The sequence below is a fragment of the Cryptotermes secundus genome, unplaced genomic scaffold (assembly GCF_002891405.2).
Source record: "Cryptotermes secundus unplaced genomic scaffold, Csec_1.0 scaffold197, whole genome shotgun sequence".
Taxonomy (NCBI): Eukaryota; Metazoa; Arthropoda; class Insecta; order Blattodea; family Kalotermitidae; genus Cryptotermes; species Cryptotermes secundus.
The window spans coordinates 1,094,615-1,238,793 of record NW_019744107.1 but is presented as its reverse complement, the minus strand read 5'-3'; the positions used below and the strand labels follow the sequence as shown (position 1 = coordinate 1,238,793).

Here is a 144,179-nt window from a genome sequence, read left to right as displayed (position 1 = left end):
TCGATATACGTGTAATTTCTCTGTTGACATTAAAATGAACTTATTAATTTTAAATTACAAAAGAGAATAGTAAGTTTTTAAATTAGAAACAATTTGGATAGGGTTTCGTTCGGCTACTAGAAGCAGTGGAATTGTTAACGCGACAGTTGCGTCATGACTGCACAAACAACAGCCACACCCACAGTGTTTAGGACTGAACCGTAAAACTGATTTCGATTCCCGATAGGAATAAGATGTTTTCTTCTCCACGTCATCAAGACCGACTCTGGGGCCCACTTAACCTCCTGCCAAATAGATACGGGGCTATTCTCACGTGAGTAAAGCGCCCGGGGCGTGAAACTGACCATTCATCTCGTAATGGTGCCGAGGTCAAGAATAGGTGGATCTATACATCCACTCCCCGATACGTCTTCACAACGTAGTGCTTAATTAGTTAAGCACATAGACAACATTAACTTAACTTACCTTACCATACCTTGCCTTATCTCATAATACAATTGAAAATATTTCAAAATGTTTAACTGAAGGTGAAATTTACATTGTAATTCATAGCCTATATATATATATTATTATAAATTGTCGCGTGTTTCCTAGGCAGCGCTACAAGAAATTGTGTGGTCACTGATTTGAACAGATATTTGTATTTGACTTTATTTACATTCACAAGTACAATTATTCCACTTATAACGGCCGTAAATGTTTCCTCTTCAATGTTACAACACCCTTGCGCCGCTCGGAGCTCAACTGTCCTTAGCTCTCATCCCATACGGACTCTTCTGTTCTAGCCGGATACGAACTGTTATATCTTGCACTCGGACTGAATAGGAAACACCTTGTAGAAGGGTTAATTCTTCCCTGTGTTACACAACGGACAATTCGTTGCTTGGATATTTCTAGCTGCTCTATAGCAATGTGTTCGTTCTAATTCCTAGCTGTTGTCGCGGGAACGTTGCTCGTTGCCTAGGAAATCAACCATGATCTCCTCAACCATTCCGGCTTTCTGGCGGCACGCCACAATATATACGGCAGTTTAGTACATAAATAAATGTAACATGCAGTGTTCAGGCCGAATATTGGATTTAATTATGCAGGTACTTGGCAATTTTAAAAGCTCTAAGCCAATAAAATATTCTATATCGAATCAGATAATTCTGATCCAATAAGGAATTCCAGCTAGATTGATGTCCAAAATGCGAAGCAGAAGAAACTATGTTGTTCCTCTTAATAGACTTATGTCTGTAACAATAATTCCTTGCTCTAAATGTTCTAAGTATGAGTATTTTGAGATATAATTGAAGAACGAATAAATGAAATACGGTTTTGTTGCAACGGGAATTGTAATTTCGTTTCCAATTATACGTAGCTTACAAGAAAGGCCTTTCTGCTATATTCTCGTATGAACAGATCCTATGTAATGTAACTTAACACCATAAAAATTTCAAACAGATTGAATGAAAAAAAAATTTGTAAAGCAAGAATATTAGCTTCAACAACGAAACAAATTAGAGTGTGCGTCTGGTACACATCAAAGAGAGAGTGTGTAGAGCTTGGCTCTCAAACGTATGGCTATGTTCATTCTCGTACTTGTATCTGAAGGTTTAAACGAGTTTATAAAGAACGTTTGAACGTTCAGGAAATTAAACTCGTTTCTCATCTTGATCATGGCAATGCCACCAAAATAAAAATCACCTCTGATCTTTATCTCGAGAGGTCAGGTGTCCCCAAGGTACATTTGATATTCCAGCAAAATTGGTTCAAACCGAGAAGGCTGAGTTGTGGGTTTATATTTCTATTAAATAATCATAACTGGTCGCAAACCAACAAAACTAAATAGTTAATTTTTTTCCTTGTCACTACAGCCCCAGTGGGTCTAGGCCTACCTCCATGAACTTCTCCGTTCACTTCGGTCTTTTCTAGATCTTACACATTCGGTAGGACTCCTTGGGCGGGTGACCAGTTCGTCGCAAGGCCTCTACCTGTACACAAACACAAAAAAAAACGCACACACACAAACTAAACATTCATGCCCTGAGTGGGATTCGAACCTACGATCCCGATTTCCAAGCGAGAGAAGACAGTACATGCCTTAGACCGCTCGGCTACCGTGACCGGCAAATAGTTAATTACCTATATAAATTTCTGTTGCTAAAACTCCTCAACAACAGAGTGATGTTAAGAAAATATTTAAATTAAATAACCGATATTCCTGCTGAAATATAGGACCCGGGATAGAGCAGTCGGTATAAAGACTGGTTACGGACTGGACGGCCGAGGGGACGGAGTTCGAGTACTGGTAGGGTCAAGAATATTCTCTTCTGCACGTCGTTCAGACCGGCTCTGTGGACCACCCAGACTTCTATCCAAAGCGTACCGGGGGTTATTTCCCCGAGAGTAAAGCGGCAGGGGAGGGAACCTGACCACTCACCTCCAGCTAGTGCCAAGGTCAAGAAAATGTGGATCTATATATCCACTTATCCATACGCAGTCATGCCATAGTGTTTAATCAGTTAAGCACATGGACTACTTTACCTTTTAGCATAATTCCTTGCTCTCAAAGTTTGTTTCTATTCAGTATCTTTAACATTTATAAATTTTACATTAAAATAATTAAATGTCAGTTTCAGGCACGTCAATATTTACTTGAAATCGACAAGCTTAAAATTATCATAATTCAAACGGAATTCGGTTCAAGCCCTGTATTTCCAAAATTAAGTAATGATTAGTAACTTCCTTTATGTAAGTTAAACAGTTTATCTCTTTCTTATATTGTTACTTCCACCATTGTTAAAGGCACGTAAGAGATGGTGTTTCAGATCAAGGAAATAAGCATCATGGCCATCAAGTTAAAGATGACAGTACTTCATAAAGATGAACTCTATCCTCATTAGAAGGAAGGGACATAGCTTTTTTCGAGTGCTAGCTGTTTTGTGGCGCCATGAGTGAACATTTTGGTTACTAATACAAAGCTTTGTGTTCCAGATCGTTCCTCTCCCATATCAGAGTCTTCTTTGTGCCACCCCAAGCACTCTGACCTGGACTGTTATGTAAATGAGGTAATTGAATTGCGGCCAGTAATTTGTTTGTATACCAAAAGCTATTGTCCTGTCAAAAGTCTACAAAAAACACACAATAGGATGTATAACCCTATTTATCACGCTTAATATTACTCATGTATGTGAAATTAGTCATTTAATATTTCTAAAAAAAATTATTTCGCTCTGCAGACGGATTTGCTAAGGATAATAAACTTACGAAGGCCGGGTTCTACGGAGCTGGTGGGGGAGGGGGGAGCACAGGAAACAGAGTTAATCTATGATCTGTATCAAAGTTTTCCTACAATTTGTTCCTTTTTGATAAACAAATAAATTTACTGCAAATTACTTACCTAAACATTTTAATTTAGATCAAAAGAACGGATAAATAACTGCAGAGATCATTTCAAGTTTGCATCCATCCATTTAGTAGGATGTAAATGTTTCTAATTCCTGTTAACAGATTTATTCATGATGTGTCCCAATCAACGTTGATACAGCAAGTATTCTAGACATCACAGACATGAAACAAAATTTGGTTTATGGGTCGGCCCGAATTAACAGGAGGAGCAACCGATTCTTCCTCACCAGTGCCCCATCACAGGAGAAACTCTCTGTATTTCATAAATTTAGAGAAGATTCTTGAAAAATCGACGCGTTTAAGTAATCAACTTCAGAGTACCCTAAACAAACAACCAAACTCCGTGGCCTGTAGTCCGCAAACGAACTATACCGACCGAGCGACCGCCGCTTGTAGGCAGAGTTAGTGCCAAATTTAGCGGATAGATGGTGTTGCGAGGTCAGGCTAACGAATCGCCACGCACGTTAATTTCTGTTTTCTAGACCGGATCACGTCCATCTAGTATCGAATTTAGAATGCGTGAAAATACACTTAGACTGCATCACACATCTTGACGTCATGAAGATTAATCGCAGGGATACATATACGTTTACACCCAGCAGGCAAATAGAGGCTGCCATTAATTCGTATAAATACATATGCAAACGAACTCAACGTAACAGAGCCCTTCTTATGAAGCTAACAGTAGATCAGCAACTCATCATTTTCTCCGTATTTCAAGTAACAAGAAGGTTCATTATCGTGTCAGAAGCACTCACCACTGCACCACGTCCTGAGCTACATGAATCAAGATCAACTTCTCACACCCTATTTAAAGATCTATTTTAATATCATCCTACCATCTACGACTATGACTTCGAAGTTGTCCCTTTCTTTCAGATTTTCCGACCAAAACTTCTTATCAATTTATCTTCAGTGCATGGTACAGACCCTACAAAAATTCTTCTTTATCATTTGACCACCCTAATAATAGTAGGGCCGGTAACGGTAGCCGAGCGGTCTAAGGCATGTACTGTGTTCGCTCTCTTGGAAACCGGGATATGGGTTCGAATCCCACTTAGCGCATGGATGTTTAATTTGTGTGTGTGCGTTTCTCTGTGTTTGTATACAGGTAGAGGCCTTGCGATGAGCTGATCACCCGCCCAAGGAGTCATACCGAATGTGTAAGATCTAGAAAAACCGAAGTGAACAGAGAAGTTCATGGAGGTAGGCCTAGGCCCACTGGGGCTGTAGTGCCAAGGGGAAAAAATATTAGGTGAGAGTACAAATTACGATATTTCACACTATCCAATTTCCTTCATTCTGTATCACGTGTTCCTTCTTAAACCTATATGTTCTCCTCAGTATCCTGTCAGTAGGACCAACATAGACCTAATCAGCCGACAGTAATTATGAAAACATTCACTTCCCTGCCTAAGTAACTTTTACTCTCGGCTGTTCTGGTATCATTTGTTTCAATAGGGGTAAAAGGAATATAAAGTAATCTAGTCCTGCCCTGAAGCACATCATGCGGATGTAAGCCATATTTTTATCAAAATGATGGTCCGGTAGAGAGAGTTGCTTTCCCTGGCTATAACACAACCTAGTATAGACATCAGAGAGTTTTTACGAAGAGAGTGAAGTATGAATATATATATATGGGTTTGCCTATTATCCCCTCGTGCTATTGAAAACGGTCGACAAAAGACTGGCAAATTAATTTATGCTAACAATTTTGGGGGCTTTGTCGCGCTGCTATGTGTGATTCCAGCCAGGGGCCTGTGGGGTGTACAGCGCGCAATTGGAAATCTCGTTAAATGTGATTTTTATTCCGTGTAATAGGTAGACGTACAGTTCTGACAATAAATGTAATATTCTTTTAGTTCACATCAGTGTACAGTTACGACAATAAATTCAACATTCTTTTCATTTTTCAGTGTATATTAATGACGACATACGCAACTTTCTATCTGTTTCAGTGTATATTTCTGGAAATATAAGTAAAATATTTTCAATGTCTGTCACTGAAGAGTTCTACTATTGTATGCAACATTTTTCAGGTTATCTCAGAGTATAAGTGTAATACTAAACGCAGCAGGTTTAGTTTCTCTTACTCCACAGTTCTGATGCAAAATATCTGACACTCTCACAGGGCAGTTCACAAAAGGATAAAATTTACTTATTTACTTATGGAGTTAAGCCCTTCTTGAGGAGAAGCCAAATCTCCAGCTAATCAAGAATTTCACAGCATTTTATGGAAACAGAAGGTTCATTACCGTGTTCACAAAAGCCCTCCACTGGTTCCTATCTTAAGCCAGATCAATCCAATCCACGCCGTCCATCCTATCTCTCTAAGATCCATTCTAGTATTGTCCACCCATCTACGCCTTGGTCTTCCTTGTGGTCTCTTTCCTTCTGGCTTTCCCATCAATATCCTATACGCATTCCTCGTCTCCCCCATTCGTGCTACATGACCTGCCCACCTCATATTCCTTGACTTTATCATTCTACTTATACTTGGAGAAGAGTACAAGTTATGAAGCTCCTCATTATGCAGTTTTCTCCAACCTCCTCTCACTTCATTCCTTTTCGGTCCAAATATTCTCCTCAACACCATGTTCTCAAACACCCTCAGTCTATGTTCCTCCCTTAATGTCAGAGAATAAGTTTCACACCCATACAGAACCACAGGCAAAATTATAATTTTGTGTATTCTAATTTGTGTGTTTTTGGACAGCTTACAGCTACCGTGACCGACCTTATGGATCTTAGAACATAATATTTCGCCTCCTGCTTGAACAAGTTCTGTCAGAATTTGATCACTATCTGGAGACTTATACCTTTTCAATTTAAAAAGTATAAAATAAAATAAAATAAATAATGAATTTAAAACATTCTGTTGTCACGCATCAGCAGTTTCTCTATGATCCCCTTGTGTTACTATTTAACGACATTTCTCCAACTCCATAGTTGCATAGATCATATGATGAGGACCATGATTAAGAATTTTTGAGTAACTAATGATATGTGATTTTAAGATCATCACGTGTTTGAAGTTAGGTCTACTTTCTCGCTTCTCTCCTGTGGAGAAACTAAGAGAAACCGAGAAACTCTCAGTCATGTCATATGATGTTTTGGTAGTGAAGTGAATCTTAATGAGGTGGTTTATACAATTTAAAAAATTGTTATTTATGCAAGTGTAGTACACTTATTCGCGTTTACATGCTGCTTTTATTCTTTGAGACTTCCTCCATAACGAACCGCGTCCCCACATATGCACGGATCACACAGCGACCTGTTCCTTATTCTTATTTATTTGAATTAAGATAAAAATTGGCCGGTCACGGTAGCTGAGCGGTCTAACGCATGCACTGTCTTCGCTCGCTCGGAAGCCGGGATCCTGGATTCGAATCCAACTAAGGGCATGGATGTTTAGTGTTTGTATGTGTTCGATTTTCTGTGTTTGTGTACAGGTAGAGGTCTTGCGACAAACTGATCACCCGTCCAAAGAGTCCTATCGAATGTCTAAGATCTAGTAAACCGAAGTGAAATGGAAAATTTCATGGATGTAGACCAAGTCCCATGTTGGGTCTGTAGCGATAAAGGAAAAAAAAAAGATAAAATTAAAATCACAGCACTACAAGACAAATATTGAAATTCCTCAACTTCTAATAGGCCTATTATTCTAACAGAACAAGGGGAGGTATCTGTTGAAGACCTTTTCCCTACATTTAACCTCAAAATACATTGAACCTCAGTAAGTTTACTTACTGTAAGCGATGTTCAGATGCGTATTTAATGTCTATAAACATTAAAAGAAGTAAATAATATTTTCAACTTTTTGAAGCCTAAAATTAAACGTAATATTTTAAAACTAGGATCCTACATCACATAAAACACTGGGTCTTCATGACAGAGAAAAATCGATTAATGATATTTAGTGAAATCATCGTTTTCTATTTTAAGACTCACACTGGGGGGAAAACACACATTTTTGACGTATCATTAAGAGAGGAGAAGAGGTCATTATTCTGGGAGTTCATAATATTAGCCATTCTAAAAAAGAAGTTGTATATATACATTAGTCCTATTCCGGGTTCCGAGATAGGGCTATTTCACTTTACAGTTTCAAATTTGTTGAAAAGAGAAAGATATTGCGTACTGTTTCCAATACCGGTATTTATTGTTCAAGTGATAATGTTGGTATAGTTTACGAAGTATTATACATTTTCGTAAATTACACCGTCAACGTTAATGCACTTTGCAACTCGTGTGAGGGCATGGCATGTTGTACAGCGTACAGTGTACACCGTTCGGCCTAGAACAATTATATATATATATTGTAACGTGTTTGCAATCCAGAAGAGTCACTGCTATGGAAACGCTAGAATAGACCGTTACAGAGGAGACAACAATTGCTCCATTGTAGTTCTAACAGGAGTCTCCATGGTTATAACAGAGGGTTCGCTGCCTAACAGCGGCCAAGGTTATAAAAGCCCAGCTTCGACGAGAAGTCAGTCTCGGAACAGCCAGCTAAGAAGCCAGTCGTGATCGAGCCATCTTGGAAGTCAGTCTTGGGATAACCGCCAGAAGAGATAGTCCAGCATCGCCGAGTTATTGTAAGCAGCGATTGTGACACTGCAGACGGGAATGATTGTAAAGCGTGTAAGACGAGCGAAGGAATAAACTCGCTATACCAAACGACGGCGTGAACTTATTTGTAGCGTGACACATAAAACACGCTACAATATATATTACACGTCGCTTTAAAGTGTAATATAAACTCGACATTCAGTGTTATAACCTATTTATATACCTGTGTTTAGATGTGTTATCTGTGTCTCTACGGTGTTATTTTACTTTAAAATAACTGAAGAATCACAGATATGAAAGGTATCAGGTTGAAAAATATTCGCTCACTTGAACACTGTGTAGTTGTATAATGAAAGGCTAACTGGATGTGAGTTCCGAGATTCTTTCAGGGGTCTCAACTATCGTGTGATTCGTGGTACATCAGTACATCCACAAGACACTTATAGGGACAGACAATTTGTAGATTGCGCTTTCGTCTGTCATTTAACTCCGCCTGCAATGAAGGGTACTGAATTAAGAATGTGGAAGAGTGCGGTCGCTACTTCCTTCGCCATACCCTATTGACAGTTCCCTGCTGGGACTGAAGGAAAACCACGGAAATCAACATGACCGGTTTCTCGGCTAGTAATATATAGTGCAGAGACTGAAAGCGTCCTAAAAAATTCAGCACTCTGTGCAGACATTCGAACCCATGCTCTCCGAATACAAAGCATGCGTGATAATCATTCGACCGCAACTTTGAGTGATAGACCTTCGAGGCACTTTGTGAAATTCGGCAACTTGAACAGAGGCTCCAACATCAGTTACCATATCTAGGAGTGAAGTGACTATGAAGTTCAGAGAACTGTCGCTAGAGACATCTTGCGTCAGTGCATGTAACAATAGATGTGTGGTTTATGCAATAAACAGAGGAGTTTGGTTCTGTGAGCACAAGGGTTCGAAGAAATGCAGGGACCCCAGTTATAACTGAGTATATAGCCTAGAGGCACCAATATCAAGACGGCATATTGGCAACAAGATCAACATTCAACCGACCGCCACTTCAAAGCCGAGCTTTGTATGGCTGCAGGCCCTCTGCCAGTTGCACAGTAGACAGCAACTTAGCTGCTTGTCGGCAATACCAGAAGCTGCACAACTAATTCTTATTTATTTTGAAACATTTACAGGCTGTATGTTCTGAGTGACTGAAGGAAAGCACGTAATGAGGAGCTCCATAATGCGAACTCGTCACCTGCTGTCGTCTAGCTCTGTGAACAAAGAGGGATGAAAGGGTCAAGAGTACGGGGGGGGATAAGAAATGTGTGTGGAAATCTGACTTAAAAATCTCAGGAGCACATACCATTTGAGATATGTATGGCTGTTGAGAGGATTAATGTTAAATGCATAATCGAATAATAGCGCCGGTCACGGTGGCCGAGCGGCCTAAGGCATGTACGGGTACTAACTTCGCTCGCTCGCAAGCCGGTATCTTTGGTTCAAATAGCAAGCAAGACGTGGGTGCTTGCTATGTGTATCTATGCTCTTTCTGCTGTCCTGTGTTTAGGTAGAGGGCTTGCGACGAACTGATCACTCCTCCAAGGAGTCTTACTTTCTGTAAAAATGATCATGAAAATGAAAGTCAAAGGCCAGGACCCAAGGGGGCTGTAGAACCAGTGGAAAAATAAATTCGAAAAATAGTTGTCAATGCTTGGACCAGTTTGTCTAGTTTGGAATAGCTTACGGTTTGATGGTGAAGTGGATAGATGATAAATTTTTTCAAATTTTTTTAAAGAAGGGGCTATATTGGTCAGAATAATTAACCTGAATAGTCTAAACAACGACGTTGTTCCTTCGTTTTATAGTTTGAAACAGAACTTAATTTTAAAACAGCAACAATACTGTCCATACCTTGCAAAAGTAGGAACCATATTACAGTCAGACTACCGTGAAACTGCGTGTTACTTAGGATAATGATAAAAATTGTGTATGCAAATATATTTAGATGTACTCAGCGCTATATATTTATTGGTGAAAATGTTCGCCAAAACATGGATCCAGATTCTCCTGGCACAGCATCTGGTTACCCACTTAAATTCACATACCCGCTGTTCCTGTGCCACAAACAGACATCTGCATACACAGACACTTGATTACAAAGAAGCAAACAGACCTAAAATATATGCATAATTTAAAATTCGGTTCTGTATCAAGAAAACAGCTATAATTCCATAGTAAAGTGAGGTTGAAGTCTGATGATGTAGGTAGCATGTTGGACAGTAACGCTGGTATCCGTCTACCAAACTGCAAGTTTTGGCCGCGCCATAACTCAAGCGGTTAGTCGCTGACTTCTCATCGCGGCGGCCCGGGTTCGATCCTGGGTCTGGTCAAGTGAGATTTGTGGTGGACAAAGTGACGCTGGGGCTGGTACAATAGGCTAGAAGTGGCCGCAGTACAAGGGACTAAGTCCCACCCCACTACAAATAAAAAAAAACTGCAATGTGACGTATTTCAGAAGTCCGTAATATTGGCACGAGTAGGAGTGAGCTTCATAAGAAGAGGATATGCAAGAAAGAAAATGGGTGTTAAATGTCTAAGGACTTGAGGCTTGGAGAACAACTTTGAAATAATATCAGTACGGAGGCGTGGTAACATAATGATGATCATAATATTGCAATAGAATTCTGAGTAGACGAAATGGGATCTTAAAACGCTGGGTTACTTTGTTACTCATGAAAATATTAAACTCAGTTAAATTATCATTAACTTGTCTGTATATAATATTTTGACATTTCACCCATGGCAGTAAAGCCTATGGATATAAAAGTCTGTGTTTGTTGACTTTGTGCAATATGAATTCATTATCTTATTTGAAGGAGATTAGCGACTAGCCCTTTGATACAGGGTTGTTACTGCGATTAGTATATTGTGTATGTATTGATTGGTTTACCACTTGTTGCTGCTATCTATAACCTAATAATAGGTCGTGTAGCACTTTCCTGAAGTGATAAGTAAAATAATTCACTTACTAGGAACAGATATTATATGTTATGTTAAATGTATAACTCAGAAATTAGTCAATATTTTCACAACACAAATATCAGACAAAGACGTAAGAAGACTCGTGATTTACATTAATAAATAACATAATGTTTACATAATTATGTCGGTTACAACGAATAAGTTACAAGCACATCAATCAATGGATCGAGTCATTTCAAGTTGCAGGTTGGATTTTGTGTGTTTTATCCACTCCAAACTTGACAGCACTCCTGTTCGCTGATACTGCATATTACGTACAACTGAATATTTTATAAGTCACACATGTCTACCCTAGTAATAAAGGCATTTGCTTTTGGATTTGATCTGTATTTGGATTATGACAACAACAAATTAAGAGCGTTAGCATGTAGCAATTATACATTCTGCAAAACGTGTAAACTGAAAGTTAATAAGGCCAATAGTGTATTGATTTCAGAGGCCTATTGCAATTCAAGATTATAATGGGAACGAACTGTCGAGCATTAACACATTGCATGAACGTAAGTAACGTAGTAGGTCACGGACGAGTAAGCAGTCTTTTGTTTCAGCGTACTGTTTATTATGACTCCGTGGCCTGTAGTCTGCAAGCGAACTATACCAACCGAGTGACCGCCGCTTGTCGGCGAAGTTAGTGCTGATAAAGGGTGTCGCGTGGTCAGCGCAACTGATCTCCACGGTCGTTAATCTCGGTTTTCTAGACCGGAGTCGCTATTTCCTTGAAATAGTTCCTCAATTATCCTCACGAGGCTGAGTAGACCCCGTTCCAGACCCACTACTTTCCAGAAAATCTTGTAGTGCCGGGAATCGAACCCGGGATCTCTGAATATGTAACCAGGAACTCTGACTACTGGACCACAGAGGCGGTCGTGTCTATTATGTGAGTATCGATACTACTACTACTACTACTACTACTACTAATAGTAATAATAAGAATAATAATATTCACATGGATATGCCAAGTGTATTATACTACATAAAGGATACTGTTTAAGATTGATTCATGCGAGAAGGCGTTAAACGCCGACCTCGGTTTATCGACGGAGAACGTGTGGGACTGGAGAGGAATATGGGTAAACCAGGGGAAGATAACGGTAAGAGAACTTGTGTAATAAACGATGAAATTTTTCGTTGAATTTTGAAAGGACATTACACTAGTCTAATCTCTATATATTACATTTTGCTTTCAATACAAGTAGAAATTTATAAAGCACGTGGAGATGATTGCATTTCCTTCAGCTCTATTTGTCAGAAATTTTAAACTGTATTTTCAAACTTATTTTATTGTGTAGTTTTATTAAGTTTGCATTCATGACTATTTATGTAAGCACATGATAGTAACATGAATCCTGGAGCTCCGACAAACAGTTAGTAGCCCAAAGAATTTCTATAAAAATATTGTGAAGTATAGATCCATTGCCAGGCAACGGCTTGATAAATACGTTTCCGCGAAAAAAGATTCTTTGAAAGTAGCCCGTTATGGGGCAATGCGTACAAAAGTACTGGAAAAAAAAAAAGCTCTATTGCTAGGCAACGGCGCGGTAAACACGAATTCTTGATAACAAATGACATATGAAATTAGTTTGATTATATGTGTTTAAACGAGGTAAAGTCCGTATATGTAAACATTTGTCTGATAAAATCCCTATCTAGAATGGTCTAAAACAAGAAGATGCTTTATCGCCACTCCTTTTCAACTTTGCTTTAGTATATGCCATTAGGAAGATCCAGGAAAACCAGATGGGACTGAAATTATATGAGACATGTCAGCTGCTGGTCTGTACTGACGACGTGAATGTATTGCGAGATAACAGAGATATCATAAAGAAAAACAACAGAAATTTTAATAGGTGCTAGTAAGGAGGTTGGTCTAGAAGTAAACACAGAGAAAATTAAGTATATGTTGCTGTCTCGTCACCAGAATGCAGGGGCAATATCATAACATAAAGATAGGTAACAGATGTTTTGTAAATGTGGTACAGTTCAGATATTTGGGAAGAACTATAAAAAACCAAACCTGATTCAGGAGGAAATTAAGAGGAGATTGAACTCGGGTAATGCTTGCTACCATTCAGTCCAGAACCTTTTGTATTCTCGTCTGTTGTCCAAAAACATAAAAATTAGAATATAAAAAACATAGTTTTTCCTGTGGTTCTGTATGGGTGTGAAAATTGGTCTATGACATTAAAGGAGGAACATAGACTGAGGGTGTTTGAGAACAGGGTGCTGAGAAGAATATTTGGACAGAAGAGAGATGAAGTGACAGGAGTCTGGAGAAAACTGCATAATGAGGAGCTTCGTGACTTGTACTCTTCGCCAAGTGTAATGAGGATGATGAAGGCTGAGATGGGCAGGGCATGTAAAACGCAGAAGAAGAAGATGAATGCAAATATTATGTTTGTGGGAAATTCAGACCACTAGGAAGATATGGACATAGGAAGTCAGATAATATTAAGATGGATCTTAGAGAGAAAGGAAGTGATTATATGGATTGGATAGATCTGGCTCAGGTTAATGACCATTGGAGGGCTGTTGTGAAGAAGGTAATGGACCTCAGGTTTCCATAAAATTTTGGGAAGTTCTTGATAGATGCACAATTGGCGGGCTCAGCGCCATGACATCAGTAACAGACCTGTAGGTATATGAATGTGTATAGTACGAAAAGTACGCAAGTTTCTAAGTTTTGCACGGATGTCCTTGTTATCAAATAATAAGAGGGGGGATAGTAATTGGTAGGGGATGGGATAGATCTGCGGCTCATTGGCTGTGTAACCCACATAAAGCTATCATTATCACGTCAGATTTCCGTCTGATGGCAAGATAAATTTTAAGTTTGTGAGTGGTTGTGGTCATTACGCTATTTATGGAGTGAACATCTTAAACTCAGGTACGTCCGCCTTGTTGTTTGCTGTGTGTCGGAACTGTCAAGCTGTATGGCCCTTTGTGTCGCACATAAAGAATCCCACTCACTCCCAATGCCTTCAACAAAATCCCCGCCAATAATACATGTTTTGAAGATACAAAGTTTCCTTTTAATATAGTCTATACGTTTCCTCCTTCCCTCTACTCTGATGCTACTCCACCGTTATCAGCCTCCAATTTCACAGATTTTGTCTATTGTAATGAAATTGTGTCCCTCTTTTCTACCAGCACAGCTAACAGGGTGTCTACAAATTTTATTTTTATAGCATACTGTATGAAATACCTATTCTTGCCTCTGAATATCGTTGTCTACTTTTAGTGCCACCTTAAGCAAAGCTGGAAATCATAAAGAAAGAACGCATCATTTAAGAAATGTAAGTTTACTTACGTGATTTAAATTAATATGATGATGAGGATCCGAATCGAATCCAAGAAAACTGCTGCTTTGTACGTCCATATTATTTTCACAGTCGTTTCCTATTATTAGGTGGTCTCTTAGGTTCTCGGGGAGGGGATAAGAAACTGACAATGATATTTTGTGTATGGTATAAAGGATAGAGACTAGATGCTGGATTGAATCAGTATTAAAATAATATAAATATTTGCTGTATATCTCTCTCTAGACGTAAGAAGATGCTGGATGACCTTGAGGGCAGAAGAGGATATTTTCATTTGAAGGAGAAAGCTCTTGATCGCATCAAGTGAAGGAACTGTTTTGGAAGAGATTGTGGACCTGTCATCTTGACAGATTACAGATGAATTAATCTCTCACTCTATCTCTCTCTCTCTATCTCTATATATATATATATATAATACATAGTAGTATAAATTGGGGCACACGGTATCGTAGTTGGTTGAAGCACTGTTCTACAAGCCGGAGGTTCGTGGGTTTGATTCCTGACTTGGTCATCGAATTCTTAAATTGACTTGATCCTTCCAGCCGCACTGTGGCTCTGGGATCGACTCAGTCACACGAAGTTGGAGTGCCCAAGACATCGACGGTTGAAATACTTTCGAATCGCCTGTTACACTCCACTAAGGTAGTGTAAAACTTGTATACGTGTTATTAGGCCTAACCGCAGGCCACAGGGCACCGCTACCGTTGCGCGTAACAAAGAGCCGTGTCACTGTATCATGCGCATTGTGAAGGGCCCGCACACGGCGGGGGGCCCGGCCCAGGTGTTGACACCAATTCACGCCTCCAGTACACACCATTTCACTTCACACTCCGCTTAGCATGGGAGGGAGGGCCAGATTTCAGCTACAACTGCGGAAAGAAAGAAGCTGAACTCAACAGCCAAAATATTGACATTGTGGTGAACTGGAAACCAAACCATCAAATAGCCTTCTCACGACTGCCCTCAATTCTTTATTTACTGAGAAATTATGAACCTCTTACAGCAGAATTATCAATTTAAAAAGCTGGGTGAAATTTTGTAGTGATTGCAAGTAAAAGTTGCAAAAAGAACCCTATTAACTACTAGTTACGTCATCTCTGTTTTTAAGTCGGCCTGTAGCAACTCAAGAACCACCGAAAGGGTTCTCATGAAATCTGATACTGGGGACTTTCAATAGAATTTGTAGACAGAAATAATGAACACTTCACATGAAGGTCACATACATATATCATGTATACACAACTTGCGAAATAAACGTTTTATACAGCAATGAAAACAAATTTTATACGTATTATAAATATTGTAAATCTTACGGGGATGCGTCTATCTGAGACGAGCAGTTTCGTTATGCGTGGATTTACAGTCTTGTATATTATACAATGAACAATCAACAAATATTTTCCGAACACAGTCGAAGGTTACCGAAGGCTTTTAATTTTGATAATATTTACTAATTTTCCTCAACGCTGAATTTACAGATGTACATGTATATATTTCATTAAAATACAATCAATTGTGCCTCTAAAATCTTATGTTCTCTAGAATAATTGGCCATTCCACAAGAAAAGAAAGTCTTAATTTCGAGTTCTGATGTTCTCGCTGTAATGAATGTAAACACTACCGTCTTCTGAGATGTGACGCCGTGTAGTTTCGTACTACGTTCAAAATTTTTCTGAGGAACTTCCTGTCCGCATTTTCAACGTAGAAAAGTCCCTCAAAGTATAAGCAGTATTTTCTCCAAAAATATTAGTAATTTAACATTAAATTCACATCCCAGAGTAATCTTTAAATGCTTTAATATCATTTGTTTGCTGCCTGTTTCATGTTAGTTCCTTGCTTTATTTACTTTTTTAAAAATGTTATATTTTAGCCTCTTGTTACACTGATTTATGTCCATGGTTTATGCTGACCGTCTTACAGTGTATACAATTTTCCACCTTATTCTTCACTTCCACACTACATGTTTCAGCACTAATGTGCCATCTTCAGGTGTCTTTATGCACGTTAAAATATTGTACTGCATGCCATGATGTCTTCATTCTAAAATGACTAAAATCTGTATTCGTCATATATGTCGATGAATTCTAAATAATAAAATTTTCAGGATTCATCCTACGTCGCACTCAAACACGCGAATTACGCCAATCCTCTTTTATGTGAGCATTCTTCCTACATACATTTGTGTATCGTGTTCTGTGTTGTGTTTTGCTCCTGTTACTGCATGCGTTGTACTGCTGAACATGTCGCTTCTACCATGAAGGTAGAAGCGACATGTTCTATCGAAGTAAAGGTTTGACTTTTACCGGACTACACAGAGTTATATATCAGAATATATAACTCTTCAAATAAGGAAAATTTTATTACTGACGTGTAGCATTGAAGTAAGCATGAGGAAGTGATTAGTGTCAGCATTATTACTGTAATAATTGCAAGTTTATTCAGGCATATTTGTACAGAGAGCTGATTTCCACGTCAGTTCTGCGTCAACTAGAGAGGGCACGCTATTGTAACCGTTCGTTTCATGATGGCAGCTGTACCGATGTGAACAATGCGACCGGTCGTGTGTCCCTTTGCTGCAAAGATAGGGAACCGGCACGTCAGCAAACAAGGCACAGTAATCTCCTAACAATTGCTAATAATGGCGCAGATACTTTCTAATCCCCATGTCTAACATGCTTTGTTATCCGCTTCTTAATGAAGTTACTGTTCGATAGGCTTAGACCCGCATTCATGAGATACCTCACATGGATACAGATTCATTAAGCGAATTTAGTAATTGGCCAGAATTCCCGTGACAATGCAACGTAGTCCTCTGAATCTCTTCTTTTTCACATCCGCCTCACACTGTGCCCTCCTTTATTGGCTTTTATCTCTATCATACTTTTTGGCCTGCAGAAAGGAAAAGCGTGGGTGGGGTATGCTAACCCCACAAAATAAAAGACTTTCTGAATGTTTGTGCGCGGATCTTATTTTAACACTTTGAAGAGTGAAGCTCATTTAAATAATTTTTACATTTCAGTTCCTGCCTCACAGAAAATAAACTAAATCTCAACTGCAAAACTATTCGGTTAATAATGTTTAAAGAGATAACCGCTGTGTTAAAACACGTATGACATGCACAGTCACCAAACGGTTAATAGAACAACCTCGTAATTTCCATGAATGTGCATAATAAATTCATATTTGTGATGGAGAGTCTTATAATACGTCTAATTTTCCATAAAAATATGTCAGCCATAGTGATACTAAAGTACACAGGTTATATTTTGCATTGCCGAGATAGCGCAAACTGTGCAGCTGCTGGCTACGGGCTGGATGAACGAGAGGTCGAAGTTCGAATTCCGGTAGGGTCAAGAATTTCCACTTCTCTCTCACGTCCACACCGGCTCTGGGGCCCAGTGAGCCTCTTATTCAATTAGTACCGGGAGATTTCCCCGGGGTAAAGAGTCCGGGGCTTGAAGCTGCCCACTCACCTTAAATTAGTGCAGAGGCCAAGAAACGCGGGACTGTATATACACTCCCCCTTACGTCTTCATGGATCATTGCTTAATTAATTCAGCACAGGGACAACCTTTTTTTTTTTTCCTTTGCACTACAGCCCCAGTGGGCCTAGGCCTACCTCCATGAACTTCTCTGTTCACTTCGGTTTTTCTAGATGTTACACATTCGGTAGGACGTCTTGGGCGGGTGATCAGCTCGCCGTAAGATCTCTACTTGTACACAAACACAGAGAAACGCACACAAACATCCATGCCCTGAGTGGGATTCGAATCCACGATCCCGGTTTCCAAGCGAGCGAAGACAGTACATGCCTTAGACCGCTCGGCTACCGTGACCGACTACCTTTTATATTTTACCAACTATTATACTAAAGATTATAGCAGATGTTTCGTTTAATCCTTGTACAATTAATATAATTTTAATCTACTCTTAACACGAAGAATAATTTGAATTTTGTAAATGTCTCACGAACGACTTATTTATAATAACTTATGTAATAGATCTCGTTAAGGTCTGCAGAATAAATATCATGAACATTTAGGAAAGACGAGGAACAGGCAATTATTCGTCTTCATAGCGTAAATTTGGTAGGCCTATTTTCTTTTAGCCTTGTCAGCAATAGAGTGCATCTATTGCTGTAAAGAATTTAATGCCTGTGCTATTGCTTGGTGAACGCTGGGCAGCTCAGTCGGTAAGGTGACTGAGCTGGAGGTTAGGTGACCGAGGGCCCGGGATTAGATTCCTGGACTAGTCAAGAAATGTTTCTCTTCTCCATAACGTCCAGGCCGGCTCCTGTACAATGGGTACCAGGAGCTGTTCATGTGGACGTACAGCGGCTGAATTTTGGAAATGGCCACCCAACCTTCTAATACCGAAGTTAAAAGCAGTGGAACTTTACCTCCATTATCCCATACGTCTACAGGGCTAATTGTGTAATTATTTGAGAGAGAGACTATGGGCTGAACGGCCGGGGCTCGAATTCCAGCAGAGACAAGTTCTTTTTCCTTTCTCCACAACTTCAAAACAATACCTGACACCCACACAGCTCCAATCCAAACGGTAGCCGGAGCGATTTCCTCGTTTTTTTATTGCTAGTGGGGTGGGACTAAGTCCCTTGTACTGCGGCCACTTCTGGCCTATTGTAGCAGCCCCAAATGATAGGTGAGGGTGATTGTGGAGCAATTGGTAGAATGAGGATTGGCAGGCGAAACCGAAGTACTCGGAGAAAACCTGCCCCAGCGCCACTTTGTCCACCACAAATCCCACTTGACCAGATCAGGGATCGAACCCGGGGCGCCGAAGTGGAAAGCCAGCTACTAACCGCTTGAGCTATGGCGCGGCCTTTTTCCCCGGGGTTAAAACGGCCATTGAGTGAAACTGACCAGTGACTTCTGCCTAGTGCCGAGGTCAAAAATGGCGGAGTTGTATATGCACTCCCCCATATATCTTCATGGTATAGTGCTTACGTAATTAAGCATGGTGACAATTTTACCCTTATTTAACTGGGAAAAATTTACCTTTATTATTGACTGTTACACTGTTCTGTCCATAGTCCTATAGACATATATTGACAATAGCTGAAAATCACACAGAACCCATACGAATGCTTGAAATGTGAGAAAAAATTCTCAGTCCACCATCAACAGTAATAACACGAAGTTCTGAGGTGGGAGCAGTACTATCGCCCTTCGAATAGCTATCTGGTCCTAAAAATACACGATTAACACAAGCAAGTAGGTGGAATTAACCTATTTTGTCAAAGCCAGGGCATAGCTCAAGCAGTTAGTGCCAGGCTTCCCACCGCGTAGGACCGGGTTCGATCCCGGGTATGGTCAAATGGGATTTATGGTGGACAAAGTGGCGCTGGGGCAGGTTTTCTCCGAGTACTTCGGTTCCCCTGCCAATCTTCATCCACCAATTGCTCCACAATGCCCCTCACCTATCATCTGGGGCTGGTACAATAGGCTAGAAGTGGCCGCAGTACAAGGCACTTAGTCCCACCCCACTAGCAACAAAAAGAAACCTATTTTGTCAAGATTTTGAGAACTCTATTCTGTAAAATAAAATTGCCACGGTAATGGGCGAAATACGTATTAACAATGAGTACGGCTGTTTGCAATCTGCAAGATGAGTTTTCTGTCCACAAGGGATCGTATACAGTAAGGTAAGTATTGTATGTTCTTCGCAGAATTTATGGCTCTTCATCGATAACATACATTCTGATTGTATAATATTAATATAGAACTACAGTTATATTTTACAAACTTTCGAAATCATTTTCGGCTTTGTTCCCTGACTAGCCTTGTAAGATAATCTAGCCAATGCCTCATCTTTTGTACGTAATAAATCAATGTGCAAGAAACCGGTTCGTACTGTATTACAAACAGGGAACCCCACATTCGCGTTCGTAACTCCAAAAGCATCCATGAAGTGTAACTCCCTCCCGCAAGAATAACACACCGCTGACAATGAAGTTAGCTGAAGTGATAACCCCATGTTATTCCTCAGAGTAGATCAAATGGTACAAAAAACCAGGAACTGTAGAACAAAGCTAACTTCATTATAGGCAATATTTATTCAGTTTATCCAATATTCGATCTGGTGTTAAGGTTATGGGTTTTTATTTGTCCTTAGTATTTTTGTGGGTGGAGGGTGAGTCTATCCAGTTTCGTGACTTAACTTCTTTTGTGGTAAGACACCGAATTTGTGTTAGTTTCAACGAATCTTCGTAAATGCTTTCATTATAATTGCATACATGAACCCTACAACTCCACACATTTAACGAAAATCAGTTTGTAGCCTATATTATTTCCACTGGGATATCTGTGTCTTACAAAAAGTGTAATGTTATCCCTGTAATTAACTAATTAGGCGCTACGGCATGGAAGCGTATGGTGGAGTGGTTATGTAAATCCATATTTTCTTGACCTCAGTAGTAATTGGAGGTGATTGGTCAGCTTCACGCCCTGACCTCTTTACCCAATGGGATAGAGCCCACGATATGGTTTCCTGCGTCTTAGATTGGTTAATATGAATAAAAGTGGTTCTGAGCTAATTTTGATATTCCAAAGACCGGAAATAAGACAACGCACATTACGTTGTATTCCAAACTGTTTCGGCGTTTTTATAGTTCAGATATATGAATTTCAAAAAGGAGTTTTCTTATGTTTTACATTTACCATCCAACATGTAGTCGCGCTTTTCTTTCTTGTGCCACTAGGCATTCTTTACACAAAGAGCATTTAATGACTACATGTCAAAAATGTCGATTCTATTTGTCAGTCCAATTACGTTCGAAAATATTCATCCGGCTTCGATAAATGCACAGAATTAGAAGTACAAATTTAACCGTTTGAATCATAAAATTAATCTGTATCCTTGCTATTTAAACTTCAATCCTTATTTTACAGAGAGTAAACTCCGTCTCCACTAAAATGATCAAACAGTCAATATTATAATAATCTCAGTTTATTCTCAGCATGACACAAATCAGATGTTTTCAATGTTGCGGCAGATGACACTCGTAGCGACTTCTGTGATTCTAGGGGTTAAATTTATCGAAATTTAATTCTCCTCCGTTTCAGCCCAACGTAACCCTACTTAATAAATTACATTAAAATCTACAACTACCGCTGGAAACAATTTTTTATGCACTGTGTACATTTAATAAACACAAGAAATATTTTAGATTTGAGGTCCGAATGTTGTTGACATGAAGAGTATTTTCTGAAAAGTGAATTTTTTTATAATCTGGTAGAAGCCTACTGATGTTTCGGAAGAACGTGATGTCCCCATCTTCAGAATCATAAAACAGGCCGGAGAATCAGGAAAGAAATTGTACTTAAGGCAGAACTATAATGACGTCAACAACCCGTGCCTAATACAAACTTTTAGCACAGTTGGTATTCAAAGGAACTGCTGTATTACAGTCTGGTGAGCTGAATATTGTCGGCTTGCAGGGCAACAGTGAGCTACATAAGTCGATGTTTTCGGTGAATATTGCTCGTGACTCGGAAGAATACGCACATAAGCTGACGTTTGTTCCGTGAGATCGGTCGCACCACAAACTAACACCACAGTGTGGGCAACGAGTTGTGTTCGATACCTGTTGTTTGGGAAAAACTTAAGACGATCCCAGAATTCCACTACTGGTTAGTCACTGCAGCTGTGAGGTTTTGCGGTACCCTAAAATCCGATATGGCGACATGGAGGAGTTATAAACTTTTGAAGCTGGGAGCAAAATAGATCCACTTAACAGACTCCTGAATATTTCGTGTGTCTGAACATGTACTAGGTCTACGAGCAATGTTATTCTGTCCACGTTAACTTGAACTTCATTCAAGTGCTAACTGGATATTTTTTTTTCTTTTGGCGCTACAGNGGGCTTTGTCTTACATTCATGAAACTCTCCGTTTCACTTCGGTTTATTACGAGATCGTAGATGTTAAATATTCCGTTGGACCCTTTGCGTGGCTCATCAGTTGATAGCAAGACCTCTACCTGTACAAAAATACAGAAAAACACATACACAAACAGACACTAAATATCCATGCCCTGAGTGGAATTCGTATCCATGATCCCGACTTCCCAGCGAGCGAAGACAGTGCATACTTTAGACCTCTCGAATACCATGAACGGCGCTCACTGGATATACACGTACATAAAATTAATTTTACGGAATAGGCCTACTTTGAAGATTCTAAGTAGTAAGTCTTATAAACATATTTCTCTTTTGCTAAACGGTAAAACGCCGGTCACGGTAGCCGAGCAGTCTAAGGCATGTACTGCCTTCGCTCAATTGGAAACCGGGATCGTGGATTCGAATCCAACTCAGGGCATGGATGTTTAGTTTGTGTGTGTGCATTTTTCTGTGTTTATGTAAAGGTAGGGGCCTTGCGACGAGCTGATCACCCGCCCAAGAAGTCCTACCGAATGTGTAAGATCTAGAAAAACCGAAGTGAACGGAGAAGTTTATGGTGGTAGGCCTAGGTCCACTGGGGCTGTAGTGTCGAGGGAAAAGACGGTAAAACTCTGAACAATATTAGACAATTTTATTTTTTTTATTACACTCTTCATAAGGCAGTCTTCGCTGACTTAAATTGTGATCCTCTATCAGTCAGACAGATCCTTTATTACTCGGTTTAATAAGGCCACTGTTTGTTTCTTCCATTATCCATTGACGTTTCCAAAGGTGGTTTTCAATTCCTTCTCCATTCTTTTCCATCTCCCTTTTATCTGTGTCCACATTCTGACTACGCTGTTCTGTGTGCCTTCCCTCGCTTGGTCGCTCAGTCAAGCCTTGCTCTCTCAATTTAGTAATTCATTCTTAATGTGACTAAATTGTCTTGTTTGAAATCCTTTTTAAGTCAGTTATTTAACGAAATTTTCAATGATATCATCAAGCCGATGATTGGAAAATTAATGAATGTATTAGAATTGGCAGGGGAAAGAGAAGTACTTGGGGAAATCCCGTCCCAGTGCCAATCTTTCAACCACAAACCTCACATGATCTGACCTGGGTTCGAATGATGGCCGCTGTAGTAGGACTTATAGCATCCTGGTTTTAATTTTTATTCCTTCTTTTTCCCTTCTTAACCCTTGAAAGCAACGTGGTTTTTACATATACAACCTGCATTAACGTTAACAATCTCTGTTTTGAAAACAGAAAAACAAACAACGATCGCTTCCCTAAACGTTATTAACGGATTGGTCTTTGAAATAGTGGGAGAAGCGTTGTATTTTTGTGAGGCACAAACTGAATTTTTAAATAATATTTGAGTGATATTCATGCCTCAAACCATTACTCGAAACAAATGTTCTTGTAATAACCTGTAAAAGTAAAAAAAGTAAATGTACTCCTGTAACAGGCCCTGGAGGTCCCTAGGGTTGTGAGATGTTGAGGTTTCCACATTTTCTAGACAATCGGCTCATAGATGCCGGTAAGGTTGTCAGCCTTACGCGCCGGCCGCCCTTTACCCCAAAGAACATCCCAAGAATATTCCTGGTACTCATTTCTATTAGAGGTTGATTCGACCCCAGGGCCATAGTGCGGCTGGAAGAATTACTCTCATTAAATACATACCAATTGTTCGCTCCCACTTTCTGAAGAAAATAGTAGATTAACTTATTTTAAATAAATTCATTTTCGGAAATTTCCAAATTCCATATTTTGCCTCTATCAATATTGTAAAATTCTCTGTAGGCTAAGTACAAATTCTTCCAAATCGCAATTACTTTGCAATCAATGGCTCCCTATTACTCTGAAACTTTACACCAAACAAACCAGTCAATGAATCGGTGAAGCCATATCACAGAAATTAAACTGCTGTCAGTTTATTTTCCCGTTTAATAAAGCAATGTATACTCCCCTATCAATGAGTGGATAGTACTGCGCAGAATCCACTCGACATGTTACAAGATTAGGCTCCAATTTGAGACGCCTCGCCCTTGTTTGCCATTCAACTGAATTGTGTAGGGTCGAGCTCTCCCATTCTCCCCCCGCCATTGTCCATTCATTTTAATCAAGTGATTTAAGTGAGATCAGAGTCGAAGAACGATAGAGCAAACAGATAAGAGGGGAAGGCGGGCTCTCATCCTTCTCGAGGACGCATTCGGTCTATACTTCTGTAGGACGGGTTCTTGGGCCCGACAGCAGAGCGCGAAGGGAGTGAAACACTTCAGAATGCATTCACCGGGAATTAAGTAATTATTATTATCTAAAACCGTAAAGACTTAAATATAAAAAACTGTAATTGCAATTGTTTTTAAACATATGTCGAATTTTGTTTATTGCATTGAGGAAGTACATAGAATGAAGATATTTCAAAAAAGGTACTGGTAAGAATATTTGGACAGGAGGGGGAAAGTGAGAGGAGACTGAAAAACATTAATATTTTTCGTAATTCTTATTCTTCCCAAAATATTATCACAATGAATAAATGAAAGAGTAGGAGATGGGCAAGGATTGTAGCAGGCATGGAAGCGCGTACCTTTTGGAAGGAAATCCTGAGGAGGAAAGACCGCTTGGAGGACCTTGTTTAGATGTGAGGTTAGAACTAAAATGGACCTTAGGGAAAGAGAATGGGAGGATATATACTGAACCCTTTTGGTTTAGAACAGGGATCAGTGGCGGGTTCTTATGATCAACCAAATCAACGTTCTGTTACCACAAAATTCGGGCATTACTTGCGTGTCTGAGATATTAATGAACTCTGCATAAATTAAAAGCAAAGTCTTCCGTGTGATATCACAAGGCTTCATTAAGATACTGCGGTATATCTGCTGAAAGCAAGGATTGTGAAGTCAGCAGAGACAGCCGATGCTAGGGAACAGCACGGTAACAACATATGACCAGGTGTTTTCTATGATGTCCGCGCAGATGACTACGTCACACAACAACAGATGAATTGTGGGAAACCTACTCTGTGTGTCTATGCAGAGGCTATATCTGGAGAATCGAAACATAAGCCAGGCAATCTACAGGGTCACGAGTCTGTAGTGAGTAGTTGAGAGACATACCCCTCGCAGGTTGTGGGAGACAATCGTCCCCTGGAGGAGGCGGAGGAAGCAGAGGAGCCCACATTGCTGTAAAACGTTGCATAGCAACGACGACTACAACTGCCAACCAGCGAGGACAGGAGTTGTTGGACACGGAAGTCGATTACGCCACACTGTTGGAAGCCTCTAACAAGCAACCTGACTGAAAATGCTAATATGTGTATCATAGTGATCTGTGAAATGTAGTCACGAGCTGTAAAATTATAAAATATATCCGATTACCAAACAGTAACCTGTGATGACTTCACATCTCACACGATAATTGAAGAGTTTGTGGTTCAGAATTTACACAATGGAGAGATGGGAAATACTTGCAACAATTTTGGCCGGAAAATCTGAAGAGAGAGTCTACTTGAATGCCTAAGTGTAAAAGGGGAGATAATACTAAAATTAATCTTGAAAGAGCAGTGTGCAATTGTGTGAACTGGATGCATCTGCCTCAGGACTGGGACAATTAGTAGGCTGTTGTGAACAAGGTAATGAACAAACAGATTCCATAAAAGGCGGACCATTTCTCGGCTAAATCATGAACTGTTGGCTTCTCAAATAAGCATCTGCCCCATTTAGGTACTTAGGTGAGTCTTACAATCTTACAGTCTATTTTTTGCGTGCTGAGAGATGCTGAACTAACCATGAGAATCTTTCAGACAATATCTTATTATGCCGCAACAAGAGAAATGTTGATAAATTGTAATATATAGAGTCTTCAAGTGACCCAGGAGAATTCCCACTTTGCACTAACAGTGAAAAACGATTGACCTTAACAGAATGACTGTGCCCTGGTATAAGCTCACAACTTCTCCGACTGAAGGATAGAAGCCCATGAAGAAGACATCTTGGAGTCCAGACAAAGGCTCAAAAGCGATTGGTCTATCTTTCTACGTCCTGCTGGAAGTAAATGAATTTTATCCGATAAATTCAAACAAGCACTACAAGGTGTTATCTATTAATCAGGAGAACACAAAATTTATGGAAGTTAGCAGTAATAAAACTAAAGAGAAGCATATTATAATGGACAAAAAAGATAGAAAAAGTAAGTGAATTTTAATATCTTGGGTCAATAGTCGCCTGTGATAAGAATACTATTGACGTGGAATTTAATCGTAGAATAACTATGGGAAATAATTGCTATTATGGAGAGAGTAATTTACTTAGATAAAAAATTTCAAGAAAAAACACTGAATGTAAAATATATAAAAACCCTTATAAAACCTGTTGTACTTTATGGGAGTGAGAGCTGGACACTAACTAAATTGAATGAAGATAAATTGAAAAATTTTGAAAGAAAATTTCTAAGGAAGATCTATGGCCCAAACTGTGTAAATGGAATATGTGGAATAAAAAATATAATGATGAATTATATAAATTATTCAAAGAACCAAATATAGTGCAGTCAATAAAAATAATCAGACAAGCGGTTGAGCATATCAGAAAGATGGATGAAAATTTGCTCTGCAGGTAATTACTCTTCACCCAGCTAGAAGATAGTAGAAAGAAGGGAAAACCAAAATTAATATGGCTGGATGATGTACTGCAAGAGCTCAAAATTTTAAAAGTGACAGGTTGGTGGAAGAGGGCACAAAACAGTGATAGCTGGAAGGATATTATCAAGGAGACCAAGACTCACAGAAGGCTGTAGCGCCATATAAGATGAAAATGTATTAAAACCTTGTGATTTTTATTGAACTGTTCATCTTTTTTTCTAATATTTATATTACTACCTGAAATTTTAATTTCATCATGCTATAAAAATATTAATACTATAACACATTTAATAACACCAAATTCCTTTTTTATTACCCATGATTAATAGAAAATTTTGTGTCTAGCAAAATGAAGGGGGATCATTTTTCATAACACCTATATATTTTGAGGAAATGCCATGTTCTCTTTTGTGTCCAATTTGTCGTTCTTTTGTCTGGCTGTTTTTGTGCACGTTTTATGGTGGCGGCGAGTCGACTTTCGCTGTTGCTTTCATCATCAAATCGCCATCAAAGAACTCGCTTTATAAAAGTCCCCTTACCCTGGACAATGAGTCGAGGTGCTTTATATTGCACTCTGAAAAGAGCGAGCGATCTCTTGCTTACTGAATAAGCTCGCACTCATTTTCATGCATGAGGACTCATCAGACCCACCCTACTCTTTATTCAAAATCAATGCTTTAAGTTTAATAAAACGTACTAGCTGATCCACATAACTGGGTGCAACGGGTCCGCACAAGGTCGACCACACATTTAAAATACTGTCATGATTGTAGTCGGGGACACGCTGTAGCGTGGTTGGTTGAGACACTGTGCTATAAATCGGAAGGTCGAGGTTCGCGTCCTGATGAGATGGATTTTTCAATTTTCCTAATCCATCCCGCCGTGTTATGTTCCTGGTGTCGATTCTGCCTCTAAAAGAAACGAGTACCATGAAGATTCCTGGGGTGTAAAAGGGGGAGGGCGCGTAAGGCTGACAACCTTACGTCATCAATGTGCCGATTGTCTAGAGAAAATGTGGGAGCCTCGACGTCTCACAACCCTGTGGAACTCCACGGCTTGTTACAGAGATAGCTTTACATTTACATGATTTTATTGACTGCAGATGGGTTTTGTATTGGTAATTGGATTTATTGAACTCTTATACAACTAGTTACTATACTTCACAGATCACTATAGGACACACTAGATTTTCTGAGTCTGTTATAGTTTTCACTAGCCGTTGCTTTGTAGCGGATTCCAACAATGGACATTTACTTTTCTCTGAGGTCCCGAAATGACTACGATCTCAGCTACCAGCATCTCATAGTAACTGCTCACAACGAATGAGCCCCATCAGTTATCTGACTAACTCCAGTCAGAGTCAGAGTTACTTGACTATTGACAGTTTGCAGTCAATTAGTTCGTTTTGGCCTCAAGTCCTTTGAACTAACCGCCACTTTTGTTTCAATTGAACACCTCAGGTCATAGGCCTTATGTAACATCCTTTCTGACGAGAGGATGGGTCTATCGCTTATATTTGCTACTGGTTCTCGCCAGCACAGTCACTCTCAGGTCCGATTCCCACGGGATTCTTGAACAAATTTTACTATCTCAGATTCGAGACTACCCAAACCTGGGGGGTCAGGTTCCCATATTTATATCCCCAATTATACCCCAGGCACTGGGTTCCCTTTCAGTCGCCTTTTACGACTCGAAGGATTAAGATGGAAGTATTCGATCCCACTTCCACACGGATTTAACTGGCTCTAGCCAACTGGCCTTCTTTAAATATCTCAGCAAGAACAGCGTAGAAAACACCGCTTCCATCATTGCTATATGCGAGCCGCTGCCTAGTAACGGCTGTTGTATAGGTGCTTATTTCGCGGTCGTTACCTAGCAACGGATCTACATGACACAATACGATTTGAAAACATCCGTGGAGGTATCGAACTCCAGAAAAGATGGTAAGGGGAATTAGCAGGTTTACATAATGTCTACGAAGGTCTACATTTTAAGCAAGACTATGTACTTGTTTAGATGGCAAAAGAATTACAATTATGTACATTGCAAATAAGTATATTTGTATATCTACCCAGTAATGTATATTTTCTCCTCTCTTGATATTTTCCTGTGACTGAATTCTGAAGCAGGTTCCTAACAGTGACATAAAGTTCCATCGTGATGCAATATTTGAAGAACGCTTACAGATATAAATAGAAATATAAATAACACCAGTGTCCACAGTCTTTTCTTCACCAGCCGTTGCTCGGAAGCGGTTTTCTAATGGCTGACGTTCCCCTTCCTCTGGGTTACCGAAATATCCCCGGCCTCAGCTACCAGCTTCATAGCAGCAGCTCACAACTTAGCCCCAGCGGTTGTGTCTAACTCAATCACTCTCCAACTCATTAACTCAACAGACTGTACTAAGTGTCCTTCTTATATCTTCTTGGCACGGACCTCACAGAAACACGGTTTCATTATTTCTGTGCAATTTATGCCTGTGGCAACAAGCTTGTTTGCGGAACTGTTACTTAGCAACGGTTGTTGTATAATTTCTTCCTTCGCGCTTGTTACCTAGCAACGGGACTACATGCCACAATATAATCAACGAATAATGAATTGAAAATGATGTAGAAGGAGGCAGTAGTGGATTAATTTAAGTACTATCCAAGCATTTTCCTGTAGCTGCTCACGAAAACCACAAAATAGTAAGTACAGACGTATTCATGGTCAAGGTCTGAAGCTAGGACCTCCTGAATACGAAGGAGGATCGTTATTCGTTCGGCAGCGACACAATTTATTTTCTTGCCCTTCAAGGAGTGTGGTCAAGAAAGAAAAATAAAATTTCTGACTGCGACAAATGTGCCTTAAAGAGCACATCATGAAGACGCATAGGCAACAAGAAATTAAGGCCCAAAACCGTCTCAAATCTCATCACGGGGAACGTCTGTAACATCCACTTTAAATTTTACAAAGGTAAAAAAAAGTAAAGGTATCCCTGTAACAGGTCGTAGAGGCCCATAGGGTTGTAAGATGTTGAGGTTCCTACATTTTCTAGACAATCGGCTCATAGATGGCGGCAAGGTTGTCAGCCTTACGTGCCGGTCACCCTTTACCCCCAAAAATATTCCTGGTACTCATTTCTGTTAGCGGCTGAGTCGAGCCCAGGGACACTGCGCGGCTGGAAGGATTAGGTAAATTGAAAAAAAAAATCAATGACTTCATCGGAATTTGAACCCGCGACCTTCCGGTTTGTAAAATAGTACCTCAACGAACTACGCTACCGCGTGCCCCCCATCTCTCTTAGGTACGGTTTGGATATTGTCATAAGGGAGAAAACATCTTTAGAGTGTTCCGGCCGTGCAGCAGGAAGAGTTTCGTTAATAAACTTCGGTATAACAATTATCTTTCGTGACAAAATGATGACCACTGAGCTTGTCAATAAATTCCACGTCTTTTATAAAACTCGAGGGTTCGTAACCGTGTTCACAAGATCCCGCTCTTGATCCTGTTCTAAGTTAGCTGGATCCAATCCACTTTGGATCAACATCGAAAATAGGAGAACTAAAATTTTAGGGATTTGGAAGTTATTTTAGTACGAATCCTTTTGAGGTCATTGGATTTTTTTCAGTTTACCTAATCCTTCCAGCCGCACTATGGCCCTGGGTTCGACTCAGCCTCTAACAGAAATGAGTACCAGGAATATTCTTGGAATGTTCTTTGGGGTAAAGGGCGGCCGGGCGTAAGGCTGACACCCTTGCCGCCAACTATGAGCCGATTGTCTAGAAAATATGGGAACCTCAACATCTCGCAACCCTATGGGTCTCCATGGCCTGTTACAGGGATATTTTTACTTTACTTTACTTTACTTTACTTACTTTGCATCAAAACCGTTCACAGATTTTCTTAGAAGCTGACAAATAGGAGACTTATCAGAACGCAAAGATTTACACGTCAAGAGCATAAAAGTTGAAGAGTTATATATTCTGAGATATAACGACGCACAATCCGTTGAAAATAAGACTGCAAACTACCTGCTTTATGCTGGTTTCTTGCTTGGCCTATTCTTCGAAACTGAAAGTGGAGGCAAAATGTTCCTCCGAAGCGTAGATCAGTTTTTAACGGACTAAACGTCGTTATGTACAGAAGATATGACATTTAACAACCATCTCTGTGAGAACTTCAAATCCTGCGTTATAAAATTTGCTTGCTAACGCTCTGAACAGTCATTATTTATAACGACCATAAGTCTTTAAGTAAAGCTAAAACATTAAAACTGATTTTAAATAATGAGATATTGTAAGTCGATGTGAAATATTCATATCAACACAATTATGAAACGTTTGTGTTTGAATCGCGCATCTAGAGACTGCCACACCGCATTCGCCTTCCAACCAGCATCACTACGCCACATCTAGAGCGTCTTGGTTATATTTCGCAGTAATTCCTGTGGAATTACGTCACCGCTGAAGCCCATTAAGTATAATTGTTGCGTAATGGATACCTCGTGAATTTTCTGAGCACTCAGTCTGCACCCTTCCTGCTTCTTGCTGAGAGGCATGAGAGCGGCAAAGTGGATTACTGTGGAGATGTTCTCCTCCTTCATCGTCAACAATATGACCATCTCCTCGCATTCCCCGTGTTTCGGCACGCAGAACGTAATGCGTGCAGCAATAAGTCAGGGATCGCCAACGCTGGGTTCGCCGGTATCTTTGTGCCTTCAGACGAACATCTTGTTTGGCGAGAGATATTTGAAATATTGATAATCATTTCATAGCGTTCAAGTAACCGGTTGATTGCAAAGCAAACGGCGATTTTCACTGTACAAACCGAATATCTGTCCAATTCCGAATGGGTATGAATAGATATATATTGTATTCAGGTGTAAAATCATTTGTGGCGTCCGAGTGTAGATAATGGCCATATTTTGTGAGTAAATGCCACTTCTATTCTTCGCCTACTTTGCGTTCCTAAAGTCAAATTGCCGGTCACGGTAGCCGAGCGGTCTAAGGCATGCAGTGTTTTCGCTCTCTCGGAAGCCGGGATCGTGGGTTCGAATTCCACTCAGGGCATGGATGTTTGTGTGCGTTTTTCTGTGTTTGTGTACAGGTAGAGGCCTTGCGACGACCTGATCACCCGCCCAAGGAGTCCTACCGTATGTGTAAGATCTAGAAAAGCCGAAGTGAACGGAGAAGTTCATGGAGGTAGGCCTAGGCCCACTGGGGCTGTGGTGCCAAGGAAAAAAAAAGTCAAATTAGGCTCATTAGGTCGCCTTAATTTCCCTGTGTTTGTGTGCTTGTGTGTGGCCTATTTTACTTTACAGTCAGTGTGAACTATTGTTTATAAGTCAAGATTACAAACATGCTGACGGAGCGATATTCTGAGGTTATTTCATAAATATATAACAAATATTTCCTCTATATTTCTACAATGATATATTTTTATTCAAAAAAGGATATAATAATTCAATTTAATTCCTTTGAGTGCTTGCTAACACAGAGTTGCCTACAACAGGCGAACACTGAATGTGTACCAAATTGTAGCTTGACTAAAAACTAGACTAAGAATTAAATACTAAAAAAAGTAATTTAGAAAACACGTCAAGAGGGTAACAGGAACCATGAACTAAGTAGAATTAAAAATATATTAAAAACGTCCAAAGACCTGTAAATAATTTTTGCAAATGTGGCACACCTTGAGTCATAACTGACATTTCTGGTAGAAAAGTCCTTAATGTGCTTCCTAGATACACGGAGACAAACAATATCTAGAATAGAACGACAGCTTCTTTGTTTCTGAAAACATTAAAAAGAAACAAGTTCTCAAGGCGTGGTCGTCCGAATTAAATAACCGAAATTGATTCATAATTTAGAAAACAATTCGGAAGAATAAATCGACAGTAGCATAATTTTGGGGGCTTTCTTTGTACGTTTTCTAATTTATCATAATAAGCTAAAGTAAGGTTATACCAGACCACATAAGCGTACTCAAGATTTGGCCGAATTAAGGTAATGTACAGAACTTTCAGACTATTCGTGTTCCGTATTCCGTATTGAGGGGGTGGGTTTCCCCATGCACTTAGACCGGTTACTGGTCCATTGTGCGTCCCCCTTTAATTTCTACTGTCTCCATACCCTACCGGTACTGGTGCTTACTATCAGCCCCTTTCTGCCAGCGAGGTTCCAACCTCTTACTGGCAGTGGTATCTAATAGTTAGTCCCTTTCTGTCAGCGAGGTCGTCCCTCCTATGGCAGGGGTTCCTAGTCCCTTTCTGCCAGCAAGGTTTCTACCCTCTACTTGGCAGTGGTATCTAATACTTTAGTCCCTTTCTGTCAGAGAGGTCCCCCCTCTTCTGGCAGTGGTACCTGATACTTCCCCCATCTACCGGAGGAATTGGAAACTAGTTGGGCTGGAAACTTGGCCTAATTTTGCTCAGAGGTCTCCTAGAGACATGAGGTTCTTTTACGTGCCATAAATCTACGACACGGGACCCAAGGCTTAAAGTCCTTCCCGGAGGACTTGTTCCCTGAATTTTTCCGCCCTTAAAAATTCCACGACTTCCACCGGGTTTTTGAACCCGCGTACCTTGAGTCATGAGGTGGGAACGTGACCCCTAGACTACGGAGGCCGCTAACTTTCAAACTATCCGGATAACAATAATAATGATGGTAATAATAATTCTAATAATTCTAATAATAATAATAATAATAATAATAATCTGAAACGTATTTACAGTAAGAAATAATAAATATATTCTAAATAAATTAGGATTCGATGTAGTGCCACATGCTGACGAGTCCAACACGCTACTGCAATAGCTAAATTGAACTTCATTGTTGGACTACAAATTGATATTATCTCAGTAGGAGATTAAGATCACAAGACTTAGGAGTATACAAGTCTGCTGTATGAACCATACCCGTAACTTCCAGGTTTCAGGTAAATAGATTTTGTGCCCGCAAATAAACTGTACCTTTCTCGCAGTTTCCTTTCGCCATGGAAAGACTGGAAACCCCTGCCATACATACTGTAATTCCCACAGAATCATCCCAGCTTCAACGATGCACTTTCTGTCCAACCAGAAACAGCAGCGGAATCAAGGATAGTCACTTCTAAACTCGAGCACGTAGTGTAACGCGAAAACGGGTTTCTCAGCTTTTCTTTTTAAATATTAACTCAACGTTAGATACTAGGATTATGCTCCCAACTGACTATATTTTAATTTTTTGCGATATCTTCTGTTCGCTTAAAGTGAAGGAGCAATAAAACATGAAGAGATTTAAAAGTATGGTAACGTGTATAGCTACGCAAGGGCGCGATAAACACCTTCTCTCTCAAGGTCAAGCAACAATAGGACGAATGTTTATATCTCGTTCCTAGGCAACAATCAGAGCGCCTATGATCTGGCGAGATAGTTATCACTTCACGTGTCTCTGTGGTCGGCACTACGCAACAATATAACTGTGTTTTCTGTGTGTGGTCCGTGCCGAGAATATATGAGAGAATGCGGAAATGGGAATTGACTGCACTTGAGTTCCGAAGTTCCAAGGGAACAGCAGTGTGTGCAGAAGAAAAATTAGAAGACTTAGTGTGTGACGTTACGTGTGGTATAGCTACAGTAATTTTGAGAGTGTAAGAACTAATTGCAGTTACGACTAATGACGATCCAATAAACCGATTCACCAATCCAAATCCCCGTCTTAGTCACTGAAATAGGTGACAATTTATCCATAAATATGTTGGTCCTAATGTATTAATGACCTTACATTAAAATGCGTTATTTATTTATATAATATAGGAGTTCACTGAAAGCGATTCCAAATGTTACACAGTATCTAGTGGGCTTAAATTAGGGGTTCAAAATTTCGTTACCGACTTTAAATTGACTACAGAATTTGGAGATGTAAAAATCATCAGCAGAAGCTCGTTTTAATTCTAGGCCATAACTGACATTTCTGAGTTTGATAGCTTTGCATTTTTTCTCCTCTAAATTTAGCAGTTTCCTCTTGTCTTCTCTGGCCAGTGTTAAAGCCAGGGGGAAGGGTCGGGGGGGGGGGNACGGGTGAAGCGGGGGGGGGGGGGGGGGGGGGGGGGGGAAGAACGGTATATACGCTGCTACGCAGTGCTGAAATACGGACATTTTTCTACGAATGAATACACATGTAAGCAAAACATGCACAACCGAAGACAAGTTAATCTGGATATACCAACGGATCTTGAGAAACGTGTACAATTTATACTAACAACTATGAATAGCACTACATAGATTACTGTCGTAGTAATATTTACGAAATGTCAGTAACTAGTGCCCTTAAAAATCTACTAAAACACCTTTCAGTTTAAAGGAACATGCATTGCCGATCTTACATGTGTAGAGCGGTACACCATACGCCGGGAATTATAGAGCATTTGCTTTAATTGTTGACTCGTCTAAGGGGTGAAAAATGTGAAGTCACTCTCAAGGAATTCTAATAAGCATACCTGGTTAATATTAAAAGTCTCATCCTGTAGGATTCAAAATTTTACTCTGCTGTAGAACCGCTGTTTAATATTGAGTCAATTTCAGATTTCAACAATAATAGTAGATTCACTGTAGGCAGGTCTCCATTATGTACGGCAGAAAATTACACAATAATGACCTTCGTGCTCTTTTTTTTTTTCTTGGCACTACAGCCCCAGTGGGCCTAGGCCTACTTCCATGAACTTCTCCGTTCACTTCGGTTTTTTTCTAGATCTTACACATTCGGTAGGACTCCTTGGGCGGGTGATCAGCTCGTCGCAAGGCCTCTACCTGTACACAAAAAACATCCATGCCCTGAGTGGGATTCGAACCCACAATCCCGGCTTCCGAGCGAGCGAAGACAGTGCATGCCTTAGACCGCTCGGCTACCGTGACCGGCTTCGTGCACTTTACCTTATCAAATTTGAAAAATAATCGAATTAAGCAAGGCTCTTCTCCCGAGAGACGACTGATTCTCCTATCTATATCACAATACAGAGCGCTGTTCGCTTTCTCAGACCCAGCAACATTCTCAGCGGTTCAGCGGTTTCGCAAACTGAGATAAGGATTGCAGGTTATGTACTGCTTATAGCAAGGTTTCTGTTGAAGTGCGTCACCCTCCCTCCCACAATGCTGTTATAAACACTCCCCTGTTACTTCTTGCAAATCGTCACTCTTCTCACGAGCATCCCAGAGGCCGGTCTGAAAACAGGGCCTACAACTAAAACTTTGAAGAAGGAATAGCTCTGTCAAGAAATTAACAATCAGATTCTAAAGGCTTCTGACGATGATGTAGAACACTCAGAATTATTGGGTTTTATGACGATGGACGAAGTCCAGAAACCCAGTAATTCCGAGAAATTAATATTTTCTTGTGTATTTAAAATAGCTTAGGAATGGAGATTCAGATCTATCCAAGGGCTCTATGTGGATGCTTGCATATCGCTTTAACAGCTTAACTACCGCACATTCTGGCAAAAATGTGGCGTAAATTTTATGCCCTTTATGTTGTCTCCTGTTAGGTCTGGCTGTCATTGCCAGCATGATATTGTCTCTGCAACTAATGAATTTGGTAATTAATTGGGGAATTGTAACTATTAACGTGACGAACGTCATAAAAAATAGAAGAAATAAATGTGTAAAAGAGAATAGACGTTCAAGGGGACACGAAATTAAAAGCTCTGATTCCAGGAAAAGCGTTTCTGCTTTATTTGACATGAAAAATTCCTGAGCGTCAACAGTGTCTGTTTATTATTTCGAGAATCTTTGTAATTATATGTATGAGCTATGTTTCTGCAATTAAATGTGAACGGTCCTATCCAATTTAAATTTTATAAAATACGTGTAGGTTTTGACTGTTCGAGATTCTCAGTTTAGATGATAATACACGGGGCTAAATGAAAAGTAGAATACATGATTTTTATCTAGCTTTAGGGGGTCACAGTGCAATTTTTTTTGATAAGAAATATTACAGATGGGTGATATGAATTTACTTGCTTTCGTTTCATATTTTGTGTTTTCAACCAACGTCAGAATCCATTTCATTTCGGCCACAAATTTGAAGAATGTATAACGTTTATTATTATATGTAATTTTAAATGTTCATATATTATTCTAGAATGCAACTAATGGCACATTATTTTTTTCGTCTAAAGAAGATTTTTACAAAATAATAATTCCTAGAAACACGAGAAAGTGACACTTTCCGGAGATCATTAAGTGAGTTTAACTATGTGGTGACTTTATTATGGGATACTGAACAACATAAATACGAGCAGATCCACAACAAACATCAGCATAGAAATAAGTTATACACAGGTTTAAGATTAATTTATGTACTTTCCTGACTAATTCTATAGAACAGTGTCTTTTAAGATCCATTTTAATATTATCCTACTTTCTGTTCAAGTGGTCTCCTTCCTTGAGTTGTGACACAAATTCCATGTTCATATTTCATCACCCCCACGCATGTCACATGCTTCCTAACCTGATTATCCTAATTACATGTTAACTTTCGGCTCGCAAGAGGATTCTTAATCAGATCATTGTAACAGCGTCCATAGAACTGATCCATTGATATTAGTGATTCAAAATTATTTAGTAGCCAGACAAAGCAACTATCATGTATAGTGGCATTAGAATAGCCAGATGCTGATTAATAAATGTTCAAAATGTGTCACCATAAAGCTGTAATACCGAAGTACCAGGTGTCCGGAAGAAAGGTATCCAAAATAAAAAATATATATTTCGGAAACTAATTGTCATACACTTATCCGGTTTATGTCATCGGAAGGAAGACTCTGAAAGTTTTTTTTTCATGCCCGGGTTACGCGCAAGTGTAACCACATTTCTGCCACCAAGTTAGGAATCACCTGGAAAGAGAGATGGCTGAGATATGGAGCGGCAGAGATGAACCAATTGCTTGGCCTCTTAGGTCGCCAGATTTAACCCCAATGGATTTTTTTTTCTTGTGGTGTTATATGAAGAACACTGTCTACCACGTGAAGATCAACGACCTTCAACACCTGAAACCCTNTGCTTGGCCTCTTAGGTCGCCAGATTTAACCCCAATGGATTTTTTTCTTGTGGGGTTACATGAAGAACATTGTCTACCAGGTTAAATCAACGACCTTCAACACCTGAAACCCCGCATAAGGGACGCTGTGGCTACGGTAACACCAAACATGCTTCAAGCCTGGATATTTGTCGTGCCAGCAAGGGAGCCCACATTTAAATTTATTAAGAAAGTTATATACGTAGGAAAAAAAATTGATAATTTTACCTTTGTAATGGTCTAAGCCATTAATGTGTATAATAAATTATTTCTGAGATCTAATTTATGCAGTAGAACCTAAATATTTTTAAACTCCTCAGTGCTCATAGCTAACCAAATATTGAGTTCACTTGTTTATTTACAAGTTTCCGATTTGCTTTCTAAACCTCGAGAATAATTGTCTTAATATAAGAGAACCACTCACTGAATGAGGATAGATAGGCATGTGGAAACGTGCAATGCCGAAAAGGAAGCCGTAAATTGACAAGTAAAATATTTTCACAATTTACACATTTTGTTTAACAGATGCCTACACAATCTCTTATTCCGTAACTTTTAATGTTAAACTTCTAAGACATGAAATGTTTTGAAATTGAATCAAATTATTAGTTATACTTATACTTATAAGTTTTTATATACATATGTATTATTTGGACAAAAGGCTAATTATGTTTGGTACGTAATTAACTAAGCAGGCAACAAAGAATTTACCAGTTTTTCTAACAAACGGGCATGCAGTTTTGCTCGTGATATTTTGGAGTCAATCCATAAATGTACGCACAAAATTAGGGCACACAAATCCCACAGATCCTTGATTGTAAGATCCGTTATAATTCCACTACTTTTATTTCCAAGAGAGCTGTAAATATGTATAATTTTGTTACCATATCTTTGAAATACGTCAGAATAATTTACAAAACTCTTCGATATTGTTTTCCATGAACTGCGATTCCGCGGACAAAAGAAAAATTTGGAGAAAGTCATCAGAGTGACTCGCCTGAGTCAGATGACTATGCCTACATACTTTAAATTTATTGTAATTGTCTTTGTACGTTTTCGAACCAATGTCAAATCCTAAAGCTTTAGAAACACAAGCTTTGAATTTAAGACGAACGTAAACATTAGACTTTGAAGCAACAAGACACTGGAATAAATATTTAAATTCTCCATTATGTAGGGAAGTCACTTACCTCAAATCAGCCCATGTTCTGCCATTCGAGTTGACAGAACAGTACAAGACATCCTGTTCAGCCACGCCAATGTCTGGATCAAATCTGTGTCACACTGCATTTCCTATACATTAAAACGGTTTAAAAGATCCGGCTGTTCTAACACGAATCAGGAGGTATTACTTAACACTGGCATACACTACAAACGTATCAATTTAATAGAAAGACTTAACGATTAGAAGAAGTCTGAAACGTCCCGTCAGTATCGCTACTATGCATGGAACGTAACTTCGCTCTCTACTTCCGGTTTTGCGCAACGACCACATTTCGACTGTTTATGTAATACTCCTCCGGCGAAAGATGTTATGTTTAGGCAGGGTGAACTTCAGCCCTAAGTGATACAGCTTTCTTTTATTGCTAGTGGGGTGGGACTAAGTCCCTTGTACTGCGGCCACTTCTGGCCTATTGTACCAGCCCCAGATGATAGGTGAGCGTGATTGTGGAGCAATTGGTGGAATGAAGATTGGCAGGGGAAACCGAAGTACTCGGAAAAAACCTGCACCAGAGCCACTTTGTCCACCACAAATCCCACTTGACCAGACCCGAGATCGAACTCGGGCCGCCGCGGTGGAAAGCCAGCTACTAACCTCTTGAGCTATGGCGCGGCCTAAGCGATACAGCTTAGAACGTTACTGGCATTGCAAGTATTGATGTATTTATTTTACTATATCGAACAAAATGGACTCATAAATGTAGCAGACGTATATTGAGTCCCAACTATTCTAAAATTTCTGTACAATCGCGTAGAATTTTGTAAGACAGAGGAAATCCATTCTAATCTCCTTAATCACTTAACTTACTGTGCCAATCTGACGTAGGTAACTTCAGAGCTTCAACTTGTTGGTTTACCTTAATAATATTAATAATATCTATAAAAACAACAACAATAATAATAATAATAATAGTAATAACTGAATGTCGCCGTAGAGTGGGTAATTCCAAATTATTGTTTGTTTGGTACCGAGCTCAAATTGAGATCTGAAGAGCGGCAATACTGATTGACTATTCCTTGGTTTCCCTCAGTTCTTCTCGGAAGATACAGGCATACCTTAAATTAGTCCAAGACTTTTTTTTCACGTTTTTTCTAATTCATTTGTCACTAATCACAGGGCCCTCAACTAAAGCAGAAGCAAAACACAGACGAAAGTTAATAACGACAGCAATGACAACATGAGTGAAACAGACCCATGTACCTGCATACCGCCAGAAAACCCTCGGAATAAGCATCCGGGTTTCTTACTCTTTCGTAATTTAACAGATGTATATCAAGTTTCAAAATATTAACTTATAAATAGTAAATAATTTTTGGTCAAAACTAACAAATAAATGTCCCAGTGTTCATTGCTGTCCAGTGGGTACCGCGGGCTCTTTCCTCGGAGGTAAAACGGCCGGGATATGAAGCTGACCACTCACCTCCAACTAGTGCTTATGTCAGGAATATATGGACGTATACATCTACTTCCCCATGCGCTTTCTTGGAGTAGTTTTTAATTAGTTAAACACAGGGACAACTTTACTACTTTTTACCTAGTATCCATAGGTTTCTATCTCTGATTATTTTAGATTCTTAGCTTTTATAAAGAAATTATTTCATGGCCAGTAATTTTGACATCGAATAGGACTGGAGACTATGGAGGCCTCGAGGTACTATGTTGGAATTTGCGTGGAAAATCTACAAACTACCGCGAAGAACCTCAGTCAGTTGGCAGGGATTGTAGCTCCCTCTCAAATCTTTACCATCCTGCTGCTCCCACCTGTGGAGATCGTAGCCTGGACCTTGGAACTCTGACACACAGTCTGACGGTTTATCGTGAGAATTTGAAGAAAGAAAACGGGGAAAGCTCATATTCTGTACATAAATCCCCGTGTGATGGCAATTAGTGACGAACGACTCACTACACTGAGTCATGCGAAACTGGATATAATGACTGACATGTTTTTAGAACAATTTAACAAATTTTATATAGACTTCTGTTTATTTACTTTGAAAATTAAAAAGTGTCAATGCGGTGGAACAGATCCCCGACAGCTTTCATGCACCTTGTATCTGGATGTTTCTCGTGGTGATGGTTCTCTGCCTGAGATATGTCTCCTGTCTCAAGAACGCCACACCTTGTAAAATTATGTCATGTTTTTAAGTAGCTCTATTTATATATCTGACCGCTGCTTCTGGTTTCTAGATAATTCGATTGATCGTACTCCATCATAAAGAGCTAACAGTCGCTCAGTCATTCTATATGCTTTCCATCTATAATGGAAGTTGAGAATTACATGTAATTACCGTATTCACAAGAACCAGTCTTTTTTTGTTTTCAGAAGTCGCAGTTGTTTGAGTGTGTTATGGAATTTCTTTTATCTTCGTACATGATATACCGTTCTTGCGTTCTGAAAGAAGAATAGAAATGTAGTGCCTCAGTAGTTTAATCTACAAGTCTACATGTCATAGGATATGGTTTATGATTATGAATGTATATTATCTACTTGTGTATGTTATGTCATATGTAAACTGTAGTAGTTCTCATGTGCTTAAACAGGTGGCAGCACTTGTTCGAAACTGTGTCATCTGAAGGATGAAGATGCAACTTCAAAGGCCGCGCCATAGCTCAAGCGGTTAGTCGCTGGCTTCCAACCGCAGCGGCCTGGGTTCGATCCCGGGTCTGGTCAAGTGGGATTTGTGGTGGACAAAGTGGCGCTGGGGCGGGTTGCCTCCCAGTACTTCGGTTTCCCCTGCCAATCTTCATTCCACCAAATTCTCCATCATCATAATCACCCTGTGCAGGCTACAATAGGCCAATCAGTGGCTGCCGTGCAGAGTGGACCCAGNTCCCCCACTAAGCGAATTAAAAAAAAATGTAACTTAATTCAATGCTTTAAGAAAAATGATAAGGGGACATAAGAATGAAGTTATGAAAGAAATGTTTCCCCATTGAATTAAAACGTGGCTTCCGGCTAGCAAACATTATCTTACAGTGGATAAATAAATCCTTACAAATATATTAACGTTCTAATTTACATATTATTAATTATTTTGCCCTTGTTTATAAATATAAAGGTAAGCTGGGCTAGCGTAGTCGATATAGCGACTAGCTACGGGCTGGACGACCGAGGGGTCGGAGTTCGAGTCCCCGTAATGACAAGAACTTTCTTTCTCCACGTAATTCAGACCGAATCTGGGGTCCACACAACCTCCTATCCAATGGGTACGGGGGGTTCTTTCCCTGGGAGTAATGCAGCCCAGGCGTGAAGCTGACCACTCACCTCCAGCTACTGTCGAAATAAAAAAAATATGGATCTATACAGACACTCCTCCCTACTCCTTCAAGGCATAGGGCTTAATCAATTAAGCGCAGGGATAATTTTTATAAATATAGTCATCATTCATTTCTTTTGTCTCATACGAACTTCACTAATGGTGTTCCCTCTTCTGATTTTGCTTAACATCATTATAATTTCATGCAAAAATATACAAAAATAGCACCGACTGAAGAGGCGTCGGGGGTTGAATTAAGGTTCTAATCATCCTAGACCTAGATACTGCCTGCAAACGGGTGCAAAATTTACACCCTAGCCATTTTATCCTCGAGAGATAAACCATATTCTTCTGACATGAACTTGGGTGGGACACACAACCGCTCTGACGGTGAAGAGAAAATTTCCATACCCTTTGCATAAATTTAATTCTGGCTGTCTAAAACAGATCCCATCAGAGAGCGCGCATCCCCCCCCCACACACACACACACATGTGAAGTACTGTTTCCGGTTATGGCATTCTCGATGTCAGATTGCATGTAGGACGGGCAGTGGATTCGAATCCTGTGTGAGGCACAGATGTATTTCTCTTTATGAATTGTCTTGTGTTTTGATGGAACGAGTCGCTGAGTCCTTCCCAGTACCGGAAGGACGTTTGTTTTCCAAAGTTCACTCGGAACAAGCCTAGGGGAAGAAGTGTCTAGCACAGAAATTAAGGTGAGTCATAATTTTACTGGTCAATTTCAGAATGAAACATTGTTAAGTAGCTGCAGACAGGTCGTATTGATTTTCGTAAAAGTTATTGACACATAAACTTAATATTTTATTTTAACAGACAACGGTTTTACAAAAATTTCACTTCTCAATATAAATATTTCGCATCCAGTTGTCCAGTTTATACAAGAAAGTAATTAAACTCTTTGGTCCTTAATATTAGTTACAGGGTGCCTCAAAATATCCTTCAAAGTAATTTACTAGATAAATTTGAAATCGGTGATAAAATTGCAAGAAAGAGAACAGGAAAATTTTTACCAGAGTATTTCAGACCAGGTAAAGAATGGTTGAAATTATTGGCAACAGGTTGACTAAAATTGTGTTATAAATGCTATCCATCGTAAATTGTATCACCAATCGGAGAATTAAATGCAAAAGAGCCAAAATGTGTCTCACATTTCATTAACAAATAAATATATTTTATAGTTTATAACACTAGTCATAAACTATTCAATTTATTTATACGAAAATTTCCTCTCTTACAGTGAATTTGAGATAAAAATCATAAAAGGAAAACCTGTCTAAAGTTACATATAAGGCGTACGTTTCGCTGTATAGATTTTAAAAATCTTAATAAAGAGCGTGATTAAAAAATGGCGTATTGCATAATTAATATTTACTGCAATTTATAAAATCTAGACTTTAAAAGCTTGAAAAACCAGCAATTTAATTTTTATCGACATAGGAAAAAAAAGTTTGATGTGTAATTCCCAAAATTATTAAAAATTTAACCACAAAATCCCGTTGCGTGTCCGATAACATAACAGTCTGCTTCCTTGCTGAGTTTAAAAAACGAGACCTTCTGAATATGACGTAGGAATGCTTATCATTCCACCTCGTAACTCTAACATTATCAGATATCCTAAGACTCTTACATATAAAGCCAGTCTGAAGTTTGTTTGGTTTTCTAACACTAGAGGCAAAGCTAGGGAAAACATCTGAAATAACGTAAAGTGTATTATAGCTAAAATTTTGAACACATAACTTAAAACTTAATGTTATATTTAAACCGTATTTAATCCATAATCAGTCAAAATATATTTTCATAACAAATGAATAAAATTTCCTTTGAAGGTTCAACGGGAATTACATTAGTAATTATTGCCCCAGTACTCAGCATGCAGTTTTGTTTTCTTGGCACTACTGCCCCAGTGGGCCTAGGCCTACCTCCATGATCTTCTCCGTTCACTTCGGTTTTTCTAGGTCTTACACATTCGGTAGGACTCCTTGGGCGGGTGATCAGCTAGTTGCAAGGCCTCTACCTGTACACAAACACAGAAAAAAGCACACACACAAACTAAACATCCAAGCCCTGAGTGGGATTCGACCGCTCGGCTACCGTGATCTGCTATGCAGTTATTAGTAGGCCTATATAAATTGTTCCTGCTTTGTTGAGGACGCCTGCAATTAATATAGAAAAACAAGTGAAATATTTTAAGCTTGACTCAGGGGTGGAAAATGACGACCCGACTTGTTCAGACTTGTGATAATATATTTAGATTCCAACATATTGTATGCGAACTCTGTGTTTCCTATGGACAGTTTGGCCTGTGTCATAAACATGCTAGAATTGGTCTTAGGGTTAAAATAATGTTACGGAAGAGAACACTTCTTGCTTCTGTTTTATTAAGTATAAAACTGCTTTAAATTATGCTGTGTGCCCTTAATTTCTATATGCAGAAAACGTGAGATACAAATTGAAAGTTCAATTTTTGCATTCATAAGGATATGTGGCCCTAAAAGCTTACCTAAGCTAGTGAAATGGCTGCCTCTGGTATAGAGACAACAAATCACCTCATTTTTTAAGGAATAACTATACTATATGGATTGATGGATGGATGATAAAGTGGAAAAGATTTGGAAAAATGTGATAGTGATCTTATAGGAGAATTATTCCAAAAATTTTCTGTTAGGAACTGAGGAAAACCACGGAAATTCTCAGTCAGGATACCCGTTGTCCCGACCGAATTTCGAACCAAGAACCACTAAAATGAGTGTTCACTACCGCTTACCCCTTTTATATAATAGATAAAAATATTAAAACTGGGACAAATGACCTCTCAGGACGAATTCGCCACGACAAATACCTCTCTACAGGATCCTCTCTTCACAGAGAACCGCCGTCCAGGTGCTTAACACCTGCATGTTCTCGTGTTCTATATAATAAATCACAATAAACAGCAATATCGGGCTCGTCGCTTGATAACACGGCCGGGGAACACATTTATGAGTTTCTGACGGTTCAAACAACAACACCGACGTTTAAGCAAAGATAACGCAGCCTGCCTCGATGGATTTATTAATTTACTCGTGCAGTTATGCAAAGTATCATTTAGATCCACGTGACTTTCATTAACTCTTTCAAACAGTCAAATTCCACTTTACGTATATTCGAGTACCGTGTGGGATAAGGACTCGTGCTTCCCTTACACAGATATCATAAAATTGTAAATGGAGGTTGTATTATTCTCCTGTTTCTGTGATCTAGTGATCAGAGTTCCTGGCTACAAATCCAGAAGTCCCGGGTTCGATTCCCGGCGCTACCAGATTTTCTGATAAGTAGTGGGTCTGAAACGGGGTCCATTCAGCCTCGTGAAGATAATTGATGAGTTACTTGAATGGAAAAGTAGCAGCTCCGGTCTAGAAAACTGAGATTAAGGGCCGTGGGGATCCGTTGCTCTGACCACCCGACACCCTCCATCCGCTAAAGTTGGCACTAACTTCGCCGGAAAGCGGCGGTTGCTCAGTCGGTATAGTTCGCTTGAGGACTAAAAGCCAAGGAGTTTTACAATGGATCAGGAATGCTAAAAATATTTGGTTTACACAGTAGGTGGCAAATAGCAATTTTGAGGGGGAGGGTAATAATAATGCGGTGACCTCATAATCCATTTCTTTTCACAAATAAGTTAAGTACGTTAAAGAGGGTAAACTCTATTAAGAGAAGAACATTATTTAGGCGTTCTATGTGAATAAATGTGAAAAGAGAACTGCCTTATGCCGGCATGTGTCTATAGGGTTCTCATGTCCTACTCGATATTTGTGTTAGTTCCGCCTTCTCGCGTCTTTCAATTTGTCTTACAGAGCAAGCTGGCTCAAGCTGTAATATATTCACTTTTCGGCTGGGACATATTTTAGCTTCGCAGTTTCGTGGTTCTTCTCAGACCTCAGAAACACACCCCAACCGTATCTTTCCAATGTAATTAGGCAAGGAAGAGGTGCAAATTTGCTGGAAACACATCTTGCAGCCGATGTTTCTATCACTCAACTTTTGAATAGCATGAGCTCCTGCTGCTTATCAGCGGAACCCCTTAACAGTAATTGGTAACTCACAGAGAGAAAATCTCTACTAAGCCTTGAATTCTAGCAAGAAAACGCTGCATTACCTAACGCAAAGTAGCAGAGTGTACTGCTATGGCTTTCTGGGAAGCGTTCGGCTTCTTACGGGCTCTGAGCCTCGGGAACTCGCACGTTGCCTCCAGACAATCAAATTTACACTGCAAATATTTTTAAATATAAGGCCCATTTTAAATTTCTATTTCATATATACTGACTGTTGAAAACTACGCCCTATATAACTCTGTCATCTTTTGGTATAATTTCATTATATATCTAATAAGGTAATGTGCAATGGTGTTTAATTGCATTGCAAAATTTTTCTTGTCAAATTAACTCTTATAAAATAAAATTAGTGAAGGATTTTATATGAAAATGTTGATAATGAACCCATGAGGGTTCATGGTGTGTTAAGGTTCTTGCATTGGGTGGGATGAGGGATTGAGGGGGCGCAAATTCTTAGCTGGGGCCTATATCCGAGACAAGTCGCTATATTATTTTGTACCGCGAGCCTAGTCCAAAAACAAGTTCACAGGCATATAAATGATTGTAATTTTGGAATATTTAAAAACAAAATGTGACAAAGAGAGTAGATATACAACTTTAGGGAATCAAACCCAGAACTTTCACCTGTTGCAGCTTGCTATACTTAACTGTCATCACTGCTCATGGGAGGTCGTTAAACAAAGCATGTACTTAAATACACATAAAATCGTCATGTTCTGAGTTGTCTTCGATTGTGAAGACTCATAATTTATTGTATTAACGTTGTGTTGTCTCTTTTCAAGAAGTGGATGAGATACAAGGGTAGAAATTCTGTTCAGCATTTAATTGAAACAGTCGTCAAGATGTTTAAGTTTATCTTTACGAGAAGAAAGCTAAAATTCTTGCATTTTGAACTTCTTCCCTGGAGAGGGTTTACAAGAAAAAGGTAAAAGAATTATTTTCTTTATATGCTTCCGTAAAATCTCACAGTAGGACTATCCGTTACTGAAAACCCGCAAATAATTCATCTATAATTTTTATAATGTTTACTGGTTCACTTACACTGTTATATAAGAAATTAGATGTAAATCAAAATTTTATTTATAAACGAGATATCTCGTCTCTAACAATGAAAGGGTTAAGCAAGAGTTGCCTAAAAACGGGCTTAATAATTTTCCCCAATATTTTCTTCACATGTGTACCGCGGCAACTTAAGTAGAAAGTGGAAGATAATGAATAACCCTTAAATTAACTGTCACCAAGGGGTCATAGTAACTACTGGATTTCTGTTAATAGCCATTTTCAAAATCACCAGTTCTTGCAGAATAGAGATTTTCTATTTTTTTCAAGAAGATAAACAAATTAATGAATATGTAACAAAGTCAATTATAGGTTACAATTTTATTACATATACAGATATGTATTACATACTGGATTTCACATCTTTATTTTCAGGCGAACGTCCTGCACCCCTGATGATTCCAATTACAGCACGTTAAAATGGTTCATACCTTGATATCCGGAGTGGAGAACTGTGATCACAACACAACAGAACCGTTGCGTAGTGCTTGCACACGCAACTTGAATCTTAAATTTGGATATTCCATTTCGCATCGAATGTCACAGGATCTTAGTTGAAGTCTCTCAACTACTTTCCTACATTTCCCCAAAATGAATGAGATGAAACCTTTACTGGTGACTCACTTCCTTCGTCTATAGCTCCAGACGTTCTAAGCCTTGATACTACGTAGATACGGTTTGTATCCCAGGAGCACCAGCTTTTATTACCAACAGGACAGGAGACTGAATGAGTATCAAAGCCGCTCTTGCAGCATGTTGAAGAGGATATCTCTGCCTCTACCGATAATTCCAACCTCCTCACCATTACCTTTAAGCATATGTTTGTCGCGACGAGCCTCTGGTGTTGTCCCAACAGCAGCGCCTGGTGTTCCTTGGCACGCAACCTCAATGTTTCTATACTGTTCTTCCGCGTCTCTGACGAAGATGAAGGCGGAGGGGGACTAGGGGTGTTTCCTCTATTAAATAAAGACTTATAAATCACTAATACTCGATAAGAAAATAACCCCTGTCTGTAACGGTGAATGCGTCGAAAATTGTCTTACATTCATGCCTATGCGTTACTCCTTAACACAAGTTTTATCTTCTTCAATGAAGGAAGCTACCAGGAAAGTCGAGGTATGGGGAAAACCGGGTCAAGGTCACGTACTTCTGTTTAAATAACTCGGCCTATACTGTTCATGTCTTTGTACCCTCTACAGAGAAAAATATTTTTCAGCACGTGTCTTTACTTTAACTCGATTCTGTCAAAAATGATCCAGTCCATGCAAACTATTTCCTGGCAATCTTGCTATCGTTTTTGAACACTGAAAATAAGTGCGAATATAAACAACAGATGATATTTTACATGCCTACACTAACGTTGGAACAGGGCCCCGCCATAAATCAAGTGTTTAGTCGCTGGCTTCCCACCGTGGCGGCCCGGGTTCGATCCCGGGGTCTGGTCAAGTGGGATTTGTGGTGGGAAAAGTGGCGCTGGGGTAGGTTTTCTCCGAGTACTTCTGTTTCCTCTGCCCATTTTCATTCTACCAATTACTCTACAATCACCCTCACCTATCATCTAGGGCTGGTACAATAGGCCAGAAGTGGCCGCAGCATTAAAAAGAAACGTTAGAACAAGTAACTCATGGTTTTGAGGGGGCGGCAACAAGCATATACCAAGAAGTTTTGCTCTGACAACTGTGGGGTCTAAAAATGAGAAATCAAATTTATGTGTATAATGTGAACTGAAAAAGAGGTATATTAAAGGACACCATCTTGCCCCAACTATAAAAAGAATTAACCCATATATTGGGTAATATTACACGATGTGCATTATAGTAATACATATCTTAAGCCTACCCTTATTTTGAAAAAAATAAGGGTAGGCTATGAGATCATCACTATGTCAGTGTGTCTGTGTATCCGCTCTCTCTTGTAAACTTTTGAATGCCTGAAACAAACTGTATGAGACTTGGTACGTATATCATGGCACCTAAACCCATATCAAGGGCATACTTCTTAAATTCCTCCCATCAGTCCATGCGGCTTACGTATGTCCCTATATCCTTGCTAGGCAACGGCGCGGTAAAAGGTTACCGCGGCAACGAATAAACAGGCAACAATAGAAGAACTGCTAGACCAATTGTTTACTGTGCTGTGTGTGTTGTATCAAATGAAAGTAGGCAGTAGTTCATCACAGAACTTGTTTTAAATATCAGAAGTATAGCTTTACATACTTCTCAGTAATATGGTCTATGATTTTGAATTATTTCCGATCAGATTTGCAATTGTCTGATAAATATGCACTTAATCATACCAACATGCGAGTTGTTTCAACTTGCCCCTGTTTCCCTTATCAGTATTCGTAATTTGATATTTCCTCTCATTTAGTAAAATGACAAGCAGTCGGCCGCAGCCAAAATGAAACTAAATTTTCCTTAATCACTACAGAGTCAAAGCTTAGGTATTTTTTTTAATTCGCTTAGCGGGGGGTGGAGTCCAACTGGGTCCACTCGGCGCGGCGGCCACTGATTGGCCTATTGTAGCCGGCCCAGGGTGATTATGATGATGGAGAATTTGGTGGAATGAAGATTGGCAGGGGAAACCGAAGTACTCGGAGAAAACCCGTCCCAGCGCCACTTTGTCCGCCACAAATCCCAAGTGAACAGACCCCGGGATCGAACCCTGGCCGCCGCGGTGGTAAAGCTTAGGTAAGTATTAGTTGATCATAACAAATAATGAAACTTATATCACACTAAATAAGCAATAACATATACATTTTGGGGGATATAGAAATTATGCCAGGAAGAGGTTTGAGTTTTGGATGTCCACATTTCTGAAGGAACACTTCAATTAAGAGTTAATTTTTTTCGACAGTAGAATTAATCTATATTCCATTAATTGTACGTTATGTCCACCTGGTACAAACTATAATTTTGGGACCTGCAGTAATAGTTTTTTGCTATGTATTGCCAAAAATTCACGGAAAAGTCTCTTGAATGTTAGTCACCTTCTGGCATACACAGATAACTATGGGTAAAAGTAGACTCTGATAGTCATCCAGTAGCAATCAAAATAATTTAAATATTGGAGAGAAGAGGTTTTACAGGTAAACATGTGCACGCATGTTCCAAAAATTCCGAAATGTTTCAGGCAGTCATGTTATATCGCTTGTATCTTAATAGATTGGAGCTTCATAACTTGTACTCTTCTCCAAGTATAATTTGAATGATCAAGTCAAGGAGGATGAGGTGGGCAGGTCATGTAGCACGAATGGGGGAGACGAGGAATGCGTATAGGATATTGGTGGGAAAGCCAGAAGGAAAGAGACAACAGGGAAGACCAAGGCGTAGGTGGGTGGACAATATTAGAATGGATCTTAGAGAGATAGGATGGGCGGGTATGGATTGGATAAATCTGGCTCAGGATAGGGACCAGTGGAGGGCTCTTTTGAACACGGTGATGAACCTTCGGGTTCCATAAACTGCTGGGACATTCTTGAGTAGCTGCAGAATTGGCGGCTCCTCAAGAAGGGCTCAGCTCCATGAGTGAGTAAGTAAGTAAGTAAGTAAGTATCTTAATAAATTAAAGTCAAGTTGCATGCTCAGTGGTTAAACCTTAAAGGAAAGGAAGTCTTCCTGCGTTCGAAACATGATTCATTAACGTAAAATTACCCTTTATTATCAGCACTAATTTTTCAAAGTTTTGCAAATGTTCGTCCACAAAACCAGGTTTAAGCTTAACATTTAAGGGCCAAAAAGCCATTAACCAAACATAATTCACATTTTATGCTACACGTGAGGTTTGTCCTCTGTCAGAGCTCGCTTCTTTCATATCTCCTGAGCGAGCAAGTCCATGAATATTTTACACTTCTGGAAATATATTACAATTATCCGCTGACTCTTGTCCCCATGGACAGAGGTGGTCTTTCACCCAGACTCCTCAAATTAAATCACTAAATAAGACACACTTACTAAACGTGACAGTTTCTGTACGTATCACAGTACACCAGTTATGTGGGAGCTTCTTTAAGACTTGGCCTGCACCTGTTGAATTGGCTTGGTGGTTGCCGCGGGCGTCGCGACGAGCCTCTGGTGCTGTCCCAACAGCAGCGCCTGGTGTTCCTTGGCACGCAACCTCAATGTTTCTATACTGTTCTTCCGCGTCTCTGACGAAGATGAAGGCGGAGGGGGACTAGGGGTGGGCGGACTCTTGGAGACGACGGTCTCTGTGTCTGCAGGAGGCGGCGAGCCCGCTGCAGCCGTCGGAGGTATAGGTGGGTGCAGTGTGAAGCTACCCAAACCACCTAGACCGATTCCTGCAGGCAGCGGCAGCGCGCCTCCAGCCAGTACGTACTGCGACAACAAGGCGTGAAACGGGCCTGGAGGTGCAGTCTTCCCGCCCCCAGTGAGAGCAGGACCCCACGGGATACCCAGTGCCGCAGCTGCAGCATTTGGAGGTAAACTGCCCAATCCGAACACTGGGCCGAACCCGAGAGCAGCTGCGCTGGGCCAAAACGGGTCTGGTGGCAGAGGTGGGAGCCCTAGCTGAGCGTGCACTCCAAATTCTGAGAGACCTGGAACAATTTTCTACAATCAATCACAGTTTCTTCGTGTTGGTTCATTATATGATTCTGCTTTGATACTAATCTCCCACTTCTAGCAGAATGCGTGAAAGACAACTCACGTGCTCCTAGTAACAACCAGTGAACGTCCTCATAAAACTCCACAAAGTGTTTTCGAATTAAGGGCTTTTCTAAGCCACTCCAGTGTCAAAGGTGGAAACAAACTTCTGAGCCGTGTAACTTAAAACTACACCAAATACATGTCTACATACATCACACCATAAACAGAACAAAATATATAAGGAATGTAAGGGCAAGAAATAAAAATTCTGGAAAAACTGCATGTTATTTTTAAGGCATTTCATAGTATAAAATTTCACTGCTCTATATTTCGTTGAGCTAATGTTGGTTCTAATCTTAGGGTAGCTTATGTTTCAGATAATTATAGTGTGTGAAGGCGCAATGGACTCCAATGAAATCATGGGAATTGGTTCCATGCTTTATAGGACTAACACACGACTCACTAATCTATTATAAATCCAGGAATTTTATTACATTCGGTAATAAAACATGGATATGTTATTGTAAGGACAGACGAAAAGAGAAAATAGCTGCAGAAACAAAGTTACCAAACAACTGACTGAAGAGGCCATATATTGTAATAAGAAGGGCCAATACAGTGAGTGAGGAACATTTCGAAGGACATCTCGACTGCACAAGCTATACGTGTAGCACGCATGTCAAGACGATTGAAAAAATGAAGAACTGAAACCGATGCGAAAGGAAGCTAGAGCAGAATTTGCTTGTAGGAGCTGAGGAAAACTGCGAGCAACCTGAAATCATATCCGTTGCTGGGTTGAGTTTAGTAAAAATTTCTAACCATAATGTCAGACAGGTTAAAGTTTTTGACATATTCGAGAGATGATCTATTCCAATCTCAGCCGAGATACCGAATTTCCTGGCCAAGGTTTCATATGGTTACCCTCAACCCCTCCAGGAAATTCTGACGTAATATCTCAAATTAGACCACGACTGTTTCATTCTATATTATTTCTAATTACCTTTCAAGAATCATCCTACAATTGGTCAATATATAATCCGTGTTACTGGCAGTGTCGCTAAACAAACTACAATTACGAGGGTACAAATCTTCAGGGTAGAAGAAAAATGAAGAAAATCCGCGAGCGATGAACCAGCGTGATCAGGTGCTGAAGATGGGGGCGATTCGTTCCTCCGAAACCTCGGTTAACACAATATCTACACGGTGCCACATCCCAGAAGACGGCTTTCTACATAGTCACCGCCGTGAAAACCTCAAATCTTACAACGATGCTTGGTGTCTGAAGGCGAGAATATGGTCGAAATATTTACTACATGAACATAGGCGAAGAAGTGGAAATAACGTGTAGAAAGGGCAAATTCTGAGATTGGTAGAGAATAAATTTATATAATCTGTAACCCAAAAAACGACTAGAAATTAGACTGCAATCAACACAGAACGGCAACGGAAATACCTTTTGCTCAGTTCAATGCGTTTGTTGACACCAACCAAGCATCTGAACTATATATTATGTATACTAATTAAAATCCCTTAAACACAGAATTACGTAAGGATGAAATTTTTCTGTTTTATACGGAGGACTAATAGGAGACATCCAAAGATATCATTAACTTTACTGTCACCAAATATAGTTGGCATTGCTGTTAAATGACGTGCAGTTTCTGCGGTAAGGATATTGGGTAGGATTCGAATCCTCATTGACATTTTTCAATTACATGAATAAATTTTTTAAATTATTTTTAATTTCGGTGTTATTTATTTTTTTTAAGTTTTGTCTGTTATATAAATCGTTTTGATACTGGTAAGGAAAACAACCATAACCAGGGCAAAAACGAATAGTCCTGTTTGTAAAAAATTATAGCTAGATCTAAACACGAATTCATAGGCTACGCGTTTGTGTCCTTCCAGTGCATTTGTAGTTATACAACTTACATTGGTAATAAAATTTATACACGCAAGCAAAACGATCGAGTTGCATGACAGGAGGGCCCAGCACGAACACAGTTCTATGGAAAGTTCCCGGCAACAAAGGGCGATTCTGGGCATTTACTCTTATCTCATCTCTTACTTCCACGTTTCATTGCTATCATTATAGCTAAACCCGTGTCGTACGGATGTGCAACACTGCGACAATTGCGACAAGCTTCTTATTAACATTCATAGAATTTTCATTATCCTATACATGTAAGTTTAATAATGAGTAACGGGTACATGTATCTTATCAACGGTAATAAAGCCACGTAATCGGTGTTGCGATACGATCTCTCGATTCAGATATACAGTAGACATTGTGGGAGTCCACGGGTCTAGCAGTAAATTAATGGCCTACAGTGGCGATGAGAAATCACACAACGCATGCAAGATTCCGGTAACATTACTGGTGATTTGATCTACGTTCTCAACAAGTAATTTCATTACTACGACGAAATAGGTAGAAACAACAATAAATGTGTTGTTAAAAGTCGCTTTCCTTATTCAGTTCACTGTTCTGTACAGTGCTGATGCGGAAACAATCAACTGATCCTGTTAAGGTTCGGCCACACAGAGCGCTACGTACGCTATGTTCGCTATACGAATAGAAAAATATCTCCCTTTATAGCCAATGTGACTGGCGACACAGACTTCCGTACGCTACGTACGCTATGTTCCCTTTGTTACCTGCGTCGCAGAGTGTACACAGCGTAAGTAGCGTACGTAGCGAACATAGCGTAGAGCTCTGTGTGGCCGAACATTTAAAACTCATAAAATGTCTTCAGACACAAGAGTGTCTGAAGACATTTGGTGATATCTCTCATCCGTCAATAATATGAATGTATACCAGTTCTCCTTTATATTTCTTTACGTAACGAAATTTTCAAATTATGGAATTGGGGGAAGTGCGTGTGACTAAAATTATGGAACTAATTTCGATTTACATTCACATCGGCTCAACATAATCCCACATTTATTTTGCATGAAGATCACATTCAAATTCGACACTTTTTCGTTTCATATAATCGCGGTTCCGACAAAAATATATGCTTCATATATGATACATGCCTGATCATAACTTTTGTTTGAGGATTTCTCTAGATGGTGAATATTTTACCGCGCTTGGCCCATTACTGATAACATATTTTTTAAAGATACGAAACAAAATTAATAACTAAAGAGTGGGGGAGGTTTCTATTTTGACTCTCTCCGCGGAAATATATGTATCTTCAATAAAAGAAAAACGTCGTTGAGAAATCCAAAAATCACAAAAAACTTATTTGTATATTGCGTACAAATACTCAAAAATGGAGCACAAATATCCAGGCTCGACTTGCTTTACTTAAGGTCATAAATGAACTTCATACCGTTATTAAAATTTTGTTCGTGTGGTGATATGACAATATCATAGGGTTATCTTTATTTCGAGCGATGCTGAACAATAATAAATTCTATCTTACGTAAATACATAAGTACATTTTCCATGAATCTCATTAACTGTTTAACAAATATTGATGCAATTCGGTATTATGCATTATTATTCTGTCCAAATAGGAATTCTGTTCTTTTCATATAATAAATTTTCTATTTTCTAAAATACCTTTCATAATGAGGCTGTAAATAATGTCAAAAAACTGAAAATTACATCACCGGAAATATTTTTGTTTAATAATGCAGCATTTTTTAAATACTGTGCTTAAAATATACTGCACTGAAATAATGACGGGTCTCTTTTGTCACATATTTTTAATCCTTACAAACAAAGTGGTAACTATATATACCAACTTAATTAAAATACAATCTGCATTTTACTCAAAGAGTGTAATTAGGCCTGTGTTTCATACGACTCACACAATAAACAGATACTATTTACCTAACTAGCACAGATCAGTTGGCCTTTGTAACGACTACGCACAGTTTTCTGTGAGGTGGAACCTGAATTTTTACTTATTATTTAGATGACAATCGTACTTCAAAAGTTCCGCAAAATTTAACTTAATTCTTAGAATAATTTAACGTACAGCTGATAAGACTGAAACAGGAAATTATGCGTACATCTTCCATTTTCCATTAACCCAAAATGGTCTTCCGAATTCATGCCAAGATTACCGAAGTTTCTTACTCTCGATGATATATAAAGAAGTTTCTTCCTACCCATATTCACATCCGTGTAAATATTCATTAAATTTAAATCGGCCGTATGGTAAAAACACAAGACTCACCATATCATTCCATTTATTTCTTATGGCCGAAGTCCAGACTGGTTTCATTTTTCGAATATATTTTATATTACACATGCATATTCTTAAATTTACTTATAATAGTTTCTATACAAAAGATCAACTTATATTACGCACATTTTAAAAAAATAATATATGGTCTATACACAAAAATACATAGGCTTTTAATCAGATTGTGTTAGTACGTAGGCAGCTGCAGGCAAATTTATGAAGATATCCTACAGCGACTTTCGGATTACAGAAACAACACAATGTGGTAGAAGATGAGGTTGCTACTCCTATACTAAAGCTACGGAAAGAAGTCCCACGGACAAACCAGGGGCTTTAACGGATATGAAAATCATTGGAGGGGAGTTGAATATAAAGATAAAATGGGAAGCCTCGAGAGACTTAATCCCTGTTATCCACGAGGACTTCTAGTTCCCAGTAAATCTGCACTGAAACGCATTCTGTGTGGTGCCACCAGTAGGATACACGGTTATGTCGTATAAGCCTAACCTACATCTATTCAGTTGTTATATCTGTTTACGAGATAAGCAACGAGGGTGAGAAGACCCACCTGGTTGATCCCCGTGGATGAAGCCAGAACTCTCCCTACCCAGCGCCTTTTCTCGCTTCCTCCATTTGGCACGCCGATTCTGGAACCAAACCTGTTAACACAGGCATGTTCTTGGCATCAGTCTGCAAATTTAGCAATGTCAAAATTAGGCATCTAAATATGCAGTATAGACTATCTATCTATCTATCTATCTATCTATCTATCTATCTATCTATCTATCTATCTATCTATCTATCTATCTATCTATCTATCTATCTATCTATCTGTCTGTCTATTTACGGTCCTTTCGTTGGACCTTGGTCGCTTTTTCAGTTTCTTAATCCTATACACAGACGGTAGGACTCCTTGGACGGGGGATCAGCCCATCGCAAAGCCATTACCTACGCACAGAACAACACAAACACAGAGTAAACGCACACAGACATCTATGCCTTGAGTGGGATTCGAGCCCACTATCCCATTGTTCGAGCGAGCGAAGGCAGTTCATGCTTTAGACCGCGCAGTCACTCTGATCAGCCCAATGTAGGCTATGACAGATCATTTTTATTAAGGGCCGCAATTCTATCTTGAAAACCTGTGTCGTGGCGGACAGCGGTCGATTGCGTCACCCAATGTCGGAGTACGTAAGATTATTAGCCTGGAAGTCAGTGACACAGCTAGACACTCTTGTTCGCTTTCTTCCTACCGACAGGTCCCGAAACTTCGCCTTATATAATTAACTCCAAACCAATAACATGAAGTACACGGCCATATCCATTCAAGAGCATAAGAGTAAAAGAAAGGGGGGGGGGCGTTCATGTTCTAAATTATGAATCTCACCATGAAAACGTCTAGGAGGGCAGAGTAGAAGCATAGTCCTATACATTCTTAATCTCTGCTCAACATGGGGGGTGGAGTTGAGTGATTCGCTTTCCGGTTCCTTTACCCCCGGTACCCTTTTATTTAAAGGCCCCACCAGGGATTTATTTTCAGGATATCCTCTGTCACCTCTTTTCGTTAATCTATCTACTTGTTCTTTTCATATTTTCCTATACGTAGTTATGTATTCGGCGCTAAATAAACTAAGATACAGAGAGCGTCTTTAAATAAACCACAAATAAATAAGTAAATAAATTATATTGTCACTTGAAGAAGTGTGACTATAGACGGGGTTTGGATTGGTGATTGGATTTATTGACAACTTATGCAAACAACAGGTAAATACAAGTAGCTGTAACATCCTCACTGGCTTGAACACTCATCACTAACTGCAGCGCACATAACGTCTTCCATGGCTTCATTAGTCGTTTCCTGGTAACTGATTATAACACTGTTTTCTGCTAACGTCCTTACCGACTGGAGAATATCCCACAACTGTCTCTTTGCTCTAACTCTCTTAACTCCCAAGCTGCCATCCAGCTCACGCAAACTTCCTACTCCTGTCTTCACTGACTAACTAACCGTAGCTCCCAACTTGTCCCGGTTACACATCTCGGCATCGACCGCACAAAAAACACCGCTCCTTATTGTTGTACTTCAATCGTTTCCGTGGAAACACGATTTGTTTGGGAAGCCGTCATTCAAGAAAGGGCTTTTGTATATTTGCTTATCTCGCGTTCGTTTCCTAGCAACGGATCTACGTGGTACAATAATATTACAAATGTGTTTGTATGAAGGTCCCGACCCCCTAAAAGTAGTATAAATTTTTCTCCTGTCTGTCACCCAAATTTCTTTTCTCATTGTTGTTTTTGGCGCCCAATTAAACAGTATTTCTTATAATATAAAATATGGACTTTCATGTATTATTTATTTTTTTTTTTGCTAAAGCCTATAAATTATTCCAGTTACATGTATAAAATTTTTCCTGTTATTTTCCGAAACACTTCCGACTTGTATACTCATCAAATAAAAAAATTAATTAAAAATATACAGATACGAGTATATTATATTAATAATTAATATGCTTGTCAAATATCAGTCACGCGTGGGCCACGGTGTGCTAACTTCCACGAAGGAGGTTTGTGAGGTACAAGACATTTTCCTTCAGTGAGTAATTTTAACAGAATTTCCCTAAGCTCCTCTGTCGCATCGAATATGCTCCTATGTGAAGCACGCATACAGATGTGGAGTTAACTGAACAAGATATAGTCTGTCATAATTGGGAACAGAATTCTCGAAAATTCAAATTGTATTCTTATTTATTTATTGTTGTATAATAACAAAAACGGAAAGTTTGGGAAATTAAATGAATTCTATCAGATATATAACTTGACATCAACTGTTGCTATGGTGACATTCCCTTTCACGTGAGATTATATGAAGGAACAGCAATTATTATGTTTCCACGCCACTTTGTGCCTTGAAGACTTCTACGCAGACTACAGACTTGGTTTCACGTGTTCATGCTGGGGGCAAAGGAGCCAAAATAATTTCATTCTACAAAGTTACAGATGTCTGACTACATTTCCTTGAACAAATGTCACCCTGAAGATCAAAATACATGGACGTTCGAAAATGTGTTCAATAAAATCTATATAATGATACGCGACTAATAACCAGGGCCAGATTTTTTGGCGCATGCCTTAACTTAATCAAAAATTAAAACAGTGTTGCGGGACACGCTGTAACGTAGTTGGTTAAGGCAATATGTTACAAAGTGGAAGGTCGCTGGTTCGATTCTCGATTGTGTCATTGGAATTTTCAATTGACCTAGTCATTTCTGCCGCACTATGGTGCTGGGGTCGACTCAGCTTGTAATAAAAGTGAGTACCAGGAATCTTCCTGGGGATTAAGGACGGACGGAGCGTAAGACTGAAACACTCAATGCCGTTTGTGACCTGATCTACTAGAAAATGTGGGAGCCTCAACCTCTCACAACTCTATGGGTCTCTATGGCCTGTTACAGGGATAGCTTTACCTTTTTTTAATATAGTAATGCAGGGTGGTTTGCGATAGTCGACAGTAGCAGTTAGATGTCTCCTTTCCTCGAACAGGAAACCTCAGTCCAGAACACGTACGTGGTTCTGAAGGAACAAAGTATAGTCACGTTTTCCGACGAGGCTCGAAAAGAACAATGACTGCGCTATCGAAGGTCAGCAGCAAATTACTGCTCTGATAAAGAGTGTTATTTCAAAACGTTGATAGTTAATCCTATGGAGAATAGAGTTCATGTACATACTAATCAGTAATTAAATTCCTGCCTAATAGAAAACACACTGCTTCTTCATTAGTTAAAAGGTCAACCGATTAATGCTGTTTAGGAAAAAAAACAGCTGTTCATTCTGAGAACCAATACTACTGGGGGGNGAAGAAACATCAAGTACACGTCCAACCACAGACGATACCTGTCGGCGGGGGGGGGGGGGGTATGCAGAGGTTCTACCACGTTAAAAACAAAGCTTTGAGAAATGCTTCTATTAGCTTCGCCATGTATGTCTGTCTGTCTGTCTCTTTAAATTTAAAAATTTTTTGACACGCTGAAAGTATTTTTGTAAAATACCATTTTCAGGAATTTTAATATTACTTGCGGAAGAATTCAAGTTCTGATTAAATTCGGATGACAAATGATGGATTCTGTACGTGGCGCCCTACATGAATTTCAGTGCACATGTCCAGCTTAACTCACTAATATTTAGATTTATACGAGTGAAAAATATTGCACAACAAAATAAAAATTTAAACATATATTCTATATTCAATAAAGGGTTCTAGGGTTCTCGGGCCAAGTAAACGAAAGGGAAAGAAGGTGAAATTTGTTATACATATATTTCTTACTTTATTTCACGATAATGCAGATCACTGTTTCTCAAAGAGTTATTCTGCTACTCAAGAGCTCCTGAGTTTATGGGACCCAACATTTCATTGACGTCGTATTAAGAGGAGACTGCCATTGGAACCAACTGTAACCGCGTCGCTACTTCGCGTTTCAATTCTCTAATATTCGCTTTAGTATCATTCCTTCGTGTCACCTGGGTTCTTCCCTTCAGATTTTCCGAATAAATATTTTTCGTGCATTTTCATTTATCCATGCGTTTCCCCCCAAACCAGCCTCAGCGCAGGCCCACTTTTTCATTGAGCATGCGATACTGCATAACTGTAACTATATAACATATCAGATGAAATGTAGGACCGTAACCGCACCTTCGAAATCCTCCCTCCCTTTTTCTTCAGTAGCTAATAGAGTTCAGTGCCGGTCACGGTAGCTGAGCGGTCTAAGGCATGTACTGTCTTCGATCGCTTGGAAACCGGGATCGTGGGGTCGAATCCCACTCCGGGCATCGATGTTTAGTTTGTGTGTGTGCGTTTTTCTGTGTTTGTGTACAGGTAGAGGCCTTGCGACGAGCTGATCATCCGCCCAAGGAGTCCTACCGAATGTGTAAGATCTAGAAAAACCGAAGTGAACGGAGAAGTTCATGGAGAAAGGTCTATGACCACTGGGGCTGTAGTGCCAGGGAAAAAAAATGGAGTTAAGAAGTTACGAAGGCACAAAGGTTTAATTAAGACATACTGTAAGAACAATGAATAGGCGATGAGCAGATAGACCAAGCTTGCGCGGACAAGGATATCTGCTAGTTCTTACATCCAAGCATCTGGTGTTATTTTCCAAAAGGGCAGAAAGTGATACTTCAAGAAACCCCATTGAGATTCTTTAGAAATGTAGAATTAGTTTTACAACGGCAAAACACTTTGAGATTTCGAGAAGTGACCGTTTCTACCAGCCGTAAGCCAAGAGTAGGAGTGCCAACGGATCATTAGTGACCCCTCATAAGTTGCATTGCTGTTAATTTCGCCGTTTTGTCTTTTAGGGCGAAATTCCCTTAAAAGTAGTCTGTCACTGGCCGGAACCAAAATGCAGCCAACTTCCTTTATTTGAATCGATCAGGGAAATTAGGAGGAGATAAGAATAGGCAGATACAAATCAGTTATGACCTCTGGCTCGGCAGGGAGGTCAGCGTAAGTGTTTAGTAGGCTACCAGCTTTTGAACTTGGCGGAGGCAAACCCCGCATCACTCTGGCAAAGAAATAATTCTAAGAATTATTCTAAGTCCAAAATTTTTGCTCTCATATCGACTCATATTGAGATTTAGCTTAATCAACAAGCGCGCGGCACCAAGGAATTTGGCAAGCTGATCGAGAGCAATTTAGTGGAGGTGTAACATCCGCGACTAGTCAACCGAAGCTAAATCATGTTGTAAGAATTTAAGCAATTAAGTGGCATTAGGAAGTAAGCTATACCTCGCAGCTCGAACCATACTCGCTAAGTGTGTAGTCAGTCACGTGACCAATAGCTATTTCACCGAGTGCCTGAGTCCAGAGTATCAAGTCTAATGACAGTGATGAAAGTTGTACCATGTTAATCGCAGGAACAACAATAAAGTGTTGTGGTGGAAAGTGCATTGTGTTGATCAGAGGTGCTTCACCCTCACTTGTCCGAATCTGACCTGTGTTTGACTTGAAGAGAGACTCATCTCCACTAGCTAGCCAAACCACCGTCAACTTCCACATGCTTCCTTCACCACTTACCATCGAATCGTAAACAGCCTCTAGCTGTTTGCTGGCGCTCATATTATCGGATACAATCTTAAAATCCAACCACTAATAACCTCAAATGAAGGAAGAAGCTGTGGAGCCAGAAGCGGTGGAGCCGGGTCAAGCCGAAACCAGCTACGACCTAGCAACTTCAGCAGCGGCAACACCAGCGTCAAAGTGCTCATCGGAGCGGAGGGGCAGATCGCCATCGACTACCACTCCCTGCACGGCTATTCGAACGGAGCCGCAGGCGAAAGAATGGAGGTACTGTTACAGGACCGTTCATACGATCTGAGACGGGACATAATTCTGAACCAAACTATAGAAATATTTTTTATCTAATTTCATCTGTTGTGAACTTAATAATGAATAGAGACATAACTTTAATATGTAACTGTCGCTCCATAGTACTTTAACGTATCCATGTTATAAGACTTACTCTCTACCCTTATAATTACGGGCTTTTATTTCGATCTTCTGCTAGTGAAGCGAAAAATTGTTTTCCCGTATTATAGGAAGTATAGCCTTCCAAGTTCCGGCTTATGTCTTCTTGCATTAATTAACACCATCTCATAATATTACATCAAAGATACGCAATGAAATAAACACTCTACTATACTACAATTATTTGGAAAATAATACGAAGTTCTCAAACAATTCCCCATTAATTTTTATAACCAAAATTAATTGTATTATACTGCATGAAAGGATGACAAAACTACCTGAACAAAGAAAGAAGAAGAAGAAGAAGAAGAAGAAGAAGAAGTGGAGAATAGTTAATTCTATAGACGGGATGACGTGTAATCAGACAGCCCGCAAATGTTGTTCATTTTATAGGTGGGCAGATGTGTAGCCAGACAGCCCGAAAATGTTGGTTCATTATATAAACAGATGTGTAACCAGGCAACCCGCAGATGTTGGTTTACTTGTATTTTATACATGGGAGAATGTGTGACTAGACAGCCCGCAAATGTTGGTTCATTATACAGACGGGCGGATATGTAACCAGACAGCCAGGAAATGTTGTTCATTATATAAACGGGAGGATGTGTGACCAGACAGCCCGCAAATTTTGAGGTTTTCATGATAATATAAAATACACAAGAAATTAAATTCTACAGTTAATGCATGAAAATAAGAAGCGAGAGGAAACCATGCCAGTTTTGTTGAAACTGTGAACGTTAACTCTATTTATAACTTCAGTAACTGTATTATCTCGACTTTCTCATTTTTCCCTTATGGTGGAAGTAATACCGCCACATATAAAGTTATTCTGGTTCACACATTAAATCAGTAGAAAGCAGATAACTGGAACATTTATGCCGCACAATATGTATATCAGAGACACTGCATAATAATACTGTCTCAGATGCAGAACGCTTTACGTGCACTCGAGCGAATCCCCCCTTGGGCATGGCACAAGAGACCAGGCACCCTGAGTAGGGAATTTGTGGTTTTCACATCTCCTGAACAGTATTTAAAATAGTTCACGATTCCTTTGTTACTTATCCTTAACAAGTGACCATTCATAATCAACGTGCCACTGTTTAACATTACAAAAATAATATATATAAAGTTTACGCTGAATATTCGGGTAAATGAAAATATAAGAAATTGTTAAAAACTATAAATTACATTATCACTAAATATAATGATATTACCACAGGCTGAAATATACAGGATGTATCACAACTCAACGGCAAAACTTCAGGAACGGACTCCTCATGCAGAGAGAAGAAAAAGAGTTTATGACAACATGGGTCCGGAAATGCATATAATTACAGAGTAGTAATTGTGTCTGCACGCCACTGAAAAGAATTGGAAGAGGAAAATTTATCACGAAGTAATCACAGGTGACGTCATGATAATCATAGATATGTCCTCCCAGTGAAAGGCCGACCAACCGATAGAAAGCACTCATGTCGCCAATTGTTTTCAGTGGCGTGCAGAGTGTAATTATATGCATTTCCGGACCCATGTTGTCATATACTTTTTGTTCTCTCTACATGAGGAGTCCGTTCCTGAAGTTTTGCCGTTGAGTTGTGATACACCCTGCATACATCTTTCAAGCATCATTTCGGATCTTTTATATACGAGTAACAATGGTATTTGTATAGTGATTATGGTCACCTCAAAGTAGTAGACTCTCTACATAAAGAACGTGTTTTGGAATATGAAATTAAGAAAGAATATGCAATGGTAGGTACTAAATTATGTCCATTGGTTCCCAATGAGGAAAATATTCAAAATACCAAGGCGTATGTGTCTTTCAAACACAATAATCACCAAAAATCATGAATAGTTTATGACGTATATTTGATTTACGTTCATTATGAAACACTATATACATCGCAGTAGTTTTGCCACTGTCAAATGGAGTACAACGGACGAGATAATCAGAACTTCAAAACCAGAATAATTGGCGATGGAAATTCATAATACAATTCTTATTCTTCAGCTTCATGGCCTGTTTCATTTCAGAACCAATTCATAAAAGTATGAATTATTATAAATTTGGCTGGATGTCTCGGACCATTGCGAGGGCAAGAAATCACATAAAAGAACAAATAAACATCCATGGCCCGAGTGACCTTCGAACACATAATCACAGAGTTCCAGAGGCCGAAGTTATTACATACGTTCGATCGCGCCAACGACTGTGATCATCATAATAAAATTAATATATTAAAATTATATTTTCCTTCACAATTGTGTATGGAACTGAAGAGTATATACCGAACATCAGACCCGACTAGTAAATTATGGAACCCTCCTGTTTAATTTCCCACATCCCTCCGTAATAATAGCTGATGAACGTTAAACTACCCCTCAGTGACGTAACTGATGGTCACTGTTTGGTGATAACATGCCAATAGCTTAGGCAGTTTCAGGTTTCAGAATCTATTATATAGACTCTATTCGATATCAGTTAAATGTGAAGTAGGGTTTACATTGAACCAACAGATATCAACCGGAAATGTTCTGTTCGGGCTACAAATGCTAAATTTGATCAAAATTCATTCAATGGTTCCCGAAATGAAACATACGGAAGAACGGACAGACATGACCACATAGGGTGTATTCATTTTATGTAAAGATGATACGAATTCGTTGCGTACATTCCGAAATGAAAGATACCGAAAAATGGACAGACATGTGTCCACTTAAGGTAAAGAAAATATAAAAAGCTCCACAAAAAGGTAGCAAAATAACCTGACCTACTGAGAAGAGCGAATGTTTTAATTTAACAAAGAAACTACCAAATTCCATAAAGTAAAATTCTTACTAAGAATACGAGAGTCGAGTAGTTGATCAAGCAATTTCAAACAAAAGGTTCAACATTGTTCACAACAGCCTGCTACTGGATTCTATATTGAGGCAATTGGGCCTAGTCTACTCCCTCGATTATATTTCTTCAAGCTGTAGTAATATGTTATCCTTCTTTTTATGCTTAGGTCTTCCAATCTGGTGTTTCCTTTAAATTCATCCTAATAATGTGCTATGTCCAGCCGATCACAGCGGCCGCGCGGTCTAAGGCATAAAATGTCTTCGCTCGCTAGAACGCTGGGACCATAGGTTCGAATCCCACTCAAAGCATGAATGTCTCTGTATGCGCTTATTCTGGGTTTGTGCTGTTCTGTGTGTAGGAAGTGGCCTTGCAACGGGCGAATCACTGGCCGAAGGAGTCCTACCGACTATGAAAAATGATTACGAAATCGAAGAAGTGGCCAGAATCTAACAAAGGGATGTAGAGCCACTGAATGAATGAATGATTGATTGAATGAATGAATGAATGAATGGATTGATTGATTGATTGAAAGAATGATTGATTGATTGAATGAATGAATGGATGGATGAATGGTGATGTGTGCAATTCTCGCCTCCTTCGTGCAGGCGTACTGCATATTATCTCCTTAATTTGACCACAACAGGCCTACTATTTGGTTAAGAGTACAAAATTATGAAAATCCTCATTATTTAATTTCCTCCGTCCTTCTGTCACTTTCTCACTTAGACACAAACACAATCCCTTTGTACCTGTCGGTGGAACCATTGCATTTGACACGAATGACGTCTGCTTACAATACCGTACAATTCCCTCCCTCCCAATAAAACTGGATGCTCTTCGAGTCCCGTTATCCCTGTACAAAGTGTGCAGATATCCAATTACGATCTGGAGAGTGCAGACGATACAGTAACAGTAAGCGGATTTCATCTTTCCTCTAAGAGGCTTCAACATAGATTTCGAATGTCCCTACAAACTAATGGTATTTAATCAGATTATGCAACATGGCAACCCAAGTATAGAGATCGTGACAACAGAAATCAGAAATGATACCAGAAATAGAAGCACAATAGTTATTTATATGAATAACTTCAGTTCGAGTCCGTCCTCGTTTTTGACGACATATTTCAATATGTTCAAATAGATATTTTTCTCTGACTAGTTGCCTGAATGATACCAAGTCAATAATTGTTACAAGAACTGTTTCTTTTGGATATCGCAGTCGGTATAGCGACTGGCTATGGGCTGACCGAGGGGTCGGAGTTCGAGTCCCGGTGGGGACAAGAATTTTCTCTTCCCCATGTCGTCCACTGGCTCTGGGACCCAATCAACTTCTTATTCAATGGGTACCGGGGGCTCTTCCCTCGGTGATGAAGCGGCAGGGACGTAAACCTGACCACTCACCTTCAAATAGTGCCGAGGTCAAGAATATGTGGATCTATATATCCACATTCCCATACGCCTTCATGACGTTGTGCTTAATTTGTTAAGCTGATCCATCCCCATGTGAATAGGTAAGTCCATCCACCATCGTTTCAGGCGCTTTATGAATCTTCTTCTTTTAAATGTATCGCTCATTAAGTGTCTAGACAGCCCTTTCCACTTGGCGCGTCCAATTTCAATCATTCCTAATTGTACTGTTTAATTTAAATCCGTTTAATTTATTTCTAATATGTATATTCCTAATTTGTCGGTCACGGTAGCCGAACGGTCTAAGGCATGCACTGTTTTCGCTCGCTTGGAAGCCGGGATCTTGGTTTTGAATCCCACTCAGGGCATGGATGTTTGGTGTGTGTGTGTTTATTCTGTGTTTGTGTTATCCTGTGTATAAGTAGAGGCCTTCCGACGAGCTGATTACTCGTCCAAGGAGTCCTACCGTGTGTAAAAATTATCATTAAATCGAGAAATCAGCCCTGTGCTCTAAAGTGGGAGCAAGAGGAAAGAAAAAAAAATATTCCTAATTTGGCCTTTTAACGTCTATCCATCAACACTTGTAAGAAATTTTATCTCTAAAATCTCTATTCCATATTGCTGTCTCATAGGCAGTGTCCTTATTTCATTGTTGCATGTTAGTTGCTGCTGTATCTGTAAGAAACCATATGATTCCATTTCCATAAGTCCGTGACTGTACACCATTCATTACGGTTCTTTGAAACCTCAACACTTACGGTGTGGCTGCATGTTCGCCATTTTTATATAGGCCTATATATATATCGCCGGTAGACAACAACACACTGAATTGCATCTTAATTGGAAACAATTTCACTAATTAATTTGCACAAATGGGAAAATTGCTGCAGGAAACCATCCCCCATCTCGAGGCTTTCGCTAACGGACCATTTAGTGTTTTGTTCGAGGCAATTGGGACTATTGTTGGGAGAGCACAATGACGGGTAATCGCATGTCCAATAGTGAGCCGACACCCTCCAATTCAACCCCCGTATTCCGGTCTCAGTTAACTTAAGTCATGTCCTACCAACAGCCGTGTAACCGAGAAGAAGAGTATATAAAGTTAAGTTACAGCAAGCATAGTGGGATGTAGTCTTGTTTGCAGTTCCCAGCGCCCCCACCCATCTCCACTGTACACAACCACCCAACCGAGCCAAGAGGATTAAAATTGCACTAATGCCCTGCTAATTCACAGCGGTAGTTCTAGGCAAATTATCCTGAATGCGGAACTCAGATTCGGAGGGTATAATTGGGAGAAGAAGGCGAACAATTTGAGAAGGAGATTGTTGTATGGCTAATGCAGTGAAGATCAGATAATGGGGCTAGTTAGTTGCTTCACAACAAGGACTGGTCCCTGGTCGCGTATTGAAGGGCTAACAGGAAGACAGCCAAAACTTAACACATGTTGTGTCAGCGTTTCAGTATTAAACCAGATCTAGAGGATGGAATTGGCGTGGCATGCAGCACGCATAGAAAACACGAAAAATACATAAATTCTTGGTTGGAAAATCTGATGGCGAAAAAATAGGATTTGGACGACCTAGGCGTAGGTTGATGGATAGTATTTAAGTTGATCTTAAAGAAATCAGGTTTAAGAATGGGCTCTGGATTACTTTGGCTCAGCAATAGGAGACCATGTTGGCTTCCTGTGAACACGGTAAGGCATTTTTTGGGTTCCGTGTAAGGTGGGCAATTTCTTGAATATGTGAGCGACTATTAGCTTATCGAGAAGGACTATACTCTATAGAGACAGTATACACACAGAACTGTCATTCCACGTTGGGATCGACTAACAAATGAGAAGAGATATAGAATACTGAGACTGAGAAACATTCCGAAATTTGAAGCTGGGACCTCTAGAACAGGAAACAATGTTTGTATCTTCTCGATCGCAATACTTGGCAAAATTAGAAAATAAATTAAAGATATTTCATTAAATAGTGCCCAATGTATTCGTTTTATACTTTGATTTTCTCTAAAATATCCAAACAGGAAATCTTTAAAAATGTTTAGAAATTTAACAGTGTTAGACCTGCATTTTGATGTTATATTTAAGTTGTGAGAAGACGTGGCGGAAAATTTATAATTGAGCAGTGGCAACAGACTCTTTAGTCTGGTGTGATAGAAATATAAATAAATCTCAATTTCATGCCCAGTTACGAAATTATGAACACGTCAACATTCAAGGGATAGTTTCATTTTTAAGAAAATTATGTCTCCTTATACTAAGAGACATGGTAAATTTTCCCTTAAAGAAAACGTCAATATGGTCTCCTGTGTAAGATTTCAGATTTTCACAGCAGTGACTATGAAGAATGCCGTCTTCTGGAATGTGGCGCCATGTAGTTCTTGTGTGAACTGACGTTTCGGAGGAACGCCTGTTCACAAAAGTTCTACACGGCCATCCCTGTAGACGCATTCTTCGTGCTTTCCTGTGATCACACTTGTTCTGTCTGGTGTGTACATAATTCAGGCCATATTGTGTCTACCATTAGAATAAGTGATATAATTATTCACAACAATTCAAGTTATTCTTGCTACAAATTCACCTGTTATCTCCTGACAGATCGTTTATATTTACCGTGTCCACATTCCATTGCTTTGTCTAATAACAGGACGAAAGAGGCACAGAAAACAACAACTTTCTTAACATGATTATTCAGTTCCCAACATCGCGTCTTCACTGTCTTATGGAAATGACTTTCAACAATATTCTTTCCGCTACAGCGGAACAATGAAAATTTCAGCTAGGCCTATACAAAGAGAAGTCTACCTATATTCATGTCTCTAGAGGCTGTCCATTATTTCTAACACAACAAGCCGAGAGAATACAGGCTAATCGACTATGCTGATTTCTCTTAGTCTCTCCAGGAAAGTATTCTAAGCGTACCTTAATCTTCTCCATGATTATTTCCACATCTTTCCCAATCCTTCATTCACAATCATTCTCACATCCGATGATATAGGCCTCTCGTGTAAGCATTAAAAGGCATATTACGCAAGTTAACCGTAAATAAATAACTTTTCACGACATTCTTCTAACAAGAGTTTGTACACAGTTCTTGGAACGCCAATTATTTCGTATGTTAAATAAACAACTATCGGTCACGGAAGCCGAGCCGTCTAAGACATGCACTGTCTTCACTCGCTTGGAAGCCGGGATCGTGGGTTCGAATCCCACTCAGAACATGGATGTTTTGGTGTGTGCGCGCGTGTGCGCGTTTTTCTGTGTTTTTGTACAGGAAGATGCCTTGCGACGAGCTGATCACCCGCCCAAGGGGTCCTACCGAATGTCTGAAATGTAATAAACCGAAGTGAAACGGAGAGTTTCATGGAGGTAGGCCAAGGAACGCCAAAGGAAATAAAATAAACAACTGACTCCAGGGATCAGAGTTGTTCTTCAGAAGCTAATAACCATTCACGTTCTCAATAATGCCCCGAATTTTATGGAATCTGAAGGTTCATTACCATCTTCACTAGAGAAAGCTATGGACTCTGGACTTTGCCAAGTGAGGCTTCTCCACCACTTTACATGCGATTTCTTTAATATTCATTTTAAAACTATCTCCCATTTACGTCTAGGTATTCCAAGACGTATTTTTCTCTTTTCTTCACATTTTTCGAACAAATATTTGTATGCACGAGTATTTCTGGTCTCTCCCGGTCGCACTAAGTGTTTTGCCCGTCCAATCTTTCTTGATGCAATGTTAGCAGTTGTAAACAGCTATTCGTCATATAGACCTAATGAAAATTACACAGTAAGATATAATTTAACATTTAAAATCAACATTCACCTTCTTACGGTCGGAAGGGCAGCTAGCTGTTCCTTTCAAATTGACGGTGCACTGACGTAGCAAGTATGTTTACAGTGCACCTTTCGAAATATTGTTTATGCGTTCTATGCCTGCCGATCTGCTTAGAATATGAGCAAACTTTTGCAGAGTTAAGAAGCCTAGGGTGGAAGAGACAGCACAATACATAGAAATACTCTACCTACTTGATAAAGCACAGAATTTATGGGCAAATTTCGCGAAATGGTTAGTTAGTTAGTTATTGGAGAGGGTGGGTTTCCCCATGCACTGAGACCTGTATTGGTCCATTGTGCTTCCCTCTATGATTTCTACCAGTCTCTATATCCTACCGGTACTGGTGCTTACCATCAGTCCCGCCCAGCCAGCGAGACCGGCTCTACTAGCTGAGAGGTATCTATAATGCTTCCCCCATCTACCAGAGGTATTAGAGACTGCTGTTGGGCGGGAAACGTCCGTTAATTTGGCTCAGTGACCTCCTTTGGAGATATGAGGTTCTTTTACGTGCCGTAAAGCTACGACACGGGACTCACGGCTTAAAGTCCCTCCCGGAGGACTTGTTCCCTGAATATTTCCGCCCTTAAAAATTCGACGATCTCCGCTGGGTATTTGAACCCGCGTACTACGAGTCATGAGGTGAGAACGTTACCTCTAGACTACGGAGGCCGCTAACTTCGCGAAATAAGTCTCCGACAAAAAATAATCTTATGTTGATCCAATTATTACAGTGTCGTAAGCTAATACTGACGCCCTGATATTTAGGCGTCTAATTAATTCTACTACACAGACCTAATTAGAATTCCTTTCACCTTGAAATGACATTCGGAACCAACAGGTAAGTTTAATCACAGCCATCGTTTGGCTGGAAGCCACCGTTCCCAGAAGCGGTTGCAGTGCGGCAGTTCGGTGGCTACGCTAATCATGCACGTCCCGTGCCAGATGCCAGGCTTCCTGATTTCAGCAATACAACCCAAACTTACTAGAAATTCGTTTCAATATGACAGGTTATTATACTGCTTATATTTAGTTCTAGCTGAGGGGCATCCGACCAAATGAACTTTACTTTCAACGGCACATGATTTCCAGTTTCGCTCCGTCGCTACAAGCTATATACATTTCAATAAAAGTGGTTTATACACAAGCTTGAAACATCGTCATATCTTATATGATATAAATTCCGTCCTAAATGTAACAATTTATTGTAGGTCTTTCGTTTTGCTTTCTTCTACACTAGATGTTTCGGCCGCAAACGGCCATCATCAGGTGTATACACTCACGTAGCTGTTACACTGCACCCAGTTTAAAATTTAAAAACACACAGGTCTTCAAAATTGGCTAACAGAATCTACTTCGCTGATATTTGTCTGATTTGTACATCATCTTTGTCACCCACACACGTCAATTTTGATATTCATGAACTGGCACTTTTAAAATCTTAAGTTCCAATTTTAGAAAACTCCTTTAAATTTTTTTTCAAAATTTTAAAATTATTACAGTCTATACTAGCCGTTTCCTGGCAAAGACTTGTAACAGGGAATTTTCTTCAGTTTCCGTGGTCAGACCGTCGCCCGCTGGTTAACATTCCACATCTGAACTCTTAACTGAACTGCAGAAAGTCGAAGTTACTTTACGATTAGCGGCCCACCGCCGATCAGTCCGTCCTGGAGTCAGCCCCTTGAGACCCACGACCAGTTTTTTTTTCAACTGAACCCATGCGGTAATAGTCCTCATGTAACATCCTCTCTGACGAGATGACTGGTTTGCCTCTTATGAAAACGCCTGGCCTTTCGTTGAGTGTATATTTCGCACATATAACAAGAAGTCTTAACTTTTGCTCTACACACAAGTCCTCTGTCAGTACAGGCTAGGCTTTACAGAGCAGTTCATGCCTATCTTGCGTAACTTTCGCTACAACGGCAGTTTAGTCACTTGAACGATCGCAAGCTGGACCACCGCCAATTTTAAGCCTCTTATATTTTGCGGAATCGCAGCAGCAGTTGTCTTCAATGTAACTTCTCGGCTTAAATCACGCAGAAGACCCAGCCCTTCTACCGTTGTAGATGCGTATTTACCGCTCCGTTGTATAGTAACTTTCGCTGGGCAGACCACACAGAAAACTCAGTTCTTATACTATTGCATGCGTGTTTGTTGCGGTCGTTACCTAGCAACGGCCTCCGTTTAAAGAGTCACTGCTTAGTACCGGGACTATATGCCACATAATTAAAATTAAATGCAGAAATAAATCTAAAGAGGTGTTGCTTTCAATTCTTCATGAAAATCGCCCTTAACTTAAATTACACATGTTTTCTGACCAACCAGCAAAGAGTACAAATATACTCTCTTCCAAATCCCAATATCATAGCTGTAATTGCAGGTTTAGGAAATTGAGAACCGGATATGCGTGGGATTCCTTCAGCGATGCGACTTTCACATCACACAAGCGCCTTCTAAAGTTTAAAGAGAACTAACAGAGTGCTGGAGTATGTACTGCGGTATAATGCTGGCAAGGAGGAACAGGCCTAATGATGCGTGGGGACATCTCACGTTGCTCTGTCATAGGAAACAACGAAAATATATGCCAACAGCTTGTAAGCACACAGTAAGTAACAACTGCTTTCAAATATGTTGCTGCTACGTCCGTTTGGGGGCGAAATATCGTAAAGCTGTGATAAGAGTGGCCCAACTGGGTGCACCAAGCAATTTGCTAATTATGGAATTTTGGGATGGCACTTATACCATCAAGGCATGCACTGTCTTCGCTCACTTGGAAACCGGGATCGTGGGTTCGAATACCACTCAGGGCATGGATATTTATATGCGTTTTTCTGTGTTTGTGTACAGGTAGAGGCCTTGCGACGAGCTGATCACCCGCCCAAAGAGTCCTACCGAATGTGTAAGATCTAGAAAAGCGGAAGTGAACGGAGAAGTTCATGGAGGTAGGCCTAGGCCCACTGGGGCTGTAGTGCCAAGGGGAAGAAAAACTTATACCTACAAGCAATGTTCTATTGTGCTATTACTTATTCAGCCATTAAAGTTAACAAATCATTTTAGCATGTGATTAGCGAACGAAGAATACTCGTTTCGCGATTTGACAGCATAGTTGTTTGTTTGTTTTTTTAGTTTCTTCGGATGTGGTGAGACTGAGTTCGCTTGGAATGTTGGCCACGTTTTGGCCTATTGTACCTGTCCCAGGTGATAGATGATGATTCTGGAGCAGTCGGTGGAATGAGAGTTGAGAGGGAAACCGAAACACCAGGAAAAAAATCCTGCCCCAGCTCCACTTTGTCCACCACAAATTCCACATGTCCTGACCTGGGCTCAAACCACGGCTGCAGCGGTGGGAACCCGGCGACTAACAGCCTGAGCTATGGCACGGCCCGAGAGCACAGTAAGCAACACGTCACAGTTCGCGGTGTTTAGCTACCATAGAGATAAAATTAGGAGAAACACAATTAGTTTCCATGGCACTTAAGATATACGCAACACATCAAATAACTTTATGATAAATTCGTGTGAACGATACGAGAAAAATGCTGTGGCTGAGCGGGAGAAGACAAAAATTACGTTCTGCGTTGTGGCAGAAACTTCCGAATTGTGCTGATATCGTCATTATGTCGTTATTTCAGCAAAGTCTGGAAGCTGTTTTATCCAACTGTCGGAAAACAGAGTTTCTGAAGGTATGTTCAAGTGTTACGATTATCCCAGTGCTGAAAGCCAGAATTGGAAATCCAGCAGAGACAGCCTTTCATAGAGAACGGCTCTGTAAACACGCCCATTACTAAGCAATGGCTCAGTAGATATCATTGAATGGCCGCAACAGACACTAATGCAACTCAAGAACTGTAGGCAGAGTTGTTTTCTGTGCAGTCCGTACCAAGAATATATAACGAGCACCAGCTCTCATTGCGAGAGAATCTTGAGACGGCAGTTAGAAGAGTAGGAGGTTGGTGCGAGTTGGTCGCCTGCCTGCAAGGAGGTGAGCTCTGGAGCAGAGGGACGTTCGCTGTTGGAAGACGTTACCAAGCAGAGCATGAGCAGTGAAGACCGTGATTGAGAACACTACTCTTTGTGTGATAGTGCTTTCAAAAGTGGAGTCACGAGTTGTGTGTTAATTCGTCCAATAAATCCGACTACCCATCCAAACCCTAACTACAGTCCCGCTCAGACACGTAACAATAATATAATTTAAAATTTTCTTTACAGCCTTATACCTCCGTCAATGGAGATTCATGAAGCAGTGTTTGTAATATAATTCATGATAAATGGCTGATAATGGGGGAGGTTATAAATTAATGGCGATCTGCGGGAAATGAAGAAAAAAGATTAAGGCAAGATTAAAGTAGAATTCATTCCATTTTACTCCACATGAAGTACTCTTCCCATTGCTTAATATCTTCTTTTTTTTCGTAATCTCTTACGACTCTGTCATTGCACAATTTCAGTAGCTATGAAATAAACATACATACCTGCCATAATCTCTTTATTGATTTTAGTGATGTCTCGATTCATAAGAAATGAGTACTTGAAGTACTGGAGCCATTACTGAAGCCATTAAAATAGTTCATCAGAATAAAATTGCTTATTTATGTGCATCAAAATTGCCAAAGTTCCAAGAACTCCTCTACTCAAATGTTGAAAGAAAATATTTAATTCCGGAAAAGCAAAGAGTGATCTTTTAAGACATAAATCTACATTCGCAACAGAAAAGTATTTGTGAAATAATAATTGTATTTGAAAAGGGGATGTTTCGATTTCAGCAGGAGTAATATAAAGCAGTTCGAAATAGCGAATTTACTCGCTCATGAAACGGGCCGAAATTAAACACTGCTTAAGTACATTGTCCCATGGGGACATCGACAGCACAAGTAAAACTAAAAGTGTGTAGCAAGAAGAACGTGAGCGAAGTTCTTGTCTCATGAGAAGGAATTTGAGGAATTTCCTTTCCCAGATGCAAGAATATTGTCACGTGTATTAGTGATTAGTAGACGGGGTCTGGATTCGTGATTCGATTCAGTGGATATTAACTAGGCGTAACTACAAATAATTATAACACTTTCATGATTACTATAATTATAAGGGGGTACGCGGTAGCGTAGTTGGTCGAGGCACTATGCTATAAGCTGGAAGGTCGCGGTTTCGAGTACCGATAAGTTAGATTTTTCATTTTACCTAATCCTTCCAGCTGCACTATGGCCCTGGGGTCGACTCAGCCTCTAACAGAAATGAGTACCATAAATCTTCCTGGGGGGGGGGGTAAAGAGCGGCCGGCGCGTAAGGCTGACAAACTTACCGCCATCTATGAGTTGATTTTCTAGAGAAAATTTGGGAACCTCGATGTGTCACAACCCTATGGGTCTTCACGACCTGTTGCAGGGATAGCTTTACTTTTACCTGCAATTATAACACATAAATAAAATCTTCTATATCTGTTTTATTAGTCACTGTTAGGTAACAATCTAAACAATGGCTATTCCTCTGCAAAGTTTTCCCTATCCATTACCTGGCAACGGATTCTAACACAGGAGCTATAACTGCCATACAATGGACACGGGAAAGGTTTTATAGTACTTGACCCTATACACAGGGTGTGGAAGAAAAGAACCTGTCATTCTTTAGGTTACCAAATGCCGATTTCTTAGTACTATGGTTTTTGAGACTGAAATCTCACCACTGTGATTATGAAGACTGTTATCTCCTGGGATACAATACCACGTGACCTAGCATATCCTGTGTTTTGTTTGCTTGCAAGGTTTCACTGCCACTATCCAAGTAGTAGATGCGAGAAGCCTCGAGTTAAATATTCCAACAGCAGACAAACCTACTGATGATCACAAATATTTTACCGGTTGGAATGCGGATAGCTTAGGAATATCCGACAGCTGTCACCATATAAGCTTGATTTGCTAAACAATCGTATTATTCTTAACATCTCGAAAATATATTAACTTTTCCACAGGACATTCTTGTAAGGAACAGTCTCTTTCAGAACAGTTACGGGGTATTGGATGTTATCTGGTGACCCACACCTCTCTTAGTGTGCGGATTGGTTTCATGAGGCGCTGCTCAAGTTCTGTGTACCTCTATTACACTGGTTAAGAATAATTGGTTGGGAACTGGCGAACTCTTGCAACAATTCATAATACACTAATTTACATATTAAATTGTATTATATACAGCTACATAAAGTTTAATACACTAATGCTCTCGATTTTCCATGTATGTTTCACTTCTCTATAACACAAATTATCTCTTGGTTCTATTATATCTAATTTCCTCTCCTTTGTAGTGTCACCTCCGACAACAGGATTATTTTCTAAAGTCAATCACTTAGGATGAGAGATGCAAATCAGCATACATGACCCTCCATTATACGGCTATTTTGTGAAAAGGATGTACAAAAATGTAACATTTCTACTGATCCTACAAGCATTTTTAAGAAATGTAAAATAAAATTTTTCTGTTCTGTTTTTATAAGCGTCTGCCATTGTTGCCTGTTGCCAACAAGCAGCGTAATCAGTAGTCAATATATGTTGGACCTTCGTTGCAATTATCTTTACTGAGTTCGTCTTGAAGTAATATAGGCTACGTGCATTAACACAAAACGGTGGCTTATTTTCAGCATCTAAGCTTGCTTTCATTAATATGCTAACATTTTTATTATGTCTTTGGCCATACCATGTTGAAAACACCGGTCCTCTTTCGGTTACTAAAGTTAAGCAACATTAAGCATGCTTAGTATTTGGACGGGTGACCGTTTGGGAACACCACGTGCTGTTGGTATTTCATTAAAGGGGGCACGCGGTAGAGTAGTTGGTTGAGGCACTATACTGAACGGTCGCGGGTTCGAGTCCCGATGAAATTGATTTTTTTTTTCAATTGACCTAATCCTTCCAGCCGCACTATGGCCCTAGGTTCGACTCAGATTCTAAAAGAAATCAACACCAGGAATCTTCCTAGGGGTAAAGAGAGGCCGACGCTAAGTCTAACAACCTTACCGCCATTTGTAAGTCGGTTATCTGGAGAAAATGTGGGAGCCTCGACGTCTCACAGCCGTATAGGCCTTCACGGTCTGTCACAGAGATAACTTTGCATTTTATCTTTTTATGTCACATAGTACCGTACAGAATTTCGAGGCATGCCTTATTTTGTATATGACATCCTAAATTCGACTCCACTTTCGAGCAATGTTTTCAGAGCTATTAAAACTAACAGTAGAACACGTATGCCCACTTAATTTCAAGGAAAATTTAGAATGCAGTATCATGAAGTAATGTATATCACGAAACTGGGCAATTTTACTTTGTTAATTATTGTTCACTGGACAGTCGCTGGATCGATCCCCCCCGTTGACACAACTCGGGCCTGCTCAGCTCATCAGATGTTATTCAGCTGTCACTAAAGGGTGATGCTTTTCACTTGTCATTTGCACGAGAACAATGGCGCAGTAGGCCCAAAATGTTTATGAATCTCTATAGGTTGTCCGTTTTATCATGCATATATGAACTTAAACATTGACTCTTGTCTAAAGGGCATTTGGAAGGTGCCATAGTTCAGGTGGTTAGTTGCCGGTTTCCCACGGCGTTGGCTTTTCTTCGAAAAAAGCTCCGGTTATGTGGGATTTGTGGTGGATAACGTAGGATTCGAGCAGGATTTTCCGAACACATCGGTTTTCCTTGCCAATTCTAACTCCATCAACTGCTTCACACTCATCTATCATAATCACTTGGGGTTGTTAAAACAAGTCAAACTGTGCCCGGTATAAGAAGTGGAGCCAGTCTCGTCCCAGTCTACGAATAAAGAGAAAACGGTACATTTTATGTAGATCTATACGATTTTCGGAAAATGGATCTACTTCTGTGTTCACACGATTGGTTGCATTATGCTTAATGAAACGTGTATAATTTTTGTGTCTTTTTCATAGAGAAAAGTCGCAAATATGTGCCCATTAGCTCCATGAAGTCTATCAGTTTATTTGTCCGTTCGCATGTAAAAATCTGAGAACCTCTATAAGGATTTGCAATAAATCTAACATTCGACAATTATCCTATTACATGTCGACACATTCTGATTTCGCCTTCCCTTGTGCATTCTGGGCTACTTTCATACATTTTCTTATTCATTCATATTCATTCGACTCTAATCATACGCCTCAATGACTCCAATCGTCTCCTTTCAATATATACCACCAGAACTTCCGGTTATATAGAATTCTCTTAGTTGCTGGTTCGGTTTGATTAAAAAAAAATCATGACGAATAGTTCCATTTATTTTCCTCAAAAATGTTCTTCTTCTCGTCTCGTTAATGTAATTTTATCCTTATTGGTGATGTGCATACATTCAAATTTGCCCATCTGTACACAGGAGCAACGTACAGATGGTGGGTTCTATGATGAAAACATGTCCAGCCCTGTTCTCTGCAATCACTGCAACATTAACTGGTCATTTTGTTCATTGCTGGCTCTGGTTTAAAATAACGTGTCCAGGACGGGTGAGTGGCTAGTGTACACTTGCAAAATATCACTCCTGGCCGATCTTTGTGTCGGAATCACGTGTTCGGGAAGTCCCACCCGTGAGTACACAAATGCAGCAGCGCAGTTTGCAGTTTGTGTTGCGTCGAAAGGCTGCAGGGGCCTCCAGACTGTTGCAGCCTCAGCCTAAGGATGACTGTCCTTCCATATTGTCCATATGTAAAGGAAAATAAAAACGAGAGAATGGCCATAGTTAGATCCGTTGCCAGAAACAAAGGAAATTCCTATTTTTGACTGTTGGGATGGAAATTCCCTGAGCCATTAGGGCTGCCTTAATGAGTGTTCCGTCACACAAATCTACCTAAATTAAATCACAGTATTGACATACAGACTAATGGGCACCGCGTAGTTCTGATAACGTTTAATACTTTTAAACGTCCACTTAAAATGCTTTCGTTTGTATTTCTATACGAAAAGTTCATACACGCCCAAAATTGTTACTTCTAATTATTTCTAGGAGTTATGAAAAGAGAACTGCATTTGAAGCGACGAGAAGCAGACATTTGGCAATAGTCATTAAGAAGGAAACATTCAATGTGCCGAAAGATCAACTGGTAAAATCAAACCCGACACAACAAGCACACGAAAGAGCCACAAATATATTGGAAAGACGCTAAGAATTTACAGGCAGCACAAGGAATCAGGCCACATATCTCTAGTAGCTCGTCTGAACCAGTCAATCATTCCTGGATCTCTCTCTCATTAGTATTCCCACCCTTAAAGAAGAAGTTAGCGAGTTACGGCTATATCCAGTTTAATGATATCTGCAAATGTTTCAACCCTGGACTCAACGTGACGAGTTTCTGTCTGCATTCTGCAAGTAAGTTTATATATCAATCACAGGTATTCATTTAGCTGTTCTTAAGCTCTCACTGACGTGTTCCTCCTTGAGCTCTATTCCTCTGTACTTATTTTTAAACTTTTCATTGGTTCCAGCATAGCTTTCAAGTTTGGCTCTGGTTCTATGGGCTTCGGCCGGAATATTATGCACGACCATACGTTCAAGTATTAACCTAAGTGGCGGGATATGTTTCACTCTTAACTCCCAGGTATTTTTATGTCGTGCTTGGTTTATACACATTAATTTGTATTACTTCCCTGTCCACAGGTAAGGACCAGCCCTATCGATTGGGCCGAAAAGAATACATTTCATAGCAGAGGACGAAGACAGAGTCCTGTCTCCGAAACATTGTCTGAAATAATATTAGGACGGCGAATGACGTTCAAACACGATTATTTTATTAATATACGACCATACAAGCCTTTTAGATTTTATCTAAATGAAAATTTCCTTCATACCGACCCGTTATGCAAGAGGCCGTTCAGATCAGAATGCAGTTCAGTCGCAAATCAGAAGTCCAGTCGAAGACCAGAAAAGTCGTAGTTCAGAGCAGAATAAACCAGAACAGAGCCAATCAGAAATGAACAAGTTCGACTGGGGAGTTATTGTGAGTTATTGTAATTAATTGTGATGACGAGAAATTGTAAAAGAAGGTGTCAATAAATCCCATCATCCAATCCAAACACCCGTTATTATTAGTCACGCAGCCATAAACACGCGAGAACTGATGCTGACATAAAATGTACTTCATTTTGAAGAACACAAACTTTGAGTCTACTGACCGCGCCGTAGTTCAAGCGGTTAGTCGCTGGCTTCCCACCGCGGACGAGTGATTGAGATTAGCTCTTTCTGAGGGGCCCAACTGAGTAGGTGTCTTCCTTTCTCACCTGAAGACGGAAACAGATCTAGTTTCCGAAACGTCATGTCCTCTATTACCTAGAGTGTCCTCTATTACCTAGAATTCCGGATGATGGAAAAAGTCCAAAACAGTAATTTTATATGTCATCCCCCATCGTCAGAACTCTTCAAAATCTATTCTGATACTTATTCCATACTCGTGTCATTATCTACATCAGTCATGACTGTTAAAATAATGTACTAGTCGAATCCTCATTACCAATATTCTTTTAATATTGGGGGTGAACTTGAACTGTTAATGTGAGTAATGTTTCTTGTTTGATTACTCTCGTACAGTGAGAGAAACTACATCCCACCTAAAGTAGGATACCTTTACCTGTGCGCGTGCAAGCATTCATAAGTATACAGTCCCTTTTCCGTGCACTGCAGTGTCTTCTTGTCCGACTTTACTTCTCTGCAAGAAGATGGTCGGTTTCAGTGAAGACTGAAGAAGACTACGATTTCTACACTGATATTACACTATTGTGTCTTCTCAGGCTCTCATCAGCTACCTAATTAACTTCAGAGATCAGTATAACTTCTTCAGAAGCTAACAGTCGCTCGGCAACTCAAGAAATTCCTCGTCTACTACGAAATCCAAATGTCCCTTATCGAATTCACAAATTCCCGTCATTTGACCCCCTCCTGCACCAAGGGAATCTAATCCACACACCCCTTTCATATTTCTTCAAGTTCAAATCTATTATGTTCCTTCCATCTACGTCTACATCTTCAAAGATGTATCTTCCCTTTTCCGCTTTCGAACAAAATTGTCGATGCACTTATGATTTCTCTCATGCATGCAACACCAACTCGTCTCACCAGCATTTAAAGAATCAAGAGGCAAATCCATCTGAAACATTCTAATGAGAGATGTAACCTACACACAGGTTTCAACATACGAGTTTGAACCCAAGTTATGTCGACTTCAAGATCTCTCAAGAGATAATACTACGCATTACGTACTACGTACATTCAGTAATTTGCATGCTTACTTCATATTATTCAAGAAAGCAAGAGTTGGAATATAGAGCAATAGACCGAGTACCCTGACAGTTACTTTGTGTTCTTCTCAGGTCCCTTCTGGGGAGTACATGAATAGTTTACTAATATAATCATTTTATTTAAAGTAGGCCTACTGTTTCCTATACGTCATACGCTATAATTGATACAGCTCTGAGAATGTCTTTGAAGAAGTGAAGATTCAATTGACTGAGACGCGACAGTACCTGTACTCTGGCCTCGCTGAGGTCCAGTCTCATGGCAAGTTCTTCTCTAGTGAACACATCCGGGTACTGCGTCTTCTCGAAGGCGCGCTCTAGCTGATGCAGCTGGTATGTTGTGAACGTGGTACGGCTGCGACGGATTTTCCGCGGTTTCACCTCTGCTTCCAGCTCGCCGTCCGCAGCGTCCAGATCGCCAGACGTCGTCGAGCCGCTTTCCGCCCGTCCCCCACAATCCCCTTCTGCAGCAACAAGCAAACCGCTGTCATGGCGAATTTCTTCCAATTGAAACAAAGTATTTGCTACGCCGTTTTTTTTTTCCTTGGCACTACAGCCCCAGTGGGCCTAGCCCTACCTCCATGAACTTCTCCGTTCACTTCGGTTTTTCTAGATCTTACACATTCGGTAGGACTCCTTGGGCGGGTGATCAGTCCGTCACAAGGCCTCTACTTGTACACAAACACAGAAAAACGCACACACACACAAACTAAACATCCATGCCGTGAGTGAGATTCGAACCCACGATGCCGGTTTCCAAGCGAGCGAAGACAGTACATGCCTTGCTACTCTTTTACCTAGAACTAATTCCATGAAGCACATTCTTCGTTAAGAAGCTAATAACCGCTCACTTAGGCAGACATATTCAACGTTTTATGGTACTCGAAAGTTAATCACCGTGTTCATAAAAATCACAACTGGACCATAAACTGAGTCTAATAAATCCAGTTAACGATACCTCAAGCTATTTCATTAAGATCAATTTTACGGTCCTGTCTACATCTAGTTCTTCCAAGTTATCTCTCTCTTTTCATAAGGGTTTCTGTATCCATTCCACATCCCTCCCCTGCGTGCTACATGCCTCGTTATTCTTTCATCCTTCATTTGATTATACTACCAATACACGATGAAGAGCAGGTCTAAAAATTATGAAACTTCTCGTGCAATTTCATCTAGCATCCCCTTATGCACAAATATTTTCCTAATCATTCTGTTCTAAGACACCAAGAGTTACGTCTACAGAACATTTGGACCACATACTAGCAAATTCTAAAATACAATAGGCCTAATTAAGCAATCCACATCGTCTATTTGCCAGCCATACACGTATGGTAAGAAGCAAACTACTAAATTGGTCAAAGATAACGAAAGGGGATTTAACAAGTAGAGGTATCATTTTAATTAAGAGTAAGTTAATAAGCAAACTAGCACAGAGGTGTAGCAGTAAGTTGCCCTCTGACAGTCACAAAGCCCCTCACTGAATACACCCTGAATTATTCTCTCCGGCCGCAGCATTCGTCAGAGTCAGGCCTCACTCATATCCTTCGTTTACTTGGATTTTCAAGTGGGTAATTTCCAGAGGTTTCCTAACGAAAAATCTATATTCATTTGTTGTATCCCTTGCCACAGCTGTAAGTTTATATCAAGTCCAGCCTGTTCTTCTATAATTTCCTACGTTAAGATTGTTAAGCGAACCTGCAAATAAGATAATTGTATTTACATAATATCTCAACTGCCCAATCAATCCAGTCCTCATATGTTTAAATATTTCCCTAGGAAGTTTCCCTTCAGTCACTGCAGTTAATTCTATTACCTCCAGATTGCAAAAGATTCATTTCTCAATCAATCAAGGCACCTGACAAAATTGTCTTTTATATTTTACTTCTCAAATTTTATGGAGTAACATGGAATGATGTTAATTAGGAGGATAGTGCACATTTCTTGAATTTACTCTTACCATAATTCCATTATTTATACTTAATTGTATAAAATTAAACCTCCGTCAGGCTGTAGAATATTCTGGATCTTAGGAAATGGCGGGTCCACTAGCTTTGCAAAAATTGATTCATATCTTGCAGTAACAGATCTGTGTACACAGTAAATAAAAATGAAGGCCAATAAGGTAGAGAAAATAACAAATAAAACATTTTTAAAAGTGCATTTACACGATAGGTGTACCTTACACATAACAATTCTACATATGAAAGAAAAGTAAAGCAAGTGCCACGTAACTTCGAACGAGGCCTAGAGGTTAACCTTGGCCTTGTTCGAAGTTACGTGGCACTTGCTTTAGCAGCATGGTTCTACCTACATAATAAGCATTCGCTACAAAAGTAACTCCTGGTGCAAACGTAAATCTTTTCAGTGATATGAAGCTATAAAGGTTTGTTAAGCCAGCAAGCACTTCAACTGGTTCCACTACTGAACTGTATTTAAATAAAGCAGGATGCAATCCACTGAGAAGACCAAGACGTAGATGGGTGAATAATATTAAAATGGATCTTAGAGAGATAGAATGGCATGAATTGGATTCATCTGGCTCAGGTTAGGGACCAGTAGATGGCTCTTATAAACACGATAATGAACCGTCGGGTTCCATAAAATGGCGGGAAATTCTTGAGTATCTTCACAACTGGTAGCTTCTCAAGAAGGGCTCAGCTCCATGAGCGAGTGAATGAGTGAGTGAGGATTCAAACCCATGATCTACTGCTCTAAATTTATTTTACTAAAAACGAATTCTGAAACCACAAAAATCTGAAGTAGCAAGAAGTACAGCAGATACAGGACCACGCCAGGAAAAGTTGATATTTCATTGAAGGTAGAGCTTATAGCATCTGCAGGCTGGACACAAGCTTACTAACGGAGCCAGAAGTTGAATAATTGCTGAAATGAATGAACACAAGTCGGGCTATTAAGCCTGAGTTCTGTATGGGCTTATCATCAGTAGCTCTGTCGAGGGGGCAGAGTCACGTTGGAGCAACAGCGGTATATGTTTAACTTTTGATCTCTGTAAGAATGTCTAAGTGATTCTTTTTAGACCAGCATATCAAGATATATTTGGCTAATATCATACTTATAGTGACTGTCATGTTAACCGTTTGAAGCATAAAGTTCATCTAAATAACCTTCAAAACTTCGATTCCTCCCCCACAGAGAACACTGCGTCTCCATTACAAAGTCCAATCGGTGTAAGCTGTATAGGTAGATAAACACAGTTCATTCGGAGAGTCGCAACAAACACAAACACACTGTACGGAAAATGCAGGTGTTTTAATATTAAACCAAGCGTTACATGCAGTTAGCGCTCTGGTTTAATATGTTAAAGGAAAGAAAATTTGAGTTCAAAGAATCCATGAACCTGCATTTTTTTGTTTTATTTTTAAGCATTTTTAGTCACCAGAAACTCAAGTTTATCATTATGTTAATTGCTTCACATTATGCATATTCTTGTGTCTTAAGTAATTATAGAGTTATTTTACCATAAACAGTCTACAACTTTTTAAAACGTAAATAAAATTAAATAGTAGTAGTCACCACAGGATGTATATTGACCATAGACGTAACAGCAATAAGATTAGCTCTCAGATAATTATTTCTTCTAAATAATGAAAGAATTGTAGTATTTTAAATATTGGGGCTAAATAAGAGTTACAAATACGGAAAACACTATTCTCTAATTTTAAAATTAAGAAACAGTATCTGTTCATAAGCTTCTAATTATATTTATAGAAGAAAAAATTTAAATTGCGTAACAGTGGCTTTGTTGAATAATTTTAATGGCCTGACTATGGTGTGACATGGATATATTTGCAAAAGTAAACAAGATTATGAATGTGCGACTTTTCTACGATGGTGCATATCTGTTGCTTATTATTATCGTTGTCGTATCGTATAGAAAAAAATAATCAAGTACTTCCAGATAGAAATTATAAATCCTGATTTCCATTGCAGATTTAATGTCCTAAAAATGTTGTGTTATCAGTGTCTCACTCAAGTATTGTAAGTTTAAAATTCAAAATCAAAATTCTGTTGAGCTCATAGGCTAGCATTTTGGATAGTGCGCAAAAGATCAAAACGAGGAAATCATACTCAAAACAAATTTCTATGCTTGCAACTCTAATTATGAATAGACCACTGTAGGTCGCGGTGCAAGGGCCGAGAAGGCCCACCCCTTATACATTCATGTTATGGATTATTATTATTATTATTATATTTTATTTTGTGAAAGAATTTATGAATTAAGGAGTCTACAGATTTTGTCCAGAGTCTGTTTGCCTGACATAGGCTTACCCTAAAATATCGCACCGTCGCCATGATAAAAAACATTTTGTATAGAATTTGTAGACATGTTTATGCTCTACCTTGATATAAAATATGTGTGTAGCGCCAATTATGTAATAGTTATAACGATACAGGTTTTATGCAGCCATATTTTGTTGTTTTACATTCTACAAAACCATTACCCCAGCAACGGTGCATATATTTCCTAGCTCTATTATGAAACGTCGTGTCAGGACCCTTCATTAAGTGTCACTCTCACTTCACAAGTTCGAGTGTCCACCAAGCTGTTATTAAGGAGTGAAGAAAGTTAATACGTGTGAGGCACGCTACTCACACAAAGTTTCGTGAAGATTTGTCATTTGTTTCATAACTTGAAATCTGACACCAAAGCTATGGAATGTAAGACCTATATGAAGTCTGTGTGCGATTTTTGTAACAGATGTTAATGAAATCTTGCGTGATTGCCACGCCATTTTCATACATTTTGGCTCTATAATAATAATAATAATTCAATTCAATTCACGTTTATTTACGTGCAGACGTAACAGCACAGAGGCCAATAACAAAGTTGGCACGAGTACATAGAAATACAGATATAACTAAAAGACAAAATACAAATACGACAGTCTATATAATGGCATTAAATTAATAACAATTCCAAGAAAAATTAAAGTTAGCATTAACAGATGAGAAAATAAAATAAGTATATTTCGAATGGTTATTCCATTATGTGGTGAGAAAGGACAATACACATACATACACACATAGAAGTTAATATTAGTAATAACACAATTAATAATAATAATAATAATAATAATAATAATAATAAAGTGACAAACGCATTTAGTTTAGAGTTCTCAAGTTTCATAGGGTGATACAAATTCGAGATCTGGACAACATTGTTTTATCAGTTTTCGTAGAATCTAGAATAACTACGATCTATACGCAATCTGAAGAATGCTCTCTTCTGGGATGTGTCGCCGTGTAGGTCTTGCGTGAACCGAAGTTTCGGAGGAACGTATCGCCTCCACCTTCAGAGTATAAAAATCCGCGAGCGAGGAACCAGAGTGAGCAGATGGCTGCAGACTGAGCTCTGCAAATTTTTCTACCCTGAAGATGGAGGCGATACGTTCCTCCAAAACGTCGGTTCAAACAATATCTACACGGTGCCACATCTCAGTAGACGGAATTTTTCATAGTCACCGCCGTAAAAACCTCAGTTCTTGTATATGAAGTATATACTTAGTCCTATTTATTTATTGTACTTAGATGTAACTAACGAGACATGCGAGATACATGTAGTAAATATCGCGATTGTACAATATGAGAGTACAGAAAGTTGCAATCGCGTTGGTGGTGCACGTGCTTTATATTCAGTACCATCCCACATTCAAATATCGTCCCCGAAGTCGCCTATCCTGGCAAGATTTTTAGTGGTTATGCTCACGTCTTCTGGGCATTTGCCAGGATAGTAACTTCAACTAGAAGAGAGGTCCTTTCCTCATTCTAGTTAATTATCACTAATCGTCCTCTCATTCCATGCTATATATTCTGATTAGTTTTTGATACACCAGTTAAATAAAACATGACTACATAAATAAATAATTCAATGATAACTACGCATTTCTTCTTACAATTATTTACATCCAAGGAAAAGGCATGTTTGTTCTTCTGCCACCTTTTCTCTTCCCATGTGCCCCTCCGCTCAAGGAAGTATTCAGCTTGTATTTCTCGGGAAACATACCGTACTATCTTAGGTGGCCCATACACGTACTAGTCTGACTCGGCGAGGAGCCGGGCTTGGATTAATTTCACCACACACGTATGAGCGTGACGACCCACATATGGACGAGTCTGGCTTATTGAAACCCGAGCCGAGTCGTACTCGCGAGCCAGACTCATACGTGTATGGGTCCCCTTAAGCTCCTTCGATGCAGTTCTGACGCTCTAGAAAGGAAGCGAGTCTCTACGTTCCCCTAGTCAGTAGCTTCAGTCAATGTGAAGTTTTTAATCTTCANATGTTTTTTTTTTTTTTTTTTTTTGCTGTTAGCCTAAGTTAACTTCGTTGTATGAAATTTCAGGTTATCGTTGCAGTGAAAATTGATCTACTGGAGACACTGTGTAGAATGACAAGGGGACACAAACGTTTCGGAAGAACATAAGCCCACTGCCTCCATCCGAACACTAACAAATTACTGTTACGTAACCCAGAAGACCACAATATGAATTAATTTGAATACTTTTTAAACAACTCTTTAAGAAGTTACAAACTTTCAATAGAAAAATTTATATATTACAACTGAAGAGACCAATGCTTTACATGACTGAATACTAGACACACTCTCTGTTGTCTAACGGCCCCGAGACATCAAGACTAGGTCCCACACAATAGCTTCTCCTGCAGTTCGCCTGTCACGAGATGTCCTTGCGGAATCTTCATTCATCACATCGCGTATGCAAACAGGCGCAAATGTATAAAGTCTGCCTTTCTTTAATTTTGTTTATGTATGTATTTGTATATTTCTTTGTTTCCCCGTGTATATTCTTTGTTACGTCCGCAGACTTCTACTGCTTTCTTGGGTACTCTTTGGCTATCTTCTCATTTCGATGCGAAAGTATATCCCTCGGTTTCTTACGCAATTTAACAGAGTTCTGATGCGCAGGACCCATACTAAATTGTCTTATTGTCTCAATGGTGTGGAAGTTCATTACGAAATCTTCATATAAGATATTAATATCTCTTGCTGTGGCGTTTTTCAAATTATTTTACGCTGAAATTCTCGGATCTTAGATCTGTGTGAATAAACACAATCTTCGCAGCTGCAGCGGATGACTGATCTCACGCATGTCACACGTAGCCGGGGCGTGATGACGAGTAAGAGGAAGCAGTGGTATATAAGGAGAGAATACAGCTCTGATATTCTTACTAATGTCTTATTTGCTGTCTTATTTATGTGTTTATTTCGGGACTTTGTTATCAAAAGTAATTCCAAGATATTAAATTTGTCTTGAACATGGAATTCACTATGTAAGATTTGAGGTGCGAGCAATCTGCTTATACCGGTTCTCACGGTCTCTTCGCTCGAGAATTTCTTATTTTTCCTTCCACTAAAAAACTGAGAAAGGCTTGTGGACTTCATGGTTTTCCAAATGAATGAATCAGGAATCTTCCAAGAACACCTCTGGTACACCTTAGATATTTATTTAATCACTGCCTTCTGCTATCACATTTTCCAAAGGACACAAAATTCCCTCACAGTCTACATTCGATTAGGCTCTTCTCCGTAACAGGCAAGCAATTCGAGAAAGTTATTCTGAAAATGGCACGCGGTAGCGTAATTGGTTGAGGCACTATACTACAAGCCGGAAGGTCGCGGGATGGAATCCCGATGAGGTGGATGTTTTCAGTTTACCTAATCCTTTCAGCCGCACTGTGGCCCTGGGGTCGACTCAGCCTCTAACAGAAAGAAGTATAAGGAATATTCTTGGGGGTAAAGGGTGGCCGGGGCGTAGGGCTGACAACCTAACCCCCATCTTTGAGCCGATTGTCTAGAAAATGTGAGAACTTCAATATCTCACAACCCTATGGGTCTCCACGGCCTGTTACAAGGATACCTTTACTTTTAACTTTTTTATTCTGAAAATAATCCAGAGGAACATTGAAGAAAGATGCCTGCTTAATGCAAGCTGGTTTTGTTTCTGTGCCCATCACAGCACAACACTTCAACGTATGAGGCTTACGGACCATGTTACCTTAAATTTCAATAAAAATACGCCTATGGCTGCGGTATTCTTGGATATTGAAAAAGCCTCTGGTAAAACATGGCACCTTGGCTTGCTATTAAATTTTTCGATTAGTCTAAGGAAGCTTGTTAGCTTTCGGTCGAAGGTGAAATGTCTACGCCAAGGGATACATAAGCAGGGATGTCATAAGATTCCGTCCTGTCTCCCATATCGTACAGATTGTATATAAATAACATTCCCCAAACACCTGGTGTCTATCTAGGGCTCTTTGTTGATATCACCTGTATATACGCGGCAAACCGCTAAGAGGATTATATTCTCAGAAAGCTGCAGCGCGTTCTCAGTGTTATTGAGATGTGGTGTGAACGCTGAACAAAAAAATCATTGAAGATAAAAATCGAATTATCTACTTTTCTTATAGACTTAGGCCTCTTAAGGCTCATTTTGCATTGAATGAAGGTAATAACCCTTTCTTCAATCATGTAAAATATCTCGATGTAATCTATGATAAGAGGATTACATGGAGTCTGCACAAAGAAATGATTGAAGCTAAGGCCTTCTGAACATTTATTAGAAGCTATTCCCTAGGATCGTTCACGTGACCAAGCTGCCGTTGTAACATAAGATATGTAAGATAGACCTGATCTGCTTTGCAAAGCCTGGACTGACAGAGGACTTGTACGTGTATATAGTGCACAAGGATGAATTTTCAATAGCATGCTATATGTATGATACGTACATTTGACGAAAGCGAAGCCTATTCACAAGAGAAAAATCCATCCTCTCATCAGAGAGGATGTTACATAAGGACTGTGACCGCAAGGATTCAGTTGCAAAAGAAAATATCTCTTCTTGAACCTCAAGGGTTTTGGCCCCAAGACTGATTGACGATAAATCGCCAGTCGTAAAATGACTCTGACTCTGACGCTGACTCTGACTCTGACTCTGGTTAGCAGTCGAGAGTCGAGTAGATTTCGAGCTTGAAGGCAGGCAGACCGAGACAGCCTGAGGCCGAGACAGTCGCCCCTAGCCTGAGGACGAGGCAGTCGCCTCTGCGTGAGGTGGAGGAGATTCCATTGTTTTTAGCCGTTGCGTAGTAACGCCGAGTCAGTTGTGAGATACACGCCAGACAACGAGTGCCGGAGCGGTAGAACATGGAAGCTGAGGGATGTACGGCGTTGGGAGCGTTACCTGGCGGCAATCGCTGAAGGCACAGTTTCACGTCCATATAAATCTTACGAAATTATGGTTTCCTGTATTAAAATCTTGAGAACGGTGATAGCGCACTCGGTATAGCGACTGGCTGAGGGCTGGAGGGCCGAGGGGTTGGAGTTCGAGTCGCGGTAGTGGAAAGATTTCTCTCCTCTTCAAGTCGTGTAGACACGTTCTGTGTCCCACCTATTCTCCTATTCAGTGGGTACTGGGGCCTCTTTCCCCGTTGGTAAAGCGGCTGGAGCGTCAAGCTGGCCACTCACCTCCAACACTGCCGAGTTCAAGAGTACGTGGAACTATAAATATATCCCCCATACGCCTTCATGGCGTAGAATTTAATTAGTTAAGCACAGGGAGAATTTTACCTTTTAGCTTTATATTTTATTATCGGCATTTGGGATGTACTTGCGCCGCTTTTGCTCAACGCCCGTTGCCGTGTGGTGGATCATGGAAACGATATGAAAGCCATTGCGCTTCTTCATGTTCTGCGATCGTAAAGCTGCCACCACTCACCGGCTCTTCCTCTAATCCGCGGACAGCGAACCTCTGAGTTGTAGCTGCATACAAGCTTCCTGGTCAATTGCTTTAAAAGCTAATACCTTACTTTCCGCTGGGGCTAATTAACCTTTAATTCGTTTTACAAACTCTTGTAAAAGTTAATACGCTAGTAGGTAGCCTAGCAATATGCCACTACAACCCGCACCATACACCGGTATTAGTAAACTTGATAGCACGGACGACCTGCTAAGCATGTTCTTTATATTTCGCAGCAGAGCTTCATTATTCGTACGCATTTCATCCAACTGGCGTATCCATAATTATTCATAAGAAAGAGAAAGAGGTTAGCGGTGAAATTAGAAGAATAAATTCAAAAATTGTTTCTTATTGTTTAATTAAAAACTGTCAGACAGTTTGTTTCCAAAAATTTGTAAAAGGTAAAGTTGTCCCGCCGGTCACGGTAGCCGAGCGGTCTAAGGCATGTACTGTCTTCGCTCCTTTGGAAACCGGGAGTGTGGGTCCGAATCCCACTCAGGGCATGGATGCTTGTGTGCGTTTGTCTGTGTTTGTGTACAGATAGAGGCCTTGCGAAGAGCTGATCACCCGCCCAAGGAGTCCTACCGAACGTCTAAGATCTAGTAAACCGAAGTGAAAGGGAGAGTTTCATGGAGGCAGGCCTAGGCCCAAATGAGGGCTGTAGAGCTAATGAAAAGAAAAGGTAAATTTGTCCCTGTGTTCAACTAATTAAGCACTACGTCATGAATGCGTATGAGGGAGTAAATGTTAAGATCCGCATTTTCTTGAACTCGGCACTAGTTAGAGGTGAGTGGTCACCTTTACCCCCGGGAAGGAGCCCCGGTACCCACTGTCTAGGAGGTTCGGTGGGCCGCAGAGCAGGTCTGGACGATTGGAGAAGCAAAAATTCTTGACCCTACTGCGAATTGAACTCCGACCCCTCGGTCGTCCAGCCCATAGGCAGTCACTATAACGACAGAGCTATCCCGGCTCCTAAATTATTTGTACGGTTGCGAAATGTGGTCATTTTCTTTATGGAAAGGATATCAAACACAAAATCTTTAAAATAGGAAAATAAATTGATTTCACCTAAGAGGGACAAAGAAAATTAGAATAATTACATCGACATAACCACGAACTTGATGGCTTCTTCAGATGCAGTATCAGTGATAAGATAGTGAAAATATAAATTACCGTGGGCTGGACAAATATGACATAGAACGTTGGTTGGGAAACCTGTTGGAAAACTGAGATGCTAATGAGAAGATAACATTATTATGTATGTAGAAATACACAGTTGGAATGTCTGTATACATGTGTGGTAGTGGCTCAGGATCTATCCTACGACAAGCTTTGGTAAATATGATTTGGCGATGTTTGACATTTCTTGTCATATTACCACAAAGATGTTTCACGTGACTTGTGATTTGGGGTTCGTAAGGGCTTATAAATCAACTCATATACACCTGTCAGTATCCGATATTGTGGCTTAGTTAAGACCCTCAAATTCTTCTGCGAATTGGACAACAGTTTGGAAATCTACGAGTCAGGAGAACGATAGACCACGTACATGGCAGGGGAAGTCGCTTACCCTCCGTGGTATACAGAAGTACTGCATTTCGGGATGGATATCTTCTATGTGCATGGGTTCGATCTTTTAAGGTTATAAACTTGAAATTTTCACGTGGAATTTTTTGTCTTTGTAAAATATCGTTCTTTTTTCTTCAGATTTTCTTGAGGTTAGAAAAACCACATCGAGACGAACATTCGAAATGAGGGGGCATAAACGACTGAGGTTTACTTTTGTTATTTTCAGCATCAAACTCCAGGTTATGTATTGATTAAATCCAATAAAAGTTAACCTGACTGCAAATTGTGTACTCCATAACGTATAGGAAAAAAAAAGTTCCCAGTCATAAGCCTTCCTATCAAACTTAATTACGGTCTGTTTTTTTTAATTATCTTAATGGTTTATGATACATTGAAGAAATTCATTTATGGACTTAAGTAAAGCACATTTATTGCAGGAAAATACAGCTGAAAATCGGAATTTTCTTGACTTTTTGTGAAAATTTTCCAAATCAAATTTATACGTGTATGTATTGTATATAACAGGAGAGGAAGATAAAAAATCCAATATTTTGGATCACGTCAGAGACAGACAGATGAACGGTTAGACAGACAGACAGGCCGCCAGACTACCACATGTGGTAGTGTCATATATATTTTAAAGTTGTATTGGTGATTTTCCCCTCGTTGGTGTCTCCACCTTATCGTGGTGAAGGGGTTTGAGTATGCCAAGGACCCTGAGAGCTATACCAGCGGTAGCGTAGCTACTGGCAGGGCCTCCCTTGCTGGACAGGTCAAAGGGTAGGCATCAGCAGCGACTTGAAGCACAGAGCAAATGATGCTCGAGATGGTTCAAGTTCTTATAGCAACAGGCGTGACCAGAGTGGTTTGAACGGCTGTTGTACTGCGATGTGGAAAGCAAATGGAAAACTACCACATTATCACTTTTCCTGGATAGTCTCTTTCCAAAAACAGAAGATCGCATTAAGTGGACGAACTGTTTTGGAAGAGACTGTGGACCTGTCGTCTGACAGATTACTGATGAATGAATGGTGATTTTATGAATAAATAATATTGTAATTACATAAAAATAGAACGTCACATACGACTTGAGTAACTTTCATTCACTTCAATTTCTTTCATATAGAAACATATCTTTTGACTCCTCAGAGAGGTTTTGACGGGATGTGGACTATGGCGTTCCTATTATACGTGTACATGTATTACGCAATTCATTTTAAATCACTTAAGGGACAAATCCATTAACGCACTAAATGAAATGTGTACATTTCTTCATTCCTGTAATACAGTTCGATAGATTTATACACAAGTTAATAGTTAACTCGTTGTTTAAATATTAATATTGGAGTTTCAGTTAGCCCAGTGCTTTTTAAGGTGCAAACATAGATCAACGACGGAGTGACAGGATCTACTGATAAGTGAATGTGAGACTGACTGACTCAAAATGTGGTCTCCTGGGATGTTACGTTGTATAATACTGTAGGAGATAGTCACCAAAGATTCGGAAGGACATATTGCCTAAATTTAAGGGAAGATACCGTAGACAGCAGGTTCCTCAGAAATGTTGGTTAACTACCAAACTACACGACGTCACATTCCTAAAGAACGCAGCCTTAGTATTCACATTAGTGGGAATCTCCTATTTCATGCAGATTAACTAAATAATTAAGCTGAGTCCTTAAAAATCCAATAGCTGCTCAACTACTCAGGAAATTCCAAAAATATATGAAATTCTTCAAGTAAAAGGTAAAGCTATCCCTGTAACAGGCCGTGAAGGCCCATAGGGTTGTGAGACGTCGAGGGTCCCACATTATCTAGAGAATCGGCTCATAGATGGAGGTAAGGTTGTCAGCCTTACACGCCGGCCGCCCTTTGCCTCCAGGAAGATTTCTGGCACTCCTTTTTGTTAGAGACTGAGTCGATCCCAGGACCATAGTGCGGCTGGAAGGATTAGGTCAATTGAAAATATCCACCCCAATGGAACTGGAACCCGTGACCTTCTGCCTTGTAGCATAGTGCCACAACCAACTACCCTACAGCGTACCCCCTTACGAAATACTTATCGTCAGTTAATTCAGTCATACTCACGATCATGTTTCTTTAAGATCAATTTTAATATTATCCATCTATCTACGCCTAGGCTTTTACAATAGTCTCTTTCCTTCAGGTTATTCTACCAAACATTTGTATGCATTTCCCTTCTCTCCCGTGTGTGCTACATGTCACTCCCATTGCATACTCCTTGACTGGGTCATGTTAGTAAGAACTGACGAGTACAAATCATGAAAACGCCCGTTACTTATTCCATCTTAAGACCAAATATTCTCCTTAGTATTCGGTTCTTAACTTGCACGTACTTTAAAGTGAGAGACAAAGTTTCACGCCTGTATGAAACTACACAAAAAGTTACAGTTTTTCTACATTCAGACACCTGAGTTCTTAAATTGCAAAGAAGAAGACAACAGATTAAGTACTCAATACTAAAATGCATTTCCCCAGTTCAGTGTGTTCTTAATTTCTTCATGAGTAACGATATGTTAAGTGCTCTTTCCATATTTTAACTCTGCTACTTTTAGAAAGCAGTCCTCTTGGATGTGGCGTCGTGTAGATATTGTCTTAATCGACGTTTCGGAGGAATATATCACCTCCAACTTCAGGGTAGAAGAAAAGAGAAGAAAATCCGCGAGCGAGGAACCAGCGTGAGTAGGTGCTAACGGACCATCTTACATCTATTAATTGAATCCACATTATAGATTCCGGTAACGGGATAGTAAAATATATTACGGTTTTCTCTGCATCTATTTCTATGCTAGCCTCCTTATTAGCTTTTAATAGAGCTTTTATTTATGTCTTCGTCCAACAGATTTAAATCGTCAGCATAAAGAAGAAGCTGGTGCATCCCAGTACATTTCAGCACCATCTGGGTCTTTTGTACCTCCCTAATGGCGTATTATAAGAAAAGTTATAAGTATTGGAGTTGGAGCAGAAGTCGGTATAGCGACTGACTATGGGCTGAGCGACCAAGGCGTCGGATTTCGAATCCCTGTAGGGTGAAGAATTTTCTCCGTGTCTTCCAGACCGGGTCTCGTTTCCACCCAGTCTCCTATATAATGAGTACAGGGGGTTGTTTCCCCAGCGGGAAAGTGGCAGGGACGTGAATATGAATACTCAACTCCTGCTAGGGCCAAGGTCAAGAAAATATGTATCTATACATCCATTCCCTCATACGCCTGCACGGCAGAGTGCTTAATTAGTTAAGCATAGGAACATCTTTCCTTACTGGAGGGGAGGCAGCTTCAAAACTGACCCGATGAAGTGGACAAAGAGGGGTTACATAAAACAGTACTTCGTTGAATAGTTTCTCGTTACTTAACTGCTCAATATATTTCTTGTTCTCATAGAGGCCAAAGATTCACAGCCGTGTCAAAAAAGGACACAACCACTGGACTTTACTATAAATCAGCTGAATATTTCATTCTCGATGCTCCTAGAAGTGACGATTTGGCTTAAGCAGTTATGCTTCTCCAGAGGTAACCGGCTGGATTCTTAGTCAGGACACCGATCAAATTTCCTCAGTCTCTCCAGGTAAATGCTGGAACAGTAACTCAAATGAGGACAAGATAAAATATCTTCCTACAAAATTCTTCCAAATTCCCTATTTATTGATCACCCTATAATTCGATGCCATGTAGTCTAAGCTTCTGATAGGTAAATATACCACAAATAAAAGAAATTAAACGTCCATAGAGCGCATACTAAAGTGGGCAAGGCACCAATTGCGGAAATGGTGAAACGTAAAGTAGGTACAAAATTCTTAACAAAACTAACCAACAAATACCATTCTAGACCCAATAAAAAAAAAACACATACGCTTGTGTATTACTTCACTAATTTCATGAAGAGCACACCGAATGCGTAAAGGGGGGACCCAAAGTAAATGCAAAATTCTTAGCAAAATAAGTCACCTTTCACTATCTTAATGACACAATGAAAATATAACCTTTATCATTGCACATGTATGTATTGCTTCAGTAACTTCATTGACAAGGCATCAGTTCCATGAATGTAGACACAGGAAGTAACTACGCAGTTCTCTGCTAAAGTTGCCACCAGTCAGAATCCCAGTGACATTGAACACATAACATAGCGCGGTTGATTGAGGCACTATGCTACAAGCCGGAAGGTCGTTGGTTCAAATCCCGATAAGGTCATTAGACATTTCTCAATTGACCTAATCCTTCCAGCCGCACTATGGCCCTGTGGTCGACTCAGCCTCTAACAGAAATGAGTACCAGGAATATTCTTGGGGGTAAAGGATGGCCGGCTCGTAAGACTGACAACTTTGCAGCCATATATGAACGGATTTTGTAGAAAATGTGGAATCTCAATATCTCACAACCCTATGGGCCTCCACGGCCTGTTACAGGAATAGCTTTACTTTACTTACTCACATGTACGCCTTCACTACCTTCGGTCTCTCTTGACGTCATTACGTCATAGAATAACGTGGTAACAGGCTGAGTGTAGGAAGAACTTGAGTACCTGCTGCGCTGCCCGCAGTTGATAACGGGATGGTACTTTCGAAAGTCCAGGGATGCTTATCGTACATGAGTGACAATCATGTTCCATTGGATGCTACATAGTCTTTTGAGCATAATGGTCTTTCTATATAAATACTTAAGTCTACATGGGATATAATAGCAATGTTCCAAAGAGAAAGCTGTGTAAGTAACTATGTGATAGTCATATGGCGGCACTGCAAGTTCACCTTTGCCGAAAACACATTTCCAATGCCGATACACGTATTGAATGAAATTTTGGTTAAACTTAAGCTGCACACAAAGGCGTTAATGGTGGGCTCGTCGGTTTCCGATTTAAATTCAGAATAATGTGTGGCTGGTTATTAGGGGCTAAGGGATTTACAGCCAGGTGGCAATGAATTGTCGAAAATTAATTTTTATTATTTCTGGTGTGTATATTAAGTGACAGTCAAGGAGGATGAGGTGGGCAGGTCATGTAGCACGAATGGGGGAGACGAGGAATGCGTATAGGATATTGGTGGGAAAGCCAGAAGGAAAGAGACCACAGGGAAGACCAAGGCGTAGGTGGGTGGACAATATTAGAATGGATCTTAGAGAGATAAGATGGGATGGTACGGATTGGATAGATCTGGCTCAGGATAGGGACCAGTGGAGGGCTCTTGTGAACACGGTAATAAACCTTCGGGTTCCATGAAATGCTGGGAAATTCTTGAGTAGCTGCAGAATTGGCGGCTCCTCAAGAAGGGCTAGGCTCCATGAGTAAGTAAGTAAGTGTATATTAAGTGACACTACGATTTAATATATATATATCATAATAGCTCAATGGAGGGTCTTCTTAGGAAAATGCAGGTAGGGATCGGAACTGTTTTATTTTGAATCTTGATTGCTATTGGAAGATGATGTTCATTTGAAGTATTTGGAGGAAGCGAAGTTGTTACAGTATTATTCCCATTTCAGTCTGATGAACGTGGTGCTAGTATTGCTTGAATTTCAGCCTAGTACTACTCCAATCCAAGCCTAAATTAAGTGTCACTAATAAGGATTACTCCCCTCTCAGATTAAAGTAAGTGGTGATAATATTACTCCCATCTTAGCCTAAAATAAGTGGTTTTCTTATTAATCGTACCTCAAATATTCGTATCGGATTTCTTGATTAGAGGAAACTGAAAATTGAGGTTTTGGGAGGCTTTGAATAGCCTAAGGCATACAAAATTTAATGAAACATTAGAAACATTGCGTTTTCCATAGATTAGGTGCTTGGCCGTATGCATAAACACAGGCGCGACGTCAGAGATCTGTGAGTTGACTGACTACACTACACATTAAGCTAATAGTCTTACGCACGTAAACTAAGATAAGGAAATTAAATAAGTCTTAAGGAAGAATGCCGTCTTCTGAGATGTGGCGCCGTGTAGATCTTGTGTGAACCGACGTTTCGGAGGAACGTATCGCCTGCATTCACCTGCTCACGCTGGTTCTTAGCTCGCGGATTTTTCTAACCTGAAGACAGAGGCGATACGTTCCTCCAAACTTCGGTTCATACAAGATCTACAGGGCGCCATATGCCAGAAGAAGACATTCTTCATAGTCACCGTTGTGAAAACCTCAAATCTTACAAGTCTTTAGGAATTTCATAATGATCATGTGACGTGAACTGCTGTGGCGGACACTGGATTTTGCTGTGTTGAATTTTTGCATTCCGTAATCCCATTAGATGAGTTGATTGAGTGGACAATCCATAAGAAACACAGATTCCCATGGATCCCAATAATTTATACATACCAGCATAATGTGGTCACTGGTTGAAAATCAGCTTAATGGAAAGATGTTTACTGAATGTTTGACCCCAAAAATATAAATGTAGTCTTCCCGATGCAAAACATGCACTACCGGTACTTAAAGTTACTGGATGCACAACCCGCATAATATAGTCTGGTTATTTGAAGTCCAGCATGCACTATATAACGTTACTGGATGCACAAACCGCATAATATAGTCTGGTTATTTGAAGTCCAGCATGCACTATATAACGTTACTGGATGCACAAACCGCATAATATAGTCTGGTTATTTGAAGTCCAGCATGCACTATATAACGTTACTGGATGCACAAACCGCATAATATAGTCTGGTTATTTGAAGTCCAGCATGCACTATATAACGTTACTGGATGCACAAACCGCATAATATAGTCTGGTTATTTGAAGTCCAGCATGCACTATATAACGTTACTGGATGCACAAACCGCATAATATAGTCTGGTTATTTGAAGTCCAGCATGCACTATATAACGTTACTGGATGCACAAACCGCATAATATAGTCTGGTTATTTGAAGTCCAGCATGCACTATATAATGTTACTGGATGCACAAACAGTACTGGTTGCACAACCCGCATAATATAGTCTGGTTATTTGAAGTCCAACATGCACTATATAAAGTTACTGAACGCACAGTCTATAGACCTATAATGTTGCTGGATGCACAAAGAGTAGTGGCTGTTACCTGCCTAATGGACAGGCAATGCGCACACTATACCTGTTCACTGGACAGGCATGAAGATGTTCCCGGTTCCAAACCAATGTAATCAGAGCACTAACTACGACTGGCCGATTAATTGTTATAGGTCACATGCTCTAGTGCCCATCAATGTCTTCGCGAACCGAGGGTCGCCGTGTGTGATACGTCCAACAAGAGAACGTGAACCCAACTTCAGTGCGAGTCTTTTAATTGAAAACCGCTTTACGTGAAGCTAGCATTCATATTAATGAATGAGCAAAGCTGCTTTCGAGTGAATGGGTTTAAGTTGTGTAATTCGACCTTTATTGTATTCAATAAAATGTGCCCATTCTGGCATAGCCCCCCCGAATATCCCTCTTCTGCATTTTTATACGGTAGCATGGTTTTAATTCCCGGGGCTACATCAGACCAAGAGGCCAATTGAAAACAAAAAGCACAGAAAGAGATTATAATTCATTCGCATCTATGTTAGGTCAACAATAAGTGTGTTCCAAACTAGATTATGGATCCACAGCACAGAGACCAAAGATTGAAAACCCCTGAACTGTGAGCCCACACAGTAGGCGATGGAAATGGAAGAGGTTTTCTTATTCTAAGTTCTACAGTTGTTATGTTTAGGGCGTAGTTTCTAGATTATGTTCTATAATCCCTGCGACTGCATTAGCTCCATATACTACATGGCCTCCAGGAGAGACTCCTCAATGAGCCTTTGCTTTTGCAACAGGTACAAACTCCGGATTCCTCCTCCAGGGACAGCAAAGATTGTATCATGCGCTGCAGAAGACCCATCAACATCTGGATAATCGCAGTGAGGGCCCGAAGCATCAACAATAGAAACATTATGAACTGCAGAATCTACGGCAAAGGTTAACATCGCGAACGCAAATAGAAACTGCTAGCACTGAAACCTGAAACTGTCACGTCTGTTCCTCGACTGATTACTGCTTCAAAGAAATAAAGAGGGGTCAGGAAGAAACTTTACTGACGACGCCTAAATGCGAAACAGACTTGGAAATTAAGAAGCGAAATCCTCGAGCATTGACAAAAAAATTAGGAAGGTAATGCCTGAAGTTGGTAAGAGGGAATAAACTTAGAACTGTCATCAAAGAGAAATCATTGTAAATATGGACACATATGAGAGGTAAAGCGTTTTGTAATTCAATAGAGCACTTGTTAAGCATTTGTATTCACCTGATGGTGACCAGATAAAATGGTCGAAACATGTTGTGATTTTAATAAAATAAACTGAATGTTATACATTCTCTGTGTTGCGTTAGACGGAACATGGTAATTGATAAGCTAGAAGGTTTACTAAGAAAGTTACCAAAAGCAAGATATGACGTAATGCAAAGAATGCTTATTTAAAACGAGAAAGAATAATATTCGATGACTGAAAAGTCTCACATATCGAATTTCAACTACATCTGTTGAAGCATTTATGAGTTATGAGAAAATTTCATGTATTGTTTTGTGTAAACTTAAACTCTATTATCCAACCATCATCCATCAATGGTTCTATAGCTCTTTGTTAGGCCCTGTCCTCGTCTTCAGTTTCGTAATCATTGTTACACAGACAATAGGACTCCTTGGACAAGTGATCAGCCCATCGCAAGGCAGCTACCTACACACAGACAACACAGAATAAATTCATACACGGACAACTATGCCTTGAGTGGGATTCCAAACCTACGATCCCAGGTTTCGAGCGAGCGAAGACTGTTCATGCTTTATAAAATTCTATTATGGATCACTGTAATGGATAAGAAAATTTCTAGGCAAATTTGACTAGTCTTCCACATAGACTTTTAAAAATGACCAGGATTTATTATGAGTCAATATAGCCGGAAAGTTGAAATATTTTTTTAGTATAAATATTTCAGTATCGATTTTCAATAATTTCTACTAAACGATTTGTAGGATATAGAGAAAGTCAAATTATGTTCTCCTTTAAATTAATTTCCTTTATGGATAAATGTGGCTGAAAATTGGAACGGCCGGACAGTTTTTACCAGTCCGCCATACACAATTTTAATTAAATCTGTTCGAAAGTTTAGGTGCAGACACTAGGTCGCAGACGGACAGACATGACTTCCACATTAGATGTTTTCTTTTTCGTAAAGAAGGAGCAACAAGGATCAAGGTCCTTGTTTTTATTATTTCTATTTTGCTGACTGGTAAAGTGATGTGCCTCTACAAATGTCTAATGCTTGTCTGAATTGCTCTTCCATCTGAAGATGAAGGAAACGTCCGCAAATTCCTACTAGACATCGTAGACTCGTATAATCCTGTATGTAATTTATTCGTGGTCTATTCTTTTGCCATTTGACCGAGAAGGTAAATGTTTGCGAAGCGATCCCAAATGAACGATGCAAAAGAATGAGATAGAACTGTGCAGCTCCACTGGTGAGACGGTGGAACAGATGAGATGTAGCTGGTACCGGCGGTTCGCATCCTTTTGTAGCTTGTTTTACGACAATGTGGGTAGAAATGTAAAGGCAAAGCTATCCCTGTAACAGACCGTGAAGGCCCATAGTGTCGTGAGATGTCGAGGCTCCCACATTTTCTAGACAATCGGCTCACAGATGGCGGTGAGGTTGTCAGCCTTATGCGCCGGCCGCCCTTTACCCCCCAACAAGAATATTCCTCGTACTCATTTCTGTTAGGGGCTGAGTTGACCCCAGTGCAGTAGTGCGGCTAGAATGATTAGGTCAATTGCAAAATCCAATGACCCCACCGGAAATCGAACCCCGACCTTCCGGTTTGTAGTATAGTGCCTAAACTAACTACGCTACCGAATGATCCATGATGCTGTCAGTACCGAGACTATATAGCGTCGAATGGTAAAACGATTTTAGAATGGGGAAAAATTTGGAAGGAATGATGGTGAGCTATTTCCTTGGAGGAACTAATCAAAAAACAAACTCGGTAGCATTTGGACCAACTTTTGCGGAAAGAGGGTGTCGAGTGGTCAGCGCAACGGATTTTCACGGCCGTTAATTTCGGTTTTCTAGACCGGAGCCGCTACTTTCCCATTCGAGTAGCTCCTCAGTTATCCTCACGAGGCTGAGTGGACCTCGCTCCAGACCCACTAATTTTCAGAAAATCAGGTAGTACAGGGAATCGAACCCGAGACATCCGGATCTGTAGCCAGGAACTCTGACCACTAGACCACAGAGGTAGTCAAATCCACCAAAATTGAGAAAGCACAGCCTGTGACCTGGCCGAGATTCGAACCATTTACGACCATTGAGCTGAAAGGTCAAAATTTTGTGTACGTGTCGTGTCACAGAGTCGGCTCGTGACTGAGCCTGTTGCACTTCCAGATTTGAAGATTTTATCCCAGTATTTGTTAAGGAAGAACAAGGATTTAGTGTGTTTGAGAACAGGGTACTGAGGAGAATATTTGGACCGAAGAGAGGTGAAATGAGGGGAGGTTGGAGAAAACTGCATAAAGAGGGGCTCCATAGCTTGTACTCTTCTCCAAGTGTAATTAAAATGACCAAATCACAGAGGATGAGATGGACAGTGCATGTAGCACACGTGGGGAGAATAGGAATGCATGCAGCAAATGCCAGTAGCGAAGAGACCACTAGGAAGACCTGGATGTAAGTGAGAGAATATTTTTAAAATGGATCTTAGAGATATAGGATGGGGTGGTATGGACTGGATAGATTCCAGTTTCATAAGAAGTTGGAAACTCTTCAGTTCCGGAGCAACTAGTTGCCCCTCAGTAGGACTCAGTTTCGCAGAGTTGGTTAGTTATACCACTATTTTCACCGAGGAAGAGACAGAACACATTAAGTATATCCGAGGGTCGAACCAAATACATTCGAAATACAAATCAAACTCGTTGCCCTTACTCAAATCTCTTTGTTTGTCGCCAGACCAAGCCGACATCACGAATATCCAATAGAGAAATACTGCCTCCGGCAATGTAGTATCGTAAAGCAAGGGTTTACGAATATTTGTTTTATTTAGGAGCGACCATACGGAAGCTATCGGCAGGGAACGTCTTGCGTTCTGCGGTCGAACACCTACCGAGCGCAGGAGTGATCTCAAACCACGCTGGATCTCTAACAGACGGCCCTAATTGTCGGCCAGATGGCGCTCCTGAAAAGATTCGTTCACGGCCCAGCGGAAGCTCAATGTGCTTCATCAGGTGAGGCAGATGTGGTCACACGAGAACCGAGGTTCCCCAACTAATGCGGTCTCACATAACTGGTATGCCTTTCTCCTGTGAAATATTTATGCTAGCTTCCTTGAACTTGCGAGGGTGCTAATTCATTTCTCTTCATATCATTTTAGCACATTCCACTTGTTGCGCTTTCTTAGTCACCAACAACAAAACCAAAATTTCGTTGAAGAAATAGTACCACAAATACATACAGGTATTGTTGTAAAATTCAAATGTTCTTAATAACTGCTTAATTAAATACCATCTAGATTCTAAAGGGTTCTGACGATGGTGGTTGAAACAAAATTACTGGGGTTTTGGACTTTTTCCATCGTCCGGAATTTTAGGTAATTGAGGACACGACGTTTCGGAAACTGCATCTGTTTCCGAAAAGTCGTGTCCTTTATTACCTAAAATTTCGGCGGTTGGAAAAAGTCCAAAACCCCAGTAATTCTGTAAATATCCTCGCGTAATGTACATAAAATAACTCACAACAGGGATATTTCTTTGTCCGCCCTCATATTTTGGCTCCAAATGCATTCAAGTGGTTTCGATTCGATGTAATATAAGGAGACTCTATAAAGAGACCAATTGAATTTTGATCGAATCCTGCATAGGTCTAACCAGTCAATTACAGGAAATAAATAGAATTTCATCAGTTTCCTAAAAGCAAATATAAAATACGTTCTTATCCCCCCCCCCCAAAAAATAAAAATTAAGAAGTTTTATTTATAACCACAATGCCGCACCAAGTCACTTGACACGTATTCCGGCCAAAGAGTTCAGCGTAGTAGGGCCAACGGATAAGCTGAAAGAAAAATGTTAATTGATTTTGACCTTCAATAAATGAACATGAGAACTACAAAATAATGCAAATTCTCAAACAATTTTCAGAGTCCTACTTCAGTTTTCATAAAGAGCTCCCCTAGAATGAAGTCGTTTAGACCTACGAGACATAAAATATTTTATTAAGCTTTACAACGAATTTCTGAGATATACATGCCAAACCTCATGACGACCAATTCAGGTATTCGAGTAATAAATATTACGAGTAATACCTCAACAATTTGAGAGGCTGTATTGTTGATATCACCAGGGAAAGGGATTTATCATGTACACCATTGACACTGCCTCAGATGACGTGATATGCTTACCAAGTTCAATGAAGATTGGTATAGGCTTTCAAGAAATATCAAGGTCTTGCATCAGCAGTTTGAAAGGCTGTAATGTTGATGCTACTAATGAACGGATTTACCAAGTCCACCGCTGAAATAGGCTGAAGGTGACATGATAGACGTACCTGGTTCCATGACGATCGGTTCAGGCATTTAAGTAACATTACGATTAGGGCCGCGCCATAGCTCAAGCGGTTAGTCGCTGGCTTCCCATCGCGGCGGCCCGGGTTCGATCCCGGGTCTGGTCAATTGGGATATGTTGTGAAGAATGTGGCGTTGGGGCAGGTTTTCTCCGAGTACTTCGGTTTCCCTTGCCAATCTTCGTTCCACCAATTGCTCCACAATCACCTTCATCTGGGGCTGGTAAAATAGGCCAGAAGTGGCCGCAGTACAAGGGACTTAGTCCCACCCCACTAGCAATAAAAAAAAACATCACGATTATTACAGGAACAATTTGAGAGGCTGTAAATTTGGCATTACTAATCTAAGAGATACATAGAATATGCCAATGATATGGCTTTATATGGCATGATAAACATACCAAATTTCGTGAAGATTGATGCAGCAGTTCAAGTAATATAAAGATTCTGCCTCAGAATTTCAAGAGGCTGTAATGATGGTATTACTGATGGGGGGCGGGGAATTATGAATTACGCCTTTGAGATGGGGTTAGGTGCCCGAATATGCGTATGGAGTTTAACAAATATTAATTCTGGCGTTCAAATATTAATAAGGGGATACAGGAACACGCAGACGGGAAGGTGGCTTCATAAGCTTATTTTTATTTTTTTAAAGAAAGAAAATGGGCTAATAAACGAAATAATACGGCCATCTATTCCTGGTTAACTTTGTCAATAACAGGTTTGTATCCTATTATACAAAGGTAAAGTTAAAATATGCCGGTCACGGTAGCCGAGCGGTGTAAGGCATGCACTGTCTTCGCTTGCTCGGAAGCCGGGATTATGGGTTCGAATCCCACTCAGGGCACGGATGTTTGTGTGCATTTTTCTGTGTTTGTGTACAGGTAGAGGTCTTGCGACGAGCTGATCACCCGCCCAAGGAATCCTACCGTATGAGAAAGATCTAGAAAAACCGAAGTGAACGGTATGCCTAATTATTTAAGCGTAATGCTACGAACACATATGGGCAGTGGAGGTATGGCGCCACTCTCCTTGAACTAAGCACTGGATAGATTGAGTAGTCAGCTTTATGCTTCTGTCAATTTAATTCCGGAGAAAGAGCCCTCCGTACCTACAGAATAACCTGTCAAATTTTCCAATGTTTTCATCAGCAGTCAGCAATAAAGTACTCTTTAAAATTAAGCCACGACAAAGCCTACAAGAGACTCCTAAGACTACAATTTATGACCCTTATAATTTTCGGATAGGATACCGTGTAGCCTATGCATTTAATATAGCCTGTTAATTTAATGCTTGAACCGGCTTCAGAATCCTTCAGATTCCTCATTGGTCGTTATTGATACACCTGTATATTTATACTCCGACACCTGCCGTCACGTGGCGAGAGGGCGCGAGGGCGCCGTCTGGGTTAATTTATGTCAGACCAAGGGCCAGTGCAAAGTAACTAATCTTAGTGTTCCCTGAAACGCGGAGAATATCTTGAGTATCTAAGCGGCTATTATCTTCTCATGAAGGATTCCGCTGTGTAGAATCAGTTACTTAGTCTTTAAGCCTATNTTTTGTCTTTTACATACCAGACGACGGATGAAGTCCAAAACAAGCCAAAAGAAGTACAGTATACACCATCGTCAGAATCCTTTCAAGACTATTTTTGCTCTGACTTTAAGTTTATCACTTATGTGAAAGAAAGAGGGATCTCTTTCCACAGTTCATCTCCGATGCAAGTGATCAACTTCTAAAATATTTCGTACATTGTCGAAAAATCTTTATTATTTGCATCCTGTTGTGTGTCATTATTTGTGATACTCTGGCCGTCGACATAACAAATATTTCAAAATTAAACCAATCTAATAGTTTAAATTGGTTTTATTTAATAACTGCTTCATATTTCGGTCCATATTTTGGGTCATCCTCAGGCAGTTTCATTAGATATGTCTCATATTGTTGGAATAGTCTAATAAGGATATATATTAATGTTAAAACATTATGATCATTATAATACACGTAATTATTACTAAAATGATAACAACATTTTTAAATTTTGAAAAATTATCTCATTGTTACAATGTAAAATTCTATGTTATTTGTCGCGTGTTGTAGGTGATCTTTGTCTTCCGAGGTCCGCTGTTATGTTTTCATGTGTTTTCGGTACTATTCGCCTATAATATTACAATTTTTTTAGTTTTTTATATACGTTTCTTCTTGCCTTCTTGAATGTGAAATCATGACTTTTTCCTCCTTAGAGTGCGTTACGTACTTAGTATCCTGTGGACTTTTGTTTTAATTTCGTCCATTTCATGATTGCAAAGTGGACTCTTGTCGAACAATGTAATTCCGGTTCATATAGGTGAAAACATTCATTTTACGTTACTCTCAAATCTAATTTAAATTTCGTCAAAACCCGCTTATCATAAGCTGAAATTTCATTAACAGAAATACGATGTTTAGATCGCATTAAGGCGTAGACCTTTTACGTAATGTATATGCATACTTGTTCTATATTGTGAAAATTTAACGAAATGAAAGGCAAATTTATTTGCTTCTATCGATACATAGTATGAACAGTTTTGCGCCAGAGCAATTTTCTGTAACGGAACTGACAATCAGTATTCACTTGTCTGAATTTCTGCCACAGAAGATAATGATACAATTACGTATTAACTCCAACTGATTTCTAACTATATAACTAACAATTAACGAAAAGATAATATAAAAACTAATGTGACTCAACAAGATTACTTATAGAAAAATGTAACATTCATTCAATATTTGACATAATTATGCATATTATTACCCTATTACAGTGGCCGCGCGGTCTAAGGCATGAACTACCTTCGCTCGCACGAACATCGGGGTCGTGGGTGAATCCCACTCGAGGCATGGATGTCTGTGTGCGTTTATTCTGTGTTTGTGTCGTTCTGTGTGTAGGTAGCGACCTTGAGACGGGCTGATCCACCGTCCGAGGAGTCCTACCGCCTGCGTGTAGGATTAAGAAACTGAAAAAGTAGCCAAAGTCCAACAAAGGGCTGTAAAGCCGTAGATAGACTGCGCATATTTCATCACATGAACGAAAATGGGGGTGCGAATTCATCGCACAGAGTAAATTGAGCGTTACTCTTCTAACGTCGATCCAGGAGGTGTCCGGCTCGAATCTGTCCACGACACCAGATCTCCTGGTTGAGGTCATTCGCGGTTTTCCTTTCCACGTCCAGAGAAAATGCAGGAAAAGTAAGTAAAACTAGGCTATAAGTGCTCTTTCTCCACACGCTTTCAAATCCATTATTCACTATCATCCAATCATTCGAAGCCACAGCCTGATTTACTGACATCATCATCAGATAAACAACACATTTTTAGTATTATCACGGATACACTGATCTTTATATTTCTGTCCTCAAGTTTATCTGTAATTCAATACTAATTCATGATTTCACTTTGTTTCTTGTTTATTCATTCACGAATCCGAATATTCCCACTTCAGTCGTTTATACGTGTTGCCTCCCTTCCGTCTCCGTCACACCATGTCCAAGCCTCACGGGGTTCATTCGCATTCTCCAAAAATTTATGGTTGAGGCACTATGCTACAAGCCGAAAAGTCGCGAGTTCGATTCCCGATGAGGTCGTTGGAATTTTCAATTACTGCTCCTTCCAGTCTCATTATGGTCCTGAGGTCTACTCAGCCTCTAAAAGAAAAGAGTATCAGGAACCTTCCTGAGGGATAAAGGGCGGCCGGCGGCGCGTAAGGCTGATATTACAGCCATCTGTGAAGCGATTTTATGGAAAGTTTATGAGCCTCGATGTCTCACAACCCTTTGGGCTTCTGTGGTCTGTTACAAGGATAGATTTACTTACTTTTTACTTTTTTTAACACCTTGTATTAATTTACCGAGGTGTCTTTAAACTAATCTACTTACGGCAATCTATACCTAATAACTGCCGGTCACAGTAGCCGCACGGTCTAAAGCATGAACTGTCTTCGCGGGTTTGAATCCCACTCAGGATACGGATATTTGGTGTGTGTTTGTGTTACCCTGTGTTTAGGTAGCGGCCTTTCAACGGGCTGCTCTCTCGTCCAAGGTGTCCTACCATCTGTGAAAAATGATTACGGAACTGAATAAGAAGCCTGGGTCCTGGAAGGACAGGAAAAACCACTGAAAAAAGAAAACCCGATAACCAGATTTTTGGCTATTTTTTCCATAATCTCTCTCAACATCTGAACTCATGGTATACATCAGCTATAACGTAGGGTTATATCTGTGCTTAACTAAGAAGCACGCTTTTAAAAGTAAGCTAGAGTGGAGGTATACCTTCCCTTATTCTAAACTTTTTTTTTCCCCCTGGCACTACAGCCCCAGTGGGCCTAGGCCTACCTCCATGAACTTCTCCGTTCACTTCGGTATTCTTAACTTTGGAGATCTATAAATCTAAGGTCTTAAACAACTAACTCGGGTAAATTGGATGTTCTCTGTGATGCCCATAGCTTCGATTTATGCGCGTAGAAAATTAACGAAATACTGTTTACGTTTTACTCCCGTTGGAGATCGTACGTATAAGTCAAATGTTATACTCGTATTAATTTGGAACCATATTCATTAGTTAATAAATTCATTGCTGAATGAAGCCAATTTTCTTGGGTTTGAGTCAGATTGCAGTATTCCATAGGGGGACATAATTAATTTTTTTTAATTCGCCTAGTGGGGGTTGGAGTCCAACTGGGTCCACTCGGCACGGCGGCCACTGATTGGCCTATTGTAGCCTGCCCCGGATGATTATTATGATGGAGAATTTGGTGGAATGAAGATTGGCAGGGGAAACCGAAGTACTCGGAGAAAATCTGCCCCAGCGCCACTTTGTCCACCACAAATCCCACTTGACACGACCCGGGATCGAACCCGGGCCGACGCGGTGGGAAGCCAGCGACTAACCGCTTGAGCTATGGCGCGGCCGAAAGGTGAACTAGCTTTCATTGCGCACTTCCCGTTTGCTCAAGTTATCGCCATTACATAAACATGAGACGAGTTAATTATTCTAACGGAGCTGGCAAATCTGTTAAGAAGGAAACATGTCATACAAGTAGGAGCGATCAGCGAGCGCAGACATTAAACTGCACGTATTCTTAACTTATAAATTGGAATGAGGTATTTGAGGCATACATATACTTCGGAAACTGGATTTGTTTCCTTCATCACTTCACTAATCGATACTAACTCCATCTAACAGTCAGCTAAGCAGGGCCTTCCCCCTGCTGTTCCCAAAAATGGAACAAGAAACGAATAAATTACAGGAGCAAAGATGAGATCCCTTGATCTTCAGAAACAACAGCTACTGGCCAGATTAAAATGATTTCCTTGTTGAATTCCACATTCCCTAACTCGTTACTTAGAAACCTGTTTATACGAATACATGGTTTTCTATATTATAATGTTATTTCTTTCCCTAAATATATAAATTTCACAGTCACTAAGTTTAGACGATGAAGAATACCTTTTTTTTGGGATGTGGCGCCGTGTAGATATTGTGTGAACCGACGTTTTGGGAGGAACGTCGGTTAACAATATATCTACACAGAACCACACCCCAAATAAAGGCATTCTTCATAGTCACCGCCATGAAAACATCAAACCTTACACTAAGTTTAGACCTTCCATTGACACGCGAACCCTTGGGAATATAACTCATTTTAGCACTGAAAATGTCAGAAAAGTTTTTGATATACAATGAGTTTTCGTGTTATTCGACATTTTCGAGAAATGCACTTATCGCGGAAATTTTGAATGGTCAGATCCGTATTGCAATCTATAATTTAAAATTAAAGAGCCACTCCTTTCCATCACGCAAGCACGCGCACGCGCGCTCGCACTGACAGACAATTGTTTCTTCTCTAAGTCAAAAATATTACAAACGCTTTAATTTTTTTCAATACACGCTTTTGTAGTACGCTTGGTTTACAATTTTTCTATAAACCTACGTTATCTCTTGCATCGAAAACAGGTTTCATAACGCGTTGCTGTAGATTCACATAGTTCAAGGATCAGTTTATTTATTCTCTCTCTGTTCCTGCTTGTATTTCAGCACAATAATCTCAAATTTACGAAAAGACCAATACTGCATCGTGCGTTCATTCATTCATTCAATATATCCTGCTGCTCCCTCTGGGTCACAGGGCATCAGTAAAACGTTTCTTTTATTTCAGTTTCTTAATCTTTATACAGTCGGTAGGATTCCTTAGACGGGGGATGAGCCCGTCGCAAGGCCGATACCTACACACAGTACAACACAAACACAGAATAAACGCATATAGACATCCATGCCTCAAGTGAAATTCGAACCCACGATCCCAGTGTCCGAGCGGGCGAAGACAGTTCATGCCTTAGACTGCGCGGCCACTGTAATCGGCAAAGACTGCAACACACAAGAATAATTTTTCTCAAGAGGAATGTTAAATATAATTTTTATTAACCTATTGGCCAATTGGTGCCGATATCCAGTTATATTACATATCACATATGCAACAATATACAAAACAAATTACAGAATATATTTTTGGGTTAGTTGTGAGACAAAACCGAAGAAAAAAAATCACACTAATATTTGTACTGACTTAACACTATGTTCCCGTTGAAATTAATGGTGGAAACTTGAGATACTAATTTATCAAATTTATCTTATATTTATGTATTTATTTATTTCATTTATTTAATAACTCTGTCAGTACCTCGGATTAGACCTAGACATTAGGCCTGTAATGCGGACTCTAAGGATCATTAGCGGATAATGAATTGGAAGAGATGCAAGGGCAATCGAGAGTCGGCAGTGTTATGGAGAAACTGAGGAGATACACGAACATCCTCAGTCAGGATAGTCAGCACCAGGACCGAGATACGAAAATATTTGGAAAGAACTGATTTAAATGTCACTAAGGGACAACTTTCTTTTAACAGTTTTCTTTTCGGTGAATTCGTTTTTCATTTGCTTTGACAACCATGTAACACTAGAAAATTGTCCTCTGTATGTTTGAAGCTTCTGTTCAGTGGAAGACGAGAGAGCCGGAGGTCAGCAGTATAACAGGAGTGCAGGATATTTATGAACACAACCTTGTGTCAAATTCCATCTTCAGTCGCACTCCTAAGCGGTGTTTCCGCGAAAGAATTGAATCTACATTACATTTAGAAGCGCACGTTTAGCACGAGAAGCAGGTCCATGTCAGCCTCCCGTATGACAATTAACGTTGCTAATGAAAGGTAAAGTTGTCCCTCTGCATAACTAATTAAGCATTATGCCATGAAGGCGTATGAGGGCGTGGATGTATAGACCCACGTTTTCGTGACCTTGGCACACGTTGGAGGTGAGTGCTTAGCTTCACACCCTGGCCGCTTTACCCCCGGTGTCAATTGGATACTAGGCTGGTTGGACCCCAGAGCCGGTCTGGACCAAGTGAAGAGAAAATTCTTGAATCTGCCGGGACTTGAACTCAAACCCCGTCGTTGATCCCCTAGTCAGTCGCTATACAGACTGTTCTATTTTTTTCCCCTTGGCTCTACAGCCCCTGTGGGCCTAGGCCTACCTCCATGAACTTCTCCGTTCACTTCAGTTTTTCTAGCTCTTTCACATTCGGTAGGACTCCTTGGGCGGGTGATCAGCTCGTCGCAAGGCCTCTACCACAGACTGCTCTATACCGGCACTTAATAATGCTAATAGTCTTCATAATAGAAATAACGGAGAATAGCGTGGCCCTTTCTTGGTGCAGAAGCAGCCGAAAATACTCTTATAATAGAAAAGCATCGTAGTTTGAATTACAGGACTGCCTCAAGAGCACTGCTATTATTTCCAGCAACAGTTGCCTATCTGATATAACTGTTTCATATGTAGGCTATGGATGCTTCAAGAGTAAACATACACACTAAGTTTCACATTGATCCTCCAACTGTTTCCGAAGGGTGGTTGATTCTGGATCTAAAAATTTGTTTAACGTACACAAGAACTGAAACAAAAGTTGTCAATAACTTATTTAATTAAAGTTACTATTAAACAAAATCTGAGAAGTAAATTTGGCTTATCTCTTTGAAGTATGAAGTCAGTTAAAATTAAGTTGCGGCTGGCGGTCTTTCAGTTGGTCTTAGTGTCGGACTCCTGTTGTGTATCATGAACAGCATTTTGTCTTAGGTCATGACAATTGAAATTTTTGTTGTCCCGAGATGTCGTCTGAACAACATTTATAATTAGAGCTCCTATTTCATAGGAAACATTACGTGCCCATTACAAACCCGTTAGGCCTAACACTGTCCATTCTAAACATCATGTCAGACACCTAAGTGCACCCTACAGAAGATAATAATGGGGCGCCAAATGCTGAAGTTTGTGGTCCTATGAAATTGTTACATTCCAAGATGAACTATTTCGATTATCTGTATCTATTGAAGAATGTCAGAAGTATACTATTAAAAAGAAATATTCTCGGTAAATACGATGTCAAGTATCTTACGTACTTATAGCTTTAACTACGTACATCTAAAGAGAAAAAAACGATTACGTCTGTGTCCAAAAATAATTTTAATATAGATATGAATATTAATGGGATGGATATTATACATTATTCTTATATTGTGTGGAGAATATTTTTATTTAAAAAATGTACAATTTTCTAATACATTATTACAATTTCAAGACTGCACAATAAAAGATATAGTTTATGATCTTGTTAACAGTAACCCCCCCTCAACACACACGCACAGACAAGTTCTGTAAAGGTGAGCCAAAGTTCTGAAATTAAGCAATTTCGGGTTACCATAGCAACGATTTTTTAATGATAATGCTATTCATAAACATAAGTTACTTAGGTCATGAACGATCGAGCTGTATTTTGTTTCAGTGTGTGTCATGTCTATCTTGTGAATACTGATGTTTTAATGTGGATATATGAACTTCGGTTAGTATTTATCATGGAAAGTGACCTAGTTTGTGAAGGCTTGCATAGTTTTATTTGATTTCAAAGAACGAACATAGATGTCTATAGAGATCAACTCAGTAGAAGGGTGTCGAGAGTTCTAATCTGAAACACGTATAACCCAAGATGACATTCTGTAGGTCTACGTAGGTAATAAGACGGTCAAATACCTCTACGACAGCTTCAATTCAAGTTTCCACGAAAATCATAAAATACATCTGAGCACATTCTATCAGTACATAGCTCTTGTTTACTTCAAGCGTATTCAGCTACAAAATATTCGTTGAACAGATCTGTCTTCTGTGATATAACACGGTATAGTCCTGTGAAAGTCAACCGACGTTTCGAAGGGACACGTGACTTCCATTTCTGGGGTTTACGAATTAGCGAGCAAGAAATCAGCATGATACAGGCAGCAGGCAGAGCTATGGAGGCTACTTGTTCATCCGAAAAGTCTCCTGACTTTCACTGACTACACGAAGCTCTATCCCAGAAGCTAACTCTTCATAACCACCGCTGTTAGAACCATAAATACTACAAAATAATCATTTGTGGTGTATATGCAAACAGCAAACTCCACTAGGAAATAAACAGGAACGTATTAGATATGGCTTGAAACTCCATTGTAAAATGTATCTTCTGGGAAGATCTGCACAGAATGGGGCCTGCAATTATTTTAATTTCTCCGTGAAAGCTGTTCTTTCTTTATTGACACTGTCGACATTATTCGATCGTATAAAATTGCTTTATGTAGGCAATGTGTGGAACCAATTAGGGATGGACTCTTTCCTTATATTTCATTAATTAGAGATGAAATCCCCACGAGTTTGCAATAGAACTTATATTACAACCTAAACATGCATGAATCATATCATCCTTTATTAAAGCTTCACTATTTCTTCTAAATAATTTCATTCTATGTTAGATTTCTATATACTATATTTCTATATATGCTAATAAAGAATTGTTTTCTCTGCAATTAGAAAATTTATAACAAACGGGCCCTTCTACTGTAAGGAAAAATTGTCTCTGTGCTTAACTAATTAAGCAATATGCTATGAAGGTGTATGTCAAGTGGATGTATAGATTCACATTTTCTTGAACTCGGCATTAGCTGGAGGTTAGCTTCACACCCCGGCCGCTTAACCCCCGAGGAAAGAGTCTCCAGTATCCATTGGATAGGGGGTTGGTAGAACCCATAGTCGGTCTAGACGACTTGGAGAAGAGAAAATTCTTGACCTTACCGGGACTCAAACTCCGAACCTTCAGTCGTCCAGCCTGTAGCCAAACCTTCAGTCGTCCAGCCTGTAGCCAGTCGGTATAACGACTGCGAGTAATCGATAGAGTAATAAACAGTTTGTAACAAGGGTCTCCTAACATGATATACTTGTATGTCACCGTAATTTAGACGAAATCTACAGGTGATATCTAAAAATAAGAATAAAATTATTATCTTTTTCTTTTTCTTGTGCTCAAGTGTTCAGACTCACACACAAAATAAGAATGTGTACAAATTCGTCCACCCGTTCACGAGATAGCGAGACGTACAGCCATCCATTGGTCCATCCCTACATATATACCTCAACGCGTACAGGTGACTCTTTCCCCTAGGGCAAAGCAGCCGGGTCGTGAATGTGAAGACTCGTTTCCAACTAATGCCAAGGTCAAGAATACGTGGGTCTATACATCCAGTTCCCCATATACCTTCATCCACAGTGCTTAATTAGTTGAGCACAGGGATAACACGTACAGACAGAGTGCACTGCATATACGACTGTTTTGTAAGGCTTGTATATCCGCCGAAATCTAAAGATCGATTTATTCATAATCATAATAGTTTCTCATACAGGTCTATAATGCGTTGTAAAAACATATGACAACAATTATCTTGTTTTACGTCTGAAATAGAATGATTCAGAAAACTGTATATAATTTTGCTATTTTTTAGCAAAAAAATATCATTCTTGAACCAAAATAAGCCTGTTTGAAACGGAGTTCTCTACAACTTAAACGATGGAATTTGTCACCTGTATTTTGCAATGTTATAATCAGATTTAACACAGATAACAAACGTTCGTATCTTTTCAAAAGTGGAGTTACAGAATACTGTACCAAAATTCTGATCATTCAATATAATATGCACTTACTCCAAATAAAAAATTTTTATTAAAAGTTTTAACCAACCTGAACCCATACTAAATAGATCGACAGAAACTTAGATTTTCCTTGCATATTATTTGAAAACAAGTCAGTTGTCGTAAATAAGAATCAGATTTTATGATGTTGTTTTTTTAGATGTGCAAGAAATACAAGAATTTCTCCTTCGTACACAATATAGACCTACTTTGCATATGGGCTTCAGAGATAACGATGTTCCTTGTACACGACAGATTTATGATTTTTTTTTCCTTGGCACTATAACCCCAGTGNCAGCCCCAGTGGGCCTAGGCCTACCTCCATGAACTTGTTTTCTTTTCTCCGTTCACCTTTTCGGTTTTTCTAGATCTTACACGTTCGGTAGGACTCCTTGGACGGGTGATCAGCTCTTCGCAAGGCCTCTACCTGTACACAAACACAGAAAAACGCACACAAACATCCATGCCCTGAATGGGATTCGAACCCACGATCCCAGCTTCCGAGCGAGCGAAGACAGTGCATGCCTTAGACCGCTCGGCTACCGTGACCGGCTAGACTTAGGATTACTTTAACAGTATTTTTTTTATTGTTAGTGGGGTGGGACTAAGTCCCTTGTACTGTGGCCACTTCTGGCCTATTGTACCAGCCCCAGATGATAGGTGAGGGTGATTGTGGAGTAATTGGTGGAATGAAGATTGGCAGGAGAAACCGACGTACTCGGGGAAAACCTGCCCCAGCGCCACTTTGTCCACCACAAATCCCGCTTGACCAAACCCGGGATCGAACCCGGGCCGCTGTGTATGAGAAAGTAAGTGAAAAGTCTTTGCACCCAGTTTTCTGTTAACTCTGTGTAGAACGTCTAGGAACGTAAGCGTTACGAAAGTCCAATTATATAGCCTCTGGTTTTGTAAGTTAAAGACGGATAACATGCCTATTTATAAATCTTTCTATTACATGATGGGTTCTGAACAAACATTTGTGTTGCTTAATGTTACTGTTTAACGATGCAAATGACAGCTACACCAAAGGACAATCTCCTTTCCTTTCATTTATCAAACTATTCTTTAAACCGTTTACGCGGCTTTAAGGCAAACTGACACTAATCACACCGTAAACACTCTTTCTTATGTATCTAACAATATTTCAATTGGGAGAATAATTAAATAATCTGAATTCAAAATTAACAAATTTTCTAAAATAAACTGGTTCAAGACATTGTTCTAACGAATAAAATGAAAGAAAAACTTAAATATTCCATTAGCCAATGACAAGACACAGAAGGAAAACAACAAAAATAGAAGAATGCCGTTTTGTGGGATATGGCGAATTTTTCTACCCTGAAGATGGAGACGATACCTTCCTCCGAAACATCTATCCACACAACATCTACACGGTGCCACATTCCAGAAGACGGCATTCTTCATAGTCACCACTGTGAAAACCTCGAATATTAAAAACAACTGTAAAATTCATTTTTCAGGGAGAAGTTACAAAATTTGATCTATACTTACATTAGGCCTATAACTAATTCGATACACTAGAATAACGGTGCCCCACAACACAGAAACCAAGAGATAATGACTGTCGGTACGTCACCCTCATTAAAAACAATTAAATTTGCCAACGTGTAAAACTCCTACAGAAAAGATGTCGTTGAGGCATACATTTTACATGAAACTTCTTAAGTCGTTTGAACTTTAGGCCTATGCATTTAGTTCCTCGGCTTTATGAGCCTAGCCCTCTTCTGTGAAGATAACTGGAACACTAGGTGTGAGCTGGTAGCAATCTAACACATGAAAATAACAGGATTCGAACTATCAGACATTTGTGCCATCAGACTTGAAGCTTACCGTCTTTTGACTGATGCAGGTTCCCGTCATCTGCGGGATTCCTGGCGGTACCTAGAATCTGATCAATGCTGTAGACACCGCGTGGTCTTGTAGCTGCTGGTAGTTCCTCGGAGTGGTGCTGAGTACCGGTCCGATCCATCATTCTGACCTTCCCACCCCGCAGACACTGTCAGACTGCGAGTAACCGCTACACCAACTCAATTACAACCCCTCCACATAACACTCACTTAGATAATGAATCCTAAACTCCCCTATCACTCACTACAACAAAACCTACTTCCCCTACATCCGCTCCCGTCTCCGCGACTAATACCAAGATGAAAGTCATAAATGTTCCACGAGCAACCAATGAGCATGCGTGGTACAAATGAACAGACCAATAGTGCTCCCCGTAACTAATCAATTTGCTCGTCGTTGGCGCTACCACTGTATTATGACTGCATGCTTGGAGGGGGGATGTTGACAAAGCTGATCCGTAGAGCGTGGTTTTGATTGGCTGTAGGAAACATTTCGAGCAGGCATTGGGTGACACACAAGGCAGGGAGAGAGCGTTCCGTAAGGCGTGTAATCAATATAAGTAATTATCAGAGGAAATCCATGAAGGTCATGAAAGCACGTGTAGATTATCCATCGAACCAACGTATTGCATTACAATTTCCTTAACGAAAGACTGGCCAAACGAGAACTAATGCTTTATTAATGTCACTAATACAGCGGTCTCGTGTATACACAGTCGAAGCCAAGGAATGCAGCATTGTTTTGTTTCTCGTGCTTACCGCACGATGAATGTGGAGTTACTGATTTTAATTCCTTGTCCACGATTAATGTTCGGGAGCACATGACATCTCAAATTTAATTATAGAAAGAAAGGCAACAGTCATATAAGTTCCAACAGTTAAGATCACCTACCGGTGCGGTATATATGCCTGTTACATGAACGCTTTTTATGTTAGTTCGTAACCCTGCGTGGCGCCTATTAAAATCCGTCCGTCCGTCCGTCCGGCTGTCTGAAAGCATGCAACAACTCTAAATAGCTTTAACGTTTTCAAGAAATTTGATACTGTGCAAGATGTAATAACATCTGTAAACACAATCCGATTTTCGTAAAGAATCGACAAAAGTGACGGACGCTTTACACAAAAACCAACATGCGTTTTTTCGAGTATCTCGAACATAGATAGCTAAATGCATATTACAGAAATATCGAACAGAAGTTTTAGAAAAAATAAAATATCTTCTCTGCTCCACATAATTCTTCCGTTAAGTTCTACGATTTTCGAGATAAACAAGGCTTGTTACAATGTATATATATTTTCTAACTTGTATAAATATCAAGAGCGACCTTTCTATCATAACGGAAGTTTAAGCCTTCGAATAGGCTGCATAGAAATCATAAAGGCCTATTTGTTTCATTCATTTAATCGTTCTCTATTACAATTTTACTCTGAAGAATATGTTTAGCAGTCCATGTAGGCCTACATTTCATTTTCTTTTCGTGTGTACAATACTAATGAACAGTGAAATATTATTACAGATTGTTTATTCGTTCATTAGACATAGGCCTATCCAGTTTTATTTCTTGGTAATATTAATAGGCTTAAGTATCAACAGGGAACAGTTGTTTAGTAATTTAATGTTTGTTTATATATGGATGAGTTTTCGTAATCCTAATTATATAGTTAAAACATCTGGAATTGCATAATTTAAATTCCCTTTCTTGCATTAACTACATTCCGTGTCCTTATCAGCAATCTCAAGAGCGTGTACGTTATCATTCATAATTTCATCTGCAGAGCGCTTCTCTTACCTGTCCTCTTAGACCAGCAGTTTTACAGTCATCTTCACGATTGTGGTCATCTCAAAGATGACACCGAATAGTGTGGTAGTTCTCACAGTTGTACTGACTTACCAGACTACACGGTGTAACATACTAGAGGAACACAATGTGAAAATTCGCCACAAACTGGTATACCCGTTCTTTCACATGTCCCCATATGTAGAAGTCGCGTTGAGTAAGATTCGGAGATCAAGAAGGCCGAGGAGTGTTTTATGTTCCTCCTACTCAAGCCTTTAACATTTGAGACGCCATCTTGCTTTGACAGTGATCGGAGTGCTACTCGCGGCGAATATATTATGATCAATGTGTCCTGCGAGAATTTCACGAGTTTCGTTGCCCTTTTCAAGTTGCTTCATGTTTGTACCTGTAGCGGTTTCAAAAATTGCAAGCTCATCAATTTTGTCTTTCAGATATTCACTCTTTTTGTTCCTGAGATGTCTGCTGGTTTCACGTCTTATATTGTTCAGATTATCCCCATTTAACTCGCTTGGAACCTGTAACCATTGCAATTTGGCCTGCTTTCTTTGATCTAATAATTTTGAGCATCTTTCAACAAACCATGGCTTATGCTTCTTCAGTTCATAATAACCTACACTCTCTTTAGCAGACATTTTTATACTCTCTCTAATAGTTTCCCAAGCTTTGTTAACATCCACCTCAGTTTCCAAGCTTTCCAAAGCAGAGAACCTATTTGAGATTTCAACACAATACTGCTCTTTACCCTCTACCTTATTTAATTTCTTGAGATTGAACCTTTCCATATGAACCCTGTGTGTTGTTTGTTTGCTCACTGCCAGTCTTTCCCTAAATTTTGCCACCACCAGGTAGTGGTCAGTATTACAATATGCTGCCCTGAATGATCGGATATCAAGTATACTTGAGTGCTGTCTCCTATCTATCAAAATATGGTCTATTTGATTGTGTATCTTCCCATCAGGAGATGTCAAAGTAAATTTATGAATGTTACGATGTGGGAACATTGTACTTTTGACAGTAAGAATTTTTAATGTGGCAAAGTTTACTACTCTAACTCCATTATCATTACTAATTTCATGCAAACTCTCATTCCCAATTGCAGGTTTGAAAATGTCTTCCCTCCCTACTTTGGCATTGGAATCTCCTAACAAAATTGTCATAGGGTACTTAGGGAATTTATCACATACATGTTCCAGTTCTTCATAGAACCTATCCTTCATGTCATCAATTTTATCTTCTGTTGTGTCATGAACATTCGTAACGATGATATCACACCACCGACATTTTAGTATTATATATGATACCATATCACTAACGAACTCTACCCTCTTAACTGCTGATATGATTCTCTTATGGACGAAGAAACCTGTACCCAATTCATGACTTTCATTCCCCTTTCCATAGAAAAATGTACAGTCTCCTGCTGGTGCGATGCCACCTCTAACCCATCTGACCTGTTGTATCCCGCTAAATCTAACTTATATTTTTAGATTTCTTCTGCCACTGCCCTGAGCGAACCTGCCCTATACAAACTTCGAACATTCGAAAAGACTAACTGCAGTAATTATCGGGGGATATCACTGCTATTAATTTCATACAAAATTTTATCCAATATTCTTCTCTCAAGGTTAAGTCCATATATAGATGAAATTATTGAGGATCATCAGTGTAGGGTTCGACGTAACAGATCAACTACAGATTAGATCCTTTGCATTCGTCAAATATTGGAGAAAAAATGGGAGTACGATGAGAGAGTACAGCAGCAGCTATTCATAGACTTCAAGAAAGCCTAGGATTTAGCTAGGAGGGAAGTACTGTACAGTATTCTGATAGAGTTTGGGATACACAAGAAACTAGTTAGGTTGATTAAAATGTGTTCAAACTAAACGTATAGTGAAGTCCGTGTAGGTATACATTTGTCTGATAAATTTCCTATCCAGAATGGTCTAAAACAAGGAGATGCTTTATCGCCACTCCTTTTCAATTTTGCTTTAGAATATGTCATTAGGAAGGTCCAGGAAAACCAGGTGGGACTGAAATTAAACGGGTCACATCAGCTGTTGGTCTACGCCGATGATGTGAATTTACTGGGTGATAATGTAGATACCATAAAGAAAAACACACAAACTTTAATTGACGCAAGTAAAGAGGTTGGTCTAGAAGTAAACACAGAGAAAACTATGTATATGTTCCTGTCTCGTCACCAAAATGCATGGCAAAATCATGACATAAATATAGGAAACAGATGTTTTGAAAATGTGACATAGTTCAGATATTTTGGAACAACGATAACAGATCGAAACCTGATTCAGGAGGAAATTGAACTCGGGTAATGCTTGCTACCATTCAGTCCAGAACCATTTGCTTCTCGTCTGCTGTCAAAAAATATAAAAATTAGAATATACAGATTTATAATTTTGCCTGTGGTTCTGTATGGGTGTGAAACTTTGTCTCTGACATTAAGGGAGGAACATAGACTGAGGGTGTTTGAGAACAGGGTGTTGAGAAGAATATTTGGACCGAAGAGAGATGAAGTGACAGGAGGTTGGAGAAAACTGCATAATGAGGAGCTTCATAACTTGTATTCTTCTCCAAGTATAATTAGAATAATCAAGTCAAGGAGTATGAGGTGGGCAGGTCATGTAGCACGAGTGGGGGATACGGGAATGCGTACAGGATATTGGTGGGAAAGCCAGAAAGAAAGAGACCACTAGGGAGACCAAGGCGTAGGTAGGTGGACAATATTAAAATGGATATTAGAGTGATAGGATGGGATGTTATATACTGGGTTGATCTGGCTCAGGATAGGGACCAGCGGAGGGCTCTTGTGAAGACGGTACTGAACCTTCGGGTTCCATAAAATGCTGGGAAATTCTTGAGTAGCTGCTGAATTGGCGGCTCCTCCGCAAGGGCTCAGCTCCATGAGTAAGTAAGTAAGTAAGTAAGTAAGTATGTAAGATTTGAGGCTTTCACGGCGGTGACTGTGAAGAAAGCAGTCTTCTGGGATTTGGCACCGTGTATATGTGGTGTTAACCGACGTTTCGGTGTCTGCTTTTACCGGTTCTCACGGTCTCCTCGCTTTGCAGATTTCTTATATTTTTTCTTCTACCCTGAAGATGGAGGCGATACGTTCCTCCGAAACGTCGGTTAACACCACATATACACGGTGCCAAATCCCAGAAGACTGCTTTCCTCAAGTAAGTAAGTAAGTAAGTAATGGTTTCGAATATGCCGTACTTTACTTTCACCCAAATCATACATAATATTCCTGAATTTTAGAAGGGGCCACATCTTCCTCCAACATCTTTTACAGCTCATCACAAACAAGCAGCCTACCCTTCTACATCATAATCTTTGCAGCTGGAGGAGCGTAACTAAATAGCTATTCCAAGAACAAGCCTAAAACTTCCATAAGGTATGCAGGTTGGTCATGGTAGGTCCATAGATCTGTACGGGCTCAAAGCAGTTTCGTTCCTATTTCTTACAGGTTCAGAATCAAATCAGCTTACAGCTGATTTCGTTTTAAAAAGAAAGTTAAGCTAAATAATACGAGAGAAAGCTGATGGCAGAAAGACAATTATACTTGGAGCTTTCCATTATGTACTCGTATTTATTTAAGTAAGTACTTGGCTTCACAAAGGACACCTAATTTGTACCTTATAACAATTTCATTCTTACAGTGTAAAGAGATAAGAAGATTCAAGCACGAAGGTAAGTAGTTCCTTTGTCATCTTAAGTACCATTCTATTTATCTACCTATGGCTCTATTGCCCTTTGTTGAAACTTGGCCGCGTTTTCAGTTTCTTAATCTTTTACAAAGTCGCTAGAAATCCTTGGACTGGGGATCAGCCGTCGCAAGGCCTCTACCTGCAGGTAGGGTAACAAACAAACACAGAATAAAGGCCCACAGACATTTATGCCTCAAGTGCGTTTCGAACCCATGATCCCAGCGTTCAAGCGAGTGAAGACAGTTCATGCCTTAGACCGCGAGGCCACTGTGACCGGCAAGTACCATTCTAGAAAAGCAAAAATATTTTTGTGGTGGTTTGACTACACTTATCTACTGTTTTCGCTGATCTTGCCCTTCATTAAATTCAGTGGACTGTGTGTGTGTGTGTCCAGTCTCTTGCAGTCCTGAAGTTGGGTAATTAATGTTAAATGAAAATGTAAAGTTGGCAAAATCAGTACACGTAGACTCTCTAAGATTTTTATGAGATTTGCGGGTGTCAAAGAAGTGATTGTTTACATTTTACACTGTTGCCTTTTGAGTTACAAGTATGAACCAGGGTACTCGTAGATCTAATCCTATAGATCGCTAGAAAATTTTCAGAGGAACTATTACATCATCTTCAAACTTTTGTAAAAAATCAGCTTCTTATCTGCTTGGTGCTGAAGGCGACATGCTCACCTGAATGTCGGTTGGCTTTCAACTGACTACAAAGAAGATAGAACTCGTCAACAGTGCATAATATCTGAACGCGAAGATTCGTGTTGTGGCATTCTGGGTGATGACAAAGTTCAGTCTGGTAGGTGGGAACCGTCGTTTCGAAGGAACATACTGCCTCGATCTTCAGGGCGTCTTGTTCCTCCGAAAGTTTAGCAGCCACATATCAGGCCACAGATTGTCATAAACCAGAAGATCACAAATTAAAGTATGTTTCTTGTTACATGACGCTGGAATTTGAAGCACCTCTGACTAATATCCTGGACGCCGGTCACGGTAGCCGAGCGGTCTAAGGCATGTACTGTCTTCGCTCGCTTGGAAACCGGGATCGTGGGTTCGAATCCTACTCAGGGCATGGATGTTTAGTTTGTGTGTGTGCGTTTTTCTGTGTTCGTGTACAGGTAGAGACCTTGCGACGAGCTGATCACCCGCCCAAGGAGTCCTACCGAATGTGTAAGATTTAGAAAAACTGAAGTGAACGGATAAGTTCATGGAGGTAGGTCTAGGCCCACTGGGGCTGTGGTGCCAACAAAAAAAATATCATGGACTGCATCTAACGACAAATTGTCTGGGGAGGATTTCGACAATACAAAGGGGAACCATGTTTTGCGATGACGACATCATTGGAACTTCATAATTTGTTCCCGAAGCTATCAATGAAGAAATTATATAGTCCTCGAGAAAATCAAAACTGTACTCGGAATTCAGGTAGAAAACGCCTCATTGGATGAGACGACGAATTAGATCTAGTCGTAGATGGGGACAAAATATTGAGAAGATTTAGAGAAACAGGGGATGGACATGTAGAATGTATTCAACTTGCTAAGGATAGAGATATAATCACCCTTAAATTTTCTAATGAAAGAAGATTATGAAGATGCTCGTTACCTACGCAATCTTTTCCTTCTTCAGTTAAGTTTTTGCTCTAATGTTTAAGTACTTTTCTTAACACTCTATTCAACGCAGCTTTCATCCATGATCATCCATAAACGTCTATTTGTACTGTATCCTTTAGGCTGCAACAGTAAGCAAAATTATAACTGTATACACGTGACATTTACAGCTATAGACAGAAAATAGAAAGATCCCAGGTTCTGAGCTAAATGCTAGCAAGCAATCTTCGAAATTAGCCTGACCTTAACGTATTCGTGAAGGCGATTTTGATTCGTTATAGACTTTACGAAATTTGTAAGTTTTATTCTATCTTTATATTAAGGCCTTGTCATGCAAACTGGTTATGAGACACGAACATACAAGCCTATTTAATTTCCTCGGGGAAGCATCCTTGGGCCTATGCTATTACTCCATATATACAGCTGACTGGCCAGAAACCGGACAAACAATGCTTGCCACCTATGAGGACGACACAACAATACTAGCATCTCATGAGAACCCTACTGAAGCATCCCGGATACTGCAAATGCACTTAGACCAATTCGAAGAATGGCTACAGCGCTGGAGAATTAAGGCCAACGAAACTAAATCCGTGCACATCGCCTTCGCTTTGAGACACGGAAGCTGCCCTCCGGTACTGTTAAACGGAACATGCATACCACAAGAGGAATCAATCAAATATTTAGGCCTTCACCTGGAGAGGCGGTTGACCTGGCGCACATATATTCTCGCCAAAAGGAAACAACTGGACATCAAATTCAGTCAGATGCATTGGCTAATTGGCAGAAAGTCAGAACTGTCTACCGAAAATAAACTCCTAGTATACAAGACAATACTGAAGCCTATTTGGATTTACGGCGCACCATTATGGGGAACTGCAAATACATCCAACATAGAAATGTTACAGAGATTCCAAAATAAAGTACTTCGCGCCATAGGCAATGCACCGAGGTACGTCCCAAACAGACTACTACATGCCGATCTAGGCATAGCCGCAGTACGGGAAGAAAGAACAAACATCAGCTGTAAATATAAAGACAAGATCACAGCACACCCAAATAAACCGACAACCATATTATTAAACGAGGCAGACGAGCCCAGAAGACTGAAAAGGCATAAGCCAAACTACATAACGACGCGTCTCACATAAATGAAATACATTAAAATAACAAAGTCACACTCGAAATAGTTTCCAGAGGATGCTCACTGGAGCATTACTCTAACCGACATGTTCTTTCTTAGTATTTAAGTCTTAGATTAAGTATTTCATAAGACGTACTTACAGTCCTTAATGTGGACTAATTGTACATACGTGTATGAACGGAGATACAAAAAAAAAAACTTAATTTCCTCTGCACTTACAGAGTGATTCTAAATTATTGTCGGGCATCCCATGGTCTATAATTTTCAATCTGGATAAAATATAATAATATTGCTTGTGGAATATGAACATGTAACTAAAAAATTCATTATGTATATAATAAAAATTTCAGAATACTAAATAACGTCAACATGAGCGCCTTTCATAACACGTAAGGTTTGAAAATTATAGGCCACAGGAATCCCGACAATAATTTAGATTCACACTTGTTTCTACACAAAACTCCTTACAGGCACCTGATAGAGGCTGTGTTTCTCTTTATAGTAGGCCTATTTATAGTTTCTCCTATTAAATTAGTACCACAGGCGTAGGACAGAAAAGGACGTGTTCCATTCAGTTCCATTGCATCCTAATTTGTTTTGAACATTCCTAATGACGAATCGTAATTTGAAACAAAGCAAAAAGCAAAGGCGATAAAGCATCTCCTTGTTCCAGACCATTCTAAATACGAAATGCTTGAAGTGTTTACCGCTCACTGTAATGGGTTTACATGGCATTTTCAGTTATGCTATTGTAGATATGTTACTTGTGTCTTCCTGTAATTTATGTTCTTTACTTCGGACCACTTTATACTCTACGACAGTAGTACAGACACCTTTCACTAGGATTTTTTTTCCCTGTGGCGCTACAGCCCCAATTCGGGCCTAGGCCTACCTCCATGAAACTCTCCGTTTCACTTCGGTTTACTAGATCTTACACATTCAGTAGGACTCCTTGGGCAAGTGATCAGCTAGTCGCAAGACCTCTACCTGTACACAAACACAGAAAAACGCACACAAACATCCATGCCCTGAGTGGGATTCGAACCCACGATCCCGGCTTCCGAGCGAGCGAAGACAGTGCATGCCTTAGACCGCTCGGCTACCGTGACCGGGTTTCACTAGGAACAGCAAAATTCTTTTCTTGTACATACCGACTTATGTACCGTTATTAGCAATATGCTGGAACAAAATTATTAAATTTCACCCAGTTACTCAGCCGATTATTTACGGAGCTAACTGGACAGGTGGAATTCCCCCAACAAGCCTATCGGGGGCGACTTCAATTAACTTGTTGACAGGTGCAGCAATTAACACAGCCATTGACCTTTCCATATTTACAGTCTGTACACAATTTCGTGTATGGTTGGAATCTTTTGTAAACACAAATAGGTCTGAAGAAAGCAGTCTTCTGGGATTTGGCACCGTGTATATGTGGTGTTAACCGATGTTCCTCCGAAACGTCGGTTAACACCACATGTACAAGGTGCCAAATCCCAGAAGACTGCTTTCTTCATAGTCACCGCCGTGAAAGCCTCAAATCTTACAAATAGGTCTATTTACTTCAGTATGACTACAACTGCCTTTATGCAGCTGTGATTTTGGAGCAATTGCATTCCTGAGAGCCCTGTAGAGATTCATTCTTACTGTTGATGAAGTGATGCCTTCATCACTAAATTTAATCGAAATCCCTTCTGTAGTTTCGGAGATAAAACATATGGATGGCGAGACAGTTAGACAGTGGAAGGACAGATGTAGATATCCTCACCAGATTTCTTCAATTTATATACTTCTTGAAGCAATTTAAAGTATCCCACGACCAAACCATCCATAGCCTGTTTAAATAACATATATTCTCATAAAATATAATATTAACCCCAACCCAAATATTTATTCCCTCGTTTATTTCCCATTCTCTCAAGCGGCATATTTCCATGACGTTTTATACAGACCTACATTTTGGTCTTTCCGTGTGTCTCATGTCCGGGAAATAGCGAGGAGGAGGAATAGTGTGAGAAGAGAGAAGGCTTTCCTTCTATCCATTTCTTCTTTCCTTCTCTTCCTTTCTCTCCTTGTGAGGAGTAGAAAATCTCTCCCCTTCGTCCTTCAACTCTTATATCTCTCCTCTCCTCTCCTCTTCTTTGTTCACTAATCTTCTCATCTCAACCTTCCACTGCTATGAAACGGAAAAAGAACAGAGAAGAAGGGCAGAAGGATGAACGAGGAACGGAGAAGGAACAAAACCAAAATTCTCATCTTAGAATGAAATTTCTTGTTCCCATAAGATGATTAATTCGTCGTGTATTTCACAACGCTGTTTCAACTGCGACATATGAGAATATATGTTAATTGTGAGGCTAAAAATAAGTGGCAACAAAATGTACTGTACCGTAATATGCAGACCTTAGGTCAAAATTACTGGCTTCCCAGCTGAGAACTGATACCGCAGTCTCCAGAGTAAGAAGCAGGACCGCTCGCGACTGCGCAGAAGCGCTCAGAGGCACAGATACTTGAGGGGGGCTTCACACCGACCTAATACTAGCTCCCGGAATTTTATTTGGTGATTTTATCAGTCTTTTTCTTCTGGGACAGTATCCTTGGGAATTTTGACACGACTTCAATTGGAGAAAAGGCACGAACCATTTGAACTAACGCACAAGGACTTCCGGCAGAACTCATCTGCCAGTCTTACAAATTCCTTCTTCTTAGAATCACATTGAAGTATATTAAAATTATAATCCAATAACAAGTAATCGCTTCGATTAGCGTGTTGGACTCGCGCGATTATTGTCAAAAATTCATATTTTAACCTAATTTCTTTATTTTGAAAAAAAAAATAAAAGTAGGCTTATGAGATCACTTTTCAGTCTGTGTGTCTGTATGTGTATCCCCCTTAACAGATTTTGAATGCTTGAACCAATCTTTATGAAACTTGGTATGTATATCATGGCACCTGATCCAATCTCAACATATTCATAAATACCTCACATCAGTAATACCAATATTACAGCCTCTCAGATTCCCGATGCATAACATTAGTATTGCTTGAGTGCCAGCACCAGTCTTCATTAAACTTGGTACGTATATCATGACACACGAAGCCATCACAACAACGTGTGTTATAAATCCCTCTGTTCAGTAATACGAATATTACAGCCTCTCGAATTGTTGAGGTAATGCCCTTAATACTACTCCAATGATTGAACCGTTTGTCATGAAACTGGGTGTATATCTGATACCACCTGAGGTCATGTCAAAGTCATGCTTAAGAAATCCTTCCATCGTTAGTACCAACAGTACAGCCTCTCATATTTCTGAGGTAATATTACTTGAATTCCTGAACTGAGGATCATGAAACTCGGTATGTATGTCATGACACCTGAGATCATCCCAACGGCATATATTACAAATCCTTCTCATTGTTAATACCAACACTGCAGCCTCTCACATTGTCGAGGTATTGACCTTAATATTATTTGAATGCCAGAACCAATCTTCATGAAATTTGGTGTGTATATCATGCCACCTGAGGCCAACCCAGCTATGCACTGCATAAGTTATTCCCACCAGTAATACCAACACTGCAGCCTCCAAAACTACTTTTATTAACTTCGTTGAGCAGACACACCAATATTTTCTTTCTACTTGTATCAGATATTCATACTACAGTGAAAGGAAAGTAGGCCATTAGTTCTTCCCAGAACTTATTGTTTATTAGTTACAATTGTAACTACGTTACAGATTATTGTTGTTATTATTATTTCTGCTGTCATTATTGCCTGGGAAACATCTATTGTACTAAATTTCAGTGCAAATTTTGTGTACGATAATTTGTCTGATATAACCTCAAAGTTTTGCATTGTTTCCATAATTACATGCCTCACCGTCGACTTATGAACAACATTTTACATATAACTTGCAGAAATATTTATGATCTGTCTTCACACTACAATCTTTGTATTCCTGGGTCCAAATGGTCTATAATTTATTGCAGTGAAACTGAAAGTTAAATGAAAATGTAATTATGGCTGCCATAATTCTATCACATTACTCCCCCCCATAAGAAACTGTAAAAATTTGTATAATTTTCGACAACCTTTTGTTATCTGACGATATCTCGAAGACCCTACATTAAATCCAAGTGCCACTTGTATCGTTCTCACCTCTCAAGTTCGTTCACACGTCTCAATGATATCACTGATTTTAGGATATCATGTACTGTATAATTAATACAGCTTTCGGTATCATAAAAGCTAAAAGAGGTAGAGACATATCTGTGCATAAATAAGTGAGCACCGTGTCTTGAAAACGTATGGGAGGGTAAAAGTATACGTGCACTGTTCCTTACACCGTCACTAGATGAAAATTAGTGGTCAGATTCACGCTCCGGCCGCCTTATCACCGGAGAAAGAGCCCCGACACCCATTAGATAAGAAGCTGCGTGACCTCCAGAAACGGTCTGGATGCTGTGCAGCAGAGAAAAACCCTATCCCCTTCCGAGAATCGATCTCCGACCGCCCAGCTCGTAGCTCGTCAATATACTGACTGAGCAATCACGGCTCTTCCCTAGGTCATTAAGTTAATATATATATATATATATATATATATATATATTTCACGAAAATCCGTAGCTTAATTCAAAAACTCAAAGCAAGATATAAGACAGGGACAGGATGATGACGTCATAAGCATATTTTTCTTTCATGGAATGTAGTTTCAAAATTGACATGACACGGATAGACTCCAAACTTATATTCAGAGCAGAGAAGGCTGGATTTCCTGACAGAAATTCCATACACAGTAGACAACAAATTACGTTTGCACATGAATCATAAGAGGACATCAGGAAATCAGTCAGTTCCTCGTACATCGACATGCAGTCCCTATGTTGGAGTTTCGGTGGACATTCTCTGCCTAAGAATTGGAGCTGTCTGCATTGCTGCCGTCCTACCACGTCTTCAAATAAAACGCGCTAATCGGCCCCGAGGGAGCACCCTCGACGGCAGCTAATGCGGCCAGCTCGCGGGCCTTGTGTACACAAGGAACAATATAAGGTCGGCGTAGTAACCATTTTAACGCTACGACAACAGACCGGTCACCCAATCACAGCTAAATTAAATAATATTGCGAGGGAAGGAAGAGGCCTGGGCTATTGTGTGAGATTGAAACTGCTTGTGTGTGGAAGCACCCCTGCTAGTTTTGTGGGGAGAAGTACACCAGACTTTATTAACTCCTTTCCTGGGGAATCAGAACAGTTTACACACTGCAACGAATAGGCTTACTCGAATATGTTCAACTTAGCTGAGGAAAGTCTTGTATCAAATTTCAATATAACTTAGATCAATAAAAGTTCCTGAAGCTCATAAGTGTTCGTATGTTCGTGTGTGTATATATATGTTTTGCTATTTAACGGTGCAACCAGTGTCGAGACAGAACAGACAGCGTCACGGATATGATGATTACTGAGTATGGTTTAGTTGGTAGAATGTTAAGTCGGAGAAAACCTGTCCCAGTGCCACTTTGTCCACCACAAATCCCACATGATGTGACCTGGGATCGAACCCGGGATTCAGCGATAGGAGGCCGGCGACTAACTGCCTGACACGGCCGACATGTATCAGTTCTATAGATATTAGTACATTTAAATTTCAATTTGTAACCATACAGGAAGGTTCTTACTTTGTTGACCGGGACACGGCTCTGCGTTTCACGGCGTCCGGTGTACCGCCGGCTGCGAGGTTCATACAAATTTTGTAGACGAATCAATATTCCTGTTGGCCGATAACGTTCTGAATCAAGTAGTCACAATTCACAGATCACAGGTGGTGTTGAAATGATGTCTCTCTACGTGCAGACATTCCTTACACCAGCGGAAGAGGTTCTGATTTACTCTTTGAAGCTGTTCTGCAGGAATATTTGCAATTTGCCTATGAATATCTTCATTTAGTTCTGCCGTACGGGGCTTACTGTTGTAAACTTTGTCTTTCAAACAACCCCAGAAGGAAAAATATCAAGGATTTAGATTGGGGTGAATGAGGCGGCCAAATGTAAATTCTGGTAATTCTATCCCCGAAGACATCAGACAAAGCCCTGCATAGTCACACGTGCAGTGTGGGCAGTAGCCGAGTCTCGCTGAAACCACCAATAGCATCTACTTTCTTCTCTTAACTGTGAGAAGAATTGCCCGAGAATGACCTGTACATGTCTTTCAAAATTAAGAACTCGGGTCCAACAATCCTTCTTGCGCTTACAGCACACCAGGAACCAATTTCCCACATGGTGAGTTAAAGGTGGCTTCTGTGAACTCCAGTAGCGATGAGTATTTATGTATCCCTGCAAGTGAAACCACGCTTCATCAGAAAAGATTGTCAGTTGCGGATGGATTATCCTCAGCCGCTCCACCACTATCTTCCTGTGGTCGTCATTTGCCTTGAAGCAACTATCCGTTTAGAATGGACATCCCTCGACCTCAGCTATTAATCTAGCGACCACACTACATTGGGCACACGCCATACCCCGGAGCCACGCCGTTTGCCAATTAGTCTGGAGAGTTCTCATGCAATCCTGAAGTCTAATCGCATCTGTATGTAGGTTCCGCAACAGCTACATCCACTTCATGCGTCACCTATATTTTCAGCTCTGAAGGCGACTGTCAGTGTTTAACATTCGATTGGTTTATATTTTCAGAATCGTTGTATTGTCCACTTGGTATGATTATGGTCTATGCGCTGGATTTCCGGGTTTCGATTCCCGGCAAAGGCAAGATTTTTCTCTGCTGCACAAAGTCTAGACCAGCTCTGGGACCCACCCAAACTCCTATCAAACTGGTACCGTGGGCCCTTTCCCCGGGAGTAAATCTGACCATTCAACTCCATTTAGTGCTGAAGTCAAGAATGGTAGAGCTATACCTCTACTCCCTGACAAGTTTTCACTGTGTGGTAAAAGAGCTATCCCTGTAACAGGTCGTGAAGGCCCATAGGGTTGTGAGACGTCGAGGCTCCCACATTTTCTCTAGACAGTAGGCTCACAGATGACAGTAAGTTTGTCAGTCTTACGTTCCGGCCGCTATTTACCCCCAAGGAATATTCCTGGTATGCATTTCTGTTAGAGGTTGGGTCGACCCAAGGGCCATAGTGCTGCTGGCAGGATTAGGTCAATTGAAAAAAAATCCACCTCATCTGGACTCGAACCCGCGACCTTCCGGTTTGTAGCATAGTGCCTCAACAAACTACGCTACCGCGTGCATCGTGGTGTTTAATTAATTGTATCGTCGGATGTAGAGCGAATGGTAGGGTCTCTGGCATCAGTTACGCTCAGGGCCTTAATGTTTGTGCAAATTTTCCATCATTGCCTCTTATCCCACTTATTGCCGTAACCGCCCCATCTTAATTTGGTAGTTCTGCCTCAGACTACAGACAAAAACAAACAAACTCCTTGATTTTATTCCGCAAGCGAACTATACCGACCGTGAGACCGCCGCTTGTCGGCGAAGTTTAGTGCCAACTTTTGCGGACAGAGGGTGTCGCTTGGTCAGCGCAACGAATCGACACGGCCATTAATTTCGGTTTTCTAGACTACAGCCTCAGAAAATAGAAGTCTTACAACCTTAAAAATTCGGAGAAGCTAATCTTATGGTTCAGGTAATTCACTATATTCAAAACGGACTTATATGAGAAATGAAGTATTGTAGTGCTTAGAATTAGCGAATTCGGGATTAAATTGTACTCTACTCACTGTTCCATGACATTCCAGGTAGCCTACTTCCAGTTATGTTGTTATTGTGTTTTGTTTTGTTAATTGTCTGCTATTTCGAAGTTTAGTTTAAAAATGTGCTCTAGTTACTTTCAGTACATAGAGATATGGGCTTCATTTACAGACCCTGCCAAAGGTGCACGAACACATTCCGTCCATCGACCGAGGGGTCGGAGTTCGAGCCCCGGTAGGTTTAAGAATTTTTGTTTCTCCATGCCTTCAAGACCAGTTCTGGGGTCCACCCAGTCTCCTATCCAATGAGTACCAGGGACTCTCTCCCCGGAGGTAAAGCGGCAGGGACGTGAAGCTGACCACTCACCTGCAACTAGTGCAGAAGTCAAGAAAATGTGGATATATACATCCACTCCACCATACGCCTTCATGGCGTAGTGCTTAATTACTTAAGCACAGGGACAACTCTGCCTTACCTATAATTTATTTATACCAGTCATTTAAACATTTAATAAATCTTAAAATTCCAGCTAGAGTGAGGGATATGCAGAACAAAACGACAACATTTCTGCGACATTTGGTAGAAAATATCAAAAGTAGTACATGCAAAACTCCCAAGGGCGTTCTTTGCAGTTTAACGACGTTAGCTCGTTTCTCTTTATATATTGTGATTAACAGTTTATGGTAAACATAAAAATCCACTTATGGCTGTCATCAAAGCGGACTATATTATTGGTCGGTAGAGCGGAAAATGGTAATTGCCTGGCAATTTTCAGCGAACGCATCGGACACTAAATTAAGTAGAATAATATATCTTATAATCCTGTTGCAGTTGGTATTAGAATTTATTTCCAGCCCTTTATCGCCCACCATGAAAATATATCAAGAATAAAATTTAGTCTTTTTTCAAATCCGTCACTGCATTATAATCGCAGCAGGGCGGAAGGCAGAGCAGCCCCCCGAATTTCAGGGCACCTGATGATAGCCGAGTAGGCCGAAACATGTGGTGCAGTGGCGGATTTTAAGAAATGATTTGGTTCTAGATTTTGATATTCTTGCATGATGGACGGTAAAGGACTGAAAACAAAAAATTAAATAGAAGCCTATCGAATTCTTTGGGAGCTGCAATTAGGTCTGAGACGGACAGACAAACGGACTCACGTGACATTTGACAAACCTGCGCAACGACGTGCAACATGAAGTTTCATCATAAAAAGTCTAAATGTTCTCGACGTTTCGGATGACCCAGAAAAACAAATTCTCTTATTTAATTATCTCGAAATCCATAAACTTACAGAAAAGCATTAGAATAAGTAAGTACTTTACAAGTACTATTTGTATTTTATTTATCTTTGTAACTTTGTGTTTTGAACTTTTCTTTCTGAAAAATATACCTAGAGAATTACGCACGTCTTTCGCTCGATATGTTATACGCTGTCAGTAGGTACCAGATGGGTAAATATGATTTACACATTAAGTCCACTTCTTCACTTTTCAAAGTTCGCATATTATTATATTAGCCCTATGCTTGAAATTATATAAAATATTGGTAAAATAAGCCGTAAACTGAGGTAGTGAGGCATGGACACGAGATGACAGAGCTAAACGAAAAACCGAAACTGCAGGAAGGAGAATTTGAAACCTTTAGCTAGATATACAACATTAAACAAACATAAATACTTGATAATCTGTAGGTCACTGCATACTGGAATTCTGTAAATTCCATGTAGAGGGGAGAGTGCAGATATATGGCCGATGATAACATGGAATTGCAGACCAATAAGATGAAGGGTAAGAACAAGAAGAATATATTGATGTTAGACGATGATTCCTATTTAATTACAGACCTTAGGTTTCGTGATACGTAAAGGATAAAAGAAAGAAGAATTTTCAATAGTGACAAACAGCACTGAATTGCTTCTAAACTTATACTTCTATTCAGTGAATATATTCGAAGAGAGAAATGATCTTCCAACATTACTAAACTAGATGAAAAATACGCTTATAGACATGGACGATAGCTAACAAACGTTCATATTATATGCGACATATACTCGCCATCAATGTGAACGCAAGAATTAACTCAAAGCAATCAAGAGACTACCAGGGAGAACTATCTCTCTCAGATTTCGTTGAAACATAATGAATATAAGCATTTCTTTGATGTGGAACTGTAAGATTTGCGTAGTGAAGCTTTTTGCTGTTGCAGAACAGAACTAGAAGCAAATGCGAATTTATCCAGCTTTTACCCACAGTTCGTAAACCTAGCCAGCATGTTAAGTTACCTTCAGCTGCAACTTTATATAATGGACTTTAAACAAATAGAGGTTTCCCTGCATCTGCCTTACTCTAATCCGAGCTAACGTTATTGGTTTTTGGTTTCTGCCCTCCCAAACATTACTCCAGCACCCGAAATGAAACCCGTAGGAGCCTCAGGGTACGTAGTTCCTCTGATGATCAAACTAAACCTCACCAGTCAAAAGAGAGACGATTTCGTTTCTAGAACGAGAGCACAATTTTCGATATGATCACTTTACTGCTGTTCACATGGTTATTTCGTTTTTGGGGGGAAACAGAAATAAACAGCCTGAAGAAGTTGGCGTACAGGAACTCATTTAGACATTTAACGGTCTCCTAGCAAATGTTGCTGTCTCTGTGTACGAACACGGTTGCAGTCTTTCTGTGCTCTTTCCTTAGGGTTATGTGGTGAAGTTGTTCCAGGCTTCGGTTGGAATCAAAGTGAATTACATCATTCAAACCAACTTCTTTCATACGCTTCCAGGGTTTAATGAAATCCACAACAGAGTTACTTATCGCAGTACGTATTTAACTTACCTACGCTATTGTTCACAGACGAAAATAAGCGCATACAACACTTGATTGCAACCCCTGTAACGGGCCGTGGAGGCCCATGATGTTATGAGACGTCGAGGCTCCAATATTTTCTAGACAATCGGTCTCACAGATGACGGTGAAGTTGTCAGCCCTAAATGCCGGCCAGCAGGCCTCCCTTTACCCCACAAGAAGATCCGTGATACTCATTTCTGTTAGAGGCTGATATTATCTACAGAGCAGCTTAATTTGACGATATGCGTCATAATTCTTGCGAGGCACCCAGTTTAAATTCAACCCAGCAGAATCGTTACAAAATCAGAACCGATAAAAAGATTACGGAATTCTTGGTTGAGACGTCATACAATCTGGAAGATCCAGCTACCTGATTATGCGGCCTAAAATATACAACAAGAGAGTAATCTTCAAAGTCACCGCCATAAAAACTTCAGATCTCGCAAAACCGATAAATTCGAAACAAAGAATAAGGAGAAATATGGAATAGTAACCATGGGTGTCAAATATCCTTTTGTGATTCCAAGAATATTCCTTTACTAATTTCGGTTAGAGGCTGAGTCGAACCAGGGCCATAGTGCGGCTGGAAGGATTAGGTAAATTGAAAAAAAAAAAATGACATCATCGGGATTTTATCCCGCGACTTTCCGGCTTTGGTATATTTTGTGGGGTAAAGGGCGGCCGGCGCGTAAGGCTGATAACTTTACAGCCATCTATGAGCCGATTGTCTAGAAAATGCGGGAACCTCAACATCTCACAGCCTTATGGGCCCCAACGGCCTGTTACAAGGATACCTTAAATGTCCAACTTTTCGGAATAACGTGTTGTCTCATCCTCAGGAGAGGAAAGCACATAAATTATCCTCATACAATTATTATGTGAGATATAATGCTTTCATGGTGGTGACTATACAGTTCATAGTCCTCTGGGACGTGACGCCTTGTGGTCTGGTGCACAAGTACCAACATTTCGAAGAAACCTGCTACTTACATCTTCACACTGATCTTTTAATGACTCTGAAGATCAGAATAGAGGAGATTTATACAAAATTTTAAGTTTCACATTGGTTTCTATGGATAGGGGACGTGGTATCTTCTTTTCCGGTAAGAATTTAGGCCACAAGTGTTTAAAAACTGGAAAAATTCTGAAAGAAAATAAAGTGAATACCCACATGTCCAGTGCCGTGTTACGGTATTGCATTGGACATGTGATTAGGATGAGGAATGCATAAAACATGTTAGAGGGAAAACGTCCGCTTAGGAGGCGGAGGTCAATAAGCTTGTCGGAAGATATATTATCATTCTGAGTGTCAAATAAATCCAATTACCAATCCAAATCCCGTGTCTGGTAACTAACACGTGACAATAATGACACTGTCATCATTGATGTTGAGCGGGTTATTTAGCGCTTTGAAGGCCTGGCACACCATGAACCCCATCCAAAACCCCAACCTACAATCCTATGACAACCTAAGGAGCACCCCCATACAAGATTCCACACTCCTAACCCCACATATCTCTGGACACAGCTTGCATTTTGAAAAGATCTGGAGCACACTAAGTATCAACTACTTAGGTGATCTCCTCACGGACAACGTTGACTGCATAAAGATAGAGAATATCAAAACGGAACAATGCACCCAGCCAACTATCCGCAGATGACAGCCAATCTCAAAACAGCAGAAACATTTTTCCGACACCATTATCCCAACCTACCGGCCAAAGCCACCCCTCTCCAACCCCACCATGCCTTCGTTGTCCGACAATCCAACAACAATTTAATTCCGCTCCCCATACCTAAACGCACAGTGTACAAACACTTCCTCAAACTCAACCTAAACAAACACATTTCAGTAAACGGAGAATGCTACTGGAACTTAGGAAAACCCAAATGGGAAACAGCATGTCACCCTCCTATACTTAGCAAAGAAGGCGACATAGCCTGGAAAATCCTGCACAACAGAATAACCACGCCCCAGCAACTCCACCGCTGGAACAAGAAAGATACATCGGACTGTACTTGATGCCCTGGCACCTCAGGGACAACTGAACATATGTTTCTTGACTGCCCCTTTGCCGTAGACTTCTGGAACAAACTCACAAAAACACTTCATAAACTACTAGGACCCCACACACTACAGAAGAAACACATTCTTTATGGCTACCCTTCACTACATACCACCCCACACCAACTTGCAAACTACCTGATACCTGATAGCCCTAGCCAAACCCAAAATCTGCAAGACATTTTTAGCAGCATCAGCAAACAGCACAAATCATCATGCAGACAANTCTATCTATCTATCTATCTATCTATCTATCTATCTATCTATTTAACTATCTATCCTATCTGTCCGTCCATCCCGCCCATCCATCCATCCACGTCTCCACAGTCCTTTTGTTGGAATTTGACTCTCTTTTCAGTTTCTTAATCCTATACACAGTCAGTAGAACTCCTTGGACGGGGGATCAGCATGTCTCAAGGCCGATACCTACACACAGGACAACACAAACATAGAATATACGCATACAGACATTCATGTATTGAGTGGGATTTGAACCCACAATCCCAGTGTTCGGACTAGCGAAGACAGTTCACGCCTCAGACCGCGCGGCCACTCTGACCGACAGACAAATAAATAATTGTACATAATTATAAACAGAAAATATATGGCACTGAAGGAGGCGTCAGAATTTTATTTTATTAAACAGGCACTTATTTTGCATAAAGTTCCCTGTCTTGATATTGCGACCAAGAACGGGAAGAATATATCTCGTCTTTCCTCACATGACGCGACATCTCTGCGAGCCCACAGTCCCGCTGCTTGAGACAGCCATATGGCTCCTTATTGCTCCAGTCTATTCAATGCATCCTATAGACGCTCTTGCAATCCTCAACAGATTGGTTCAACATTTCCTTACTCTCGTCTGTCATTCGCTGCACAAGGACAGATTATAATATGGCTGACGCTTACACAGAAAAAGAACTTTTGCTCAAGCACCCGCTAAGAATCGGGTTAGTTCAAAATTACCCCTTCAAAGCACGTTGGATTTCAATTTCAGCTATTCACGAGAAAGAGCTTTTGATGGGTAGCGTTCTCAACGGAGACTAATATTACAGATTTGGATAACGCCACTCTACTTCCAACCTTCCCCACACGCTGAGAGTCAGTCGACATGAAATGAAATGAATTTTCTCCCTCTTCCACCCCCACAATCCTCCCCCCTCCCAAACAAGCGCTCCCCCCCTGCATACCCTCCATTCCAATTTCGGGCAGAATCATCTAAAATTCTGACTTTAATTCGAAGGCTTATCTATTGTATTTGGTAAGAGGGGCAAAGCATTTAAAACCCTTCCCTCCCCACCTGCCTCTTTGCAGCGAGCCCCCATTATATAAGTCCTGACATTCAGGGGCGTTATTACACTGTGACGGTGTATACGGGCGGCTCGAATATTGCGCCGGAATTCACTCCTCAAGATTGCACAAAATGAATAGGAATTAGCCAATTTCTGTCAAATGAAATGTGCATTAGCGCTAAGTAGTGCTACCGGATGCCAGTCTGTTCATATAGTTCCTCCTCCCAAACGACAGAGAGAGCTAGTGAATCATTCCCCGTACTGTGTTGCTACAATTAACACCGCTGTATGAATTATTCTCTCATGCAGAACTGAGTCTATATGCATTATAACTTTATCTAATTCTCATTGTGACATAATTTTTACTTGATACTAATGGAGACGGCAATAATGAGTCTCAATTATAACTTATTCAATTACGAACCAACATCACATTGTCTTGCTAATGAAAAGAGTCAACAGGGATTCAATACGTGTATATATGTAATTCCGTTTGTCTATAATGGGCAGCCAATTTGTAGGTAATGTTAGAAATTATGTCGCTGAATATGGTAACTTGTTTCATGTAGCTTTGTAATTCCATCACATTAAGTCCTTGCGAAACAAAAAATATAAATTGCAAAAATGGTATTTAGTAAAACTTTCACGTGAAAATAAGTTTTATGATGAGGTATTACAACATTAAGTTCTATTCCTATATTAAATTTACCTTGCACGATGAAGTTTGTTAAATCATTATCTGAAAGTGCGCTGTCCATAAGTAGGCAGAAAGGGCTTCTTTTCGAACGTTCATCAAGTAGTCGACTTTCTACATACGGAAGACAAAGACTACTGGACAAGCTAAAAAAATAACTTATTCAGCAGAAAATCAACATGAAAAATTAATGATATGAAGTCCAGCTTCTAAGAGGAAATACAATGTGTATTTAATAAATTCCCTAAATACTATATGAATAATTTGTTACGAGATTTCAATGCCATAGCAGGCAGAGAATATATTTTCGACTAACATCGTAACATTCATAAATTTACTTGGACATCTCAAAATGCAAAGACTGGCAATTATATTGACAATATTTTGATAGATAGACGGCAATCAAGTGTATGTACCTGATGTCCGATCATTCAGGGCAGCAGATAGTGCTACTGACTACTACCTGGTGGTGGAAAAATTTAGGGAAAGACTGGCAGTGAGTAAGCAAACAACACACAGAGTTCATATGGAGAGGTTCCATCTCAAGAAATTAAACGAGGTAGAAGGCAAGGAGCAATGTTGTGTTGAAATGTTAAATAGGTTCGCGGCTTTGGAAAACTTAGACACTGAGGTGGATATTAATAAAATTTGGGAAACTATTAGAGAGAAAATCAAAATTTCTGTCAAGGAGATTCTAGATTATTGTGAACTGAAGAAGCATAAGCCAAGGTTCGATGAAGGATGATCACAATTATTAGACCAAAGAAAATAAGGCAAATTGCAGTGGTTACAGGTTCCCAGGGAAACAAACGGGAATAATCTGAACAATAGAAGACGTGAAACCACCAGACATTTCAGGAATAAAAGGGGAAGTATCTGCAAGATACAATTGATGAGCTTGCAATGAACAGTAAGAACAAGAACATTAGAGACCTGTATAGAGAAATAAATGACTTTAAGAGGGGTTACCAACCTAGCAGTAACTTAGTGAAGGATGAGAATGATGATCTGCTTGCAGATTCCCACAACATTTTGAATAGGTGGAGGAACTACTTCTCTCAGTTATTGAATGTATACAGGGTCAGCGATGTCAGGCAGATATAAATGCACACACCTGAGCCGTTAATACCTGATCCCAGCCCTTTTGAGGTTGAAATTGCTAATGCAATGTTGTAAAGGTATAAATCACCAGGTAGTGATCAAACTCCGGCAGAACTTGTTCAAGCAGAAGGCCAAATATTACGTTCTAAGATCCATAAGCTAATTAATTCTATTTGGGATAAGGAAGAATTGTCTGATCAGTGGAAGGAGCCTATTATTTTACTAGTTCACAAGAAGGGTGACAAGAAGCCTCTGCTTAGAGTGCAAGACAATTTTAGTGTAACTGAGTTCTTTGGGACTGAAACAATCTTTGTTTCCGAGACCTCAAGTCCCATACAGCTGTTCGTGAAGTTCCACCAGTTGCGAAACACTGAGTTGGACGGGGGACATTATGATGCTTCACTTCAATTCACGACACATCAGAGATCGGATGTCGCGAGCCACTCTGTCGGTAAGTCTGACAAGGGTAATTAGTCGGTCTGAACAGTCTCGGAGAATAATGCAATCTTCCAGGCCGCAGTGCTAACTACGTGTGCTGCCAGTTGCAACGTTCAGTAACGCATTATTTCGGGCACATGCGATTTTTTGGTTCTCAGAACACATTGCGCCTGTTTCCATGAACACTGGAGACGCGGAGTGTTCTCCATGAGGAAAGAGCGGACTTCGTAACATTAATTACGCCAGCTTCATAACATACTGATAAAGAAACTAACGGCACACCAAGTATACGTGTTATTTTTTTGTATTTTTATGTTATGTAAATTGTCAGCATTTTTTTTTTTAATTTGCTTAGTGGGGGGTGGAGTCCAACTGGGTCCACTCGGCACGGCGGCCACTTATTGGCCTATTGTAGCCTGCCCCGGGTAACTATGATGATGGAGAATCTGGTGGAATGAAGATTGGCAGGGGAAACCGAAGTACTGGGACAAAACCCGCCCCATCGCCACTTTGTCCACCCAAATCCCACTTGACCAGACCCGGGATCGAATCCGGGCCGCTGAGGTTGGAAGCCAGCGACTAACCGCTTGAGCTATGGCGCGGCCAAATTGTTAGTAAGTAATGACATTAAATTTAGTGTGCAGGGAGCCGGGATAGCGCAGTTGGTATAGTGAATGGCTGCGGGCTGGACGACCAAGGGGTTCGAGTC

General features: G+C 40.0%; 1 protein-coding gene across 1 annotated transcript; it reads right to left on the bottom strand.

The window, feature by feature from the left end:
• Positions 1-51,164: 51,164 nt before the first annotated feature.
• On the bottom strand, positions 51,165-119,300 carry LOC111874385 (aristaless-related homeobox protein). The gene is made up of 4 exons (XM_023869854.2): positions 119,039-119,300; positions 82,448-82,683; positions 56,901-56,991; positions 51,165-52,081 (listed from the first exon to the last, which is right to left on the bottom strand). The coding sequence occupies exons 1-4, from the start codon at positions 119,178-119,180 to the stop codon at positions 51,534-51,536; spliced, it is 1,017 nt and encodes a 338-aa protein (XP_023725622.1). The 5' UTR covers positions 119,181-119,300; the 3' UTR covers positions 51,165-51,533.
• Between the last annotated feature and the right edge of the window lie 24,879 nt (positions 119,301-144,179).

Bases quoted from the DNA above. Each gene is read 5' to 3' on its own strand.
- LOC111874385 (XM_023869854.2), bottom strand. From the start codon at position 119,180: ATGATGGATCGGACCGGTACTCAGCACCACTCCGAGGAACTACCAGCA. The intron at 82,684-119,038 runs GTAAGCTTCAAG...TTGTTGCTGCAG, and splicing joins CCTGCATCAGTCAAAAGACG to AAGGGGATTGTGGGGGACGG. The intron at 52,082-56,900 runs GTGGGTCTTCTC...AAATTGTTCCAG, and splicing joins CATCCACGGGGATCAACCAG to GTCTCTCAGAATTTGGAGTG.